At 34.7% G+C, this 144,179-nt stretch overlaps 3 long non-coding RNA genes across 6 annotated transcripts; 1 reads left to right on the forward strand and 2 right to left on the reverse strand.

The window, feature by feature from the left end:
* Window positions 1-11,624: 11,624 nt before the first annotated feature.
* Window positions 11,625-27,110, reverse strand: LOC144318276 (uncharacterized). 3 transcript variants are annotated; one of them, XR_013384124.1, is made up of 3 exons: window positions 26,778-27,110; window positions 23,483-23,628; window positions 11,625-12,888 (listed from the first exon to the last, which is right to left on the reverse strand). It is a non-coding gene; the product is annotated as an uncharacterized LOC144318276 (long non-coding RNA). The 3 variants fall into 3 exon arrangements; XR_013384125.1 differs by having other exon boundaries at window positions 27,018-27,108; XR_013384126.1 differs by lacking the exon at window positions 11,625-12,888 and adding an exon at window positions 20,615-21,114.
* Window positions 27,111-34,232: 7,122 nt separating this feature from the next.
* On the reverse strand, window positions 34,233-76,508 carry LOC144317995 (uncharacterized). 2 transcript variants are annotated; one of them, XR_013383857.1, is made up of 5 exons: window positions 76,355-76,508; window positions 76,090-76,268; window positions 46,430-46,484; window positions 35,519-35,641; window positions 34,233-34,346 (listed from the first exon to the last, which is right to left on the reverse strand). It is a non-coding gene; the product is annotated as an uncharacterized LOC144317995 (long non-coding RNA). The 2 variants fall into 2 exon arrangements; XR_013383856.1 differs by lacking the exon at window positions 76,090-76,268.
* On the forward strand, window positions 63,447-83,106 carry LOC144317996 (uncharacterized). Its single transcript, XR_013383858.1, has 3 exons — window positions 63,447-63,565; window positions 68,889-68,946; window positions 82,916-83,106. It is a non-coding gene; the product is annotated as an uncharacterized LOC144317996 (long non-coding RNA).
* Window positions 83,107-144,179: the final 61,073 nt, after the last annotated feature.

Here is a 144,179-nt window from a genome sequence, read left to right on the forward strand (position 1 = left end):
TTGTATGATCCACTTTGAATTCATTTTTTGTGGAGGTTATAAATCCTCCTTAAAAAAAGTTTAATGTTCACCTAAAAAAATATGGATAACTAATTCATCCTGGCTATGCTTTTGAAAATACATTCTATGTTGAATTTCTTTGGAGTCTTTGTTGAAATTAATTGGCCTTATAACTGTGAGTATATTTATGGATTCTATTGTGTTCAATTTATGTATATCTTCTAATTTCAAGGTGTCTCAATTAGCTCTATCTTAATATAGCTTTATATTAAATGTGAAATCTGATAAAGACATTTATCCATCTTCTTTAAAATAATGGTTAAGTAATTCTGGTTTACATTTCTGTATAAATTTTTAAAAACTCTCAAAATGTCAATTTCTACAAAATACCATCTGGGACTGTGATTGCACTGAATCTATAGATCAATTTGAGAAGACTCCTTTACTAACAAAATTGGGTCTTCTCTATTTATTTAAATCTCACTTAAAAACTTCCGGCAAAGTTATATCATTTTTAGTGTAGAGATCTTAAATGTCTTTTGTTAAATTTATTTATATCTTATAGCTTCTGGTATTATCATAAGTCAATTATCTGTGTAATTTTATTTTCCAATTGTTTGCTGCTATTGTATAAAAACACAAATGATTTTTATATATTGACATTTTGTATAGCAATTTTCCAAAATTAATTTATACATTTTAGTAGTTCTTTTATATATTTCCTTAAATTTTGTTTACAATTTTATCATCTGCAAGTGAAGATACTTTTGCTTCTTTCTTTCCAACATATATATATATATATATTTTTTAAAGACTTTATTTATTCATGACAGAGAGAGAGAGAGAGAGAGAGGCAGAGACACAGGCAGAGAGAGAAGCAGGCTCCATGCAGGGAGCCTGATGTGGGACTCGATCCTGGGTCTCCAGGATCACACCCCAGGTTGAAGGCAATGCTAAACTGCTGGGCCACTGGGGCTTCCCTCCAACATATACTAATTTTCTTATTTTTTTATTGTATTATTTTATGGTTAAAATTTCTGGTACAATAATAAATACAAGGGAGGAAGAATGTGGATGCATCCTTGATGAATTTCTGACATTTCTTGGGAATAATTCAGTGTTTAATTACAAGGTATGTTTTAACCTGGATATTTTTTGTAAATGTGCCTTATCAGTTTCAAGAAGTTCCCAACTATTTCTAGTTTGCAGAGAGTTTTATGACTGTAGATGCTTTAACTACATCTTTTAAAGCAATAATGTCCTGTTTTCTTTTTTATTCTGTTAATATATTGAAATATACTGATTGGATTTCAATTATTAAGCAAATCCTACATAGCCATATCATCCTTTTTATGTATTGTTGTATTAAATTAGCTGTACCTGTAATTCTAGATCTGTAATCCTTTCTTTATTTTTCTATTTGGTTTCTTTCCTTTTTTTTTTTTTTCTTTTTTGTGGTGTCTTAGTCAGGTATTGATTTTATGATTTAGCTGGCTTCATAAAATAGGTTGAGCAGTGTTTCCTCTTCATTTATTGACTAAAAAGAAAATGTAATTTTCCTTGACTGTTTCATAAATTTACTAGTAAAACTATCTGGGCACAGACTTTTATTTTGAAGTATTTTAATAATGATTTTTTTTGTAATTATAGGACTATTCCGATATTTAAGGCTGTTTTAAATGTCAGTATTCATAAGCTGTGTTTTTCAAGAAATGTGCCTAATATGTTGAAATAATATCTGTGCATAGAAATTTTAATAGTACTAGCTCATATGTGAGTATTTTCATGCTAATCTTTTTTAAACCCTTAGATTGGTGGTTTCTATTTTTCCTTTTTCTCATATTTTCAGTCTGGTCAAAAGTTAATCAATTTCGGTGATATTTTTAGAGTACTACCTTCAAATTTTATTTTCTCATTTCTATTTCTTTGGATTCAGCCTTCCTCTTTAGTGCTTCCCTCCTTCTACTTGGTTGTATGTTCTTTGCTCTCCTTTTACTCTAGCCTTCTGCTGCAACTATAAGCCATTAATGCTGCATATAGATCTAAATACCCTACATATAATTCTTCTTTCAAAAATAGCATTAAAATCCTAGGTCTCTTTCTGAACACTGCTTTAGAAACAACTAAAATACGTATATACATTGTTCCTTCGCTGTTCAGAAATTACAAAATAATTTCTACTTATAATTATTTTTTAACATGTAATCTTAAAAAAATATTTATTTATTTATTTATTTATTTATTTATTTATTTATTTGAGAGAGACAGACAGAGAGAATGAACAAGCAGGAGCTATGGCAGAGGGAGAGACAGAAGCAGGTTCTCCTGCAGGGAGCCCGATGCAAGGCTCAATCCCAGGACCTTAGGATCAGGACCTGAGCTAAAGGCAGACGCCTAACAGACTGAGCCACCCAGGTGCCCCTGACATGTAATTTTTTATTTGTGTTGTTTATTTACCAAATGTGATTTTTGTTTTTATTTTTTTTAATTAAACTCTAATATGATTCCATTGTATTCGGAGAAAAAACATTGTATGATTTTACTGAAATGTGTTTTATGGTCCAGCATGTTGTATATCTTAGTAATTGTACCATGCATGCAGATGACAAGAGTCTTGTTTTCTGTCATCGTTGTATGAAGTATTCTATAGTCCATAAGACTAAAGTGATTAACAACATAGTTGAGATGATCTATGTAGTGTTTTTTAATCTAGATGTTCTAACAATTTCTAAAAGGCGTTTATGTTGTTGTCTTTTTCTCTTTCTCTCAATCTTTGCCTCGTGTATTTTGAAGTTCTGTTATCAAGTAACACATTTAGATTTATGTCCCCCTGATTAATTATTTCTTTCCTCATCACTTTTAAATAACTCATTTAATTGTTAGAAGCACTCTTTATCCTGAGGTCTGTGTTCATCTACTATAAAGATAGCTACTCCATTCCAGCCTTTCATTTTGGTATTTGTTTGGTATATACATATTTCATACTCTTATTTTCAAACTATGTTTTTTATTATACTAGCTAAGGCAATAACTTTTAATGCAATTGATGATATATTTGGACTTATGTTCATTATTATATAATTTGTTTTCTCTTCTTCCCTTCTTTTTGATTTCATTTCCTGATTTCTTTTTGATGGTTTATTTTAGCATTTTATGTTTTATACATTTAATATGTTTTGTGGGAGTTTTTAAAAATTGAGGTGAGGTTTGCAGAATATACAACTTACCATTTTAAAGTGTGTAATTTCGTTCATTGACAATGCTCTAAAATCACTATTACTGTAGTGTCCCAAACTTTTTTTCCAACTCAGAACATCCTCATACCAATTAAATACTTATCCATCTTCCTCTCCCCTCATACTCTATTTAAATCCATAGAGCTGTGTACTTCATATTTGTGGATATTACCTACAATTAGTTCATATAACAATTTAGTTCACTACAAAAAAAAAAAAACAATATAACTAATTCAGCACAAAGCTGAACTATTTTGAGATGTCACAAAATCGTAGGCAGTTTCTAGGCCTGTCTACCACATGGAGCCCAGTCAGTTGCAATAAATGAAAATGATGTTAATGTGAGCCATTCTTCTCAGGCAAGCTGTTTACTTCATCCCTCACCTATCTTTTAGAGTGTGCTTGTCATGTCAAACAATTTTGATGAGCAGATACAATCTGTTTGTTACAGAATTGACAGGTTCACATTCCATATTTATCTCGATTTAATCATTTCAGAGAACTGTGAAACAGGAAGAAAATCCAAGATTATATTTTGAACATTTCTTGGTCAGTTAAGAGTCAGATCAGCTGCTATTTAACTACAGTATGGTGTGTCTTTTCAGTGTGTGTATATAGTATGTGTATAAAGAACGAGAGGGGGGCAGAAAGACGGAGTTTTGTTTTTGTTTTCTGGGAGTTAGATTTCTTGAAGATTTATACATTGAAATTCTTAAACCTTGGGTCGAAGGTGAGTCCACCCAGAGAGATTCAATGGTGCTTCTGCTAGTTTTTTTGGAAGTACTTTAAAAGGGATTATTTTTAAACAAAATATTCAATCTAGTGTTTCAAACCATCCAACTGGAGTTAATTTAGCCTGCAAACACATGTAAGGGCCCTAGAAGTCCTCACAACCTACCTTTTCTATATTTCTATATTTGAATTAAAATAAGCACAATTACCTTCCAAAAGTGTTTTAGCCAATTTTAATATGTTGATATTATTATATTATCAATTTCTAGGTTCATGAGAGCATGAAAAAGGGTAAAAATAATTGTGTTTTTTTTATAGTGCATACATCCAGCAATGGGAAGCTTATTCTTCAGAAGCTTAACGTCCAGCTAGTATAAACAATAAGAATCCATTTGTTTGCATTTATGTTCTATCAAACTGACAAACAGTAAAATACACGTATATACTTTCCAGCTTATAATTTATTTACAGACACATCCCTGGGTTGAAAAGGTTCAGGGGTAACCCTATATAATGTTAGTATAAATGTATATTAATATTGTACTTCCAGAAGGTAAAACCTTTGGTTTTATGTATTTAAAGTCTTTAAAAGGTATACACACACTTTGCTCACAATTGCACGCTTAGGAATTTAGCCTAAGGAAATAATTAGTGCTTTGCAGAACAGATAGATAGAAGAATGGATACTATGGAACTATGTATACATGGAAAAAAAGTAATAAAGAAGAAACAGGAAAGAAAACTGAAAGCAACTTAAAAATCAAGCGAAAGAGGTCATGAGCATGCATTATGTTGTATCACTATAATCCAATATTATATATTTTATTTAAGATAATTTACAAAATAAGAAAATTGAAGACTAGAATGTTTAAGTAGTTTGCTTTGTGCCACACAGCTATCAGCTTTTGAGTGGTGGAGCTAAAACAGAAACTCGGTCAATATGTCTCTGCAATCTGTGTGCCTGAGTCTATGACCCTATGCTTTTTCCATTATATTATTACTCTTTTTCTGTTACAACTTGAATAGCTATACTGTTCAAGAATAGTTAACCTTAAACCTTATTCATACTAATAGATAAAAGTCAAGACAAGTAGAGAGAGTGTGATTGCAATATAATTGTCTCTGCGTGTGATTAAAAAAAAAAAAACTAGAAGGATACACCGTTTTTATCTTTGAGTGATGGAATTATAGAGACTTCTGAGGTTGCTTTGTGTTTTGCTCCCTCCAATTTTCTGCAGTGAAAATGCATAGCAGTAGTCCTTTTAAAGATAATTCTAGATAAATAAAAGTGGTCCATGAATTATAACCTACGTTTGAGTAAGAAAACACAAAAAAGGGATGCCTGGGTGGCTCAGTGATTGAATGTCTGCCTTTGGCCCAGAGTGTGATCCTGGGGCCCCGGGTTAACCCTAACCCTGGAGTCCCACATCAGGCTCTCTGCAGGGAGCCTGCTTCTATCTCTGCCTCTCTCTCTCTACGTCTCTCATGAATAAATAATTAAAAATCTTAAAAAAATAGAAAATACAATAAAATAAATTACAGTAGAATCTTAATTAATTAACTAAAACTCAAAACCTATGAGCTGTTGTATCGTTTTTGTGTTTGGCTTGGTAGTTCCGCAAAAGAGTTTTTCAGAAGATAATAATTGTTCAGGAATTTTCTAACCTAGATTGTATACTAATATGGTCATTCCGTTCAACTCAATCTATTTTGTATGCATCTATATCATTGTACATTTATCAGATGAATTAAATATTTTGTGACTTGATAATAGTCACTAAGAATGTTTAAGTAGAAGAACAAGAGTAACAGTAGAGTAGGCTCTGGGTAAAACCTCAAACAGAAATAAAGGGAACTGAATTTCTCTCCTTATTGACAAGATGGGTGATAGCTGCTTGATATAGCTCATGGCGGTCTGATGGTATTGCTTAGATTATACTCTTCTGGTAGCTATCAATTTATTGCTTTGCTTCCTGCTAGAATGTATTTTTTTTCCTGTGGTGGCCTGTAGCCATCATAATTGCTGTCACACTGAGAAATTGTGTCCCTTGAGCCTTGGAAAAGGTCACTTCTTATGGTCACTATCTTGCTTCATTTACTACCATTCCATTTCCATTGCCACATCATATGTACCAGGCATAATGCTGAAGACCATACTGTTTCCATCTTGGGGCTGACTTTGATGGAGTTGGTAGCACTTCAATGCCTTGCTCCATCAGCATATTTAGTCACAACTTGCTTTGAATAAATGTAACATCTGTTCCTATTAAAGAGCTATTTGGACCTGACCATTGTATAGTACATAATAAAATGTAAAAGTAGACTGATATCAAACGCAGTGCAGTATTATGAATACTTATTTCTACCTCCACCATAAAAAAAAATGTTTTCCTTAAATATGGTGATTTAGTATCTCTGAATTTCAAATTCTTTATACAATAAAGGCAAAACATTCTTTCCCAGATAAAAACAAATTCCTAGGGGTGCCTGGGTGGCTCAGTCAATTAAAGCATCTGTCTTCAGCTCAGATCATGATCCCAGGGTGCTGGGATGGAGCCCCACATCAGGCTCTCTGCTCAGGGGGATCTGCTCATCCTTCACCCTCGGCCTCTCCTCCAGCTTATTATGGTCTCTCCTGTCTTGCTCACTGTCTTTCAAATAAATAAATAAATAAAATCTTTTTTAATGCCTAGATTATTATTATTTCTTTGATTTCCTAACAGTCTAATGGCCAGTTAGAGTGTGCTTATGTTCTGACGTAAGTTTTATAGGGCTGCCAGGAAGACATTTGGGGATTTAGTGCCTTTACAGAAGCTCCAAAGAAGTGATCTTCAAATACATCGTTTAGAAAGACACTTGCTGGAAAGAGAATGAGAAATTGATCACTGGAATGCTCTTCATCTTCACTGTACTGACAGGAACTGCATAGTGTCAAAAATATAAGAAATGGTAGAATTTGCTAAGTAACATGGAATTGTCACTGCCAAAAGATTAGAATGTATTCCTGTACAATGGCTCTTCTATTTACTATTAAACAGAGAGTAACCCTGTTACAAAAAGATCTTGAAATTAAGATCTGATATACCAGGGCTTGTATTTGAACTACCACAGTCCTAAGCTTCTGGCTTGTGCTTCCAAACTGTAGAAAGTCTGAAAAATACAATTGCTCTAGAGAACTTTGAAGCTGCACTATTTCACAGGGCTAGAAGTTAATTATGTGAGTCATGGTTTGCACTGTGGTTAGAGTACAACTCTTAGGCAACACATTATAATACATGATCATGTCACCTTAGAAAGTTATAAAGTTGCCAGCAATTTCATCTCTGAAATAAATATTCATGATGTACAACTCAGTAATTTGCGATATGTAAAATATAATTACCAAAACAGAAATCAGTCATGTGGAGATGACTCTTTCCAATGAAATGACTGGATCAACTGTATTTTTAGTGATTGCTTTATCTTATCTGATCATAAACCCTATATTATTACTTTTAAGCCTCAGGCAGGATTCCACTCCCAGATGTTAGTTGGGAAAAGGGTGCCCTTATGACACTAAATAAATAATAATCCGCCCTGGACTTATAGTCTTCTTCCTGTATCACACAGCTGTGTTTTCACAAAAGTCGCCTACATAATAGGATGTGGACCCCTGTGCTTGTTATTATAAACCATGCTGTGGACAGACCTTATTTGGAATCAGGTTTATCAATGTGAAGTAAGGAAATCGATAAATTTGAAATCAAAAGATGAATTTTTTGAGACCTAGAGGTGTAATAGAAACAAAAATTATTTCAGATGAATTTAGGAAAAAAAGTGTCTATACTTCCCACAAAGACTTGCCTCAGATCATAGCCATAGCAGAAATTTTCCTGTGGGATCTGATAACCAACCTTAGGAACTTTTCCAGACATTTTTCTTAATATAACCGATCTCAGGAAAATTAAGGATGACATAACAAGGCCTTTCTTTCCCTGGACTCCAGTTTATACCTAGAAAGCTCTATATTATGATGCTACCATGGTTTTTGCTTCCACTTTAAAGACAGGCTTTGAGATTTGAAGATCGTACCTGAAGGACATAACATCACAATCCTGATATTTTGTAATAGAAGAATGGGGCCATTCTTTTAGCCTCTGAAATAAAATTTAATATTTTAAATATTTCAGATTTTAGTGAAGTAAAATATTCTTGCATATCCTGATAGCACTTGCTTAATATCTATACTTCTTTTGAATAATTGATGATACTAACACATATATAATTTTAAATTAATTTATCCCATATCATATAAAGATAAGTATTATATTTATATCTCATATATTTATATCCTAAATATTTTTAACATGTTACCATTGAGCAGGTGAAAAAAAACTCTTGCTTCTCAGTTTGAAGTGATAAATCAGGATCATGATTTGATAAATCAAATATACATTTAAATTCTGTATCTAAAGTAAATATTCCTAAATTTCTCATTAAATAATTTCATAAAGATATTCATTTCCTCAATACTCATTACACTATCAACTTAAATTTCCCTATACCCTCAAATTAATTAGAGAGATTATCCTCTTAAAAGCTATTTTCCATAACTTACAAATATCATGAAAAGATGTGAAAACTTTCTGAAGCATGTAAAAACCTCCTGTAATCTTAAAATTTACAGTTTTAGAAGGTATAAGAAATATAGGGAGATATTACCAGTATTATACTTCAATAATGAACATATTTCTCTTTGTACTTTTCAAATTTTTGTATATAATTTTCATTATAATAATGGTTAATGGTAATTTATCACTCCTATATACAAATGGTTAATGGTAATTTGGCACTCCTATATACACATATGTTGAACATATTTTATCTGATTTAAATGTCACAAAACTCCAGAAAGTTCTTTTACCCCATTTTATAGATTAAAAACTTAAGGTACTAAGTTAACTAATTTGCCCAATACTACATGTAGTGACAGAACCAGAAATGCATGTTTTGCTACTGAGGGAAGAACGCTATCAAGTTTACCAACACACATACACACAGATAGTCCTTCTCAGACTCTTCCAAAAAAATAGAAGAGAAGGTAGTTCTTCCCATATTACTATAGCGTTCCCTTAGTAGCCTTCCTTCCATGAGACCAGCGTTTCCCTGATATCAAATCTAAGCAAAGATATCACAATAAAAAAATACTACAGGCCAGTATCCTTATGTGTGTAGAAGCAAAAGCACTCAATAAGATGCTAATGAATGAAACCGAGAAACATGAAAATAATTATATAATTCAATCAAATGGAATTTATACCAGGAATGCAAAATCAATTGAACATTCAAAAATCAATAAATGTAATGCAATATATTAAAAGCACATATTCAGAGCACCTGACTCTTGATTTCAGCTCAGGGTCATGAGATCAAGCCCCAAGTTGGGTTCTGTGCTCAGTGCAGTCTGCTTGAGATTCCCTCTCCCCTGCCCTGCCCCTGTTTGTACTTGCTCTCTCTTAAATAAATAAATAAATAAATAAATAAATAAATAAATAAATAAATAAATCTTAAGAAAACCCACACACATAATCATCTCAATAGAGATAGAAAAAGCATTGGATAAAATCCAACACTGTTTTATTATAAAAGCATTTAATAAAAAAGAATAGAAAGCAACTTTCACAATGCAATAAAATATCTATAAAATAATCCACAGTTAACACCAGTCTTACTGGTAAAAAACTGAATGCTTTCCAAGTAACATCAGAAAGAAGAAAGGAAGTTCACCTCATTGCCTTTATGTAACATTGTACTACAGGTTCTAGCTAGGCCAGTTAGATGAGAAAAAAGAAATAAAAGTCATCCAAATTGGAAGGGAAGAAGTAAAATTACTTGTATTTCCAGATGACACCATCTTGTATCTAGAAAATCCTAAGAACCACTCCTCCCAAAAGCAATTAACCAAAAAGTTCAATAAGTTTATAAGATACAAGTTCAATATACAAAAACTAACTGTATACCTATACACTAGGAATAAACAACATGAAAATGAAATTATGGAAAGAGTCCATAAATTCAGGAAAAATTTAACTTAAAAAAGCAAGACTTTCACATTGAGAGCTACAAAACATCATTGAAAGAAATTAGAGAAGTCATATATAAATGGAATATAACCTGTTCATGGATTGGAAGACAATAATGTTAAAATGACAATACTCTCTAAATTGACCTAAAGAGGGAAGCCCAGGTGGCTCAGTGGTTTAGTGCAGCCTGCAGCCAGGGCCTGGTCCTGGAGACCCAGGATTGAGCCCCACATCAGGCTCCCTGCATGGAGCCTGCTTATCCCTCTGCCTGTGTCTTGCCTCTTTCTCTCTCTCTCCGTGTTCTCATAAATAAATAAAATCTTTAAATTAATTAATTAATTAATTAATCAATCTAAAGAGTCAATGCAATTCCTATCAAAATGTCAGCTGCGTTTTTTGAAAAATTAACACGGTCATTTTAAAATTCATATGAAAAGCTAAGAGATCCAGACAACAGCCTTGAAAAAAAGAACAGATCAGACTTGAAAGACTCATGCTAGATTATTATAAAAGTGACGGCAAAACCTTAGTAACTAAGGAGCATCTGGGTCACACAGTTGGTTAAACATCTAACTCTTGAGTTAGGTCCTGGTCTCAGAGTCATGAGATCTAGCCCCATTTTGGGACTTTCTGTGAGGACTCTGCTTGAGATTCCCTTCTTCTCCTGTACCTCCCTCTGCTCACTCTCTCTCTAAAATAAATAAGTCAATATTTTAAAAAACAAACCTTAATAACCAAGACTATGACATGCATGAAGACAGGTGAATAAATCAATGGAAGACAAACAAGAGTTCTGAAATAAAGCCATATATTTATGAACAATCACTTTTTGCCAAGTATGAAAAGACAATTAATTAGGAAATAATAGTCTTCAACAAATGATATTGAGAAAGTGGGTATCCACATGCTAAAACGTGAAATTTGACCCCCAACTCATACCATATAAACATTTTAACTGAGAATAGATCAATAACTTAAATATGAGCTTAGACTATCAAGCTCTTAAGACATAGTAAATTCTCATTATCTTGGATTAGGTAATGGTTTGTTAGATAGATAACAAAAGTTTAAGTGAGCAAATAGGAGTTAGATAAATTGGACTTCAAATCTAAAATATTTTGTACTTTATTTTACCATCAAGAAAGTGAAAAGACAATTCACAAAATGGGAGAAAATATTTACACATAATATAATTGATGGAGCCTAGTATGCCAAATATATAAAGAATGTGTACAATTTATAAATGCAAATATTTAAAAAGTGGATAAAGGAATTGAACACATATTTTTTCAAAGAAGATATACCAATAACATAAACAAAAACAACTTCATTATTCATTAGACAAATAGAAGTCAAACACAATATCCATTAGAATGGACCTAATAGAAAAAGATGCATTCAGCAAGTGTTGGCAAGGATGTGGAAAAATTGGAATTCTCATAAACTTCTAGTGAGGATGTGAAGCAGTAAATGTGCATTGAAAAACTGTTTTTCAGTTCTTCAAAATATGAATGTTCTTCAAAATGTTCCCCTCCTAGATAGACGCAAAAGGGAATTGACAACACATCTGCACAAAAATTGTCCTATTATGTCCTTAACAACAAGATTAATAATAGCCCCCAAATGGAAAACACAATATCCATCAACTGATGAATGGATGAAGAAAATATATCTGTAAAACGTAATATTATTCAGCAATAGGAAGGAATGAAACCAGACAGAGAATGCACATATTTTATCATTACGTTTATATGCAATGTTCAGAATGGTGTAGTTGTTGCCAAGAGCTGGGGGAAGAAGGTAATAGTGACTGTTAATGGGTAAGCAGTTTCTTTTTTTGATAATCAAAATGTTCTGGAACTAGATAATCATGATGTCTACATAGCTATGTGACTATATTAAATGTCTCTGAATTGTACACTTTAAAAATGTGTTTGACTCCTGATGAATTATATGTCAATAAAGCTATTATTTTTTTTAAAAAATGAGAAAAATTTGTAAAAAAAAATTGCCCATAAAATAAAAACTTATGGCAAATCTGAACTAATACCAGGTTTGATATTCATACATCAAGAATTTTTGGTTTAGACCAGTCAGCTTTCTTATAACGCTAAGGAATGTGTGCTTATTATACAGAGAGAAGTACAATAGCTCAGGAAGAGATTTTGTAATTACTGTGTGACACAAAATTAAGCACAATTTAGTATCTCAGATAAGGGCAACAAATAGATATAGTCTCTCTAATTAATTGTTCTCTACCTACAGAGGTGTTAGATTCTGATTCAAATACCTGGGAGTGTGTGAGACGCTTCGGGGAAGTGAGACATGTTTACCATTTCCAGGAAATAAGAATTTGTATAGGGAACTCCTTGCTTTTGCTTTTCTGATCTAGAAAGTTAGCTCTAACTGAAATTTATTCCTAAGAACAGAATGATTTATTTAATTCCTCCCATGTAGTAAATATATTTCACTCAACACCCACAGCAAATCTATAATGTTTATACTTTTGTTCTTTCATTTTATGGATGAGGAAACTGGCATTTTGCAAATTTACAAATTTGCTTAAGATTATTTTTGTAAAAACTCACTTAGCATTTCAGAACATATGATTTTGCTTGTGATTCTTTACTTCTAACCACTACACAGCAGTGCCTCTAACTGCTCAGTGGCTTACAAACATCAGAATTTTATTTCCTCGACATTGGGCTAGCATGGTCTATACAGCCAGGGCGGTCCAGGTGGATAGCACAGACTTGGCTTTGGACACGTTAGAGAGTTGTACATATTCAAAGATCCTTGGAATGGAGGAGTGAAGATGGAAACATCATGATCCTTAGTAGATTATGGACACGATGAACCTGGTTTAAAGGAAATGGTGTAGTCATCAAGAGACTTGTTCATAGTATTTCAGGAACCTTTATAAAATCTGTCCTCGATATGGAGTTAACATTTGGTCCAAACGTTTATTTATTTATTTTTTTTGTTCACTGTTTACAGCCAGATAGGCGATTGGTTTGTATATTTGTTCTATTTAAAATTACCCAAAGCAGCACAACATAGGTGGGACAAGTAGATGACAGTAAGAGAGGACTATCAAATAAAAGGCGAATTTAAAAGAGGAAGATGTAGCAAAGCTGGGATTTGCAACCCTGGAAAATGGCATACAGTTTTGCTTTAAGTGTGTTGATCCTAGGTCTCTTTTCAGGCACCAGAAAATACAGAAATAAGCCATGCCTAAAAAATTCCATTTTTTTTAAGATTTAATTTATAGAACAGTCTTATGTTCCAGCATAATTAAGAAGAAGGTGCAGAGATTTCCATATACCCACCTGTGCCTTCACACACGCATAGCCTTCCCCTTTCTCAACATCCTCCACCGAGTTGGTATGTTTGTTACAATGGGTGAACCTACAGTGATGCATCATAATCACCTCAAGTCCAAAATTTGTTTGTCTTAGGTTTTACTCCTGTGCAAACTCTATGGGTTTGGACGAAGGTATAATGATGTGCATACCCTATTATAGTAGCATAAAGGGGATTTTCACTGCCCTAAAAAAGCTCTGTGCTTTGTTTATTCACACCTCTACCCTTCAGTCATTGGCAACCACCAATGTTTTTCACCGTATTCATAGCTTTGGCTTCTCCAAAATGTCCTATAGTTGAAATCATACAGTATGTAGCCTTTTCAGATTGGCTTCTCTCACTTCGTAATACACATTTAAGATTTCTCCATACTTTTTTCATGGCTTGATATCTGTAAAATATTAGTGAGATGAAAAAAGTAGTTCCTAAAACGGTATTTAATTTTTATAAAAATGATAGGTAAAGTCAGATTTCTCATTTCTTTTTAGTGCTGAATAATATTTCATTGCCTGGATCTTACAATTTATTTTTCCATGTTTTGGCAACTATAAATAAAGGTGCTATAGACATTCATGTACTAGACCTTTCTGTGGACATGTTTTCAATTCTTGTGGGTAAATACCAATGAGAACAATTACTGGATTGTATGATAAGAATATGTTTGGTTTCATAAGAAACCACCAAATTGTCCACCAAAGTGTCTGTACTATTTTTGCATCCCCACCTGCCATGAACAAGAGTTCTTGTTGCTTCAACAGCATTTGATGCTGTCATATTCTGGATTTTAGCCATCCTAATGGGTGCATAGTGGTAACTCCTTGTCATTTTAATTTGCATTTCCCTGTATTGAACATCTTTTCATATGCTTATTTTTCATCTGTATACCTTGCTTGGTGAGGTGTCTGTTAAGACTGTTGGAACGTCTTTTCATTGTTTTTTTGTTTGTTTTCTAGCTATTGAGTTTTAAATGTTCTTCGTATATTTTCATTAAGGGTTCTTGATCAGATGTCCGTTTCACAAATATTTTCTCCCACTATATGACTTACTGTTTTATTCCTTTGTCATTGTCTTTTGAAGAATGGAGGCTCTTAATTTTGCTGATATCTAACTTACCAATTATTTTTTTCTTGAATTGGGCCTTTGATGTTCTACGTAGAAAGTCGTTGCCATACCAAGGTCATCTAGTTTTCTTTTTCCCATGTTATCTTCAAGGATTTCTGTAGTTCATATTTCACACTGAGATCTATGACCCGTTCTGAATTAATTTTGTGAAGAGTGTAAGATTTGTGGTAATAGGACAATTTGTCCTATTGTTCTAGCACCATTTGTTGACAGAAAAACCAAAAACACAAAACAAAAAGAACAAATATCTTGACTTCATTGTATTCTTTTTCCTCCTTTGTCAAGGAACAGTTGCCTATATTTAGGTGAGTCTGTTTCTGGGCTCTCTCAACTGCCCCACTGAACTATTTATCTCTTCTTTCCCCAGTATCACATGTTCTCAACTACTGTAGCTTAATTGAGATATAATTTATAACATTGTGTAACATATTAAGATGTAAAATGTGATGATTGCACGCATGTACAATCTGTGCATGCTGTGAAATGATCAGCAAAATAAGTTTAGTTAAAACATTCATCACCTCTCACATTTTCCTTTTATTGTGGTTTGAACATTTAAGATTTAGCATTTAATATTTAACAATTTTCAAGTATACAGTACAGTATTGTTAACTAAAGTCACCAGGCTGTCCCTTAGGTTCCTCAGAACTTCTCTGTCTTAAAACTGTGACTTTGTACCTTTTGATCACATCCCATGTTCCATATGCCTCAGTCCCTGGCAACCACCATTCTAATCTCTCTTTATATGAGTTGGCTTTTTTATATTCTATGTATAAGCAAGAGCATACAAAAATCTTTCTTTGACTTATTTCACTTGGATTAATGCCCTTCACAAATGGCAGGGTTTTCTTCTTTTTATGGCCAAAGTATATATATGATGTATTTATATAATATATATAATTTATATATATATACATATATATAATATATTTACATGCAATTTGCATAATATATAATGTATATTCTCTTGTATTACATGTTATATATTATACTAATATATATGTCACATCTTTATCCATTCATTCACAGATGGGACATCTACGTTGTTTCTATATCCTGGTTATTATAAACGGTGTTGCAATAAACATGGGGGGTGCACATATCTATTTTAAGTAAAAGTTTCATTTTATTTGAATTATATCCAGAAATGGTATCACTAGATCATTTTTAATTTTGAGGAAACTCCATATTGTTTTCCATAGTGACTATACCAATTTACATTTCCACTGACAGTGAATGGGGGCTCCCTTTTCTCCACACCCTAATACTTACTGTCTCTTGTCTTTTTGATGATAGCTGTTATAACAAATGTGAGGTGACATCTCATTGTGGTTTTCATTTGCATCTCCCTGATGATTGATGTTGAGCACCATTTCATGTATCTGTTGGTCATTTGTATTTTATTTAGGAAAATGACTATATATTTCTCTGCCCACTTTTTAATTGGATTACTTGCATTTTCCCTATTGAGTTGTAACAGTTTGTTATATTTTTTAATATTAAACTATTATCCAATATATAGCATATAAATACATTCTTCAATTCTGTATGTTGCCTTTCATTTTTTTAATTGTTTCTTCTGCTGTTCAGGAGATTTACAGCTTGATGTAATCCCTTATGTTGAGTTTTACTTTAGTAGCTTGGGCTTTTGGTGTCATAACTAAATTTTTCTGAGATTTAGTTTGTTAGATATTTTTCCCTATTTTTTTTCCTAAGAGTTTTATGGTTTCAAATCTTACATTTAACTTTTAACCCATTTAGTATTCATTTTTATGAGTGATAAAATGTAGGGCCTAATTTCATTCTGTATCTGGTTATCCGGTTTTCCCACCACAATTTATTGAAGAGACTATCATTTACTTATTGAATATTCTTGGCTCCTTTGTCAAATATTAGGTGACCATTTATTCATGAATTTATACTGGGCTCTCAATTCCATACCACTGCTCCATATGTTTGTTTTTATGCTGGTGCCATACTATTTTGATTACTATAGCTTTGCAATATATTTTGAAGTCAAGAATTGTGATAGTTCCAACTTTGTTCTTTTTTTCTCAGGATTGCTTTGGCCATTCAGGGTCTTTTGTGGTTTCATATAAATTTTAGAATTATTTTCTTTTTAACTTCTTTGAAAAATGCCATTGGGATTTTGGTAGGGATTGCACTAGATCTGTAGATGGCTTTGGTAGTGTGGGTATTTTAACAATATTATTTCTCTAATGCATATAAACACAATATCTTTTCATTTATCCACATCTTTTTTAATCTCTTCCATATAGATATAGTGTATAGGCCTTTCACGTCCTTGCTTAAATGTATTCCTAAGTATTTTTATTTTTTATATTGTGAGATTGACATTTTATTTCTTTTTGCAGATAGTTTGTTTTAATGCGTAAACAACTAATTTTGTATGTTGATTTGTATCCTGCAACTTTACTGAATTTGTTTATTAATTGTAACATTGCATTTTTTAAGGATTTTATATATATATATAAGATTATATCATCTAAAAACAGCTGATTTTACCTTGCATTTTTTCTGATTTGGGTGACTTTTATTTCTTTTTCTTGCCTAATTACTTTGGCTAGAACTTTTAGTTATGATGAATAATAGGTACTCTTGTCTTGTTCCTAATGTTAAAGGAAAAGATTTCAACTTTTTGCTGTTTAGTGTGAGGGTAGCTATAGACTTATCATATACAGTCTTTATTCTTTTGACATACATATCTTCTACACTCAATTTCTGAAGAAATTTTATTTTAAAAGGATATTAAATTTTGTTAAATACTTTTTCTGCATCTATTGTGAGGACCATATGATGTCCATCTTTCATTTTATTAATGTGGTGTATCGCAATTATTGATTTGAGTATATTGAACCATCCTTGCATCCCAGAGATAAACCCCACTTGATCCTTATGTATGATCCTTTCAATATGCTGTTGAATTTAGTTTACTAGTATTTTGTTGAAAATGTATACATCTAGGTTTATAAGAGATATCATTCTGTCATTTTCTTTTCTTAAAATGTCCTTATCTGACTTTGGAGTCAGGGTATCACAGCCCTCTCAAAGCTTTAGAAGAATTTGAGAAGAATGGACACTAATCCTTCTTTAATTGTCTGGTAGAATTCACCAGCAAAACCATCTGGTGCTGAACTTGGTTGGAAATACTTGGTTTACTAATTTAATCTTTTAATTTTTATTGGTATATTTATATTTTCTATTACCTCATGATCAGTTTTGGTAGGTTGTATGTTTCTAGGAATATAACCAATTTCTCCTAATTTATCAAATTTGTTGGTATATAATTTTTGATAGTAGTTTCATATAATCCTTTTTATTTCTATGACATCTTTTGTAAGGTCTCTTCTTTTACTTCTAATTTTATTTTTTTGAGTCTTCCCTCTTTTTTTTTTTCCTACTTGCCTGGATAAATGTCAGATTTGGTTATCATTTCCAAAACCAGTTCTTAGTTTTATTAATCTTTTATATTATTTTTTCTGGTCTCTGTTTCAGGCATTTCAGTTCATGCAATAGTGTAATAACTGTTCTGCAACTTTGTTCTCCTTCAATATTGAGTTTCCTAATATGTTTATTTTGGCTGTCTGTATAAATTTTGAAAAAGTTTTCCAATATCCATAAATTAACTTGCTGGAATTTTTACTGAGATTACTTTGGATCTGTAAATTCAAGTTGGGAAAATGGACATCTGTTGAATCTTTCTATTCAAGAATAGGAAATATCTCCCCCATTATTTAATTCTTCTATCAGAGTTTTATAGTTTTTCTCATATATATCTTGTCAATATTTAGATTTATACCAAAATTTTCTCTTTTGAAAGGGGGTACCAGTATAAATGATACTGTATATTTAATTTCATAATCCATTTATTAATTATTGATATCCTGAAAATTAATTAACTTTTATATAGTAATCCTATATCCTGCACCCTTACTATATAACTGCTTATTGGTCCAGTTTTTTAACCTCTACTTTTTCTTTTTTTCTTTTCTTTTTTTTTTCTTTGTCTCATTTCAATTACCTTTTTAGTCTGATTATCAACCACTATAGCAATTATTGGGTCACACGCTGCAGAAATCAAAACAATACAGCTTGCATTATACTTCAGTTTCAATTCCAAAACTCAATTTTGATATTAGGTATATAATCTTGCTAATTCTTTTAGATTCAATTCTGATAAAATGGTTAGAATTTATATAATGAAGAAAGAGATTATTGGTCCTCAAATCCTCTCAACTTCCTGATGGCCATGATTTATACTGTACAATTCTATTTGGTTATCTGTTTTTCAGAATGGTTTTGGCCATAATTATCTAACAATAAAATAACACTAGCACTTAAAATTGACCTTCTATTATTGTCCTGAAATGACATACATACCCACATGTCTTTCAACTTTATTTCCCCATAATGTAACTTATTCAGGGTAGAGCTTTTTTTGTAAAGAGCCATAATTTCTTGAGATGAGATTCCACTAATCAGTTTCATAGGTTTTCTACCATTTCTCTCACGAGGTAAGCATGTTTGATGCAAACAAAACACGTTCTTTGCCTTGACCTACCACAGTTCCTGGGTTAGTGAAAATTAGTTCTCACCAGGGAATTTTGTTTTGCTAATTGTATGAATTTGCTTTTGAGAACTGAAAGTATCCAAGTTTTATGAAAAATCAGCTAAAATTTTATGTTCCCCAACATTCAAAGAGTTGTATTAACCACAGTCAGTGATTTTTAAATCTTTAAAATAAAACCCTTTGTTGGTTTATTATGTATTATGTTTTTTCATCTATAATTATAGCCTAGTTAATTTTTATCCATATTTCTACATAGTTCTTATGGCAGAGGATCCCACTTATTGGGATGTGCACATAACATGGGTATAGGCAATTTAATTATTGTTTTTTTTTATTTGGAAATAATTAAATTATATCTACGTGCTTTTATGAATATAACAATTTGAGTAAAGAAATCATTATTATATTATAGCTAACAACTCCTACCCTTTAAAAATCTATCTCATTTAATGTTAATGAGCCACTAAATATATTCAAAGGCTCATTAGTATCATTAAATGCTCCAGAAACCATAAATATGAAGTATATTCATCTGAAGATGGTTCAGCACAGTTCATAAGGCATAACACATGTCATGAGCTGCTACTCAACTACATTTTTACTAACTAGGAAAATCAGGACTTGTCTCCTTCTTCCCATTGAACTCTAACGGTTACAACAAGTTTCCTTGAAAGGTCCATCAGGGGAAAAATTTCTATACGCACCATTTATAGTAGTGAATAAAGTTGAATTCACTAATTATGAAAAATGCTAGAGAAAGCTTTCCTACTCAGTTATTTTCTCTAAATTTATTTTTCTTGGGTCATGTAATAATAATAATAATAATAATAATAAGTATGAATCAAATTCTTATGATTTTCCTTTAAAAAAAATCTCAGAGGGATCCCTGGGTGGCGCAGCGGTTTGGTGCCTGCCTTTGGCCCAGGGCGCGATCCTTGAGACCCGGGATCGAATCCCACGTCAGGCTCCCGGTGCATGGAGCCTGCTTCTCCCTCTGCCTATGTCTCTGCCTCTCTCTCTCTCTGTGTGACTATCATAAATAAATAAAAATTAAAAAAAAAATCTCAGATACATCATTATGGCCTGAGTTAATGCATTCTTCTAGAAGTATACCATCAGATTGTAGGTGAAATCTTTGCTTTCTTAGCTGAGATCATTCAGGGACAGTCATTTTCTATATTTGAGCCTGGAGGTATTTCTAACAAAGAGATACATGTTTGTTGTTCTCTAGAAGAAGAGGAAATGAATTTGCTTCAAGAGGAGAATATTACTGTTGTCAATTTAGAAAGCTCAAAATGTTATGTGCAAAACAACAACAACAACTATAAAATGCCATATGCGTTCACCCCTAAAATTATGATAATAAAAATGCTAATAATGTGTCTATTCCACATAATTCAAATGCCTCAATTTCCCTGTATGCAAGAAATGAGTGGGCAAATTTATCTCATCTCTTGGCCAGGGGCATCATGAGGAATTAATTTTACAATTATTTTTTTCCTGTTTAGATGAAAGTTGCTAGGACTATAGTAATAAAAATTATGTTATAAGACCGTCTTTATATTTCAGACAGGCTGTATTTTGGAAATTTGTACTCCTTGAGTTTCAAAATGATTATTTATGTCAAAACTTTGTTCCAGTTGCCTTTGATAAGCATCATAAATACAATGAATTACTTGTGCTTTCTTTTTAAAACTGACTTTGAATCTTTTAATACAAGTTTCTTAGTCACAATAGACTTGTTTCTACTTGCAGTGCATATAGTAATCTTGACTGCAGCTTCCTGCAGGGTCTGGGATATCCTGCCGAGCTTCACATGACCAACATTATAACAGTACTGCTTGCAACCCACTGCTTGTTTACTTCATATTCTCAACTCAAGATTATTCATCTTTCTTCCCCCCAGATGTTAGTTGTCATTTAGCTCCTGTGACTTTTTAAAATCTTCTAAACAAGGTCATTTTAGATTTTTTGGTCAAGATAGTAGCCAGCCAGTGCTTTCCCCAGGCTTCATTGAAAACACAGAAAGAGAAGGAAGGTTATTAGCACCAATGGCAACTCAGAAAATCGATTAAAAATTTATCAGAACTTAAGAGGTTTTCTAATAACCAAAAGAATTCTTGTATGGATTATCAGGACAATGCAAGAAATCAGTAAATCAGAGCTTACACTTGATGGTTTCTCTGCATCAGAAGTGTGGATTATTTACTGACCTGAGGGAAGATAGCCATACCTCATACCACAGCGGATCTGCTTTATGAGGCAGGCAGGCAATAAGCACTTCATTTTCCTATTCTTCCCATTGGTATTTCTTTTTGTCTGCATCACTTATCAAATAAATTTCTCAGCAGTGTTACTGGAAAGAGGAGTGGGGAAGCAGTAGAGCGCTACATCCTGGCATGTGGAATCGGTGATAGAGAAGGGGTGGAACAGAGCCCTCTGGGGGTGCAGTTTTATTGGATTGTTTTCAGGCAAGAAAAGAATTACAGACTGCTTCAAATTGTCTGGAAAAAATGCCCTCCTCACAAACTGTAGTTCAGGAATGGCGAACAGGCAATCTCTCTCCATCCAGCAGAGCTGTGCCACATGAATGACCGACAGATACTGCAAATGTGGCTTTGGTCTACAGCAGCAAACCCACCGAATATTAGTGATCTAAGTGATACTTTTAACAGCCACTAGGCTGAGACTTCTCAGCATGTGCTCCCTGTACCACCTCCACTAGCCTTACTTTGGAAGCTTGTTAAATGCATAAATTCCCCAGCCTCCTTTTTTCCCCCTGACATTTCTCAGCTTTGTTGTGATAGCACCCCCTCAACTTTAGTGACTGACAACAAACACCTGTTTAGTCCTCAGAATTGTTGGGGTGTTGCTGTACATGTTGTCTTGTTCTTGGATACTGCCTGAAGGAATAGCCACTCCCGGGCACATGTTCTTCTCCAATCAAGAGATGGATTGGGCCCATGTAATTTTGTTTGAAATGCACTTTTTGATGTTGCATGTGTTACAGAGTTACATTCTATTGTGCAAAGCAAGATACCAATAGGAATGTACTACAACCATATAGTATATGGATATTTCTCTTCAAGAGAGAGAGAAACAGGTGTGAAGAATACTACAATTTTTCGTAACTTGAGAAAATATTTTTTTCAGTAGGGTAAAGGGTGTCCATGAATTGCATTTTAAGAGTCCGTCCGTGTTAGACCAATATACATTAACCATGAGAACCACCAAGCCATATGGATAATAACAAGCTGTGTTCTTTATTATGTGGTAAAGTGGAGATTATGCTATAAGGAAAGCATAATTTGGCAAAAAATTACTGAAGGTACATTTTTAGAAACACCTTCTTTGTGTTTTGATAGCATTAGAGTCTAAGATCGGATAATTGGCGGAATAAAGAGACAACATACTGAAATTAATAGAGATCGGATTATGAAACAACCAGAGGCAAATTGGACTTGAAGCGAAATATAGTCAATATCAAACATTTAACCTGCGTAAGAAGCATTAAAGAGCATAATTGGCTATGCATGGTATTAAATCCATAATAGGGAGAACAATCTTGAATAGCTAGCCTTAAATATAGAATATATAAAGATACAACTGATTCAGCAGAAGATGGTAAATATGTAAAATAGATAATGCAGACTTAATATTCAGGTTACTGGTGTCACAAATAAGAAAAGAAAATGCAATATAAGTAATCATAAGAAAAAGAGAATGAAACTTTTTTGTATTGAAAAAATATGAGCTTACACCGTTGAAAGAGCATAGGTAATATCAGATTACTAAAATGTATATATTTATAAATTATTATGCATTTATATAAGATTTGTATATTATATATGAGATATATACGATTTTTGAATTTTAGGAAAATATTTTTCAAATGTCCAGGGAAGAAAAAGCGGTTACTTTAAGCATTGGTCTGTGTAGCATCCGACTTCTGTTGAACAACACTGAGCCAATGAAATACCATGTGCAGATATTTGAAGGAAAATGTTATAAATTCAAATTTCTGTATTTAAACAATTCATCTCATTCATCAAAAGACAGTAAAATAATCCCCTTTTTTCAAAGATCAGGAAATGTACCATCTATATTTTTCTCCCAGTGTATACCAATACGAGACTTTTCTAAATATGCTGGAAATAACTCCTTTAGAAAGTAATGTAAGGAAAAGTAATAGTTACCTAGATCTAAAAATAACAAAATATAGTAATATACATATGATAAATTTTAATTTGTATATTAAGCATAGTAATAGAATAATAGCAATAAACATTAATAAAATAGAACAATTAGGACAATATACTGATAAAAGTATGTGAATATGGGCTCTCTCTATATATATCTTACTGTACTGTACTCACCCTTGTTATCTAAGACGATAAAATGCCTATATGATGACGGGAAGTGGGATGAATGACAAAATCCCTGGGATGTTACCTTATTGACCTTATGGTGATAAGTCAGAAGAAAGATCATCTGCTTCTGGACGTCTATTAACCACAGATAACTGAAAGCATGGGAAGCAAACCCACAGATAAGGCAGGACTACTGTATTGACTTTAGTTAATAATATATCAATATGAGCTCACTAATTGTAGCAAATCTACCATATTAAAATGTTTAGTTGTAAAGGAGACCACGTATGGCATACATGGGAAATCTGTATTATTCTTATAATCTTTCTATAAATCTAAACCTTTCTAAAAATTAAACTTTGTTTTTAAAAAGACTATAGAAATGTCACTGAATTTGGATAAGGTGTGTTATTGGAATTGAATTTGTTTTTTTTTTTTAAACTTCATTCTGAAAAGGAGGAATTATTATTTTGGAGATGTAGGGTGGACTGATGAACAAAGAAGATAGGAATGCATGATCACGGCTTCTTATTTTAGGCCATATAGATAGAATTTTAAAAACATGTGGTTTCACCAACCTACAAAAATAGACATTTGGTAAAGATGAGAATAATTTTGATATCCTGTAAAAATTATGTGGCTAGCTATGAATGAGTGAAGATTCTAGCCCTCACTTGAAGAATTAATTAGTGGTATGTAATAACAATTCCTTTAGTCTCTCTACAGATGAAGTTTTTCACGGCTGACTGGTAGGAGTAGGATTAGTTTTACTGTGAGAGTTTGCTATATCTAAAAACTCTGATTTTGTGTTTAAGCCAGTGATATTCAAGTTAGGCCTGCTATTAATAATATTATTTTAATCAGATCAGTCCTTTGATAAGTAACATGATATTAGGTCCTGACTTGAATGGTGGTCCAGGTTTAATTCTGTTATCTGAGAAGAAGTATTGATTGTACCCCCTCTAATATGCCAAAGGGTCTAATTTTGGTAAATTAAATGAGTAACTTATTGCATTGATAAAGAAATATTGTGTAAAATATAAATTCTCTCAGAAATACTATAAACGAATCATTATTTAACACCATGCCCTTGACTTTACCTCAGGTGGACAGTCATTGAATATGAATAGATTCTTGGAGTTTTGAAAAAAAAAAAAAAGCTATTGTATTTACTGCCCATTTGAAAGTTCTGTATTTTATTTACAAAGACTTTTTCAATATATTCTTCCTAGAATTCAGAGATAAGAAAAAAATATGTCTCCCTTTGTAAATTAAAATACCATGTTTGATTTATAATTTAGTGTCTGCAGTTCGCTGTGTTTCTCTTTCTGTTCTTTCTGTTTCTTATTTCTAGGAAATATTGACCCAGCTTTTGCTCTCAAACATAAGTCCTTCCTTCAGCCTAGGTTTTCTATGGCAATTGTTTCCTAATATCTGTTGTTTTCTGATTTGTTTATATTTTTACATTTAAAATATAGAAGCTACCTTAGTTTCTTGGAAATAGGCAAATTGAGTGTATGTAAAATAGACAATAGTATTTGAAGTGGCTTAAGGCATTTTAATAGTAAGCTATAGTAAGTCGTAACTTCTCTACTGAAATTGTGCACATACTATTGTTAGTTACTTCACGGTGCTATTTTTTGTATTAACATCTTCATTTTTTTTTTCCTTTTAAACACTGAAAATATAACTTCCATTTTGGAGCAGCTATATACTGAGCCATCAGTAAAGTAAAATAAAAAATAAAATAAGCCATATTTTTCATTGAATTGAAAGAGATATTATTGAAAAAGAAATTAAGTAAGTGATTTTTAAAGGCAATAACCTTTTTTTTTTTCAATAACCTTTTTTTAATCTGATATCCCCTCCCTAAAATTTCAAAGACCTAAAATAATTGAATAATAAAATTATAATTGTTGGTTAGAAAGAAGAGTTCCTTTTAAAATGAAATGCAATCATTATATTAATTGATTGTGGGAATCATTAAATCATGTTTTCCTGACTTTGTGTGACTTTTTTCTCTCTTTCCAACATTTCCCTTTTTAATGGAATGATTCAAGAAAGGTTTCCAAATTCATGTAGATATGTTTTTACTCTTAAATACTCATGGTGGCTTAATCTTAAAATGCCCACCTTCTGTTACTACCACATATATCCCATTGAAGCAGTGATATTCAATCATATTCCATCGCAGAGTCATCTAGCTACATTGTAGTTTTTCCCTTAGGTTTTGTCAATTTTACCCTGTATTTGCCATGGTAAAATAATCACATGAATTTTTCAAACAAATTAATTTCCAACTGAAAATATCCACAAAACACAAATGGGTTTTGTAATGTTTATACCAAATTTTCAAGGAAATTCAAAGACAGGTGTAGATTAATTCCCCAATGGGTTCAGAAATTCCATATAAAGAAAAATCTGCATTCTGAGTGATGGAATCTATGTAAGAGACAAAATTTAAATTACCAAGGCTCTAGATATAATATTTATATCTAATGTTTTGATAGGCTTATGTGGTAAAGACAAAATAACTTAAAAATGATAAAGCCAATTTTTATCAATTATCAATCAATCAATCAATCAAAATGAGAGCTATTTCAAAAATTCATGTGGTTATTTCAAAAGCATTTCATGTATATTATTTTGTCATCTCATCCAAATTACCACCCTTTACCCAATGCCCTCAATCATCTTTCCTTGTTCCTTGGCTTCTGCTCATCTGTTAAATATTGTAGTACCTAGCCTAGACTTGTTTTCTTTTCTGTGTATGCATTTAAGTCAATAAATCCAATTTTATTTTTTAATTACCTTTTACATCCCAATAATCTCCAAACACATTTCCAATCTTAACTCATTCCTTAAATTCTAGGCAGTTATATTTAACTGCCTTCTTGATTTTACCTCTACCTAACCACTCATTGCATCTATCATCTATCTTCTTGTCATTGATCTGTATATCTACATCAACTATCTAACAGATATTTTAAAATTAATGCAGAATTCTCAATTTCCCCCACTCTACCCAATTATTCTTCCCCATTGGCTTCCATCTTTATCCCAATAAATTACCCACTTGTTTAAGTGAAAACAAACCAAAACAAAACAAAATAAAACAGAAAACTGTAAGTAAGCATTGATTTCACTTCAATTCAGCCATCATATCTAATCCACTGGCTAATTCATTATATTTAACTCCAAAACTTATTTTTACTTGATCAACTTCTTTCCATTTCCAGGCCTATTGCATGATTCCAAGTCATTATTCTCTCTTACATAGACCTCTGTAATACTTACTTACCTAATCATACTGTGCCTAGTGTGGCCAACCCCAAATCTATTCTCCATCAGTAACTAGACTTATTTTCATGAAACTAAATCACAAATTTTCCTTTTTATCCTTGCTTGTAAATATGCCCCCGGCCTCTTCTATCATGGTCTTTATATTGTACCATTTCCCAGATTATTACACTTTTCATGCCTATTGCCGAACTTTTGGATTCTTCATCATTTCAAATTCATCTAGATGTTAAATTCTCACCCTGAATGTTTTTCATTATGTTGATATTGTTCACAACCTTGTATTATTCAGTCCTCTGTCTTCTCAAATGTTACCTCAACGAAATTTTCACACACCAACTGCCAAGTCTGAAGTATCTACTTAGTTATGTGTTATCACATCACCTAGCTTTATGACTTCATAGAGCACATGCAACTATTTTTTTTATTGTCCGCATCCCTCTACCAAAATATAATTTCCTTAAGAGTGAGGTTTTTTTTTCTTATTACTAAATCCTCAATGTCTAGAAGAATGTCTAGCACATAATAGATATTTGATACTTATGAATTGAGTGAATGGGTGAATAAGTAAGTGGGTTGGAGCTATTTGGTTACTTCTGTGCTTTTTGATTTTATTGCTTACTTCTCTTGGGATGAATATTGTACCTCCAACCCTAATTCCTATCCCCTCATATAATCCTCCTTCTCCTCATCCAATGTTAGATATTTCAAAAACCATTGAAATTATTTCAAAATATGAACAATATTCTTTGAGAACTTGCAGACCCTGTATATATCTATAAAAATATTTTATTTAATTATTATTATACTGTGAACTCAAAACACCAAGCATAACTCAAATATCCAAAGAGAGTAATTCTTTAGATCTCTTTAATTGTCTTTATATGGCATATGACACCAGGGTCATAAGATATATAGTAAATATTTTATAATCATATACCTGAACTTTTTAGATTTGTGAGATTAAAATGTTTTAAATATTTTTTCTACTTTCATTGTATTTTTAAGAAATATGAGTATTTCCATAATTAGTAGTTTTTTTAAGGAATAACTTTGGGATCTTAAACATTTTAATGAAAGAATAAAATTGACCTCGGTTTATAGTGTCCATGGGGTTTGAAAGATGAGTCAACATTAAAAATAAAAATAGCTAGTTATTTTTCCAGCAAAAGAGAACTTATACAGGAATAATGAAAGAATTGCAAATTTGGGAAATGCAAATTATGGCAAACTATAGACAAGTTCAAAGAACAAAGCAGAGGAACAGTCTTTTATAAAAAAGAAAAAGAGAGAACTTGATAGCAGCTATTTTAAACAAAAGTTTAGCCCACTACAGAAAACTGAGAGTTTGAAATTTAGACGCTCCTTATTGACTAGTAAATTGCAGCTTCTCATTGCCTGGGCTGTTGCTGGGTAAGGAAAAAAAAAAATATTCCTCCTGCTGGGGTAGTCAAATACATCACTATCTGCCCAGAAATAAGGTGCAACACATGGTACATGCACTCTTTCTTCAGGGCTTCCTGACTCCATCATAAAGCAAATTTCCTTTAATTAATTTTCATAGGTACTAATCACCATCTTCCTTTTTTTTGGATTATTACCAGTTTGAGACAAGGACCAAGGATCCAGTTTTATTACTCTATCTTTGTAACAATTTCTTCATTTGACAAATGAAAAGATAAGCAGATACCATACAATGGGAAGGTTATAAACTAATCCAACTTATCAGTATTGGTTATTTATCAGAAAAAGAATATCCTTTAGTAAAGTATGTGGGTTCTATAACCAGATGTCCTGAGTTTAAATTTGGATCTAACACTTTCTAATTTTCATTTCAGGAAAATTAACTGCAATGAAGGGATCAGTTTCCCTTTGAGTAAAATGGAAGTATTATCAATTGCCTCTTGAGATTGCTATGAGAATTAAATGACTTACTTCATACTTACCACTTAGAGACCAGCAAGATAAAGAAAAGCACGCATCACCCCTGCTCTCAGTTTAGTGATATAAATAGACATTGATTTTTTTAAAGAGGATTTGAGATGGTCATTAAAAATTGACCAGGTACAGAAGTTGTATTGAAGAGACAACATTAATGTTGTCTAGGCAAACAAGAAAGTAATTTTTCCAAATTCTAATATAGCAAAACTAAAAACTGTCTCTTTCAAAATTCAAAATAGATGATTCAGGACATATAAAGTATATATTATTAATAATTGGGATAATAAACTTCTCAAAGTAATTATTGAATTGTGTGATGCCCTATATATATTACTGTATCAATAAATATGAAAATAAACAGGTAACTAATGTAACTTAGCTGAGTAATTTTGATATATGAGAGGTCTTCCCCTACCTTAGATTGAGACAGTTGTCTGAAGAAACACTCTTGCTTAAGACCGCCTGTCCATCTCTGCCTTGTTCAGAAGCATGACAGTGTACTGCATTATTGACTTTAGATACGATCCAGTGTAGCAAAAATTCATTCATATGACCTATCCTTTCAGTTTCCCTAGTGCTCACTGTGTTCTCACTCTCTCACTCCTGCTTTATTCTCGTTCACTATCTCGTTTTGTCAAATTCGGTGTTGTAGAGGGTGGACAAAGGCAAAGTTGGAGGCTCTCCAGGTTAGTAACAGGCATCTAAAGCTGAGACCAATTTAGTTGTTCTTCAAAGAGACAGGCACAGAGAGTAGAAAGTCACATGGAAACCTTAGCACTCTTTCCAGGGGGTCACCAAATGCTATAATACCAGCTTTAGAGTAAGAGAGAAAGAGAGAGGGAAATACATATAATGCAAAAGAGATTTCAACAGCTCCTTGTAGATGTTGAAGGGAGAGGGACATTTTTCATCCCAGTCATATTTTAAAATCTCCTATGAAATTTGTAACAAATATATATTCACAGCTCTGCTTGATTATTATAATTCAGTATATCTGGAATGGAGGTTGGGCTTCCAAAGTTTTAGAAAATTCATTAAGCTTAGAGAATAACTGATTTAAGAAGTAGGACTATGAAAATTCAACTAGGAAAGAGATTTGAAAAATCAAAATAATCCTGAGAAAAACTTCAGAAAACACAAAAGACAGAGAGATGAAGAAGAATGAAGACCATTGAAAGATGTCTTTGGATTAGATTCTTAGGGGAGGACTATATGGTTTGCAAAACATTATTTACATTATAAAAAGGAAATTCCAGTAACTTAGAGGTTTATATTAATACAAGAAATATACAAAATATGTATTTTCTGGGACAAAGTTTATGCTTTCATAGAATGAACAGGTTAATGTTTTATGATGTCACATTAAGTCAAATATTTAAGCAGCAGGACAGTATGTTAGCATTATGTTGCTTAGCATTTATCAAAGAAAGACAAAGTTCATACAATACAAAAAAAAAAGAACCAGAAACCTGAGTTCAAACACTGCCTTTGATTCTAACATCCTGTAGGATTACAAATGAGTCACTTTAAAAAATAATGTTCACTCACTTCACTTTGTCGTGAGTTCCTTGACACCACTTATTCAGGAAGGCTTTCTCTATACCCCAATCATGCCAGGTATCCAAATATTATCATAATCAGCTTGCTGATTGGTCTCATCAGCAAGTTTGTAGAACTATGGATGGCAAGCATGGCAAGCAAAGCATTTGGTATCAGCAGAGAAACATTAGATGTAGATATACAGCTTTATTAAAACATTAAATGAGAGAGGAAGGATAGTGTGTCAAATGTTACCAGGCACAGAGAAAGGAGTAACTACCCCCTACAAGGGTCATGATGAACACGTGGTGAATACTTCCTAAAGGAGGTGGTACTTGAACCAGACATTTGGGTTACTAGAGAATATAGTTAGGATATTCTTAGAATTGTCAAATATGTCAAGTAGAAGAGTTTTGAGCCATTTTGATGTGTATTATTGTATTTATCTGGGAGTTTACTGCGTGAAATAACGTGGTGGAAGCTAAGATCAAATAATGACAATTTTGGAGTGGTGCCTCTTTTGAATTTATACTTAAATAGGAAATTACTGAAAATCTGTAGGCAGTCAAATACTATGAACGTATACCTGTATTATGGAAATTAGAGAAGTGGATATGAAGTAGGGTAGACTGGTGATAGAGATCCAACCAAAGTAGTCACAAACCATTGCTGTGGTGGTCCTATGAATGGGTCCTAACAATAGAATCACTCTGTTTTCCATATTTACTCTCTCTTACTAAATATTAGGAGACTTGAGATGCCTGGGTTGCTCAGTGTTTGAGCAGCTGCCTTCAGCTCAAGTCATGATCCTGGAGTCCCTGGATCGAGTTCCACATCGGGCTCCCTGCATGGAGCCTGCTTCTCCCTCTGCCTGTGTCTCTCTGCCTGTGTCTCTGTGTCTCTCATGAATAAATAAATAAAATGGTTAAAAAAAAAAAAACTAGGAGACTGAAGTGTCTCTATTCTTAATGACTAATGATTCCAGGTAATAAGCATAATTATGTTTCTGATTTGGTTAAACCTATATCTATAATGTATGTAGTCTCTGGTTCTCAAACCCATAGGCCTAGAAAATGTTAAGACCATAAATTTGACTTATATTTCAGAGGTGTTGAACTCCGTAGCAGTAGAATAAAAGATGTAAAGGAAGCTCTCTGTAGATCAAAAATATTTTATTCAGGGGTTTCTAAGTACTCCAGTATCTCGGTAATGCGATGCAAATGACAATTTAGGAAGTAGGAAAGAATAATCTCATGTAAAATATAGCATGAAATAAAGAGTTATTAAATGAATAAATTGGTACATATGAAGTAACTGAATTCAAAATGTTAGGACTTTGGAAATATACTTAATCCCGTTTACTCAGTGTTAGAAAGTTCACATAAGTTGCAATATATAAATAGTTTAAGACAGCTCCCAAAACATAGATATCTCTCATTAAAGGTAAACACACTGATGATGGTGATGGGAATTATAAACTATGATCAAAATGAGAATGTCCTGCTAAATTTTACTAGGCCAAAGCTTCTTTGATTCTCATCAGGATTTTTTATTTGATTACGTTTAAAAAGATATAAATTGTCATTGCAGTAGATTGGGTGACGATTCCGTTGATTCCTTCCAATTCCTATGTGTCTTTTGGCACATAGTGACCTCCCACAGAGTGAAAAGGTAAAATTTGTAGCAACACGGCTTGTTCTAATGACGGAATGTTAAAGATACCATTCAAAGTATATCTTAAAAACATTTGCACGATTTACCTTGTTTACTATTGTCTCTACCAATGTCATAAAAAAGACATACCTAGTTAGCCTACTTGTCCCAGGAAGAGGCTGAGAGACACCTAAAGCCATCCCCAGTCAACCGGGACACACAGTCAAACTGAGTTCCTCAGAACAGTTCAGCTGAACCAGATCTGATAAGCTAACAGTCAGTCACTACACACACCTGAGAGGAATGATTTTAAATCGCTCAATTTTAGGGTAACTTTTTAAGTAGCAACAACAAATACAATATTCCCAAACTTTCCTATCAAAAGTAAATGAAAGTACCTTGCTTGGTGCTAGAGCAACCACACAATACTGAAGAAACTCTTCAAACAATATCCGTGATCCTGTGAAAAATGTAACCCACATATGATGGGCAGACATGAAATTAAGGAATAAACATTTCTAAAAGGCTATTGTTCTGGAACAGTGAGAATTCAACAAATACTGGCAGCATATAGCTTTATGGTTTTTTTGACCCAGGTGAGAGGAAAAAAATTTCTATTTAGAGACCTAGAAAACAAGTTTTTTTTTCTCTCCAATTGCTTTACAATCAGCTTTATATATAAAAAATATATTTTTTTCATATATAAATACATTATATAATTTATATAATTTTATATATATGTATATTTCAAAGATATTTATCTCTCTTCCCAGTTTCTCCTGTGTTTTTGTTTAAGAAACCCCTTCCTCATCTTTTTTCTTTAATTTCTTCAGTTCTAATTGTGGAAAACATAGAGCTGTAGCTTATCCAATTGTTTTCCTTACAGGTGTTGTTATAAACCACATAAATTGTATGCAACTTTTAACCAATGCAATCTAAATTTATAAAATAACTTTATTGTTAGACTAATAGATAAATATCTATTATATCTAAAATATCGAAAAATCTATCTATAAATATCTGGTTCTGTGGCCCCAACCCTCCTAAGGAGGCTAAAGTAGAAGAATTACTAAGAGGTAGAAAATACCTAGGAACAATCGTCTTTGGTTCCTGCTCCTTGATTATTTCAATCAGAATTGGGATTAGTAATCACAAATTCCCAAGAAGTTTGAAACTGTGGTAGACTTTAATGCTATTTAACAGATATTTTTGGCTTCCTATTATCTACACAAACTTCCTGCACCTTCTGTTTGGATGGAGCTGTATAACCAGTTTGGGCAATGAATTGTGAATGTGGATCACTTTTCTAATATTTGGCCAGAACATTTAAATGGTATGAGACCTTATCTCTTTTCCTCTCTTGCTTTGTTTGGCAATATTGCTGGTAACGGTAACTTCCATCATTTGAGTCCTAGAGTAAAATCAAATTACTGCAGAGCACCTGGTCTCTCTGTAACACATACCTCATCCAAGTGTATACATTAAGTGTGAAGAAAAGTAATTGTAAGAGATCCTAGGAGAAAATCTACCAAGTGATGTCATGAGTAATTATTGGGTCATAAAATCATACATTTTTTTCTCTTGTTTTTGGGGTTCTTAATTTTCCTAATTATATTTAATGGTTATAACATAATCTTTAAACTTTCATTTTCTAGCACATTCTCTTAGTGTGCTAGAGCTGCAGCAATTTGATAAATAAGAATTATGCAGTGGACCTCTATCATATACTGTGTGATCTTTTCCATACAATTTTAGAAAGTGTCCCTTATCTACTTTAAACAATATGTGGGAGCTTTGGTCTCTTCTACCACCGTAGGTAGTTTAGTCAACATCTCAAAAGACACAGAATCATTAGGAGGCGTGGAGAGAGACAGACTGAGAGAGGAACATTTAGTTAACGGAATTGACTCACACGCTAAGAACCTGGAGACCTAGGGCAGGGCCTACTGCGGTGAAGGCTGTCCACTGACAGAATTTATTCTTACTCAGGGGAGGTTTGTCTTTGTTCTGCTTTATTCACAGTCCACTGTTTTATGTGTTGATTAAAAAACAAAACAAAACAAAACAAAACAAAAAACACCCTCACAGTTAGTTTGACTGAATATCTGGGTGTCATGGTCCAGCCAAGTTGATCCACGAAACCAGCCATCACAGGTATTAACTCTGGCTAACGAATGACGCTTACTTTATTCCCTGGCAATTGGACCCAGAATACGTGGGGTGAGTGGTGCCAAGGAGAATTCCTTCTCAGGAACTAGTATGAATCTCAGAATCTTTCAGTATCTCTCCTGTTGAGTTTATTTGCTGTAAAAGCTTGTAAAATCTGGGATCCATCTTTCCCTCCCTCCTCAGGATGAAGTCAAGCCGGCGTGCTCAGTAGATACATACAGAAGGAGACTCCTGGCAGTCTTATTTCAGCAGATAGGTCCAGATATAACTTAAGCCATGAAACATTGAAGCCATTTGTGACCATAGCATAAGCAGGCCATCCTGATAAATATTTTATTCACCAGTTCCCCCTTTTTTGACATACACTTGTTAGCTTCCTGTCGCCTATCATCATCAAAGAGGCATAGATACAGCAGTAACTTATTATCTCGCTATTTCTGCCGTAATAAAATCATGGTAGCGCTATCTGTCAGAACCTGGGGCAACATTTGGTATTGTAGGATAAAATCTTAGACACTGTTGATAGTGCCTGCCCCACACCTGCATTAGCTGGCAAGATATTGTCATTGAATTCTGGCACAATTTGTGGTACGAAGACCATGGGATCTGCCATTTAAATCTGTTGGTGCATGAAAAATACCAGAGAATGTCCACTTGAAACAAAACAAAACAAAAATGGCTTATCAATTCTCTTTACTACATAAGATAGTAGTCTTTCTACCAAAGATTCTCTGTCAAATTATTTGTATTTAAAAATCTACCTATTATTCCTAGGCAGCACTCACACCTTCTGTGTCTTCATGAAGTAAATAGCATTGAGGAAACTGTTGATTATGTTATGGCTAGTTTATAGAAACTAAAAGTGTAACAGAACAGCAACCGTTGCTACCTGCAGAGTTTGTGAATTAAAACATAATGCACTGGCTGTGTCTGATGGTTTAGAAAACAATAGGTCAGCATTTGCCAGTCATTAAGAAATAAGACTGTAAAGCACAGCATTATTCCAGAACCACCATGTGAAGGATTATTACACACAAATTGAGAAAGGCAAGTTAGGGACTATTGGAAATTACATGGCAATAGCTTCAATCACAATAATAAAACACCTTTTGATTAGTCATTATTCTAGTATCTTTTATGACATTTGACTCTCACAGTACCTATTTTTCATAGGGAAAATAATCTTCTTGCCATAATACCCTCTTTTCCCCACACAGAAATCTATATTACTCGTATCTACGTGGGAAATAATCCTGTCTCTAGTTGTTGGGGTTTAACGAACTCTAGTTCACAAACGATGCCACCCAGTCTCACCACACTGTGCCTACTCCTGCTCTGACTCTGAAGTGGGGTATCTATTTTGTCTCGTCATCAAGTTCCAGGTCAACTTTCTGGCTGCTTCTGACATGTCTAAGAACGCTTTGTGGAAACCAGTCTTACCTACGAGATAGCCTTTCTCTTGCCTTATTTCTGAACAGACTAAAACTCCAGCCTTTCATGCAGGATTCTGCTGCTCGGAGTCACATTGTGATGCCCACAGCATGGTGGTATGAAGCATAGAATCTGGAATCAGAGTGAAGTAGATTGCAACACTTAACACTTTATTTTTATTTTATTTTTTTTAATTTATTTATTTTATTTTTTTTTATTTTTTTCACTTAACACTTTATATACCAGTTTTCTTATCTGTCAAATACGAGTAACTAGTTTTTGCCTCACGCTTTCTTGCAGGTGATACTCCTACTGTCCTTACTGCAATGCTTACTATATGACGACTCATGGGATAGTAGCTGTTTCCTATTTCCATCCTTTATGCACTGTTAGTATAGTCTACTGTTCAGTTTCTTATACCAATCATTTCACTGGCCTGTTACCTTTTACATGTGACCATATTTAGTGAGTATTTATACCCAACTCAGTAGGTATAATATATTTTAAATTCTAGCTTCTCTCAAAGAAGAGAACTCATATATTTACTCATGTGTACTTAAGTTGAATGCAAATGAGTCCTTAGTTTATCAGTATATTATTGGCAGATAATTATTTTCTCTATATTACTTAATAGACTGGAACTTGCATACATCTTAAAATGCAAATCACAAGAAATAGAAAATTAGCCTGAATGAAAGTGGATATTATACTGGAAGCAAATAAGATAAAATGGGCAAGCCATTAAATATGGGTCTCCTTAGAAATAATTTAGTGTCTTTAAAAACAATACAATTATTATTACATATTCACATCCAACCATCATATTCAAATCACTGGTTAGTTTAGTTCATTTACATAGAACACTTCATTGAGTGAACAGAGTGTAAATAGAATGCAGATTTTGTAGACATTTTCTATGTTCATTTAAAATATGTTAAAGAAAAATCCTTAAAGTATGTAGGAAACCTTTTCAGAAAAGCTTTCCTATAGTGCCCTAGGATTCATTCCATAGTAGTTTATCATAATTCCACATTTATAAAGTGTTTTCAGGGAATAAGTTGACCCTTATAAGAATCTCATTAAAAGCAGTATTTCCATGTAGTTAAGCCAAAGTTCTAAAAGATGTTCTTTTTATATTTTGTCAATTTTTGTGGGGATCTTTCTAATAGATACTAAGGATCCTGCTTCCAAAAGTAATATATAACAAAGTTATCATTACCTTCCATGCAATTCTCTAGTGCTATTTATCTCAAAATAGGAAGACTCTAAGCCATTGTGGCCTTATTTATCTGTAGAAAATGTATCCAGGGTATGCTACACCTCCTGAAATAGATTAGATAATGATGATTCCATCCGTCTAGATATCTTGTTGCATCACACAGAAATGTGTATGGAAAGTTGAAATTGTGGTTCAATAGCTCAGAGATGAAGGACCTTGGTTATTGGTGACCCTTTAACCTCTGAAATACATAAGACAATATAATATTGCTTTTCTCATTTTCCCAGTTGGTATATTTTTGTGTTGATTCTTGGTTTTATAGAACACACTGTGTGATTTCTGCCAGAGTCCACAACTCTACCATTTACCATCCAATTTCTATGTTTGGTGGCATTCATAGCAGGAGCATGGTGAAACGAAGCAAGAGTGGGAATTCAATATTTATTATTAATGACAAGTGAATTTTGCTGCAATAAATTAGTTGGGCCAGCAATATGTCACTATTATATATAATAATAGAAGTTTTCATTAATCGTTCCTTTGGTACCGGTCATTTACCCACCATTAAGGAAGAGTATACAGTATAATTGGTTTCCCTGAAGCAATACTCTTTAAAATGTGAAGACAAACTAAGGATCATGGTTGAAAATCAGATAACTTGGAGGCAACAGTCCATATTGACAATGCTGATGGCAGTACTCTGGGGATGCCTAGGTGGCTCAGTTGTTCACCATCTGCCTTTAGCACAGGGCGTGATCCCAGTCGGGGATGGAGTACAGCCTGGGGCTCCCTGCAGGGAGCCTGCTTCGTCCTCTGCCTATGTCTCTGCCTCTCTCTGTGTCTCAAGTAAATACATACATACATACCCAAACATGGTAAAAAGTAAATGACCATTGTAATGGTATAATCATTATTAATATATTTTTGCCTCCATTAAGAAAAATATTTTTAGAGATAAAGATTGATGAAGTTCTGGTTGTATTCAGAGTAAAACACCAAACATACAGGTAGTTTCCATTGGGCAGCTTATTACTGATTTTGGCACAGTTATCATAGGAATTTTCTTTGAACCTGGATCTCTAAAAATTCTTGATGGCTACTTTCAATATTTGAAATAGACTAGGGTAGCAACATGGTATATTCAAAGCTCTTGAATATGTCATAATTCATATGTCATCACTACAAGAAGATTATCTTTCACCATGTCTCCCAGTGCTCTGAAAAGCTCAGTGATACTTGTGGGCACTTATCTTCTGCTATCATGTGGTAGGTGGGGCCATAGGATCACAAAATTTTTATATCAAATAACCTCTAGGGGACCGTATCTACTACATATCTGTGATGGTCAATTTTTTTTAACAGGTCTGTTACATAATTGATATACAAAAAAGTGCATATTTTTAATGTATACAATTTGATGAGTTCAGACATAGGCAAACCTGAATGATACCATCACTACAATCAAATTAAAAGATATTTCTAACACCTCCTAAAATTTCTGTGTGTGTGTGTGTGTGTGCGTGTGTGTGTGTGTTGGTAAGGACAATTAACATGAAACCTGCCCTCTTAACAAATTTTGCAATGCGCAATACTATATTGTCAACTACCCATGCCATGTTTTACAGCAGATCTTTAGAACTTGAATTCATCAGGTACAACTCAAACTTTATACCTATTGATCAACAACTCTCCCAGCCTTTGGCAACCACTATTTGTACTCTCTGTGATTTTGAGTTGGACCATTTTGGAAATATATAGGTAGAAGAATAAAGCATTTGTATTTCTGTGACTAGTTTATTTCTCTGAGCATAATGTCTCCCAGGTTCATCCATGTCACAAATTAGAGTATTTTCTTGTTTAAGGCTGCGTATTTTATCATATGCACATACCACAGTTTCTTTATTCGTTTATTTGTTGATGGATATTTAGATTGTTTCCATATATTGGCTATTGTGAATAGTTCTTCAATGAACATGAAATGCAGCAAAAGCAGTACTATGAGGGTAATTTATAGTAATAAACACCTTCATATAAAAAAGAAAAGCAGTGTCAAATAAACAACCTAACTTTACATCTCAAGGAACTAAAAAAAGAAAAAACAAATAAATGAAAACTTAGCAGAAGAAGTAATAAAGATTAGAGCAGAAGTAAAAAGAATAGAGACTAGGAAAACAATAGAAAAAGCCAATGAAAGCAAAAGTTGTTTTTTTTTTTTTTGAAAAATAAACATAACTGACAAACTTTCAGCTCTACTAAGAAAAGGAAGAGTAAAGTGAATGAAATAAAAAATGAAAAAGGAGACATCACAATTGATATAATAAAAAGGATCATAAGAGACTATTACAAACAATTAATGCCAACAAATTGGATAATGTAGGAGAAATGGATATAGTCCTAGACACACAAAGTAACAACTGTGCATCATAAGAAATAGAAAGTATGAACAAACCAATAATGAACAAGGTGAATGAATAAGTAACTAAAACCTCCCAACAAAGAGAAACCCAGGACCAGATAGACTCATTAGAGAATTATACCAAATATTTAAAGAATAATCAATACCGGCCCCTCTGAAACATTCCCAAAAAACTTGAAGAGGAGATAACACTTCCAAACTGTGGTGATTAATTTTATGAGTCAACCAGGCTAGGCTATAGCACCCAGGGTATCCAGTTCTTGGTCAGGCACCAGTCTAGATATTGCTGTGATGGTAATTTTTTTAATGCGATTAACATTTAGGCAAGTAGGCTTTGAGTAAAGCAAATACACTGGGTGAGACTCAACCAAAAGTTTAAGGTCTTACAGAAAATAGTCCCTCAAGAAGAAGGAATTATGCCTCCCGACTGCCTTTGGACTCTTACATCAGTTTCTGCCTCAGCTTCCAGCCTTCTAACTGCTCTGCAGAATTTTCACTTGCCAACTCCTACAAACACATGAGTCAATGAGCCAATTTCTTAAAATCCACATATATATATATATATATGGAAAAGTGTGTGTGTATATATATACTTTTCCATTTCTCTGGAAAACTCTAACTAATACACTCCATTCTCAGCAAACCTTTAGAGAAGTTAGCGTATAATATGTGAAAAATTCAAGGAATGAGGAGATGATATATTGTCTAGTGAATCCAGTGCAAGAGAGTGTGACCTTGAATTAGTGCTTTCATGTTTCTAAAGAAGTAATAAAAAAAAAGGAAAAGAAAAGAAAAAAAATAAAAGAAGTAATGATTGTAACTCACCCCTATGCTAATTAAGCCAGATCTATGAAGCATTCAGTATATAGGGATCAATTTTCCTGAGCTAGTATCCTCCTGGCACAAGCTGATATTAAATATTTTACTCAAAGAATAAGTTGTTGTAAGTGTATACTCTTCGGGCTTGCTCCAAGTAGCCCAGAATCTTAGCAAGAAAATAAAATCTTTTTCTCTCATAATATTGTAGACTTTTGTGATGTTCAAGTAAACAAGTTATCTTTGATGCAAAAGTTGTTTATCAGGGTTGGTCAGAGCAGAAAACTAGAAATGAAACGTCTAGGAATATCTGAAAAATCCTCAATCTTATGCTGTATTTAATTGATATGACTTGAGAAGACAGGCTGTGGTTTAGGAATTTCACCTTGGGGTTCTCAGAGACGTGTTTTTTTTTTATTGGTTGTCACAGAGGTAGTTGTAGGGTCACAGACTGCTGAAACCACATGAGGGTTCAGGTTAGAACATTCAGATATCATTCAGAAAATCATGATCCCTTTTCCATGAAAAAGTTCCAGAAATGAAAAATGGGCAGGATATTCTAGAACCCATCGGTCCTTTCAGAGCACTTTAGTTGGCTAGTAAATAGTAAGGAAGGAAAGGAAAGAAAGAAAGGAAAATAAACTCTCTTATCATTTCTCACTCCCAAATGGACACAATTCTAAAGTAGGAGGTATAATGTCACAAGACATTTGGTGGAGGACTTTAGGATCGTTCATTTAGATGACATAATCAGTGTTTACATTAAGATCAAGGTCTAGACAAAGCCAAGCCAGATTTTCTTTCCTTGTCTTTTAGGAAAACCAGCCTACTAAAGAGATGATGGAGAGCCCAGTGAAACTCTGTGCTAGGGTAGTGACATGTAGATTTCCTAGTCTTGGACTTGCAAATATAACTGATGGGAAAACAGACTCAATAATCACTGCAAAGTTGCCTTTGTTGTAGTGGTAAATGGAGGTGATGGTAGTGGTGGTAACAGCAATGACAATATGGTATTTAGAAGAGACGTGGAGTCTGGGGGTAGAATGGATCCTCCAAAATATATATTTCATATGCAAGTAATTGTTTGCATTATTTTAAAAAGGCATAATTACTGGGGACCCAAAAATGGGAATTTAATTAACATTTAATACATTTTATTCATATTAAGGAGAATAATTTTGAGGATTTTAATTGATCTTTCTAAGTGGTCCCCAATAATTTCTGAATGATCACTAAATTACAGAATCACATATGCTGGCTTTAGAACCATGCTGTCTACCATATTGCAGTACTTACACACACACACACACACACACACATACACTCACATAATAGTATCCAATAACATCGGCATTTGTAGTGTGCAGAGTAAAAAGATTAAACGGGACTGTATAACTAGTTCTGCTTTATATTGTTCCTTGGTATTGAAATGGAAATAAAATTCTGTGATTTGCAAGTGAGACGCTTTTTATTACATACTACAGAACTTTCTTTAATGTTTCCATTATTTTGCCTTCAGATAAATATGATAAAAGAGAAATAAGAGCATTGTGCAGTCCTGCTTAAATCTGAATTTAAGTTAATGGCATCTAAACTTTCTCACTTAGCCAGTATTCCATAACTTTCTACATGTATTACTTTAACTATATTAGCATTCGACCCTGTGTGATTGCATCACTTAAGAGGAGTGTTTCAGTGGCCAAATACTGGGTTGCCATAGTTGACCCTTGAATGACACAGGTTTGAAATGCATGGGTCCACTCATGTATGAATTGTTTATAGTTCAGTATTGCAAGTATATTTTTAACATTTTTCTTTAGCTTACTTTACTGTGAGAATAAATACAGTATATATACATGCCTATAACATAAAAAACATGTTAACCGACTGTTCTGCAAGGCTCCCAGTCAACAGTAGACCATGTAGTTAAGTCCTGAGAGTCAAAGTTTCTATGCAGATTTTCAACTGTGTGTTCCTAACCCCCACATTGTTCAAAAGTCAACTATAATTTATTGAAGTTCTTTGACTCATTTATCAGTCAGAAATCCATGTATTATTTTGGATAAGGCCACTAAATAAAATAGCTCTATATAAATATTATACATGAATTCAACTGTCCAATTGATTTTGACGTGCACCGCAATTATATACAGCGAATTTTACTTCATCCGTTTTGCTATTTTTTTCACATTGTGTTTGATCTGCAAATTGATTTTGTTTTATGGTAAGTGGAAATAAGTGTTATTTTTTTTAACCCAGACAGATATTACCTTGTTTTTTCCCAAAAGTATTTAATTTTTGTTTAGGATATATAATGTTTATATCACTAAAGTAAGACTTCAATTTGGAATTCCATTAGCTAAAGGAAGGAAAGTGATTTTAGGGGAAAGCCAAGGAATTTCAACTCCAAACAGCCCGATTTACAAATTTTGTATATATGGCATAGGTTGATAGTCTTATCTCCTTATTTTCTGTACTTTATAAAAGATTTTAAAATGTGGATAATATTAATAGGTCTTAGCCTGAACTTAAGTTATTATTACTATTATTATTAGGATAAGAAAGAGGGAATGATGGATTTTTTTAAAATCTGATTCTCTGTCTCTGAATGATTTGAACAAGGAAGAAAAACAAGCTTTATATTTTGGCTGTCAAGGCAATTGCTCAAATATAATTTTGTGGTTGAGTAACCCAAGAGTGGATTAGTTACAAAAGTTCCGATTTTTGGCATTTGCTGTTCAAAGGAACAGGAAGGATGCCTTGTTTCACAATGTGCATTTAAAAAACAATGTGAAAACAACAGCAATCTGCATCTCGTCACTTTATTGGGATTCTAAGCAATTCCGCAGTCTTCTTCTGCTTAAAGCTGCACAGACTGCAGGGCTCCAGATGTTTGCACGGAAGGGCATTTGCTTTCACCAACATTTTCCTGACCACAGGGGATTCCCAGTTGGCTCTGGACAAAGGCAACAGAGGCTTTGTGTCATTCCAGGTGTCATGCGGCTAACCCCTAGAGAGGCTGGGCTTTTTATGTAGTCTGCCTATTGCTTAACCGCCTTTCCCGTGAGCAGATTTCTTTAGTGCACTCAGACAGTTTGCAGAGCTTGGCAATAAAATGCTTAAGTTAACATTATTAAGAAAATGTAAACACTGTTTTGATAGATGTCGTGAGTCTCCTCAAAGTACAGAATCAGTTGCAATGGAACAGCTGGCTACTTACTGATTTAAAAGGAACAGAGAGCCTGAATACGCTGTCTTTTATCTATTTCTTTCTCCAATAGAATTTGGAGATGTCCCAAGAGTAGTGGTTCAGACACTTGCTGTGATAAAAGGAAGGATCTATTATGTGATTAATAGATATTTCGATCTCAAATACAAGTTCGGCATCAATAAAGTCTGTATTTTTTTTTTAGCTGAATTTGATCCTTCGTCTTTTATCTAGTTACTTCATGGAACTAATTATTTACAAATACAATCACTTTTCATATGAAATTTCATCATGATGCTAATCTCTTGACTACACACTTGGCTCATGAAGGTTTTCAAATTATATTTATTCTCAGAAGGTTGCTTTCATTTATTAGACATTTATTTTCATTCTTACGGTTGAGCTGGCTTATTCTAAGAATCTATTTTTCAGTGGCTTATAAATTTCCCTTTGGAAGGTCTCATCCTAGAAATGATAATTTTTTGAAATTTTAGAAAAATGCATTCATTAATTTTTAAAAATCAGTGATGGGTAAATGGAATGCTTAATTTCCTGAATACTATGCACATTGGTACTATCTTGTTTTCCAATTAGGGCTGAGCGTCTGGGGCCAGTATTCATAGTAGATATTTGGCTTTCCTTCCCTCCCAAAACAGCTCATAGAAGGTACAAATCTTATCAGTCACTCTATGTTCTGTTTTCTGAAACTCAAACAATAAGCAGCCTATAAGCTTTACCTGAATGTAAGTTCTTCTTTTCATCAGTCAGAAACAGACAAAAAGAAGCAATCTGGGACCTCATCAGACCCTGATTAAAAGGTTACTTCCCTCCACTAGGGTTTTTCTAAATCCTTATTCTTGTCTTTTGTTGGTTATCTACCATAATCTTCATTCTCCTTTTATGGTTAATTTTATTGGCTTGTCCTATGAATCCTACGGTGCCCTTTGAGAAACAAACGCTGTCAAGACCGATGAAATTCATTATAGGTCAAGATCTATTTTATTTGCCTTTGAGAAGCTATGATCATCAAGAAATAGAAGAAGCCATCTTGACAGCCTCTCATTGATAGACCTTTTTGGAGTTAGGGAGTCTGAAGACTGAGAGATGTCTCTGAATCCACAACTTATTCCTGACCAAGTGCTTCTTGGTAAACCTGAAGCAACTAAAACCACTCAATTCTCTAAAACATAAAACATGCTTTTCCCCCAGGCAGACCTTATTTATCACAGGTGAAATAAATGAACCATGATCGTTATGCTTCACAGTGCCAGAGTTTCTGTGATCTTGGTCTGATGTTGTGCATTTTGATTAAGAGTATTTGTCCAGTTACACCTTGTTAAACTAGATTATCCTAGTCATTACTTGGCTAGTGAATTCTAGATATTTTTATTTTTTCCCTGCATGAATATATTGCTAAATTATAAGGGTTTTAGCAATTACATAACTGCTAAATATATATATATATATATATATATATATATATATATATATATATATATATAAAAGAGAGATTCTGAATTCAGTATTTGCCTGGCTCACATAGTTTGTTAGTGGCAAACTTGATATTTTAACCTGAGTTCCATCCAAAGGTCTAGTGTTACGTAGATGTAGATGTTGGAATGCTAATAAATTAATAATAATAATAATAATAACAACAACTATCATAATAAAACAAAACCAACACCAAAAGCAACACTAAAAATAGTATGCCTATGAAGAGTAATTCTATATTTTGTATATATTTTTCAGCTCCATTAATAATTGCAAGAAAGAGATTGCTTTCATTATAACAGCAGCATTATAACAATTTTTTCTATTGTGTGAACAAGACTAACTTGTGAGATTTGGGTCCAAGTCATGGTTCCTCTATGTATGGCTAATCATCTTTAAAAATAAAAAGGTTGGTGGGATATTAGGTAATATTTCTTTCTAGTTTTGAGCTTCTGTGATTGATGATCTGAAGATAGTGAAAGTGATCTTTGAAATGTTTACAGCTTTTATTTAGGCAATTTTTATCTTCCAAAGATATATTTAAGTCACATAGCAAATCTATTAAGAAGTAAATAATAACTTATGCTAAATTTATGGAAGATGGTAGGATATAATCTTGATTGAAAATTTAAGTTTGAGACAAATTACATCTTTCAGAAAGTTATGGCACAGCTACACATATAAAAGATTTGTGGGAGAACAAGACTATAAACATTGAACAGTCTGGAAATATCTAATAAGGGTCCTATTGTCATGGTTTACAGTTCACTTAATGTATGTAGTTGATGTACATCTGAACATCTAAACTTCCCATAGAGAGAAAAAAAAATTAACCTGTTACTTTTGTTATCTTGTTAGCTTACTGGGAAAAACCAAACCAATTTTCTTGTTTTCCAAGCATGAGTGAAAAACAAACACTTAAAAAAAAAAAAAAAGCAAAACATACTTTATTATCACTTTCAGTAGATAGATTGATATAGACCTAAGATAGCTAGATAAATGTAGATGTACATATAGATAGAACTAGATTTACAGCTAACGATCAATATAGACAGGTATATAGATGTCTCTCTTTCTCTCTCTCTAGGTAGATAGAAAATAGAATATTAGCTTTGCTTTTTAATTTTTTTCACTCATCTATCTAAAAACACATATATAGAGATAGAGATGATATATATATATATAAATTTATATATAAAACATTATGTAACTATATAAATTTCATCCCCTATCATTCTCAGGATAGACAAACATGTTAGATAGGTAGATTGATAGATAGATACTCTAAGGAATCTGCTTAGAATCAATTTGCATGATACAGCAGAAAGTATCTATGTCCTAAATCCTTGACTAATGGCATTTGATCTATTTAACCATCCAACACAAGTTCAAGATACCCATTGAAAACTGTTACCATTAGCATATAGGTTGTTCCATGTGTGAACTCTGCATTGTAACAGAAGAATATAAAAATCAGTGCAATAGAACACAATCCAAAAGGATATGCTCATGTTAACCCTGGAGAAATAGTCTTTCCCCTTATTTCAGAGCAGTGATAGATCGCACAGATATCACTATACTATTATGTTTCAAAATTCAGTATGAAAAAAATCAGATCTTTTGCACCTTATTATACAACTATGAAATAGGTGATAAACTCAAAATAACAGGTTTGAAAAATAAATTAAAGATTAAATGGATAAACAAACAATCACCCTGATCCTATTGCAGGCCTGATTGGATCTTTTAGAGATGGCTATTGCTACTGACCTTGTTGATGACCTTGTGAAACTGTCTCATCTGGATGAAGGTGACAGTGCTGTTACTGAAAGACACAAACAGATGCAAGTGGTAGAAGACAGGTTAAAAAATTCTATAGAAGTGCTCAGTAGTGCTCAATAACACCTGTTAGAAACAAAAATTTCTACCAAATAAATGCATATAGAAGAAACCTCATAAAATAAAAGCTGAATTCAGAGTTACGCATCTCCAAAATACCCATTTGTCATCTTATCTTCTTTCAATTTATCTTTATCTCTCTGAAAGGAAAATACTTCTACTGTTTCAGATTCTTTCTAAATTTAAATCTGCAAAGTCAATGGTTAAAGAATTTTATAAAAGCTGACAGTATAACTTAAAAGTTGCAGTCTATAGGAGTAATAGCACTAGCAAATCTATACATTGTATTTTTTTATTTCCTAGTAATCTTTACGCACACTATGTATATCACACACCTTCCATATGGGAGGTAGAGAAACTCTGGAAGTTGTAGACACTCACATCCGCTAGAGAGATGTGCAACTCCAAACTTCATCTTTTCTCTACATTTCTGGATTTCTTTTTTTCAATTTCATTTTGGTCCAGCTTTAGCTAACTAAATCATAGTTTTAAGTCCAGCTTGAAGGGCTGTATGAAAAGTGATATTCCCTTTGAAAGAGGGAGAAGATCGCTGCTCTGTAGAACTTGTCCCTGCCCATTTTCTGTGGGTTAAGTAGTAATGATGGGTCTCATCCAGATAGGCTCCTAAAAAAAGTTGGAGAATCCCTCTCTTTGTCCTTTATGTTTCAGTTGCTCAAATACGTACTTAGAATTGTGGACACCAGCTGTCAAATGTGGGATCACCAGATGTTCCCAAAGTAAGTGGTTACTATAGGCATAACAATTAAGTCCCAGGCTTGAATTTGTCAATTTGTGAAATATGAGTGGTATTATGAGGGAGCATCACCTTGCTAGCATTCCTTTTATTGCTCCAAAGAGAGCATTAATGCCTGTGTAGGCATATTCAGGACTCATGACTTAGATTGTTTCTATTTATGGAAGCGTAGATTAAAATGTACCCTCTGTGGAACAAAATACCATAGGCTGGGTAGCTTACACAACAAGTATTTATTTCTCATAGTTCTGGAGGTTAGAAGTCCAAGATCAGGGTGCCAAACATGGGAATATTCTGAGGAAGGCCCTCTTCCTGGTTTACAGTCAGCCATCCTCTTGTATCCTCACAGGGTTGAGATTGAAAAAAAGAAAGAGAGAGCCCACAAACTCTTTGGTGTCTCAACTTATGTGAGTTATAATACCCACATGGGGGCTCCATCCACATAACCCAATTACCTCCCAAAGGCCCCATCTCCTAATGCCATCCCACTACCTACTGGGGTTAAGGTTTCCACATGTAAACCTGAGAAGAGGGAGATGAAGACATGCAATCCATAATAAAATGCTATGATCAAAAAATAAAAATGCTTGACTCTTATAAACAGAATGACAATATCATGGTCTTTTCAGAGCAAGCAATATCTGAGAAGGTTAACATATTTGAGAACATTCATCCAATATGAATGAAGTGCATCTGCCTCACTTTATAGTCAATTTAAGGGGAAGAACAACCATCACTTAGTTGAATCTCCCTGTAGTGTCCACTGTAGTGTATTTATCTATTAAGACAAAAGGTTATATCATCTACGATCTGACTTTTAGAATACATAGCATGGAATAAAGAAAGCATACAGAAGTAGGAGGTGGACTACTGTCAACTGAGCCCCTTTTATACACTAGGCTAAGTAATCAGTACTTTAAATTACTATCTATTGTAATACAATGTCACGATCTCATGTAATGATCTATTAAAAGGCTCTCACTCTCAGCCATGATGAAATATTAGAGAAACAAACACGATATAAAACGGTGATTGGCAGACAGCCACATCCAAAGGCTTTCTGTTGGTGGTGAGATCGATTCAGAGTTTATGGCTAAAATCTTGAGTAGAGTATTGGAGAGAAGTGGCTGCAGAGGGTGTTGGTATATCAGAGTGGCTTCTTGAGATTTTGGCTGAAGTTTGATTTGTGCATGTATGCGAAGAAGATACCAAGATCTGGGAAGTACCACCAGAAAGTAATAGAGGGGGAAAAAAAATCAGAGTTCACACAGAGCCTAGAATACTTTTTATTCCCCTCAGACAGATGAGAATGAACTTCTAATATGTGGTGTATAAGATAGAGTTCTCATAAAGTTTCTGCCATAAAAAGGATTTTGCTGCAGAGGTGAGGAAATGCTAGCCCTAAAATAAAGGCCACTCAAAATTCCTGCTCAGAAGACTTGAAAGGAAATCATAGGGGACTCAAACTAATTACAAGAAATTTAACTACATGACGGGAAAGAAATATTACATTAGTGAGAAGAATAAAATATCTGGCAACCAGCAAGGTAGCACATTTGATATCAAATTAAAAATGATTCAGGTTTGCACAAAACAAGAAAATTCATAGCCAGGAGAAAAAGCTTTAAATTCAAATAGACCCAGAAATAACAGAGATAATGAAATAAACACATTTAAAGCATTAAAAGTCTTTATAAGAGTTTTCATATGTCCCAGAAGGAAAAAATAAATGTATGAACATGATAGGTATAGAAGATTAAAATAAAAACGCATGCAAAATAAAATTTTAAAAAAATATTTGAAGTAGAAAATCATAATCATGGAAAATTTACAGCAAATTGGAAACCACACAAGAAAATATTAGTGAATTTGAAAGTCTGGCAATAGAAATATCCAAACATTAAAAAAACAAAACAAAACAAAACACTGGATAAAATAAACAGAGCTTTAATGAACTATAGGACATTATCAATCATTTTCATATATGTGTATTTGGTATTTCATAGAAAAAAGCAAGATACAGAAACAAAGGAAGGGTAAGGGATAGAAATATTTTAAAATATTAAAAACTATAAACCCACAGATCCAAGACATTCACAGGATTTCAAGCAATATAAATAAGAAGAAAATCAAAATCACACCAGTGTATATTATAATCAATTGTGTGTAAATTCATGGTAATAAGTCATTTTTTTAAAAAATGAGAAAAAAAGTGACAGGTTTTATGTGAAGAAAAAAATTATAACAGACTTCTTGTTAGAACTATGTAAACCAGAGGACAATGGAGTGACATTTTTAAAATATTGAAATGAAACAAATAAGTATATTTTTTAAAATTGAAGTAGATGTGAGTTTTTCCCTAGATAAGCAAGGCTTAGATAACTAATGAAAAACGTAGGAGTATTTTATTTTGTGGGTTCTTTTTTTAAGATTTTATTTATTTATCCATGAGAGACACAGAGTGAGGCAGAGACATAGGAAGAGGGAGAACCAGGCCCAGTGTGGGATTCAATCCCAGGACCCGAGGATCACACCCTGAGCCGAGGAAGACACTCCAACACTGAGCCACCCAGGTGCCCAGCATAAGAGCATTTTAATAAATATTAATGGAATCCTTTGCCTGAAAGAAAAATCTAACTGATGAAAATTTTAATCTACACAAACAAAGAAGAGGATAAGAGAAAGTAGATAATGTGGGTCACTATAAAAGACATTTTTATCTCCTTTAAAAAACTATTCAAAAAGTAATTAATTCTTTCTTCAATTTTTTTTAATTTAAATTCAATTTAGTTAACATATAGCATACTATTAGTTTCAGGGATAGAATTTACTGATTCATCAGTTGAATATAGCACCCAGTGCTCGTTACATCACACGCCCTCCTTAGTGCCCATCACCTGATTACCCCATACCCGCCCCCCACACCAGCCCTCCAGAAACCCTCGGTCTGGTTGCTAAAGTTGAGTTTCTTATGGCTTACCTCCCTCTTTGTTTTCATCAAAAACATATTTTTCATCAAAAATGTATTTTATTGTTCCTTCCCTTCTCCTATGTTCGTCTGTTTTGTTTCTTAAAGTCCATGTATGACTGAAATCATTTGTTGTGTTTCTCTCATTGACATATTTTGCTTAACATCATACCCTCTAGTTCTATTCATGTCCTCACAAATGGCAAGATTAAATTTTCTTTATGGCTGAGTAATATTCCATTATAAGTCTACTTCTTTATCCATTCATCTGTCAATGGACATCTGGATTCTCTCCATATTTTAGCTATTGTGGACATTTCTGCTATAAGCATTGGGGTCCAGGTGCCCTTTTGAATCACTATGTTTGTATCCCTTGGATAAATACTGAGTAGTGTGATTATTGAGTCATATTGTCTATTTTTAACTCTTTGAGGAACCCCCACACTGTTCTCCAGAGTGGCTGCACCAGTTTCCATTCCCACCAACAGTGAAGGAGGGCTCCCCTTTCTCCACATCCTCACCAATATCAGTTATTTCCCTAGATGTTCATTTTAGCCATTCTCAATGGTGTGAGGTAGGAACTCATTGTGGTTTTGATTCATATTTCCCTGATGCCAAGAGATGATGAACATTTTTTCATGTGTCTACTGGCCATCTGGATGTCTCCTTTGGAGAAATGTCTGTTCAAGTCTTCTGCCCATTTCTTGACTGGATTTTTGTTTTATGGCTGTTGATTTTTAGATTTTGGATACCAACCCTTTATCTGATAAGTCATTTGCAATTTTTTTCTCCCATTCGATAGGTTGCCTTTTAGTTTTGTTGACTGTTTCCTTTGCTGTGCAGGAGCTTTTTATCCTGATGAAGTCTCAATAGTTCAGTTTTGCTACTGTTTCCCTTGTCTTTGGAGACATGTCTAGCAAGAGGTTGCTGTGACCAGGGTCAAAGAAGTTGCTGCCTGTGTTCTCCTCTAGGATTTTGATGAATTCCTGTCTCACATTTAATCTTTCATCCATTTGGAGTTTAATTTTGTGTATGGTATAGGAAAGTGATCCAGTTTCATTCTTCTGCATGTGGCTGTCCAATTTTGCCAACACCATTCCTTTGACTATTTGGGGCCTTTTTGGTTCCATACAAATTTTAGGATTGTTTGTTTCAGCTCTGTGAAAAATGCTGATGTTATTTTGATAGGGATTACATTGGATGTGTAGATTGCTTTAGGTAGTATAGACATTGTAATATTTGTTCTTCATATCCATGAGCATGGGATGTTTTTCCATTTTTTGTGTTTCCCTTAATTTATTTCATAAGTGTTCTATAGTGTTCAGAGTACAGATCCTTTACTGCTTTAGTTGTGCTTATTCTTAGGTATCTAATGGTTTTTAGTGCAATTGTAAATGACATAAATTCCATGATTTCTCTTTCTTCTGTTTCATTGTTAGTGTATTGAAATGCAACTGACTTCTGTGCATTGATTTTATATCCTATGATTTTGTTGAATTCCTGTATCAGTTCTAGCAATTTTTTTGTGGAGTATGTATTTGGGCTATATACATAAGGTATCATGTTATCACTAAAGAGTGAAAGATTGAGATCTTCCTTGCCAATTTGGATGCCTTTTATTTATTTTTGTTGTCTGATTACAGAGGCTGAGATTTCCAATACTATGTGGTGAGAGTAGACATCCCTGTCATGTTCTTGACCATAGAGGAAAATTCTCAGTTTTTCCCCATTGAGGATGATATTCACTGTGAGTCTTTTATATATGGCTTTTTATGGTATATGATATTGAGATATTTTCCCTCTGTCCCTACACAGTGGAGAGTTTTTATCAAGAAAGGATGCTGTATTTTGTCAAATGCTTTTTCTACATCAATTGAGAGTATCATATGGTTCCTGTCCTTTCTTTTATGAATATGATATATCACACTAATTGATTTGCAGATGTTGAGCCACCTCTGAAGCCCAGGAATAAATCCCACTTGGTCATGGTGAATAATACTTTTAACATACTGTTGGATCCTATTAGCTAGTATCTTGATCAGAATTTTTGCATCCATGTTCATCATATTGGCCTGTAATTCTCCTTTTTAGTGGGGTCTTTGATTTTGGGATCAAGGTAATGTTGGCCTCATAGAATGAATTTGGAAATTTTCTTCCATTTTTATTTTTTTGGAACAGTATCAGAAGAATAGGTGTTAATTCTTCTTTAACTGTTTGGTATAATTCCCCTGGGAAGCCATCCATACCTGGACTCTTGTTTGTTGGGAGATTATTGATTACTGATTCAATTTCTTTGCTGGTGATAGGTCTGATCATTTCTATTTCTTCCTGTTCAGTTTTGGTAATTTATATGTTTCTAGTAATTTATCCTTTTCTTCCTGATTGCCCAATTTGTTGTCATATAATGGCCCATGATATTCTCTTATGTTTGTTTGTATTTCTTTGGTGTTGGTAATGATCTCTCCTATTTGTGATTTTATTTATTTGGGGCCTTTCTCTTTTCTTTTTGATTAAGTCTGGCTAGGAGCTTATCAATCTTATTTTTTTAAAGATTTTATTTATTTACTTTTTTGGCAGAGGGCACAAGCAGGGGCAGTGGCAGGCAGAGGGAGAGGGAGAAGTAGACACCCTGCTGAGCAGGGAGCTTGATGTGAGTCTATATCCCAGGACTCTGGGATCATGATCTGACCTAAAGGCAGATACTTAACTGACTGAGCCACTCAGGTGCACAGGGTTTATCAATTTTATTAATTGTTTCAAAGAATAAGATCCTATTTTCATTGAGCTGTTCTAATTTTTATATATAATATTATATGTAATAATATTATTAATGTATTAATATATTAATTAATATGTATTATTATATGTTAATATACTATATATAATATATAATTAATGTAAATATATATATATGTAATTTCTATATCATTGATTTCTGCTCTAAACTATATCATTTCTTTTCTCTGGCTGTATTTAGGCTTTATCTGCTGTTCTTTTTCCGGGTCCATTAGGTATATTTGAGATTTTTCTTATTTCTTGAAGAAAAGCTACATTGCTATGTACTTCCCTCTTAGGACCACCTTTGCTGCATCACAAAGATTTTAAACAGTAGTGTTTTCCTTTTCACTTACTTTCGTGTGCTTTTAAATTTTTTCTTTAATTTCCTGGTTGACCCATTCATTCTTCAGTGGAATGTTCTTTGACCTCTATGTATTTGTGGTTCTTCCAAACTTCTTGTGGTTGACTTCAAATTTCAAGTGTTGTGGTCTCAACATATGCTTGGTATAATCTCAGTATTTTTGTACCAGTTGAGACCCAGTTTGTGACCCAGTATGTGATGTATTCTGGATAATGGTTCATGTGCACTTAAAAGAATATGTATTCTGCTGCTTTAAGATGAAATGCTCTGAATATATCTGTGAAGTCCATCTGGTCCAGTGTGTCATTCAAAGCCCTGTTTCCTTGTTGGTCTTCTGCTTCGATGATCTGCCCATTGTTTTGAGTGGGATGTTAAATTAAAGTCCCCTACCATCATTGTTATTATCAACGAGTTTCTTTAATTTTATTATTAATTGGTTTATATATTTGGCTGTTCCCAAGTTAGGAACATAATTATGTGTAGTTTTTAGATCTTCTTGTTGGATGGACCCTTTTATTACAATATGGTGTCCTTCTTCATCTCTTATTACAGTATTAGATTTAGAATCTAGTTTGTCCAATATAAGGATGGCTACTCCAGCTTTCTCTTGATGTCCATTAGTATGATAGATTGTTTTATACCACCTCACTTTCAATCTGGAGGTGTCTGTGGGTCTAAAGTCAGTATCTTGTAAGCAGCATACAAATGGGTCTTATTTTTTTTAATCTATTCTGATACCCTGTGTCTTTTGATTGGAGCATTTAGTCCATTTACCTTCATAGTAATTATTGAAAGATGTGAATTTAGTGACATTATATTACCTGTAGAGCCTCTGTTTCTAAGGATTGTATTTATTCCTTTCTGGTCTTTGTTACTTTTGCTCCCTCTCTCTGCTCAAAGGTTCCTCTTTAATATTTCTTGCGGGGCTGGTTTAGTGTTCACAAATTCCTCTATTTTTTTTTTGCTTGTCCTCAAAATTCTTTATTCCTCTTTCTATTTTGAATTACAGCTTTGCTGGTAAAGTATTCTTAGCTGCATATTATTCCCATTTAGCAGGTTGAATATATAATGGCAATTCTTTCTGGCCTGGCAAATCTCTGTGGACAGGTCTGCTACCTGCTTCATGTGTCTACCCTTATAGGTTAAAGACCTCTTTTCCCCCAAGCTGCTTTCAGGATTTTCCCTTTATCTTTGAAATTTGTGAGCTTTGCTATAATATGTTGAGGTGTTGACCTAGTTTTGTTCATTTCAAGGGGAGTTCTCTGTTCCTCTTGTACTTGAATGTCTGTCTCCTTCCCCAAATTAGAGAAGTTCTCAGCTATAATATTTTCTTTCTTTTTTTTTTAGCTATAATATTTTCAAATAAACCTTCTGCCCCTTTCTCCTGCTTTTCATCTTCTGGGACCCCAAAATATGGATATTATTTTGCTTTATGGAATCACTAAGTTTTCTAAGTCTCCCTTCATAAAATTAAAGTTTTCTCTCTTCTTTCCAGCTTCCTTATTTCTCCATCATTTTATCTTCTATATCACTGATTTACTCTTCTACCTCATTCATCCTTGTTTTTATGGCCTCCATTTGGGACTGCATCTCAGTAATAGCATTTTTAATTTCAGCCTGACTAGATTTTACTTCTTTTATTTCTATAGTAAGGGATTGTCTTCTATGCTTTTTTTCAAACCTAGCTAGTATCTCTATATTCGTTGTTTAAATTCTGGTTCAGACATCTTACTTATATCTACATTGATTAAATCTCTGGCAGTAAGTACTCCCTCCTGTCCTTTATTTTTGGGTGAATTCTTCTATCTTGTCATTTTGTCCCAAAAAGAAAAGAAGAAAAAAAGAGGAAAAATAACAATAACAATAGAAAAAGAACAAAAGAAACAAACAAACTAGATCCTGGGTGTGTTTTGGTCGGCTTGTTAACTACACACACATATATATGATATATATATATGACTAGACATATATATGTCTAGTTTATTTTAAATATATATATGATTATATATATATATATATGATGAAAGGAAACAAAAATACATATGAAATATACTCTCCACAGGAAACATACCTAGAATATGAAAATATAGGTGGATTTGTAGCAAAAACATAAGCCATACAAACACTGTTCAAAAATAAGCTAAGATAACTACATTGATAATATAAGAAGTCAATTTTAAGGAAAGAAGTAATGACTAGAGAAAAACAGATAAAGAGGGCAATTTATCAAGAGGACATTTCACTCCTAAACATGTATGTATATAATAATAGAGCATCTGTGTAAAGAAATAAAAATGATAGAAGTGAGAAGAGGAATAGAAAATCCACAATTACATCTGGTTATTTAAAAACCTCCATCACAAGAGTTGGTGGTACAAGTGAACCAAATTTTTGTATGGTTTTGGAAGACATTTCCAACACTATCAACAAACATGATATAATTGATATATAGTAATAGTTAATATGACTACCCGGAAAGACATCTTCTTTTCTCCTGCACATGGGTAAAACATCTCATGTCTATGGATAAATGAACCATATTCTGGACCATGAAACAAATCATAATTTTAAAAGAATATTTGAAATTGTGCAAAATATGGTTCTGGTCCCCAGTAAAAGTAAATTATAATAAATAACAGAAAATATATATATATATTTTTTTCCCCCAAATTTGGAAAAATACTTTTAATAACTCATAAAAGTCATTAAAAATAAAGCATAAAGGCTGGTAAAAATATATTTTTACTTGATGAAATTTAAAAATAAAAATATCAATATTTGTTTATTGTAATAAAATCCTATCTTTATAGAAATTTATAGCACCAAGGAGTTATTAGAGAAATAGACAGACTTCATATCAGTAATCTTCCACCTAGGATACTAGAAAAGGAAGACCAAATTCAACTCAAATTAACTAGACTGAAAGAAACACAGGGAACAACAGTGATAAATCCATGAGGACCAAAATGAAAGTGAAAAGAAATTAATTTATAATTTTCAAGCTGTGATTATCAGGAAGAAAAAAAAAAGAAACAATTTACCCGTGTCTGCATTGAAAGAGATGACATCACTACAAATCTATTATAGATAATCAAGAGTAATAAAAGAATATACTAAACATATTTCTTCCAATAAATTCAAAAATTTAGATGAAATAAATTATATAAATACAAGCAAAACTATGCTATAGAAAAGAATATAGCCTTAATAATTTTATGTATATTAGAGAAATCAAAGTCATAGATAAAAACCAAGATCAGATGGCTTTACTAGTGAGCTATAATAATTTTAATAAATATCTAAGGAAAATAGCAACAATTCTACACTGGAAGAGGATGAGAGACAATGAATCTAAATTACTCCAGTTACTCTGAAACACATATCAGACAAGAGTCATTACTCTGAAACATGTATCAGACAAGGTTAAAAAAAATCAACATCTTACATGAACATAGATTTGAAAATTCGATAAAATTTTAGTAAAGCAAATCCAGCAATATCTAAAACTGATAATACAACATTATAGGAATTTTATCCTCAGAACCTGAAACTACTTTAACATTTGATTCTATCTCAATGTAATTCACCATATTAAAAATTTTTAAAGAAAAATACATGATCTCTTTAATAGATGCAAAAGCAATGTACGATCAATTCAACACACATTTATGGCAATCATTTTCAGCAAAGTAAGAATATAAGAAAACATCCTCAGCATAAAAAAAAGAGCATCTACAAAAATCTTACAAGTAGCATCAAACTTAATAGAAGACTCAGGATTTTCCTCCTAGGATGGGCATAAATCAAAGATGCCAACTCTCAAGATTCATTTTCAACTTTTGGCCAGTGTAATAAGGAAAGAAAAAGAAATAAGACACATACATATTGGAAATAAATCCATTAAACCATATTTATTTGCAGATAACATGGTCATATGTAAGTAATCCTAAGAAATTTATATACACAGATACAAAAATTATTAGAATAGGTGACTTTAGCAATATTTTAAGATATAAGATTAAATTTTTAAAAATCCATTTCTATAGAAATATAAAATTGAAATTTAAAAAAATATTGCAAGAGCATCAAAAACATGAAATGGAAATCTTAATAAAATATATGCAAAACACTAAAAACTATGCAACAGTTTTAAGAAAAAGACCATATAAATAAGTGGGAAGGCAAATCATATTTAAGCATCAAAGCAATATTTTTATAGATTCAACATAATTCTAATTAAGCTCCTGGCACATTTTTTTGGTAGAAATTGTTAGGCTAATTCTAGATCTTACATGGATATGTAATTACCCCAAGAAGAGCCAAAATTTTCGAAAAATATCATTGGAGGATTTACCCTATCTGAGTTCAAGAACTACTATGAGGCTACACTAATGAAGACAATAATGCATTGGCATAAAGATGGACATATAAGTAAAAGTAAAAGAAAAATTAACTGCCTAAATACAGACCAACACATACAACGAATGGATATGACTTCAGGTAGGTATGGTATTAAGATAATTCGGGAGGAAATGATAATCTTTTCAACCAATGATGCCAGTATATGCAATAGAGTGAACAATACTTCATCTCATACACAACTTGAAATGTGCTTTAGACTTAAATACAACAGCTAGGAGTATAAAATCTCTAGAAGAAAAAAAATTGAAAAAATATTAGTGATCTTACATTAGTTAATAATTTAACAGAACACAGAACACATTAGTTATAAAAGAAAATTTTAGAAATCGAACTTCTCCAAAATAAAAACATTTTTTCTTGGGGTGCCTGGGTGGCACAGTCAGTTAAGCATCTAACTCTTGGTTTCGGCTCAGGTAATGATCTTGCTCAGGTCATGATCTCAGGGTTATGAAATAAAACTCTGCAGGGGACTCCAGATCAGCAATGAATCTGATTAAGACTTTCTCTCCCTCTGCTCCTCCCCATACCATGCTCACTCTCTTTCTCTCCCTAAAATAAATAAATAAATCTTAAAAAAAATTTTCACATAAAATAATATTAAGCAAATGAAAAGAAAAGCTAGAGACTGAGAGGCATTTGTTTGCCAAACATATATCCAGTACATAAAGAACTGTTACACTAATGTGAGGAAAGCCAACATAATTTAAGAAATGATCAAATGGTCTGAATATACATTTTACCAAAATAGGTAAATGGCTGATAAATGAAATTCATAATGTAACAAATGTTATAATATTATATATTAGAAATTAATAAAATTATTAATCCTTAGGATAATGCAAATGACCATAATATGACACTTTTGTGTCACAATAACCACAATAATGCCTAAAATTGAAAATTGGGAGGATGTAGTGTGACTTTGCTTGTGGGAATCCAAAAGATACAGCCACTTTGGAAGATGGCTTAGTTCGATATACCCTTTACCTCTGAAAATCCACCTCCAGGTCCAAGATAGATAAAACATGCATTTACACAAATAATTTAGGTAAATATTCATAGACATTTTATTCATGATGGCCAAAACTAGAAATAACCCGAATGTCCATCAACTGGTGAACACGTAAGCAAACTGTTGTGTAGACATGTAATGGGATACTGTAAACAATATAAAGGAGTGAATCATTGATACATGCAATCAGAAAAGTTATGCAAAATGAAATAATTCATTTATAATTGATATTTTTGTGGGACATTAAGAAAAATATAAACTTATTATTACAGAAAGTACATCAGTAGTTGCCAAGGACCAGAGAGTGGAGTAGGGTAGCTGACTGCAAAGAAACAAACAAACAAAAAAAAATTGCGTATTGTGATTGTGGCACTGACTGGACACTATATATATTTGTCAGAACTCATCAGATTTACACATTTTAAATTTATTAATTTTATGGGATTTAAATCATATTCACCATAGTTGACAAAATTTGGTTTTGCATAAAAATCCCAATGGTTGTAGATAGGACATTCCCATGGAAACTAATACATGAATTCACTGGGGAATGTTTTCTTGCTACATTATTCATTTTCCTACCCAAGAGGGTCCAGAGCTTGTTTTGTTAATACTTATATATCCTACCAAAGATCTGTAAACTTTTTCATAAATGGCCAGATGATAAATATTTTAGGCTCAGGTTTCATATGATCCCTGTAGCAACTACTCAGTTCTGCTCTCGTAGCACAAAAGTTGCCATAGACAATATGTAAATAAATGACCATGGCTGTGTTCCAATAAAACTTTATAAAAACAAATGGTGGTCTGAACACTCAGTTGTATTTTGTTAGCCCCTGTCTAGACTTTTGCTAAGGGAGGGTGATCTCAGTTAAATGTTTTTCTGATTTAAAAAAAAAAAATGTTATTCTGATCAAAACAATTTACAGTTTGACAGTTCTGTTTGTTTTTGGTCATGCCAGTTTTTCTAAAAATATATAGATTATTAGAAACTTTTCATAAATATGTGATTCCTAGTACGATTTTGTTAGGAAGAAATTGTCTAGGTTCTGTCCTAGTAATGTACAGCATCTAACTTCACAGAAGTTCTTTGTTACCACAAGGATTACATTTTAAAAAGCAAACATTGTTGAAAATTTTTTTCATATAATATTAGGAGATATTTAGTTTGTTTCAGTTTTGGCTAAGAATCAGGCTACTTGTTCGTTTGTCATTCGTTCATGCGAGAAGTATAGTTATTGAATTCACGTCATTCTTGCTGCTTGGGAATTATCAGGAAGCAGGAGAAAATAATTCTCTGCCATTATAGGGATTTTATTCTAGGAGAAAGAGGCAGAAAAAAAAAATAAAGAACATAATGCATTGGTAAATTAGATAGCATGCCTGCCTATGGTAAGCTCAATGGAAGAGGAGGGCAGAATGAGAAGATATTGGATGCTGGACATGGAAAAAATACAGATTGCTATTTTGAAGTGGATAGTCAGGTTTGCCCTGCACAGATGGTGACAGAGAGTGAGTGAGCCATGTAAGGTATCTGGGGAAAGAGCATTACAGGCAGAAGTAATGGCTATGGTAAGAATATAATGTAGGAAACAGAGAATATAGTTCAAAAGCCATTGCAATAATCCATATGTGAGATGGTGTTGACTCTTGAAAGGGATGCCAGTGGTGGAGATGGTGTTCAAATTCTGAACAGTAACTGAAGGTAGGTCAAGAAAATTCCTGATGTGTTAGATAGCTAAGTATTGTAAAGAAAGAGTAGCCTCGAAATAGCTCCAAAGAACTTTAGCCTAAGCAACTGTTTGATACAGTTAACATCAAAATACTAAATTTTTATAAAAGATTTATTTATTCATTTTAGAGAGAGAGAGTGAGAGAACATGAGTGGAGGAAGTTCCATACAACAAGAGTCTCTCCAAAGGCTATATAGCTGGGGTCACTCCTCATCATTGGAGGAAGGCTGGGGATCTCCTGAGAAAGAGGAGGGCTGATGAAGGGGCTCATGTGTCTGGGTGGTGTTGCCAGCCCCATGAGAGGGGAGTCCCTGGGTCAGAGACTTAAAGACTGTAACTGTAATAGCTTTGGGCCTTGTAGCTGTTAAACCCTGTGTTGTCAATAGGTCATAGTTATTGGGTGAGATTTTGCTGGTGTGCAAAGGAGGTGGTCTCTAAATGGCTAAAATTTACTTGTTTGAGTTTTTAAAATAATAAGTAATGTGTAAAAATTTTAATTTGGTGCTGGCAGGTTTTTGAGCAAATGGGTCTCAGCCTGTGATGAAGTAATTAACAACCAGCAGCCAAAACACAGAGGCTATCTTTGGCTTATTCATTTAATAAATATACATATATGTTCAATTTATTATTTTTTTGTATATCAATAGTGGTATTTTTGTTGATGTTGTTTTTAACTCAATCTTCAGGTTCTAGTATTTTCCCTAGTGCATAGTAGGTGCTTAATAAATATTTGTTAAGTTAACTAATGAGTTAATTCTATGAATGCGAGAAAATAACACATCTCCAACATCATAAAAGCAAGTAGTTCCTTATGTAAGCAAAAGAGGCAGTTAAAGTAGGGATTCATTAAAAATGATGGGCATTTAAAAAATATTTTTGTTGAAATCTATAAATATATAAATTTGTTGAAATTTATAAATATATAAATTTGCCAGATTTTAACATGGAAATAAGACTTCTCTTCGAGAACTCTAGTTGTAGTTCCACATTGTGTTTATAGAACCAACGATGCTAAAAAACCTTAACTGTGATTTCCAGTTTGGGGTATTTTTAGGTTCAGGTACAAACATAAAGATATTTGTGACGACATGTGGGTGAAGACCATATAGAATGTTTCCATTTTCCCTTTCTTTGACATTTATCTTGTACATAAATGAGACGAAAATATTTTGCAGTCCTATGTCTTTATCTAAACTTTCAAAACATTTAACTTAGCTTTTCATAAAAAGCAATTCCTTCTCTTAGGACTTCATTGTATATAGAAGCTGAGATTACAATAACAAATCTGCTCAACGTGAACATGTTTGGGAACAAACACATTTGCTATTGTTAAGCAACCACTCCATGCGGGAAGTTTGGAAGTGGTCTTGAGCTCCTGTGTGGTCCCCACTTCTGGTCATGAAGGGATGGGTAAGGGTGATTGGACTTGCCCCCCTGCTATACCCATAGAAAGGTGGGTGAACTATGTAAAGCAACTGTTTCAGACATTGGACAACAGGCAGTTCAGGACTCTGATCCTCAGAGAAAGGAAACAAGAGAGGGAAACCATATGATCTCTCCAGCTTTCTGTCTGCAGTCAGGAGGGGATCACAGGAAGGGCACGTCCCTCCCACTGAACTGAGGAGACCTAGATTAGAGATCCAGGAGGCCGATGTGACTGCAATTTTTGGAGCACAGTGTGAGAGATGAAAGAGCTGTGTAGAAAAAGAGCTCCATAAATTGGCATATGGGTGTGCTTAATGGTTTGGCCTAATGCTAATCTGCTCATTTGTAGTAAGGGATGCCCCAAGGCTTGTCAAAGAACAACCACAGAGGAGAGAAAGATTACCAGAGAGCCCAGAGGTGAAAAATCCTGAGGGTTCACGCATTTAAGTTCTGACCAGTCAGAGCAGAGTTATCACTTAAACCTGTGAGGCATTTGGTAGGGACCTCAGAGTACAGAGCTTTTAACTGGGGGCATTTTGCCCTTTTCTAGAGACACTTTTGATCATCACGATTTAGAGGGGGGAGGGACTACTGGCATCTAGTGGGTGGAAGGCACAGATGCTGCCTAATAGCCGACAAAACGGAACCTCCTACAACAAAGATTAAATCATAGAAAGGAAAACATAGTATGTAATAACTAAATAAACACCTTAAATGTAGCCACATTTTAAAAGCTAATTTTGAAATTGCACTGTCACGAACACTGGGTTTTTCTATTACTAATTAAATTATACCTTCAGGGAAAAAAAAATGGGATAATCTTGTGTGTGCATGTGCATGTGTGTGTTGTGTTTTAGGGGCAGTCAGATTAGCACAGCTTTAAATTTCCCATGACTTAATTTTATCATCAATAATATAACATTATCAGCCCTTGTTTCATGTGCTTCAAATTTATCAGCCATAGTGCTGTGGTTAAAGCAGAGAATGTTTGTCAGAGACAGATAGTGTAGGAGGCCAATGTATCACTGTCAATAATGCTGAATGTCTACACAAACCACAAAATTAAATACCTTGGAATAACATTACAAAGTGCTATGTTAGCATAGGCATCAATTGAACTTAGAGGCATCCCAGAGGGGGTTCATTTGCATAGCATTTACATTGCCACTCTTGTCAATTAGCTCAAACATAAGCCACCTCAGTAGACACGTATAAGGCCAATCTGAAAGGAAATATGTCAGTTTATTTTAGCTTCCATAATTGGAGGCCCACAAACAGTGTCGCATACACAGCAAAAAGTAGAAAGCTCAAGCGCAAGCTTAGTATCTTGAGTGTCTTAAATATTTGAGGATATTTTTTTTCCAACTATTACTTTATTTATATTACTATGCTTAAGTTACATGGAAAAGACAACCAAGCAGTTCTGCCCCATTTCAGGAAAAGTTTCCAATCAACACCGATTATATGGTGACAAATAACTAGGAATGGTGACGTCTGTGGGTCAAGACTGACAAGGAAGGATGGGCTCTGGTGCCACAGTTCATCTCTACCTAGGTATGTATATATGTTTATTAACTCTATAGATAAAAAAAAAAAAAAACTCTATAGATAGATGGATGCATCTGGAGATGGATAGATTGGTGATAGATTGATAAATAAAATAGATACATCCCTCCTTAGATGTGGTTTCTTTCTTTCAAAACGAAATGAAGTCTATTGGAAAGCACACATAATTTTGATTACAATATTGTTTATTCATATTCTTAAATACTGTCTAAGGAAATGTTGAGGTTTTATACATTTAAATTTGAAGAAAACCTCTTTCGGACTTCAAAAACAGACCTCTAAAATCAGTTTTCCAAAAACTGGTATGTAAATTTTCAAATAAATATTCAGCAACATTTGTGCTATTTTTTTTTAATTAGGGTTGATTTCTATATTCTATAGGGATATTTCTTTTACATATACGATAAACATGGGTAAAACTTAGGAGGTCAGCTTCAGAAACAATATTTAGAATAGGAAAATGAGATATAGCACTTGAGAATGAATTCTATAGTTCTTAAAATATTCAAAGCAGTGTACTTTCCTAATAGAACTAACATAGAGCTTGCAAAGTCCAGATGCATCATGAATATTGGGCACAGATTTGGTTTCTCTACATCATCATAAACGACCAACTCAACCTTGCATTAATGTTTTATACATTGTCGGTGTGCTTGTTTTTCCTATTAAAGCTTTGGAAATTTGTATATATATTGAAATTGAGTGTGATGCTCATGAGCCCAGAGCATCTTTACATTATTGTTACCCAAGGTAAGAATACAATGATATTACATTCTACACGCATGATTATTGTCTTATTTTATGTCAATAGTGTTGAACCCGGAATTCTTCTTCTTACTCTGTCTATATGTCATCTCTTTCTATGTGTCTGCTTTAATTTTCCATGGATGTCTTCAGGGCCAAGGGCCAAGTTTGCAGGGACTGCCAAATTTTTCCTTTGTCTTGACTAGGGAAATGAATTGAACTGACTGTTATCTGGAAATAAAATTACAACTGGGGGACATCATCAACTCCTATGTTAGAATGTCAGCTGCTCAGAGGCAAAGGCCATAACTTATATCTTTATGTGACTGAATGATAGGATACCCATTGGAACACAGAAAATCCTTTAATACCTATAGCAACAGTTAGGGAATCAAAATGAATGACTGAATAAGCCTACCATACCCCATTTGTTTTTAAATATGATAAATACATCCAAGGTATTTAAATAACTTCCCCAAATTTGTAGCTATTTAGTGATAAGCAATTCACAGTGAAAGCCAAATTCTTTAAAATATAGTTTCCTTTTTTAAAAACTTACTTTAAAAATGTGTGATATAACAGAGATATCAATGAGTGTATATAATATTTCACAAATTAAAAAGTTCTAAACTTATAAAATCTCTAAGCATATGAAATACGAAAAGAATTATTTTTAAATTCCCCTTGAGTTTACCTTCCTGCCTGTATTCTCCATTTTCCCCCTAAAGTAGATGCCCTCCTGAGTTTGTGTTCATCATTTTCCTGTTTTTTCTTCCCACATTTTCACAAAATACATATATTTCTAAATGATACTGTTAAATTTAGGCTGATTTTGAAATGTACACAAATACCATGATAATATTACATTTTTGAGATGTATTCTTACTGACTTACGGGTTGGAGTTCATTCATTTTTATTGCTCTGTCTCTTTCATTGTTTGAATACATCTCATTTTATTGATCTGTTCCATTGGTAGATATTTAGTTTATTTTCAGTTTTTAACTTTCTTATAAGCAATAATGTTATGAACATTCATTCATTTACATATTTCTGGGCATATGGTAGAAGAATTTTTCAAGATATGTTGTTAAAATTGGAATTGTTAGGTTATAGAGTAGATGTCAAGCATTTAGTAGATGTCAAACGTTTTTCTATAGTATGTGGATTTACATACCTCTAGGTAGTATATGAGAGTCCTCCATGCTTTACATATATGCATACATTTAATATTGTCAGACTTTTTATGTTTATCCTAGATCGGGTTTTTGATCTAATATCTCACACTTTTACTTGCCTATCTCCATTGCTATTGAGGTCAAGCATTATTTTCTTTGTCTATGGGATATTGATATTTTATTTTTTGTAAAATACCTGATAGGTATGTTGCCAGAGATTTTTCTATAGATAAATGATATAATTGTAAACTCTAGATCCTGGAACCAATCACCAGCATACAAATTCTTTCTTTGACACTTATACTATCTACTTGCCTGGCAGGGGACATTTTAAAATCTCCCTAATTACTGTATCACTTCTGAAGTAAAGATAGCAATAATACCTAACTTACACGAATGTTGTGAGGAATAAATAAATTAATATGTACCATTCACTTAGAAAATATTTGTACATAGCTATACTCTATGTGTTAACTGTTATTATTTCTTCATATAATTTTATTTTTGTTTTTAGTTTTAAAGATTTTATTTATTTATTTTGAGAGACACAGAGAGAGAGGCAGAGACACAGGCAGAGGGAGAAACAGGCTCCATGCGGGGAGCCCGATGTGGGACTCGATCCTGGGACCTCAGGATCACGACTTGAGCCAAAGGCAGATTCTCAACCACTGAGCCACCCAGGTTGTTGTTGCTCATATACTTCAAAGTTTTGTAATTTTGAGTATACAACTTTTTTTCCATTAGTTTTTTTTTTTTTTTTTTTTTTAATTTCTAGGCTTGCTCATTTGCTATTTTTCAAATATGGCTGGTTGGTTTTGATATTCTCACATCTCTCATTATTTCAATGCTTCCTTATATTTCTTTGAAAATATAATTTTAAATTTGCATCTTTCAAAATTAATTAAGTTTGCCTTTCGGAAATTTAATAATTTGAGCCATAATTACACATTTTGGACTGTTTTATCGGACTTTTTCCCAACGTGATTAGATTTTCTCATATTTTTTGCTAATTTTTGCTGGTGAGTCTACTTTCCTTAGAACTTTGTGGAAGGGGACATCTGGGTGGTTCACTGGTTGAGCATCTGCCTTTGGTTTCAGGAATGATCCTGGGGTCCTGGGACTGAGTCCCACATCAGGCTCCCTGCAGGGAGCCTGCTTCTCCCTTTGTCGTGTCTCTGCCTCTGTGTGTGTGTGTGTCTCTCATGAATAAATAAATAACATCTTAAAGAAACAAAACAAAAACTTCGTGGAAGATCTTTGAGGCCTAGGTTTGAAATTATTTCTTCCCGAAATGATTTGCTGGGGCTTCTCCCAGGTGCTTAATTTTTCCCAAGGATCATAATAACTTAGGCCTACATTTTTTATTATGAGGTTTGGGGATTTTGAGGAGGGGATATACAAAGGTAGGGGGCAGCAGATTTATGTATAGAGACAATGGTGAAACTGACACGAATTTCCAAAATTCTTATTCTGATAGGAACCTTCTTATTTTTTCACTGAGGTTTCTTCTTTGGGAATATCAGATGTGAGGGTGGGGTGATGATGTAGCGGTGAAGGGCTGGTAACCCCAACTTGTTTTGTTCTCTGGCCCACTTCTAGACTAGCAATTATTGGCTCTAAGTTCTTACTTTCTTAATATTATGGATTTTAGTTTCTTGTTATTTTTGACTGCTGAGAAATTTTCCAAATGTCTAGCTATGTTCACCATGTATATATCTTTATATTTTTCCAGCACTAATATGGATACTGTATCTAGGGTAGCTTTCCCTGAAAATATAATCCCCTTACAAGCATACTGTCTGTTTTCTCATTAGGTAAATTTAAATTTCTAAAATTATTAGCTAATAAGTATCAATACCTGCTTAGTAAGTTTTTCTATACAGTTCTACTAGAACAGTTCAAGTACATGATTTACATCTGAATTAAATTCAAGACAATAGAACCCATCAAAAGCAGGCTATATTTCATGCTATATAGCAGATCAGGAAGTAAGACGGAAAATAGAAGCTATTTAGAGGAAATGATAGTACATGTGTATAAATAATTTTCCACATATTTATTTTTATAGAGAACAAGATTTTGGGGATGAAGAAGTATAGTTGAAAGAAAAGCTTTTACAGTGAAGCTTACCAAGCACAAATTATCCTACATATTTTTTTTTCCTCAGAAAAAAAAATCAATTAGAAAATTTAAGTCAGCAAAGATGAAAACAGTAAGCCTGGTATGTCTGATTTTTCTGAAATTACAAGTGGAGAGCCCTTTGTGTTCACATGGAGAAATGAAGATCTAATAATATATGTCATTATAGATATTTTAGCTGCACATATGATACATGGAAATTTAATAACTAAGTGTTATGCAAGAATAATGTGAGTTTAGACATTTCTGATGTTCAATTTCCCTTTATATGTCCAATTAACCTTTATTTACTGAGAAACCATGGCATTCTAATTTGATTGGCAGCACCAGAGCTGGCGCCAGTAAGGGGAGTTCAGAAACTCTGCTGGAAAATCATGGTTTATTAATACATCATTAAGCACTTTAAATGGATTCCAATGGTGTATGTCTAAGGAAGGAAATAATTCAGCATTTGTTAGTTACTGACAGAGTATAGAATTGAAATTTACATTATAAGCCTTACGTTAAAAATCCTAATGTGCCAGCAATCGAATTACACATCACAAAATGATAGTGTATGTCATCTGCCTTTTACCAGGGAGTACTATAAATGTTAATGATTATATACTTTTATCCAGACGAAAGCATATTATCATACAGTAATATGATCTAGAAAAGTATGAATGCAAATAAAATAAAAACTAGATTTATTTGCAATATGCTTGTGGTAGGCACTTAGTCCATTTATGACTTAAAGCTAAACAATATCATGCACAGTTAGGAGTATGCAATCTGAATTATACTTTGCTTTAAAGAACACACAGGATATCCGTGATTTCAAAGCATCATTATATTTTTGTTTTAACATTCTAAATCATTTCTAGGAAAAACAATGTCATGGGTTTAGAAAACATTCACATTTTTATTTTTACATTTAATGTCAATCTAAACCACGTCAATATTTGTTACTTTCTCATGTGTATGTTTTAATCTATGCATTATCTAAGAAAAAGTATTTGCATATGTTTCTGATTAATTCATGCTTATTCATAAAACATAAAAATGTTTTCTTGGAGGTATTTGACATTCCCTTATAGACTATTATTATTATTTTTTTTTTACCAAACGAATATTTGGATATGAATGGATATATTTTACATGCAAATTTTTTACAGTAATAGAGATCCATAAATAATAATATTTGCATAGCAACACCCTAAATTCTCTTCTTTTGGTATATACTGAACTGTCAACTTTTGTTTAATCTTTGTAGATAGAAATTTTGGACCTGTTTGACTGCTACACCAAGAAGAGCAACCGCAATAATCAAGGTAATTTGATTATGTTGACCAAGTCACCTCATCAAAATCAGCATTTCTCAAATTGTATGCCTTGAAATTTAGGAAGATCGATCTTTGAGAAATTTCAAGGAACAAATTGGTAGCAGGAAATTTGGGATTACATATAAGCAAGTTGTGCAAATTGCTCTCTAAGTTCATATCAACACGATTCCCTTCTTTGTCTCTAGCCACATCATAAACTGTGATATGTGCTAAACCATGACATCTTGTCACCTTTCATGGCTATACCCTAATCTCCAAAGTGAGAACCTGATCACTAAGGAGATAACCACCTTTAAGGGATATTTCAATGCACAGCATGTTGGAGTGAGGTAGCTAAGGATGGGAGGCATAGAAGACAATCTGTTTTTTGTAAGTAGAGATAATGACGTGGTACCTTAGCAACTGACACAGATGAGGTATAGACATAGAATATATTTTGACATCCTTTGCAATGTTTCAAAAGATATTTTCTAGTGGAAAGATGGCTTTTCATGTTGGAATGGAATTTTCCATATCTTCTTTTTGTTTCTCTTTTACATAATGAGACCCTAGCTTTGAATGATCAAATTTGTCAACTTTGTAAAATTTGAAAATGACACATTATATTATAGTCAAGTTTGTGGGCATAAATTTGAGAATATCTCGACAGATAGCCGTGCTTTAAGGTATTATTGCTTTAAAAAAAATGGCTCTTTGAAATCTTTTCTCTCTGAAAAAAATTAATCACATGGTTATACAGTATGATTAATGTGTTGAAAATATATGCAAAAACCTGCTTTATGTCTTTATAACTTAAGAGTGATGTGCAAATTATGCTGATTTCTACATTAAAAATACTCTTTTCTTTAAAGCCTGCCAAATGGGTCCAGAAGTGTGTACTCAGAATGTCTGTATATTTTTAAAAGATTTTATTTATTTATTCATGTGAGATAGGGGAAGGGTGGAGAAAGAGACAGAGAGAGAAGCAGGCTCCTCATGGATCAGGGAGCCCAATGTGGAACTCGATCCCAGGATCCCGAGATCATGACCTGAGCCGAAGGCAGACCCTTAACCAACTGAGCTGCCCATGCATCCCAGAATGTCTATATTTTATTTTATTTCCATTCTATAACCCTTGCTCTGAAACATCTTCAATATTGAAAATGAGTAACAATGTGCACTAACTTTCCTATTATCTTATTCTTACTTAAGAGTATCTAAACAATAATTAGAACATGTGAATAAATGTGAAAGATTCAACAAATAAATAAACATGTCAGAAAGAATAACAGAGAAATCAAGAATATTAAGTTGATTCATTTGTTATCCTTGGCTCCACGTTACCTATTCATAAAACGAAGTGCAATTTCCTTTTCACACAGTATATACACTAGTAACAGTTCGTATATAGCTAGATTTTAGTGGACTGTGGTGATGTGTAAGGAAAAATAATAATAAAGTCTATTTCTGAAACTGTAGAATCATGTATCCATGTAAACTTTTTGTCATGATTGCAGTTCATGAAAAATGAAATATATATATATATATATATATATATATATATATATATATATATACTGCTAGGTGGGAATGTATAGAGGAAAAATGACTGTCATTGAATTTGTAGTGTAGATGGGAGTAAGATAGGAAGTCAGAAAGAAAAATGATCAAGGAGAGGGCAGCCAAGAGCAAGCAATAAGCTGTGTTTTTAAAATGAAAGTAAGGGAAAGTGAAACCAAAGGTAGATGGAGATAATACTGAAAATAGAATGCGATAAGGAAAACTAGAATCATAAAGTTATAGTCAATTTTACACATTGCACTTCTCTTAGAAATTATAGGCAGGGGATCAGAAAACCAAAATAAAGCCTGATAGAAATAGAAATGGAAATAACTAATATAATGCTAAGAAGAAATTCTTTCATGCACTTGAATTTTATATGATCACTGGTGTCTGGAGGTCTGTTTTAGATATTCTTTCTTTGGACTTTTTTTAAATCATCATAATCAGCAATACACCCCCTAACACTTTCTCTTCCTCCCCTTCTTTCAACATAAGGTGTTATATTTTTGCATCGATCAGAAGCAGAATCGAATCTACTATCTTGTGAATTTCTAATCTCAAAATATTAACTCATCACCCTGGCACTTCCTTTTGTTTCTTCTCTGTATGTTTGGAAAGGTATTAATGGACAATAAGAAAAATAAAAGAGTGACAAGTAAAATTAGAAGAACCAAGGCATTTTTTTGTCTTTTTAAGTTTTCTGAGACTCCATTATGGCCCCTGTTATGTACGTTCAGTTATAGGCCACTTGTACTAAAAGTCAATCCTGTTGTATTTCCTGGTAAAGTTGATAGGTAACTACCTTGTGAAAACAGAACAACAAAATAGATATAGTGAACAATATGTATTCAGGCTTATACTGTGTTTTGGTAACTTGGTAATGAACATGCCATGGATATATATAAAGAGTGAATAAGACACTTGAATATTGTTATTTCAACAATTAAAATACGAGGAGAAAATTAATAAGATAAATCTGAGGACTAGTATTTCCTAAAGGACAAAAATAATAAAAGCAACAACAATACAAACCTAAGCAGTTGAAGAAGGTGTTTCACTTATTTGTTTCCCTGGAGCACTGAAGAAAGAAAAAGGGCAAGAAAGGAGGGAAGGAAGGAAGGAAGGAAGGAAGGAAGGAAGGAAGGAAGGAAGGGAGGGAGGGAGGGAAGAAGGGAGGGAGGAAGGAAGGAAGAGAAAGAGAGAAGAAAGAAGAAATAAAATGATGTTTTCAAGGCCAAGAATTAGAGATTAATATAACAAAGTAGCATAGGGGAAATGAAGTAGTAAGAACCCTATTAAAACTCAGGAGGGGGATCCCTGGGTGGCGCAGCAGTTTGGCGCCTGCCTTTGGCCCAGGGCACGATCCTGGAGACCCAGGATCGAATCCCACATCGGGCTCCTGGTGCATGGAGTCTGCTTCTCCCTCTGCCTATGTCTCTGCCTCTCTCTCTCTCTCTGTGACTATCATAAATAAATAAAAAAAAAAATTAAAAAAAAAAAAACAACAACAACAACAAAAAAAAAAACTCAGGAGGATGTTTTACCAGAAAGACTAGACTTTTCCAGACAGGAGGAGACAATGTACAGCATCACCTAAAGAGAGATATAACATTGCTTCAAAGACCAAAGAGATCATTTGGATTACAGCAAAAAATAGAAATGGAAAGGAAAGAAATGATAAGAAGCTACTATGTCTCAGGCAAGATGAAAAAGCAGATTTAGAAACATGTATGCAGATAAGAAAAGCCTGTAAAGAGCGAAGGCATTAATCATGGAAGACTGTAATTACACCGATGCCAACAAGGCTGACACCAGGAGGATGCCTATGGAAGGTGGCACACTTGGAGAAAACGGACTTTATAATGTATAGAAAATATTTATAAAGAATACATATCTGTATGTACACTGGAGCTAGATTTCGGAAACAGCTTGGTAAAAATGATAAATGTGGTTAGCATAAATAGAATCAATAGGAAAATGGGGGAAAAAAGATGGTAATACACAGTGATTAAATGCCCGGACAGTTTTATGTAGTTCAGTGTAAGAGATTACGCTCTTCAGTAGATTTAGTGAGCACCTACTGGGGCGAAAGCACAGAATTTTAGAGACTAATGCAAGGATGAATAACACATAGTGCCCAACCTCAAAAACTACAGTTTGGATTTATAGAGTATTTACTGGTGTTTAGTGAGTATGCCAAATCTTTTAATTTATGATAGTCTATATCTAGGTGGACTGAAAATAAAACTCTTTTTTAGTTGAGTCTTCTGATATGAGTAACAGAACTCCACATAGCTGGGTTATATTTAAAAAGTGATAGTGAGGTGGGGTCACACAGACACAAAGCTACAAGGCCAGACGAGAACCTGAGTCCTTCATCTGAAATGCCAAAATAAAAACACACCAGGAAGGTCTCCTCTCAGCTGAATTCTGAGTATGTACTTTCTTAACTCAGCCTATTTCCATGTAATTGCACAGAGAATTATTTTAACATCGTGTGTAATTTCTGGCCTCTAATTAGCTGGGGTTTAATTTTTAATCCATACTTAACGTGTCTTGGGACAACTTACTTATCTGGTCTGTGTCTCAGTTTCTTCAACTGTAAAGTAGAGCTAATAATACTTGTCTCACAGATTTCCACCAACATAGGGATGAAAAAAAGAAAACAGTATGTACATATTTAGAGTAGTATCTATCTAACCCATTGTAAGGGCTAAATAATTGTTCATTTTCTTCTCTATCTCCATTGCAGAGGTGTCTGCCTGTTAGTTCCAGAGTTTTTAATTTACATAATCTTCAATTTGCTAACATGCCAAGATAAGTTGCAGTCTTTAAATCTCAAGTCTAAACTTCCAGAAGAAACAGACCAATAATCATAAAATAACTAGGCATAGTTGTTAAAGATCTATTATTTAATAAGGTTACAAATTCAGGTGGTTTTACAACTTTCAATCTATCCTTTAGATAAGAATCTACAATTTGATATCTTATTCCAAATGGTCAAGATCGTGGAAAAACATGCAAACCATCCCAAATTACCTTATGAAGTTAGCATGATTTTAATAGCAAAGCATAATAAAAATGTGTACATGCATGCATAGGTATTCTCATGCAAAATACCATAATCAATTTTACACATATATACTTACAGAAATTTGAAAAAAAAGTGTTCAAAGTTTTAACATTTTATTAAAGGCATAATACATTGTGATAAAGGTGATGATTTTTTAATGTGTCAGCATATCTAAACTAAACCACATCTCTCAAAATTTCTTTTTTTTTTAAGTCTGTTTATGATTTGAGGGAACCACAAGGGAGATTCCTTCAAAATGTGTAAAGTGTAAGAAAAGAAATAGCCATTGTACAGTTAGGCTGGTGACAGCTGGGCATGCAGTTCCTTCCTTTGAATCCTTTTGTAGCTTCTCTGAATTCTGTCCAGGTGTATGCCTTTGTGATGAAGGGCCAGGCGCCTGCAGGATAACCTTATCACCAAGGTGGGAGGCAACAGGACTAGACAGTTTCAGTCCATTCTTGTGGGGTTCTATCTCAAGCTTGTGGATACCAGCCTGCTTGTGATCTTCCCTTGCCTTCCTTATGAACTTCGACCACCAGCATTAGAGGAAAACAGCCTTCTAGACTGGTAAGTCAGCTCCTACAATTGCATGAGCCCATTGTCTGTAACAACTCCCTAAATATATACTATATATAGTATATATGGTAGGTGCTCACTAAATCTATCTATCTATCTATCTATCTATCTATCTATCTATCTATCATCTATCTATCTATCATCTATCCTGTCAGGATATATAGAAAAATAAATCATATGTGAGTGTGTATATATAACTATATGGGTTTATATATAATATCTATCTATGTATCTGTATGAATTCTGGGAATTCAGGAATTGGTTCTCTAATCCGATTTGATTTAAAAACACTAATGATTATTTCTAGAGGTAAAGAAGACACTGGTAAGCCATAGCATGGCAAAAGAGTTACTCAAATTATTACCTTTAGGTAACTATAACCAAGTATCTTTAAATAGAAGGCAGGACACTGGGTGACCAACCAGATGCTACCTTATAACGTTTTAGTCAAAATAAACATGTAATGGAATTGGTTGGGTGTTTCTAACTGTCCCAGAGAATTGGGGGAAAGAAATTGATGAGCTCGAGACCATAATCAGATCAAGACCTGTATGAAGGACCTAAAAATATCTATGATTGCTCTGAAAGAAACCTTTTGTCTCTTACAGCTATAAAGTCAAGAGTTCTAAAAACCAAACCCAAGGGTTGAATTTTGCAGTTGATCATTACAATGTAAATTAAATTTCCAATCTTCTGTGGTCACTTTTTAAAACTGAAGTATGGCTGATACAGAAGGTTATGTTAGTTTCACGTACACAACACAGTGGTTCAACAAGTCTCTACATTATGCATTCACAAGTGTAGCCACCGTCTGTCAATATACAATGCTATTACAATATCATTAGCTCTCTTCTCTATGTTTTACCTTTTATCCCTGTGACTTATTCATTCTATAACTGGAAGCCTGTATCTCCCTCTCCCTTCGCCCAATTATGCCCACCTTCCCACACCCTCCCCTCTGCCAACCATCAGTTTGTTCTCTGTATTTATGGGTCTGTTTCTGCTTTTTGTTTATAGGTCATTTTTTGAAAGTCAGGGCATTGGTTAGGGAAGAATGGGATCCTGAAAACTGGGATGAAGACACATGGGAAAAGTCCCTTAAGTTGGGAATGTCAGCCTTTACACACCTGCCTGAAAATATTAGTACCCCCCTCTCTTAAAGAATCTATAATGACCTTTCTGATTTGCTAATCACTTCTGATTCTCCTGAGCACCTACCTTTACTGTACCTCTTTTTTTTCTAGACATACAACCCGATTCAAGCCCCAGAAGACTCTAAAGAGTAAATTTCAAAGTATTATGACCCATTAAAAGGATCCTAAATATTGGAATGGGAATAGTAAACCAAAGTCATTGTAAGAGGGGATATTGAGGCTTTAAATTCTGTTAAGTTTTCCATAGTGTGGGCAGTCCTTCTATTCCTGAGGTTAACCCTGCTTTGCTTAATAAATGTATAATGGCCTCTCCTGAAGTGGTTGTCTTATAAAACTTAGCTGGTTGTTCTCAGGACCAACCCTTATTCCCCTCTTTACTTCTAGACTTCAAGTTAGTCTCAAGTACCAAGCACACCCCAATGGGCAAAGTATAAAGTGTGACACATTAGGAGATGCACTACACACTAAAAGAACTGTATTGTTTTTCTGATTTATATGGGTAGAAACCTGGAGGTGTGTGAAGTTGGATATCAACGGTGTGAGATCAAGCAAAAAAGAATATAAAGGGAGATCACAGTTAATTTGTTCATATATTCCTCCTAAGCAGTGGTTCCAGATTCGTTGTTTTAGCCCAAAGAGTTAGGAAGGGCTCTAAAAGATTGCTTAGTTGGCTGACTGAAACTTGGGCCAAAAGGTGGCCTACACTAAATGATATTCAAATACCAGAAATTCATTAATACGCCATAGAGAAACATAGACAAAGGCATAGGGAGATTGGAAGCTTACAGTATTTCATCTTGGAAGACCTGTTCACACTCCCCAGGAAAGTCAGAAACATAATTTTTGCCAAAAATACAAGAAATAAATTGGTAAGAGTAGCCTCATCATCATTGAAGTTCTCTGCCGTGACCTTTCTCTGTAGTTCAGAAATTATAGTAGTCACTGCTACCATTAAAGTGAGAGCCCTAAATGCAATGAGAATAAAGAATCTTACAGTGGCAGGGACCAAGTAGTTGCACTTACTTAGGAAATATAAAGTGATCATAGTTACCGTAATGGACCATGGAGGCAAAACAGTAATCAGAATAATCTTACTTGCAGAGAACTTTGACATTAATGGTTTGATCATGGAATTCCTAGAAATTAAATAGATGGGAAGCCTACTATATCATTCATGTGACTGTTCTGTGTGGCTTGAGCTCACATTATGGGCACACGGATTCTAAGAGGAAAAGTTGGAAATCAAATTCTAGAATGTGACTTCTTCCACGTTCTATTAGCCAAAGCAGTCATGGACTGAGTCAGTATTCAAGAGAAGAAATAATCTTCAGTCCTGGACAAGGCTGTTCATACAGGGAAGGAAGAAATTTATTGCAAAAAAATCAACTATCACAGTCAACTCTCTGGCCACAACAATGCACATCTCTCTTGTAAGCAAATTATAATCATCCTCTATATGAGAGCAGTGGCTTACAGTGCAGGATCTTATCATCAGGTACAGGTGAAGCTCCTCAAATGTAGCTCTTTGGAAGCCACTTCTCAAGTGCACTTTCCCATTTGGAGAAAAAAAAAGTTATTTTTCCTCCAAAAAATCCACCAGGCAGTGGTGAAAAGAGGACAGAACTCCAACTCCAGAGTCGGGAACAATTCTTTGCTTGGGACTCAGTTCTTCTCCCTATGAGTAGTTCTCAATGGCTGTTAACTCTTCCTTCTGGGATTTTGACTCTGCCCTCTGATCCATCTTTTATTTTCCACTAGAAATGATCCTTGCTTGCAGATAAGTGGGTTTCTTTGCTTGCATGTAGGAGAATTGAGGTCCAGTGATTTCCTTACATATGGAACTACAGTCGTTTTAGTCAAGAAAAATGTAATTCTTTAAGAAGTCCTGCATATCAAATTATAATAAAATCTTATACAAAAGCCTCAACTAGAAATATATTTGAGAAAGTAACCTTCTCTCTACCTTAGTCTAAGATTGAGGGTGCTATAGAACAACAACCACAGAACTCTGAGAAATATTTCTGTCTGGTTGAGAGGATCTGTAAGTCAAACCACTAAATCTATCCCATGTTTCAACAAAGACTCTTACAGACATATCTTTGATCTAATCTTACACCTGAAGTTACAATTTATAGGAAAAGCTTTGGATTAAGATTTGATCTTTGCCCCAGACTTTAATTAACTAATTAACTTATTTATTTTGGAGAATCTCTTGTGGGCTGGAGAAACTATAATGATATACAACTTGGTGTTCCAATCTGATATATCTTTAGTTGAAAGTATTTCCCTAAATTTGCTCTGAAAACAAAACAGTCCCTTCTTCGGCTCAACTCTCCTATCTATACTTTATTATATGTAGCTAAATGAAACCAGTTGACAGCTTCACTATTTGATCTGGAACTCTGATCAAAAGCAAAAGTGTCAAATTCATTAGGTATATTTTTATCTACTATAATGATTCACTTAATATACCAATTTGGCCAGACTCTGATGCCAGTTGGTCAGTTTAAGGCCAGCCCAGATGTCACCATGAAGGTATTTTTTTGATGTGATTACCATTTAAATCTGTGGTCTTTGAGTAAAGCAGATTACCCCCCATAATATGAGTAGATGACCTTGAAATGAAATGAAAGACAGGTTTTCATCTCTCTCTCTCTCTTTTGTATTTTTTAGATTTTATTTATTTATTTATTTGAGAGAGAGAGAGAGAGAGAGTATGAGCACAAGTGAGGAGAAAGTGAGGCAGAGGGAGAAGCAGACTCCCACTGAGCAGGGAACCCTGATATAGGGCTCTATCCCAGGGCTCAATCTCAGGGCCCTGGGATCATGACCTGAGCCAAAGGTAGATGCTTAACCAACTGAGCCACCCAGGCGCCCCAAGACTGAAGTTATCCGAAGATGTAGTTCTGCATCAAGATTGTAACACAGGAACTCTGCCTGAAATTCTCTGCCTGAACAGCTGCTTTACAGATTTCAAACTATAATGTCACTACCAACTTTTAACCTGGATCTTCACCTTTTGGCCTACCCTAAACATTTCAGACTTGCTACCCTTCGCACTCCTCAATCATAATAATATGAGCCAATCCCTTGGCTCATACATGTCTATGATTTATTTAATACATTATATATTTATACATAAATGTAAGTTTACATTATATAATATAATATTTTAATAACATAATATATAAATATATTTATATTTAAAATATTTGTATATGTGTGTGTGTATGTATAATCTCCTATTAGTGCTATTTCTCTGAACACTAGAACACTGACTATTACAAATTTTGGTAATGAGAGATTCCAGAGGAACAGAATATTAAAGATGAGTTTTTTTTTTTTTTAATTTAAAGGCAGTATATTCTATTTCCAGTATTGAAAAAAAGCATGGATAATTCACAGTATGGTATGGCAATAAAGATACACAAAATATCACTGGATATGCCTAATCAAATACTTAAAGAGACCAGTTTCCGGATGATCATTATTTGATATCTTAGAATATTTTTTGTCAAACCCGTAAGTTTAAAGAGTTTGACTGGAGAAAGTGGGGAAGCAAAAGGATGAGCTCATGCATCAAATTCCCAGCTCAAGAACCACATAAATGACCTGAAAGTTTCTAAATCTGCCCTGAAAACATCATTTCCTGGAGCCACAGAGTTGAGTTTGCTGAACACCACACCCAAAGTCTTATCTTGCCGGTAGCTGAATTATAAAAAATTAAATTCTTAACCTTGTAGTGTATTTGTTGCTTGGAAGCAACACATTGCTCATTTGGGTGTGTCACTCTGGCCCATTTATGAAATGACCCCAAAAACTTTTTTTGAGTGGGACCTGGACAAATGAAGGCTCTGCAACTACTGATCCAGGCTGCTGTGTAAGCTGCTCTACCGCTTGTGTGATAGGACCCAGCAGGTCCAGTGGTATTTAAAGTATCTGAAGTAGATAGAGACTCTGCTTAGAGCCTTAGGCAGGCCTCCTCTATAGTTGAATCATAGTGCAAACCCCTACAATTTTGGGGCAAAGCCCTTCTTTCCTCCATGCATAACTATTCTTCTTCTGAGAAACAGCTTTTGGCCTCCATTAGGCCTTAGCAGAGACTGAATATTTAGCTGCGGGTTACTAAGGTACCACGCAATCTGAGCTGCCCATCATGAACTGGATGGCGTATGGCCCACAAAGCCATGACTTAGGCGTACACAGCAGCGCTCCATCATTAAATGAAAGTGGTACGTATATGCGTGGGTCTGAGCAAGCACTGATTCCTTAAGTAAGTTACATGAAAAAAAAAAAAAAAGACTGGACTGTGCATGGTCCTTACTTTTACCGCATCACCTTCTCTTTACCTTTATATATATGCCACATTTTAATTATGTTATCCACAGCACACAAGCTATTGGATAATAGTGGAGATAGCAGGCATCCCTTTCTTACTTATATAAGCAATGGGAATCTTTTTCTTACATACCTTTGTCACTTTTATAGAATAACTTTAGTGCTTCATCGTTTATTATGATGTTTATTTTCTGTGTGTGCTGGAGAGTATTCAGCACTGGCGGTCTCTAATCTATAGAGCCGTTTCTCCCATAGTCAGGATTCAGGGTCCAGCAATCGAGGGATGTAAAGGAGAGTATACTACTCGCTATTACCCCTTGTATTTCACTAATAAAATTTTTGCTTCTGTAACCTCACATTCTTCTTGTTTAGAGTCTTTAGCTCCAAAGGGAAGAATATTTTCACCAATAAGCACAAGTGATTCCATTGATCTGGAAGTTAAGACGTACTACCCAGCCACTTTGAGCAACTTATGCCTTTGAATCAACAGATAAGAAGGAATTGCTGTTCTGGCTGGGGTGATGGGTCCTGACCAACAAAGTTAAATTAAACTCCTAGTTCACAAGAGAGATAAATAAGAGTAAGTCTGGAATACAATCCACCACAACTAAAGGATAGACTTCATAATAAAACATGAAATACTAAGGTTAAAAAAAAAAAGTGATATGTAAGACAGCGACACTGCTACCTCCACTATTAGCCAATAGTTTGTAGTTTAGAGATAATGTAATCAAAATGGGAGATAAAGTGTATATGCAGAATTTATTTTGTAAAGACAGTGGCAACAATATTTGCCACTCTACATCCTTTTCTTACACTATAACCTTGATACTCCTTCTATTGAATGATGGGGGTTATAACCTTTAGCCTTGAATCTAGGAAGGACTTTGTAACTGCCTTAAAAACACTGTGCACTTTGAGGATAAGATTGAAAATATTTTTATATATTATGCACTATTGCTTTGTTTTCTTGCAACTCTTATGATTGTGAGCCAGCCACCATTCCATGAGGAAGATCAAGCAGTCACATAGAGATTTTTTGGCTGACAGTCACAGCTGACATTGCAGTCAACAGCCAGCCTTAACTGTCAGGCTTATGAATGCATGGGCCCTTCAGACGAGTCTGGCCGGCTGAGCCATCCCCAGCCTTTGAATATTTCCACCTGAGTCCCAGAGTTTATGAAGGAGAGAAAATTCATCTGTGTTATGCTCATTCCCACTTCATGATTGACAAAATCTGTGAAAATAATAAAGTGCCTGTTACTCTAAGCTCTAAGTTTTCAGTTGACATGTATTTGCCTGCAGCAATAGATGATTGAAACAATAGTCCTTAGAAATGAAAAACAAAATAAAATTTGCATGTTCTACCATTATCTTAAGGATAGGTAACTTTTATTGAAAAATCATAAACACTTTGTATGTTTTATATGTCTGTATAGCAACTGTCCTTGTAAGTACTACTGTGACCCTCATGTGCAGAGGAGGTAACTGAAGCACGGTATCTTTAAGCAAATTCTGCAAAATCACAAGCTGACAGATCTGGAATTTGAACCCACATTCCAGAGCAGAGATGTGTATCTTCTATCTCACTGTCCATCAGTAGAAAAGCTAAGAAAAAGGGAAGGGAAAGTTCCAGAATGAGGGATGAGAGAGGACAAGGACTGACCTGGAAATTAAGGTGAATCAAGAAACAACATACTGAGGTTTATTGAAAGCAGGGCTGGGGTGGCTGGCTCAGTCAGTTAAGGGTCTGTCTCAGCTCAGGTCATGATCCCGGCATCCCGGTGTTGAGCCCTGTGTCGGGCTCCTTGCTCGGCCAGGAGTCTGCTTCTCCCTTTCCTGCTAACCGGCTCCCCTGTTTGTAGTCTCACTTGCTCTCTCCCTCTCTCTCAAACGAATAAATAAAAAAAAATCTTGGAAAAAAAAAAAAAAGAGAGAGAGAAAGCAGTGATGAAATCGTAACAGCAAACCCAGTGAATTTCATCATGACTGAGAAGCTATGCCAAGTATCCATGAGGTTATATCCTAAGTGGCTTTTTTTGTTCCCCCTAATTAGATCTAAGTCATTGTAAAGCAATAGGACTTTAGTTCTCTAAAGGTAACAAGAAAAGAAAGGCAGCGCTAATTGTCTTATTCTCTTAGTATTTATTTGCTTCCCATGTTTAGTGGATATGCAACACTTTTTTTTAAGGGTGACTTTGAGAGGGGTAACTCTCCACTAAACATATAAGTGTGTGTATGTGTTTGTGGGTTGGAGGATGTGGATTTGTGTGCACATGTACCTTAATCCTAAACAGACATCAAAGTCTAAATGATTGGCTCCCAGTAATGAGGAAGAAGAATCAAAGCTTAGACTTTTGGCTTAAACCCGAGGATTCATGGGGTACTGATCACTGTGTTCAGTTTGCCCTTATGAGTTTAGAGTGCTTTTATGTTATCATGGTAGGGTTGTTTGATAATAAGTGAAAATGTAGATCTGTAACAGAAATCATAGCTGGATCAATGTACAGATGATATTTAAGCCATAATACAACTCATTTGCATCTATTTATCAGTGATGTAAGATATAAACATTTACACATGATATGTTCTACAAATCTACAGAAGGTTGCTTTAATGAAATACTAAATATATTTTTTCTTTATTAAAGTGAATATGTTTACTGTAACTAATGTAGCGCAGAATTCACTTCTAGATAAGTATGTAATCACATGCTCAGCGTTCAGTAAGGAAAACATAATCCCTTGTAGACTTTTTTTTTTTAAAGATTTATTTATTTTGAGAGACACAGAGAGAGAGGCAGAGACATAGGCAGAGGGAGAAGCAGGCTCCCTACAGGGAGCCCGATGTGGGACTCGATCCCCAGACCCCGGGATCACACCCTGAGCCAAAGGCAGACACTCAACCCCTGAGCCACCCAGGAGTCCCTCTCTTGTAGATGTTTAAAACAAGATAATACATGATCAGAAAAATAAGTGCTTACAATATAAGGTAGGAGAGTAAAAGTCAGAAATCAAAGCAGGGTGCTGCAGGTTGTCAGTTTTGCCACTTACCACTACCTTTCAGGACACTATGAAGTCACTTTTGCCACATAATTACTGTCACTGCCCAGATCAGAAACTACAAGGAATCTCACCTATGCAGTTGTCTGTAGCATCATGGCAAATAATTTACAAAGGAACTTCCAGTTGTTAAAAAATCTGCAGAAGTCCATGTGGATGCTTGTCACTGCTGGAGAAAGATTGATGTTTTCTGCTTCCCTTTTGCCTTTCAGATCTCGTATAAAGGGCTCTCTTTGGAAAAACGGCAATCCCATCCCAATACCTGGAAGTGAAGCATGCTGGCAAACACAATGGTCTTTCAGAACTCATGATAATGGAGAGAAGGGATGATAAATTCCATGTTGAGCTCAGATAACCCCTTTGGCTGCATTAAAAGAATCTCTTTCCTCAAGATTTTATTTTACACCGAGCTTGTGAGAAAATATTTTTATTTGCTTCCAAAATGATTGCTCTCTCTCTCTCTTAGGTTGTGTCCGTACCTAACTAGAGAGGCAAGGGGTGAACATAAAATGAGATTGATTAGAGCAACCTTGACATCAGGCTAGAAAATTAGCAAAATGTGCTGTAGAAGACAGGGGTTGAGAAGAAAATGTGGAAGTTTAATCCAAGTCATAGAGGCCAACCACCACGAAGGAGGGAGAAGTGTATGATGTATTGACTTATTTGATGAATCAAACAATGGTCAATCCTCACTGCATTCCAGTCTCTCAGGATATAGCATAGTGATGAAGAACAAATGGCTATGTCCCCGTAGCTGTTCAACAGCCCTCTCTAATGTGGTCTCTTCCAGCCTGCACTGACCTCATAAAGCTAATTCATTCTGTCCTATAAACTAAAACAAGGCTCTGAACATATTTCTGAAATAGCACTTTCTTTACTTCTACTGTATTGGTCTGTACATATGTATGCTTCTTTCTTTAGACAAGAGCTATTTAGGGCGATATGTCATTTCATTCTTTGGCGAGCTCAACATAGAGGAGCAGGATCTAGAGTGTGAAACAGTTAACCTATGACAGAAAACCGCAACAGTTGGGGCAAGCGTCTTGGGTTGAGAAAGAAAGGGATAGAAAGGGAGAGAATGAAAGAGATTTAGGCTGTGTGTGTGTGTGTGTGTGTGTGTGTGTGCAGAACAGATAATTTATAGTTTCAAGTCTTGCACAAACTATCAGAGCTCACTGCTAAAAGGGCATGGTATTTTATAGGAAATAGGGTTGGATTCAAGATTAAAGAATCTTTCCTAACTTAAGAAATGAAGAAATGTGTAACATTTTCTCTCCTGACAGTAACCATAGGCATTCCTACCTCTACGTTCTTTCATGACATGTAATATTTAGTTGCCTTTACTGCTTACATCCTTCCATTTTATTATGTTTTAAGCCCTATGAGTAGGCTGTTTTCATCATGGTCTCCTCAACACCTGACCCAACACCTACACTGTACTAGGTGTCCCTAAGACTATTCATGCTAAACTTTAGAAGAAAGGAGTGAATGAGTTAGATATAATCTTAATCAATTTTGAACTATTCATATTTTAAACAGCCCTCCATTGGATAGAAGTGTATACTTCAGGGAAAAAAAATGTTTAAATTAGCAACCCATAGGGTGGTGAACTTATTATCATGTTAGAATGTCAATTTGCACAACCATCTGTACAGGAAATATGGCTGGTATTTTCTATAATGAAATCATAGCTTAGACTATGGCCACATGCATTTGACAAACTGAACAGAGATTCTAATGGACAGTCCATACATCTTAATCACCTGTCTTAGGCATGCATATCAGAACATCCCAACTGATAGTGAGACTTCAGTCTTTAATGCATTGAATTGGACATATGTAAGTCATGGGTGAGACAACATAGGTTGAAGACTCAGAATAAAAACGAGGGGTTTTTCCCGCCCTGAGATTTCCTGACAAAACAAATAACAACTGGAGAATAATTAAACACACACACATGTGCACACACACCACACACACGAACTCATATACAGTCTTGAAAAAATATACGATATTTTAAAAACTGTCATTGATAAGCTTACGGGATAGTATAAAAAGGGTGTGTTTTTCAGAAGCAATCAGGATAAGAATAGAGTCTTTAAGATAATTAGGAACTTAGTTTCAAGTAAATTCAAAATTTCCAGCAAATCTGTCTTCTTGTACTTCATGTGACCTTTACAATGGCAAAACAGAAAATGAATCTAAAAGCCATTTTGATTCAGTGTTGTGAGAACTCTGATTCCTACAGAAAGTATAACAAATGTACTTTGTTATGCCATTAACGTGGCATTTACATATTTATGCTAATATTTGTTCTTCATAATCACATGAAAGATATGCAGAACTGAAATGCCTTTTAAATTAAGAATGCCATTCCCCAAACTATTTTTTTAATGTACTAATACTATATTGTCCATATACTAATATACTAATATATGTTAATAAATAATATTACTGTACAACACATAAATATGTTATATGATAGATATGCATATCCCAAGTATATATATATATATATACACATATATACATATGTGTGTGCATGTATATATAAATTTTTTTTCTGCAATTGGGACAACCTTAGTAATGTGATTTCCTGGACATTTGGAGAACCAGATATAGTATACCACTCTGTCCCCATGATTCTCTAACTTTGATAGGAGTTTAAATATGACATTTTCATCTAACCTGTTCTTCTATCTCTCCCTCTTCTTTCTATTATTTCTTACTATTTGTCTGCGTGTGTGTATCTCTCAGTTGCTCTGCTTCCCACTGAAGAAGTTCTTGAACAGGTATACGAGGGCAGGTCCCAAATGTAACATACAACTGTGACCTGCATCAAGAAATGTGTGTTTGCAAGGACAAAATGACACCAAAACCAATAACAGGAAAGAATAATTAAGCTTGGCCTTTCCCCCAGCTACTGTGTATCAGATTATTTAATATGTCTCACAGATGGGAGACTGGAAGAAGCTTCGTCATAAACAAGAAGTCAGTAAGATGCAATTATAGGGAGAAAAAAGACCCTACTGTTATGATCTCCAGATGAAATACTGCCTTTACATTTCCTTTTTTCTTTTTTTTAAGATTTTATTTATTTACTTTAGAGATAGATGGAGAGAGAGAGAGAGCATGAACAAGGGGAGGAGGAGAGGAAGAGGGACACGCAGACTCTGTGCTGTCCCCCTCCCAGATGCTGGACTGGATCCCACAACCCTGGGGTCATGACCTGAGGTGAAACCAAGAGTCAGAAGCCTAACCGGCTGAGCCACCAGGAGCCCCTCATTTCTTTTCTTTTCTTCTTCTTCTTCTTTTTTTTTTTTAATGTGAACAGAAGAGTGTAAACACATTAATCCAGCTATCAATCCTTCACAACCTTGGATGATACATTTCAAAATATTCATAATTCCCAAAATCTTCTTTTTACCTAAGGGCATTATAGTTTCTATTTTGAACATTAGTTAACTATATAAGAGATACTTAATTTTCTGGCCTTCAATTATAATTTGAAAAATGAATTTTAAAATTCTACCAAGAATTTTACTAATTTTTCATTGAGAGCAGACGTATCATGCATGCCTTGATTTTATGGCATTAAAGACACCCACATGGATTATATGAGTTGAGGGAAAATCCTTATTAGATATGATGGAAGAGTATCTAGGCAGTATCATCACATAAACCTCTCAGACAAAAACGTATGTGAGCGTTCGAGGAAGACAAAGAGAACATGACAGCATAGGAAGTAAGGGGAAAAGGGCAGAAAATGCTGTCAAAGAGGTATTCCTGAGCAATGTCAATAAGGCCTGATTGGTCTTGATAAGGATTTGGAACTGCAAGTGTCATCAGAAGTCATGGGAAGGACGAGAGTGGTCGAGTTTCATGATCAGATTAAAGATTAATTTCAGACAAATGCCTTCAAACATTATTTCTAAGCAAGATATATATATTATAATATGTTAAAATGCATTTTCTAACATTTTTTATTCATTTTACATTTGAACATCATGTAAAAATGTGGAGAAAATAGGTTGTATTTTCCAACATTTTTTATTCATTTCACATTTGAATATCATGTAAAAATGTCGGGAAAATAGGTTGGTATATGATCTTCAAAGGCAAAGACAACAAAGTTAACATCCTTTGAGTTGCTGCTCACGTTTTAAAAGCTACAGCATCGAATTGATATTTAATCCTACAGTAATATTTTAAGCCTCTCCGGTAAATTGTGGCTTTATATATTTAGGTTAAGATAATTAAAAATAGTTTTATTTTGGTGTATTCATCCCTATAAAAAAATGTCTTTGACTTTTATGAAAATAATAACTGCTGTATATTCTTCAATAAATAGAATTATAAAGATTAAAAGATTTGCCTTGAGTCTTATAGCTAGCTTGTGGAAAAATCATATGTGAGCTCTCATTTTCTTACCCCAGTGGCCACAAGTCTTGTCATTACATCAGTGTTGTCTTTTGAAATACCATCATTGTGAGTTTCTGCACCATTCTGCCGATGGTAGATGTGGACTCAGGAGACCCAATCAGTGGCTCTACTTCTGCATCCAGTGACCAGAAATTAGCAAACCTTTGCAGATTTAGAGACTTTTTCTATAATTACTCTTATTCGATTTCTTAAGTGGAAGCATGTATACATATAGTTTTTGATTTTAACTTTGTTTAAAATTAGCATTACATAGTAGTGATCAATTATAACTATTATTTGCAAAAACCAGGAAATTATAAATTCATAATTTAATGTAGATTTATTTTGAACCATCAATTTTGCTGTAACAGAGAGATGTTAGCACATGTTCTTGTATTTACAATGGCTATAGAATGGTCTTGCTTTTGCAGTCTTAGCATGCTTCCAGCTTCTTTTTTTATTATTCTCTGGGATCCTCTTATGTTAATGCAAGAAAGTTTCTGAACTCCTACTGCTTCTGTGTGGTATTTAGTTCATACCAGGACTATGCAGTTTTCACTGAAAATAATTATTAGTTTCTACACTTTCCTTTGTGGCCTTTTCTTTCTTGCTCTGTTACTCTTTGGTATTTTTCTGTCCTTCATTTTCACATTCTGTAATTGTATTATATGCTATATGTGTCTTGCTGTTGTTTCTCTGTTTCCAAATCTATTATATGGTGCTCAGTCTCCATGAGACTGCTTTATTGTCTTTATTGTCTTTCTTCCTTTTGCCCTCTTTATTTTCCTTTGTATGTTGTCCTTTGTCCTTCCCTAACTGAATGTTTCATAGATCTTGCAAATTATTTGAGGATACCATATCCTCAGATGTTGTTTTCATAACTCCTTTTTTTTTTTAATTTTTAGTCTACCTTTGCATAGGGAGGGGTTATTTATCTTCTTTAACAAATCTTATGGCCCTAGAAAGAGAGAAGACTGATGCTAGGAAGACCATCTACCATTGCCTTGTTCTCCACAGCATGAAACCTACTTTGAGATACTTTCTTGATTATTTATTTCAAATCATGACATTGCCCATGACCTACAGATTAAATAAAACAGTCTAAATCTGGGACTACAGGAGCAATGAAGTTGATTGGGTTACTGGGACAACCTTGTTATTCTCACAGGTTGCTTTCGAAATTAAAAGAAAAAAGTGAGAAATGTAAATAATTTCCACAAAATATGCTTCATTCAGAATATTTTTGGCTCTTGAAATTACTCTGGCAACTTTAACTTTAGAGAGAATACTTATAAAATTATCAGAACTGAAATTTTCTTTTCTTTTTCTTCTCAATTTACAAAGTTTTCTTTTCAAATGGAAAGGATGAACTTGATAACCTGAAGTTCAGTTCATTTTCATTTCATGTGTTATTGAGCTCTGTGTATTAGTTATTTTCCATTTATATAACACAAAAATTTTACTTTTAAACTCAAAGCAGAGTAAATGTCAGTTGCCAGATAACTTGCTGGACAGTGGTAATTAGGCTGAATGCCTCACAGACACTTTTTTTTAAACATATTTTAGTGTCTTCTACTACCTTTTTGGTTGGATTCATAAATTGTTGATCCCTAAAAGATGGAAGACACATTCTTTCACATTAGAACCACAGAGGGCAAAAAAAAAAGAAAAAAATAGATAAAAAAGAACCACAGAGGGATACCTGAGGTAGTCTCTGGCTCTTGATTCTTACCACGGGATTCCATGACCTACTCTTGAGTAAAATGGAAAGTCCAATTATTATTTTTTTTTTGAAAAGCCTAAGGATGGACCTTTTCTCTACTGCTTATAATTTATATCACCAACAACAAAAAACATTTACTCCCCAAACTCAATTTCTCATCTGCATTATAAAGAAAATAACCCATACCTCCTATGATTATTGCTAGATCAATTGATTGAATTGTTAAAGTATTCATCAAGCTAGATATTTTTCCTTTTTGATTGTTTTCTCTTGTTTTACTCTCCTTTTTATATCCTTGTCTTCTCTCCTTTTTATATCTCATTCCCCTTATTTTCTCACTGTTCCTCCTTTTTTTCCCTCAGATTTTGAAGAGTGAATAGATTATTTTGTTAAATTAGCAGCATTTTTTTTTTCCACAAAAGTCACTAACCCCTGTGCCAAATGGAAGATTATTGCAGCATTCTAAATATTATGCCTGAGTACTTCATGCCTTCAAGGAATGAAAGAATGGCTTATGCCAAATGACTTTTCATCTACCTTTATAATTCTTATGATATGTATAAACTTCCTTCTTGGAACAATATATATGACATTCCTGTAGGTTTAACATCTCACATACCCTCTAGCAGAAAGAATTTATAGAATACAGTTTTCTGGCCCTGGAAAAATATACAAAATAGTACAGGGAGTAGGAGACAACATAATAAAAACTAATACAAGGTCTATTAAAAAAAAAAAAAAAAGGCCTCTACCAACTCTGCCCAGCTCAAATCATTATGGTCAGATGCCTGCTATGGCACTTGCCATAATAATACATTACAAACAGGTCATTAAAAAAATAAATAAATAAATAAATAAGGTTGTATACCCCCACACCAAATGGTTGCATCAATCGTTGTAAAATCTGGGTTATAAGCCTAGTGGGGAATATCACTATTTTTTAATAGGAAGTGAGAAACATTTTTTTTTTAATTTTTGGAACACTCTTTATTTCAGCTTTTACATAGGGAAGTAGCAGGAAAAGACATCGAGGATAAGGAGGAAACACATGACATGGTAGTAGAGTATTGTCAGAGATAACTAGGCATTCTCTGAACTACCAAATTTCACAAACTGACTTCAAATGTGAATGCTAAGAACATATTAGGAGATTTGGGAATCTTCTAAAACATCTGAGAAATCATTCTGGAGAGTCTGACTTTCCAGAGTGAAAAGTATATAGTTTAACAATCTGAACAAGTAAAAATTCCCTGAGACCAAAACTGAGGAATTTCTTCATTGAAATTTTATTATTGCCTATATCTACACTATTCTCATATTACAAAAAGTACATTGATTAAAAAAATCAGGAATATATAGATAAATATATTTATTATTGCTGCTTTATACCACTTTTTATTTGCTCCTGACATTACTGACTGACCAGGTTCAGGTTCCTTTGGTTGAAAAATGAACAAACATTTTTAAAAATATCCTTACCATCATCAAATGCCCAAGAATGTTCCTTCAAATGTTTTCACAAATCATTTGAATTCTCTTGATTCCCTATGTCATATGAAAGTACAAAGAGTTCACAAAATCAGTCCTTGCTAATTCAGTGAAATTTGTCTCTGTGCCCCTTATTCCTCATCCATCATTCTTGATATATTTAGATTTGTCTTTAGACTTTGAACTCATCTCTTATTCATCACATTTAATGATGCACAAAAAATTGTGCAATAAACTCATCATAGTTATCATTTATCTATGTTCAACTGTCATGGTTAGCTATTAGAAAGTACATGTTGTAAGTCTCCCTCTCTATATACTTATTATTATTTTGCTCTCATCTTCTTTACTTGCACATTCCTTCCTTCCTTAGCCTTTGTCTTTGAGAACTTCATTTGAAGCTATGTCCCTGCAATACCCTTTAGTCACTGACATTCATTTACTGGATGCTTGAACTTTGTCAGAGTAGACAGTTTGCAGGTACTATTCATGACACATTATTTATATTAATCTTAAAGTGTAATCTTTTGAAAAGATGAGTTTTCTGCAATCATCTTCATACTGACAAACTTTGCTGTAGTGAAGTTCTGTGTGCATGTAAAACAATATACTGAGTACCTGACAAAGATCTTCACCAGTCTCTCATTTCCATAAGATCAAAGCAAATATGGAAAAATCGGGCATGCAAAAAAGCAGTATTATAGAAAGAAAACATCAGGGAGAGATGTTTTTCTTTGTTTGTTTTTGGTTTTGCTATGCTAATTACAAGAAAACTTTTAAGCAACAAACACTACTTTGAAAAAAAAAATCTTTGGAAAAATGAGGCTGAACATAATATCTTTCTTTACATGCAAGGGGTCTTAGGGAATTGAAACAACTATTCAGATAACTCAGGTCCAACAATTTTAGTAGAAACTCATTATTGAGGCAAAATTATATGTGAATGTGTGTTTTGAACCTTGCTTTTCTCGTCTGAATATTTCTTTCAAATCTATATTTCATATTATAAAGGTAGGCAAACCCTAACATGAAAGAGTCATTTTAAGTATATTTTCACTTAAACTGGGTGAACACTCGTGCAGCTCAAATTTAGCTTACAGATCATTGTTTTGCCCTAGAAAGGAAAGTTGCTTTGTAGCCTTTGATTTTCTGGCTCTAATTTCTCAATTAATATTTTGCTTCTTCAAGGAGAGAGAATTTTTAACCACAAATAAGGGTGTTGAATTAATTTTGTATGTTCCAAAGTGCTCACCACTTTTCCTGGATTTAATTATAATTATGTCAATTTGTTATATTTACTCTATAATTACAATAACTGCTCTGCATTTATTTTTAGTACAGTTCAGAGAGGAGTTGAACAGGTTGTGTATACTGTATGCTAATGACACTTTAAGAGCACATGGAATCAGTGTGTATTTGCTCAGTAGAATTGCACATTAAGAAATCTCTCAGGTATGGAAACAAAGGTAAGAAATATGTTCCTAGATTTGAATTTTGGAATCAAATATGAATATTACACAGCATGAGAGGAAATCTGATTTGCAACATAGGTGCTGCTTGTCCTGTTTTAGCAATCCTTTTCTGAGAACAATATGCTCTCCCTTACCTTTATTATGACACAAATAGTCTGGTTACTTAACACTCAAAAACCAATAGTATATTGGAGAATGTAGGTCTTGAAAGTATTTTGCTTCTTGGAAACAGAGGGATGGGCAAATTGGCCTTACAGAATAGTCCTTGGATTCACTGGCACACTGGTCAGAGTATATGTCATTAAAACTAAAAGAAGGATACTGAATTCACTCATTGCTCTTTCCCCAAGGTGTTGGAGACATTAAATCTTCCAATGTTCTAAACTGAGAAGAGAAAACTTAGGTTTTTAACGTAGGATGGTCCCATGGATATGTAATCAAATGTCTGTAAGATTTGGTAGTCACATGCTTTTGGTTACATCTTGATGCTTCTGTTCACTTGTATATGTGTGACCTTGTATATCTGAATTTTTCTTTTGAATCTATATTTCACATTATTAAGGTAGGTAAAACCCTAACATGAAACAGTCATTTTAAGTACATTTTCATGTAAACTGGGTGAACTCCACACTCCTGAACTTTTATTTTTTTAGCTGTAATGTGGTCCATGATACAAAATTATAACCAGGATTAAATGTCAACGTATGAGGAACTAGTTTATCACATACAATGTAAAAACAAAATAGATGCATTGATGAATACTTTTACCCTTAATTCCTCTCAAAGTGTCTAAGAAAGAGATAATCCATTCTTTAAAAACTTTAAAGATAGAATTACCCTTTGTTTTCTGTAATAAAAACAAAGGTCCATTTTTGATGTTTGACCATTAACAGTTTTCATACTCTTCCCTTCCTCACTCAGACCCTTTTACTTCACGACTGAACAAACTTATAAGATAGCTTCATGCTCTCTCCTGTGGAGCTGGTGGGAAGTTCAAACCACGAATGTCCCAGCCTGCTCAGGAAACCTTCATTCTGGTCCCACCTCCTAAGCACAATTAAAACCAGTGTCATCCTTCCCCCTTGATCCTTTTTGTTTTATTCCAAACCAAACTTGAGTCCTCGTCCTTGGGAATCCTTTAGATGTTTACTATGTAAATAATAAATTTTGTTTCTTTATTTCATATTCATTGGTGCCTATGTATCATTCATCCCAAAATCCACATACATTTCTGGGTCGAAGATGAGGGGTGGAGTTTAGGCAGTTACCCAACATCCAACACTAGTTACCAAAATAAAATAAGTGTTCTGTGTAGCCAGCGCAATAACTGGTTCTCTATAGTGTTCACCAGGACTTTGGGGAAATGTAGAATTACTTAACACGAGACAGTGAGGCTTTCAAATACTTCTGAAAGGCTAAATAATCCTGGTTTTCTCCTATCTTAAAATGGTTTATTTTTAGAGTTCTCAAGAAGGATGGCTATAGAAATAGAAATATCCTGTTCTTCTTATTCCAAAGGGAGATACTGCAAATATTTCTAATTGACTATTCCTCACTTAATATGCCTCCAGTAGTACCTGTGTATTTACAGTTTAGAAATGGGAACCAAAAAAAAAAAAATAAAAAAATAAAATAAAATAAAATAAATAAAAAAAGAAATGGGAACCAGCTATGTTACAGCACACTAATGATTGTTAGGCTAATATTATGCCATGCTATGGAGAAAATAATGATAAGCAAGACCAAAAGCTCCACATTTTCATTGCCACATGGTCTGGTAGGGCAGATAGAATAATAAATGTTTAAAATAATGGATGATGCATACTATAATATGGTTATTAAGGTATGCTCCCAGAAACCATATCAGGGATATCTCACATAGTGTGGAAATGGCAGGTGGATTATGGAAAGATGCACAGATAAAGTGATAAAGGAGCATTAGGATAGGGTAATCCAAAAGAGGGAATGAAAAAAAAAAGAAAAAAAAAAAAAGAGGGAATGAGATTTATAAATACCTTAAGGCAATAAAAGGCATAGAACATCCATAAATTCAAGTTTGATCAGGATAATCTGAATTTCCAGCTACTGTACCAATGTGCCCTCATTTACTCTAAAATATTTTTGAATCTGACAATAAAAGTTTACAGTTACCCTAGCCAGATGAGTTGAAAATATAGTTTAGTATGCATTTAAACCTAGACATAATATCTTCTTTCACCATACTATTTACTATTTTTCTAATCCTAGAATAAAACCAAATTTTGAATATTCTGGTCAGATAAGAGCCATGATTGAAAATAAAATTTAGGGAAAGTCCAACAAGTTTCTATCAACTATAATAACACCCTCTCCTTCCTTCACGATAAATAACTTATCTTTTTACTATTAGTGTTTTCATTTTAACATCTCTCTTATTGAATAAACTTCTTCCTTGAAATTTAACAAGTCTCACATGGTGCCTATAAATCTTATTGAAAATAATCTGGTGGGGCACCTGGGTTCAGTTCAGTCAGTTGAACACCTGGCTTTTGGTTTCTGATCTTGGTTTCTAATCACTCAGGTCATGATTTTGTGGTCCTGGGATCCAACCCCTTCGGGGTCTGTGCTCATCACAGTCTGCTTCAGGTTCTCTCTCCTTCTCCCTCTTGCTCTCTCTCTCTCCAATTATAAATAAAAGCTTTTTTTAAAAAAAAGGAAAATAATTTTGTTATAATTTCTATCTTATTGCAAAAAAAAAAAGCAGGAAAAGAAAGGAAGGAAAGAAGAAAGAAAAAGAAAATCACAAAGTCTGTTATAATATTTCACTCTATGCCTGGCTGAGTAGTTAATTTAAGAGTTTGTCTTTCATTTCTATGTATCTAATGAAGGCAACAAAGATCTCCAGAATTGGTTTACTGCCCTCAATCTCTTAACTTGTTCTGTTTTATGACCAAAGATGGAAAGAAATGTTTCCTGAGAGAAATGTCAATTTGGAGAACATTTAAAAATGAGGAAATGATTGGGTAGCTGGCTGACTCAGTTGGTAGAGCATGTGACTCTTGTCTCAGGGTTGGGTGTTTGAACCCCACACTGGGGGTAAAGATTCCTTAAAAAAATTGTTTAAAAAAGTGAGGAACATGCTCTATGTTCCCATGTAAAAAAAATATAGTCATGCTTGTATCTAGTCTTTTGTCCTAAATTAATTTTTAATCCGAGCAATGTTACATGAAGTTCACTTATTAACGTACCTAAACTATGTAACATTGCTAAGAATGTATAAATGGACTGATAATAAACATGTAAGAATGTCTAAAACATTATATGCAGGCTATAGCCTATAAAACTGGATGAGAGAAATATTGCTTATTAAACATGCCTCTATACAATTTGAAATCCTTTTATGAATCATTAGAAAATAAGGGTGAAATGAATAAGCAATGCTGTCAAAATGATATGGCATTAGCATCTACAGTGATACTTAATAAGAAAAAAGGATTAGGAAAACATTAGAAAACTCACAAAGAGAATAATGACAGGAGTTCTATAAAAGATTATTTTGAATATTGGCCATTTTCCTGTGTTTATGTTCCATGGATGAATATAAATATGATTGGATGTGATTGATGGGAGTTATGAGCAACCATGGGGATTTTCAAGGCCAAATATTTGGATGGATGTGTTTAGAAGCATGTAAAAAGGAACCCAGGTGGCCAAAGAATGGCATGATATGGATGGTAATTTAAGAAAAAAAAAAGAATGAAATGATATTTTCATGCTCAAAAACCTAGGAAACATTGTTAGGACAACACAGGAAATACGCAAACTAAAATGAGTGGAATATGCTGCGTATCTTACACACATTTATTTCACTTAGGCTTCATGGCAATTTTATGAGTTGGGCCAAACACCTCCAAGAGGTAGTTTTGCCTAATATGTCTTACAGTTGTGTCTAATTTTTCAGGAAGAATGTTTAAAAAAAAATGTGGAATTTAGAGTCCTTTGGGTGAGGCATTCTCCCTGCAGTTTACCCCATACAACCCCCTCTCTTCACACCTTTGGCCCTCATACCTGTTTGGTCCCCCAAAACCTTCATTGTGATAAGCCTTAGTTTCCTGATGTAAGAGAAGCAGAAACTGAGGCACAGAGAATTTAAGTGGCTTTCTCAAACTCAAATAGCAAGCACCTGGTATAAAAGAAATCCAGGCAAAGAATTCAAGGCTTCTCTATGTTCGCTTCCTTTTTCCTCATATTACATATGTATAGTCATCTTCACTCCTGTTGTAGGAACTTAATGGCCCTCAAAGGATGGCCACATCCTACTTAATGTTTAGAAACTGTAACCATGTTACTTTGAATGGCCAAAGGGACTTCAGATTGCAGATGAAATTAAGTTGCTAATTGGCTGACTTGACAATAGGGCGGGTGGCCTGTATTACCCAGGTGTATGCAATTGAATCACATGGGCCTTTAGGGCCCTTAAAAGTAGAGAACCCTGCTCACTGTATCAGAGAGATAAGACGGAGGAAGGAAGGCAGGCAAGCAAGCCAGGATGAGGGGAACTTGCTGGTGTTGACGGTGGTGAGAGACCGCGAGAGGACGATTGTTGTAGACTCTAGAAGTAGGATTAATTGACCGAAAAACAAAAGTATCTTAGTCTCAAAACCTCAAGGAACTGAATCCTACCAACAACCTGTGAGCAGAAAATGATCCTCCTCAGAACCTCCACGAAGGAATGGCAGCTTGCTGATGATGCCTTGGTTTTACAGTTTGGCGAGAGGAGCATTGGACCTCTGACCTACAAAACTGTAATATGATGCTTTTTTGTTGTTTAACCTATGATATTTGTGGCAATTTGTTATGTCAACAATAATGAACTAATGCAACCATAAAAATAATTAAAAAAAAAAAAGAGTATTACTTTGATTTCAGGGCACCAACTGGACCATGACTGCTAGTAGGTTATTTTTTCTCCCTTTCTCTATGCCAGAGTCGGGGATGGGGCACCCTTCTTGGGGCTATTTAACTTTTTCTCTCAATTGGGCCTGGGACAACTGTAGCTAGTTGAGGTCAAGTGAACCTTTGGAAGTAAGCAAATGCAGTCTTTTCTCCTTTCAATAATGGTGTGAATGGTGCATGTGTATGAATATGTATGTGTAGGACTCCCACTTGGCTGGGTAGTGGTCAGGGGACAAAATCAGGTCTTTTTGAGATTTAAAATTATTTAGACATAAGGTTTAGAGATAATGACATGCCTCACTACCAAAGTCCCCTGACTTTGACTTGGGGGCTAGAGCTATAATTAATAATACATATTTTATTTTAAGATGTGAGTGTGTATAACTTAGGTATGGGAACTTGTTTACCTTTTCTGATATGAATCTTGAATATTTCTGGGTTCCTTGACCCTTATCCTGATTTTCTAACAGATTTTCCCCTAGATGTCTCTGGATCCCCTAGCCCATGTTTGTTCCGCTAAGCACTACTCCCTAGCCTACCACCTGATCCCCCTTGAAGAGTTAACAAATTGGATAATTGTCACTCAACTCAATGCTCTGAATGTAACATGGCTATGGCAGAAATAGGTGAGCTTCCACTGAGCCACAGAAAACATAGAGCATAAAAGCAGATTTATTTCTAGGCTCAGCTAACAAGATGAGAACACTTGTTAGCATTTAACAAGAAAACAACTGAATCACACTTCCTAATACATCCTGATCTTATTTTATGCTGAGTATCTCAAAGCACGTACAATTTTCTAATAATAAAAAAGCAATTAACAATTTAACCTTAATCTTTTTTCAGAGTGGTTTCATTGCTATAGGCAAAATTTCTGCTATACTGAACATATGAAGATAAAGGGAATCTGGCAAGGGCATGGTGCCATTTTTCCGACCCATTTAGGACCTGAAATCCTATGTTAGAAAGTGAAAGGCATTCCCTTCAGATGGAATATATTTCCAGAAGATCCTTAAGCTAGTTAGCCAAAGGAAAAAGTGGGCTATCTGGTCAGGTCCTTGGAGAGAAGATAATGATGTGTGTCTCCACATGAGCTATTATTTGTGCCTAGAGGTTCAATAGACTTCCAAAACTCTTGCATTTCTAATCTATTTAAAAATAAGCTAATAATAGAGAAGTTCAGTTGGTTAAACACAGTTACCATTACCACGTGCCACTGAACCCACAGATGCAATTGGTGGTAACAGTGAGGTCCCCTTTTCGTTAAGGAACAACTCCAAAGAGGCTCTCTTAACCCAGTGCCCCTGGGGTCAATCAACCATGAGGAGAAAACTATGAATGTCTAAAATTTTTGCTTAAGTGTAGCTGATGATGTTACACTAGTTTCAGGTGTACAGTCTAGGGACTGACGACTCTGTGTCCTGCTCACAACTGGAGCCACCCTGTGTCCCCCTACAACACTATCACAGTATCGTTGCATGCATTCCCTATGCTGTAACTTTCATCCCTGTGACTCACTGATTCTTTGACTGGAAGCCTGTACCTCCCACTCCTCTTCACTCATTTACTCCTCTGTCCAACCACTTTCTTCTAGGAAACCACCAGGTTTCTGTATTTATGGGTCTATTTTTGGTTTTGTTTTTTTTGTTTGTTGTTTTTGTGTTTTTGATTCCACATAGGAGTGAAATCCTGTGGTATTTGCCTTCCTCTATCTGACTTATTTCACTTGCTTTAGAAGCATAATTACGTCTGGGTCTGTCCGTGTTGTAACAAATGGCAAGATTCCATTTTTTTCTAATGCGGAGTAATATTTCATTAGTATTGTGTATATATACCACATCTTATTATCCATTCATCTATCAATGGACATTGAGGTTCCTTCCATATCTTGACTATTGTCAGTAAAGCTGCAATAAACATAGGGGTGCATTTCTTTTAGAATTAGTATATTTGCTTTCTTTGAGTAAATACCCAGTAGTGGAATTACTGGATCGTATGGCTTTTCAGTGTCTTTTGGCCATCTCTTGTCTTTGGAGAAATATCTATTGAGGTCCTCTATTTATTCCATTGGATTATTTTTTTAAGTAGTAGAAGTTCTTTACATTGGATTAATCTTTTATCATATGTATGATTTGCAAATATCTTCCATTCAGTAAGTTGAATTTGTTTGTTAATTGTTTCCTTTATTGTGAAAAAGCTTTTAATTTTGATGTAGTCCAAATTATTTTTGCTTTTGTCTCTTACCTGAGGACACATATCCAGAAATATATTGCTAATGCTAATATATATATTATATATATATATATATATATAACATATATATATAAATAAAATGTAAACACTGCCTATGGTTACTTTTAGGAGTTTTATGGTTTCATGTCTAACATTTAGGTCTTTAAGCCATTTTGAATTTATTTTTATGGTGTAAGATATATGTCCAGTTTTATTCTTTTGCATGTAGCTATCCAGTTTACTCAGCACTGTTTTTTGAAGTGATTGTCTTTTCCCTATTATATATTTTGCCTTCTTTGTTGAAGATTACTTGACCATTTATTCCTGGTCTCTCTATCCTGTTCCATTGGTCTTTGATCTTTTTATGTCCCAGTACCATACTGTTTTGATTACCATATCTCTGTAGTAGATCTTGAAATCTGGGATTATGGCACCTCCAGTTTGTTCTTCTTTCTCAAGACTTCATTGACTATTCAAGGTCTTTGTGGTTCTATCCAAATTTTAGGATTATTCTAGTTCTATGAAAAATGCTACTGGCATTTCAATGGGGATTGCATTGACTCTAGATTGCTTTAGGTAGTATGGAAATTTTAAGAATATTCTTCCCATCTATCAACATGGAATATCTTTCCATTGGTTTGTGACATCTTCAGTTTCATTCATTAATGTTTTATAGTACAAGCATTTCACTTCCTGATTAAGCTCATTCCTAGGTACTTTTTTGGTGCAATTGTAAATGAGCACTATCATTTGTGGATTTGTCATCTTTTTCTTTTTAATAAACCTATTGAGGAATAAATATGTGTACAGAGCTCCCACTATGTGCCATGCAATTAAACTGCTTTTTCCCTCTATTGCCTTTCCAATTCTTTTACCAATATGGTATTACTGGCACTATAAATCTCATTTTTAGGGAATGGAACTGAGATACGGTGATCCTAAGAGACTTATTTTTCAAGATCATCTAGGTAGTAAGTGGCAATCTGAGCTTCAAACCTGAGAGTCTCTCACTTAATACCTTTTTTTTTTTTTTCAAAAAAGTAACCCACATTGTCCTATATGCAAAAATTAAAGGAAAATGGTAAATTGAAATATTGGCAGGCAAATATCTAATAAGATCTATATATTTGGTTTTTCTAAATATCTTTATATTCAAGCTTTTGAGCTTTAACCCTTTATACAGAAGATAGAGATAATCTCTTATAAAAATTATTTAAAATATACAGAAAAAATAATCTCAGATAATTTAAATTGATAATTAAAATACCATCATGATTAAGTTTTAGGGGAAACCTTTGTTCTCTCTCTACTTAGACTGTAGGTGGGCAGTTCCTACTTGTTTTCTCAGTATGTAATGGACTATATGATTACTACTTATTTGTACTTTAGGGGCAGGCGCTCTGTGTTTCTTCCCATTACAGGAAACATTAAGTGCTCAACAATACTTGTCAGAAGATTAAACTAATTTCAGTAATGCAAGGCCCTCATCTAACACGAGGCTACCTCTAAGATGTCAGAGACCTAAATATATCTCATCAATAAAGGACTCAAAGACTTAACACCAAATCTGTGAAATCAAATTGATTTTCATTTCTTCTCCCCACCTTCTAATGTTAAGGTAATATCCTTTCTAATTGGTCTCTGCATTTCCAAGATATTCCTGTGTAAATGCTCATGTTTAAAGATAAATAGGAGTTTTCATAGGCCTGTTCTTATCAGGACATTATGGTCGTTTCCCCATCCTCTGTCATATTTTCTATTGCCTTCCATAATACTATACCTGTAGATCTATTTTTATTCTACTTCCCTCCTTCTAACCAGTCCCTACCCCTACCAAGAAACAACAGTTGGCACAAACACACGGTGCTTTCCTTGTTTATTCCTTAGTGAGTGTGGCCACTTCTACAGTGGATTGTCTGGACCTGAAATTTTTGATGAAATAATTGGTGATTACAGGAGAAAGAAAGGGAAATTAAGATAAACACTTGAAGAGGAGCAGGAAGGTAGAAAAAAGGAAGAGCCAAATCTAGGGTTTCTAAAGATAGCCCTGAGTCTGGAAAAGGCAAATACAGTGCTAGTTTAATGTGAATTAACTTTTCTATACTTTTATTTCTGCTAAGACTATGAAAAAATATATATGTGATACACATGCGGTCTTTTTCCAAATTAACCACTGTAACTGTACACCTGCTTTATTTGATACTGATATTGATTTTGTTCTATTTAATTTTACATAGACATTACACCTGCATCTCCCTAAAGGTAATATTTATTATAGCAATTGAAATGCATAATTTGATAGAAAACATAAACAGAGTAAATAATTAGCTGATTTACAACTTGCTTTAGATAACATCTTCAATTATTAAAATAATTAGTGAAATTGAATTCAAGATAAAAAAAACTATTTAATTTGAACTTGTCCTTGAAGCTACTTTCTGACCCATTTTAATATATTACCTGTTGAAATATTCATAAGAGAAATTTTAGCCTTTGTGTTTAAGGTGACATTTTTCAGTTCACTTCCATTTAAAAAAATTTCCTTCTATATTATATTCCTTTCCCTAGACTAAAAATTCTTAACCATATCAATACAAAGTATTTTGGTTCATTTGAGAATCTCTGTTCCTATAGCAAAAAACTTGCAAGACCTCTGTGTCTTTTTGGACTCCTCTACAAGAGATTTGTAATTCACCTCTTTTTTTGTGGGTATTATTCTGGGGGAAAAAACATTAAAATATATCTGCTTCCTACTTATATAATGTAGTTTGCTGTAAGATACAAATCACACTCCCCTTAGGACAAAAGATTATGAACATGGAAAAAAAATCTAATTACCATCTAAAATGCTATCCAAATTGCCAGCATTTCTCAAAACAAGCTTTGACCATTGATTTGGGGTTTTGTATAATAGGGACACCCACATACTTATGATATAAATAATGTACATTAGTAATTGGACTGTCTTTTCCCCTTATGAAAGACAAACATAATTTTATGTGCAAAGGAAAGGATGACAAAATATTTTGTATTTCTTAAACATAACCATGTTTTTCTCTAAATTTCTTAGAATCTGTGTATACCTCTGTAATCATCGGAAACTTGCTCATTATATTCTGAGAAGTCCAATAGGAAAAATGTGTTAAGTACCCAAATGTGTTAAGTAGTGCTACCCACTACTTAAAATGTGTAGCTTGGGCATGTGGACTGAGCAGCACCCACGGCTACCTACTGTCTTATTTACACTTACATATTTCATTCAAGTTTATTTTTTTTTAAACAAAAACAAGCTTTTTTTTGTATCATAAAATGAAGGAAAAAGAACAAATCTTTTGTTTCCCTCTTTATGAACTTGCACATCCCTATCTACAATGGCTCATGATTCCAAGGAGACTTAGGTTTCTGCATCCTTGATGCATTACAAGAGTTCTCGTATATATTGAGGGTATATATTGAGGCCAAATGCAGAATCAATTTTGGCTGCCCCAGCTTCTCTGAAAATTTTATATCTAAACTCTCGCCACAATGTTTCTAGAACCATCTTTTGGTTCCAGAAGGACCATGATTTCCCCAGTAATAGTCATGGTAGACAAAACAAACACGGATTCCTGTAGCCCATGATCCCCAATCCCATGAGAAAATTAGAAGTCAACCAGAGGAGGTCCATGGTATAGACATGGTAAATAGTTTTAACTACAGGTTAATCTGAGCAAAAGTTGCTATTAATGACATATACTGTCCTTTCTTCCTGTAACATTGTATTTTATATCCTGTCACTTTTAAAATCAATATAAATTAGACAAAAGCCTTATCTTGTTTGTCACTTTGGTGATGGAGTCTGCATCTCTTTATTCAACTTGTGGAAATCCCAACATTTGTGTTAGTGTTGAATTCTGTGATCTTACATAAGAATTCATAAATTACTCTGAAGAGTGATTTCTTTGTTCTACTGGATCTTATAATATAAATCCCACAAAGTCCCAAAGAGAGAGTCCTTAGAGGACAAGGTTGTTTTCTTAATAAAGGTTTTAGGATTAAGCTAAACAAGACCCTTAAAACCTTTCAGGTCTTTCATACAAACATTTACATTTCTAAAATTTGTGTTTTTAGCCAGCAAAGCCTATAAGATATTTGATGTGAAATAGGTAAATTGGTATACATTCTGAAAAGCTGTAACTATAACAGAGTTTTAAAGTTAACACTTTTATTAGGTGTCATCTATGTTTCAGTTTCCAGGGTATAAATAGCCATCTAGGGTATAATCCTCACCCAAAAACTCAGTCTGGTAGGGTGAATATGTTGAGAGATTATATTATAGTGAGGCAAAGACAAGAACACAAAATGTGTCACAGAATCTATTTTTTAAATTTAAATTGGAGTCATTTAAGTGTAGGAGTTCCTTCCAATAATTTGAACGAAAGCACTTTTGATTCATTGTTCAAAACTCACCGGCCATAGGGTGAACAAAATCCTGATGCTTTTAGTAATAGTAGTTTTTTTTTTTTTTTTTCAATTTTATTTTTTAGCTTACTATGGAACCTTTCTAAAGGATCTACCCAGCAAATCAAACTCATACCAGGAAGTGTTCTTAAAAATTCACTGGCCTTCTTCTGCATTTCTTTTGCATCTCTCACTAGCTCTATTTGTCCTTTTTAATAATTTATATATGCTTTTCTGACTTGACACTTAGCCCATCGTCTTGCAAACTTTGTTATTGTCCTGATTTTTCTGCTCTACAGCTGCAGATGAAAACCCTTCCTTTTCCCATGGACAGTACAGAGTACATGGGAGGGAGCAATACTCTCTCAGTGGGGTGTTGGTATATATTAAACATCTAGCCCTCTGGGAAAATCAAACAAAGAAGCCTGAATTGAAACATGTGTTGATTTCCATGGTGTAAAAACTCTTACTGTGGCTGACTGTATCAACGCACCAGGATGATGTCCTTGAACAGTTTGGGGGAAGTTCTCAGTTCTCCAGAGCCAAAAAAAGCTGACTGTAACACAGCACTGAATTTTACAATAATACATATAATACAATTCATAATACAATTTTGACATGGTTCCTAAGTGTCAAGTACTAACTGGAGACTAAAATTTACAGCATGCAGTAGTGAAAATTAAAAAGAGGTCTGCGAGAATAAAGGAGGAAGCAAAGCAAGACACAGAAAAGAAACAGTCACTCCTGAGCAATGAATTAATGGTGGAATTCAGAATCAGATTTACAGAGGCTGTTCTGGTTTCACCTGATGAGCAAGATTACCCTTTCTTTTCATGAGAAATTTAACATGTGTAACATGTATTAAAAGTATTCTTTGTCAAAGTATTCAGAAAGATGCTACAGGATGTTAAGTCAATGCCTGTGGATCATTTTTAGACCAAGAAAATGTGAACAAAAGAGACCTGTCTCATCCAGGTGGAAGGGTTTAAATGGGAATCTTGGACTTCTTAGTTCTTTCCCTGCTGTGGTGTTGATAGAGTATAAGGTTGATATGGCAACGCCTTGAAAGAGATCTGGACCAAACACATGGAAGGCATTAGCCCTGGATACTGGCCTGGCCATGTAGCAGAAGGTTCCTTGGCAAAAAAAGAAATCTCTTTTGTGTTAAACTAATGGGATCTTGTGTGTTATTACCTTAGCACAAACTATCTTATCCTAGCTAATAAAATACGTGTAGCTAAGGTCAGAAGTACAGGTGGGATCATAGCTCCCGTTCCACGATGTAGGTTCAGTCTTCAATAAATCTGTTTACTAAATATATAAAACTTTGAGTAAAGACTCTTCCAAAAAGTGCACATGAAATAATTTTCTGTGACACCCCCGCCTCCCAGGAAGCTGGCATTGGAACTATAGAAAATGGCAATTTGCAATTCTTTCTTAACAGACTTTTTAATATGGGTAGTTAAGTGATTTTTATTTTGTGTGTGTTGTCCTCTGTCGGTGCATTTTTCTTCTTAAATCCATCTTTAAAACCAAGTAGACCCTACCTGACTCTTGTATTTAACATACATGACCTGCAAAAACATAAAGTACTCATTAAAGAATATTTTGGCTTTGGCATATCACTTTTTAAAGCATTGCTTCTTGGTAATAATGAAACTGTAGGTTTTAGTGCTGTCCTTTTAAAGTGAGCGGTGCATAGTAGAAAAAAGGATGATGGCTACATTATAAATAACTGGGGAAAAGTTTCAAAGTAAGTCTACCTAACTCCCCAGGCCTGGAGATTCTAAGGATGTATCAAATTGGGAGCCCAAATTTCAAAAATGTTCCCAGGTGACTGTGGTTTTATCCTCTTATTTACTGGAAAATACTTGGGTAAAGATTATAGATATTTTCACTCTGACTCCTTATGACGCTTTAAGCCAGTTATTTAAACTCTCAGACCTATAGTATTTTCATAAAAACATAGATAATGCCTCTATCTTGATGGTGTTATGAGGATGAGTTAAAAAACATCATATAAATTATTGAAACCTATGTATTTTTCTGAATATTTCTGAATATAAAAGCTATTCAACTGTCTTTAAATTTGTCAAATTCTCTTTACCTTGTTCAGAATGTCTATAATTTTATGTGTTTGAATCATGTGATCTCTCAGCTTTCACCTCTTCATAAGAAGTTCCTAATCTTCTATGTACACTGTGCTATACCTGGCGTATTTTAAGTCTACTAATTATTACCAAGTTTAATAATTATGGTTTTTGGCACTGTAACAATTCCCTATGTGATAATTTGCAAAAATTGTTCACAATTGATGAGAAAATTAACATTCAGGCATATTATCTGGCCACCCAAAGGTCACAGTAATATTTCCAAGGTTTCCTGATTCCTTATTCTTTCCATAAACCCATGGTGGCTACCGAATGATGCTCAGATACATGAAAGATGGGCATATGAAACATCTCTCAACTGTAAATTTAAGAATATGTGGTACTCAGCAACAACTACATATTAATAACAAAAATATCTTCTATAATTACTTAAATCAGGCTGGAAATTTCATAGTCACGTAACAATAAAATAGGCAGGTCTTCTTTTTCATAGCAAACGCTGCATTTCCATGTTGGATTGTTTTGTCAGTTTTCACTAGAAATCACCAGCTATAGGTACAAGGTCAGGTGTTTTTTTTTTTTTTTTTCCCCCCAAATATGGTGTTTTTCAGTTTGTTATATTTGATGCCCATATTTGTTGGCTATAGATTCTGACAGTTTGCTGCAAGAGGTTTCAATATATTGTGCCTCACCTGAGACCTACTATTTATATACTGAAATACTATTGTGAAGTGGTTGGGTATAAAGGCCCATTGAATCCAACGGAGGAATCCTTCAACACTCAGCCAAGTATCATCATTTCGATGGAGCTGCTGATTCTCTCTGCTTACCAAGAACAGGAAATGCACCTCTTTTCTGCTTCTATAGCCCTTCACACGTGTCTCTGTTAGAGTACCTCCACCCCACGCTCCATTTATCTCTCAATTTCTGTGTGCTTCCCAATTCCCTTGCAGTGCCTTGAGAGCAATGAGTATTTGTATGTTTATATAACCATCTAATAACACCCCTTGTTTATAGCAATGTTAATACCTGTTGCTTAATTTAAGAATAGAATGACTAATTATAAACTTTTTTTTTTTCTACTTATAAACTTAAGAGATGGAGAGAAGTAGGACCTACAAAGTATATATTTCTTGATGTTTCATCCTTGTCTTGGCTGCTTGAACATCAAAACTAGGTGGATCACCTCTAATCATTTTCTTAGTTTAAAGCTTCTATCCATTTGTCTGTGTAACCTCATTAGCCACAATGCAGCTTCCATAGATAGGGGGTTCATCCCCACATACAGCAAACACCTACCATGGTACTTGAATCATCCTGACCTTTCACAGCAGATAGCTGCTGACGTAGCCCAGCCCTCGAGAATACTGCCAAAAGCAGAAAATTCTTCTTTCCCTGACCAGCAACATAATATCACAGGGAGATGAAATAAATGCAAAGGCAATCTGAAACAATGGGATTAATTTGGTAATATCTGGTGAGTAGAAATATTTGAGTTTTTGAAAATAGGACATCTCCCTGATGGGACGGATGTGGAAATGTAGTCCTCTCATATGGAATCCTACCAGTAGGATGAGAGCAATGACCTCCAGTGAAAGCTAGTATTAAAAAGTTCAGTTTACTTGAAGTTCAGCATGGTGTCTGCTTATCTACAAATATCACAATGGTATGGAGTTTTCCGCTGGGGTATGGGAATCTATATGCTTCGGTTCTTCTATCTCTAAATGGATACTTGCCTTAAGGAGGAATAGTCTTAATGCACATAACCTTATTTGCAAGGTACTATGTTACTTACGTCCCTACCTACATATTCCTTCCCTCCTCTGCATAAATAGGCAAAGAGAAGAACTCTGATGATTGTCTTGTTGGGAAAGAATAGCTAGTAAATTCAGGGACACAGATTTGATGTGCCAGATTAACAGATGCCTCCAAAGTAACCAAATTTATTTTGATTTTTTTTTTATAGTCCCTGAGAGCATAGAACATGTACTTTTCTTTGATTTTGAGTGAATATGAATATTTTTTATAAATGCTTGTATTCTTAAAACAGTAGGATTTAATAGTTTGTAGCGAAGAGGTTGCTTTTGCTTGACCCTCTTCCCACCGCTTCAGTTCGAATGGCTTTAAGACCAGTTGTCTCAAAATGCAAATGAATTGGAGCCTAGTTTAGAAAGGACAACACTAGGAGATTCATGCTCTGGTTAGTACTTCACAAGAATTAATCTGCATTTTTGTCTCTGGGCCTCTGTTTTAGTGCACATATGGTATGGAGAGCTGCCCACTGATTGGAGGAGACCCCCTGTGATACAATAGGCAGCTGAAAGATGACATTTTAGGATATGGGTGATATAATCCAGGTTCCAAGTATCATTTTTGTGGCATTGTTTTTTACTGACTTGGTTTATTTTGTTGGCTTTTTAACAAGATGGGTCCATAGCAATTGCCCCAGGAATATCCTGATTCAGCATTCACAAAAGGGGGAGGGGGTATGATAAATAGGTAGACAAGTTCCAAGAATTCAGATTTGTCTAAGAAAAAAAAAATTGAGATAAGAGTAAACCAAAGAAAGTATTTTGATATTAATTGCTCACTGACTTGTATATATGCTTATGCTCTTAGTGATAGAACAGACCAAAAGCTTGATTGTAGAAGGTTTCCGTTGTTGTTTTACTAATTTTTGCAAAGGAGTTGGGGTGCAAACTTGAGAAACTAAAAGCTTCACCACATAGGTATCAAAATGTAAATACGAGTTTAATAATAACCATAAGAAAAAATTGAAAGTACAGTTAAGCACTTATTTTAGGTTATGAGTAAAGCCTCATCTAGGACCCATGGATGCCAGCAGTTGCATATGGCATACGAAATCGCTTCTTCACGCCCTATCCCCTTTCTCTACCATGCAATCATAATTCACAAAATCATTGTAAAAGGAAAAAAAAAAAAAAAACCCACCTTCCAACTTCTCCACTTTTACATATAGTCTCATGTCTGTATTCTTTCCTTTGCTCCTCCACATAGAGTTCTTAACACAGACACAAAGGAGGCCAGTGTTCAGATAACCATACAGATAAATGCATAGATTAACAACTTGAGAGAGAAGCCAAATGAAACGGCATGGCTGTGTTTTCAGAGTCAGGAATAACGTGCATTCAGACCTATTGTGTCATTGCCACCCAGAATCACGAGCATATGTGAATAGACTAGGGGAGATAATGTGGAAGGAGGAGAGTGAGGTGAGTAAGCAGATGGATTGACTAGGGAATAAGAGTAGGTTGCTTAAAAATTCAAATATTCTGTGTGCGAGAGAACCGAAAGGCGGGGTAGAGTGGTAGGTTAGTGGTCCATGAAGGAAACAGAGACGACCTGGATGAGGATTTTAAAATGACGGGAAAATGCAAGAGCAACATGTTTGATTGCTCATGCCAGGGACAATTCAGGCAAAGGAATATGTTCTTGGGGTTATTAAATTGGAAATGGAGGAAGTCGAGACACTATAAAACATACATTAGCACTTTTATCTGTGCCAAGTAATATCTGAGGTCTCACTGGGGACAACATTGAAAGACATTCATGCTCCCTGTTCTCAAAGAGATTATATTTCAAATACACTGTATATGTTTTTTCAAGTTGCAGCTGGTGAATGGGAGCGACAAGCATGTACTTCCTGCAGGGGGTACCTGAAGGGGGTGACGATGCTGGCTTCTCGTGTGCAGAGATAGACCAAAGGTAAAGAGATAACGCACTTAAATCATATTAATCAAACGAGACTGGCTTACTTTCTAGGTGGTGTATGTTCTTTGACTTCCTTGGAAAGGAGGAAGATTCCTTAAAATTTAGTGACTGCTTTTTGAAGCCTAAATTGTCCCACCGGCCCTCGTACACCTTTGCAGCTATTCCCCTGGCCTTTCCATTTCTTCAAGGTTTTAAGATTTTATTTATTTTAAGATTTTATTTATTTATTCATGAGAGACAGAGGCAGAAACACAGGCAGAGGGAGAAGCAGGCTCCCTGCAGGGACTCGATCCTGGGATCCCGGGGTCACTCCCTGAGCCGAAGGCAGATGCTCCACCACTGAGCCACCCAGGCGTCCCTCTTTAAGTTGGATCCAACTATTTGAACTAACTTCCCATAATTTCATAGTAAATGCAGATACATCCAAGACTAATCCCCCAAAGTGAAAAAGGAACATTTATTTAAAGGAAATGATCATTTTACATAGTCCCCTACTTGTAAGCACGCTGCACCCACTAGGAAGAAAGTTGGTCCTTTTGAAAGATGCTTTTTGTTCGATTGATTCTGTCCTTTTCTGGTGTCCTTGCTGCTGCCAAGTTCTGACTGTGCTCATCCCGAGTCAGCGCACATTCGGTCCTTGCCTTAAACGCCTCCAGATCCGATTATTATAATACCCTTGGTAGCACTTTGCCAAGAATGCTCATGTGAGAGTCTAAATCTCCTTTAACGGGAAATGGTTAGAAGAGGTGAGCAGAGCCCGGTTCTGGTCACGGCGGGGTTGAGCGCCTGCCACCACCTGTCTGCAGATCCACACCTGCTCGGCAAGGCTCCATGGCTGTCCCCAGGCCCTTCTGTTCCCTGTGCTGATCACCTGCTTCAGGAAAAGTGCTCACACATGCTCTCCCTTGTGTTGTCACCTAAACCATGCAGGAGTCTTTTTTTTTTTTTTTTTTGGCATTATCTTTCTACCTCTCTTCCCAAGATCTGATCATCTTATTAAAAATTGAAAGCACCATAAAAGAACCTCCCAAAACACTTTTTATTCCCTAGGATTATGTTGATTTTTTTGATCCCCAAGACAAAATTGTTTTCTTCTCTTCCATTTATTTATTCAAAGTTTCATTGAAAATGTAGCTATGATTTTGTAAAAATCTATAATTTTTTAATTGTATACGCACACCTATCCACATTACATCCCACAAAAATCCTCTTGGCCTATGATTTTTTTTTTCTTTTTTTGCCTTGAATCAAATGTATTTTTAGCCAACTAATTGATACCAGGAAGATAAAATTATCTTCTCATTTAATATGAAATATTCATAACTCTGACTTTTTAACAGTAAGAACTATCTTATGGAATTAAAAAGCAGGACATTAACTTATGCGGTGATAAAATGTGAAGCTTCTAACTTAAGACATTCTCGTCCTCTTAAAAAGGACATCTTATTAGAGATCGTAGCTCAGATCCCTAGTATGTAGAGGTGTGACTACAAACCTGTTTTTGCTTATAAATTTCAGGTGTGTCACATAAAAGGGAGGTATACTGTGCTGCTTGTCAGGGCCCGATGTGTCCAAGAAACCAAACCCATCAATAGGATCTCTTAAAGTGATTTTGCCTTAGCCATTTAAACCCACTTCCTGAGCTCAAAGCAAGACCAAGCCAGTCAGATTTTTGCTACTTTTCTCTTACTCTCTCGGGGGCAATTTCCAGTGGAGTCTGAGCATAAGCAGAGGTGCTTCTGTTTCCCACTATGCCACACATAGCATTTCCCCCCAGATTGCTACAGGTGGAACAGAAAGAACGTGTGCTCATAACTGATCTCTGGAGCCTCCTTAGGGCAAAACTGGAAGGTGTTTTGTGACCGAGGGCTTCTTTTTATTTTTTTATTTTTTTTTGACCGAGGGCTTCTAACCGTTCTTGCCTGCTAGACAACATTGATCACATGCTTAACACGGTTCATCCTTTAGTGGAACAGCTCATTAGTTTAGGAAAATATTTATTACAGTCTACCTCTACCTCTCCTATGTCCCAGAAATGAGTGGGAATGGAACCTAGATAGATATGTGAATCGTGTAGACCAATTCCATGTTACGTCCACAATTATCCCTTTATAATCGAGGCCATGGCCACAGGTTTTCTCTGCCTGATTCTCTCATACTCTTGAATTTATTTTTCTCCTGAGTTGCTAATTTTTTCTACAGCTCATGGGCTTCTCTTAAATAGTCCCACTGGTTTTCTGCATATAATCAGAGTCTGAATCCCCCAAATGGACCCAGTTTCTGGTCTTCCTAAGATTACGCCACCCCACAGACCACTCGATCATAAAAATTGCTGTGCGATTCACCAGCTATCTTCAGGCAGCCATCACGTTGAAGTAGACCAACTGCAAGCTGACAGTAGGGTTCTACTTCAAATAAGAGGCACACAAGGAGAAAAACAAAAACTTGCAAGATCTTCCACAAGCTGCTAACAGTGATTATTCCTCTACCACAAAGTTGTACATGAGTCTGGATTTCCTTTTTTTTTCTTCTGTTTTTATCTGCATTTTCTAAGACAGTTGCAATGAGGACATATATAAAGCTTTACAATTCAATAAGAAGGAAAAAAGTTCTAAGCTGATGTTCTGTGTGGTCCCTCCCAGGGTCCTGAAATAGCAGGACTGCTGCTCCAAGCCTTAAGAGAAATGCTAGCACAATCCCTGAGAAATCACAAGGGAAAATAAAACAGAACAAAACAAACTAGAAGAAATCTGTATGAAAATATAGAAGGAGCAGGACCTTCTGCAAGATAAGAAATGAGGGGGAAGGGAATCCCTGGGTGGCCCAGCGATTTAGTGCCTCCTTCAGCCTGGGGTGTGATTCTGGGGTCCTGGGATCGAGTCCCAGGTTGGGCTCCCTGCATGGAGCCTGCTTCTCCCTCTGCCTGTGTCTCTGCCTCTCTCTCTCTCTCATGAATAAATAAATAAAATGTAAAAAAATTAAAAATAAATGAGGGGGAAAAGCTGTAGGGCTCTTCCCTTACCTTTCCATTACCATTGTGTCAGAATGAACTGTTTCCCCACTTGTGGCAATTCCACCTCTGGCCCAAGTGCTCTCAAAAGTAAAGTCAGGTTAGCAGGGAAGACCTGTGTCTATCAGGGTTGGAGATGAACAATATGGCAATGGTTTGACTTCGGGCAGTTGCTTCCCCAATCATAGGTATTCACCTCATCCTTGGCATATAATGAGGGAGATTAGGAACTCAAGAACTGTTGGAGCGAAGTACTCCTCACTCCATAACAGACTCCTTCACCTCAGGGTTCACTCCACCGCCTCCCCACCCCGCCCCAAGTTTGAACTCACATGCTGACTTACAGAGAAAACAGAATCCAATAGCCTGGGGATACTGTTGACCAAGTTTGACCCTTGGCTCCTGTCTGGGACTTGGCTTCTGGTAAGTTTTGGCTTTCTGATAAGGCCGTGTGCCTGAGCCTGTGTTGTTTGGACAAACAATGTGATTTATGGTGAAGACCTTTGTTTAGCCTTTGTGGTAAGGGTTTTAACTTCCATGATTTTTATTTCCTTTGGATATATACCTAGGAGTGGGATTACTAGATCCTCTGGTAATTCTATTTTTGTTCTTTGTTTTTTGTTTTTGTTTTTGGTTTTTTTTTTTTTGGAGGAACTTCCGTAGCGCTTATCCTTTGCCTCATGACTAAGGAGATTGAACACCAGGTCATGATTAACAGCTATTTTGACAGACTCTTCTGAAGTGCCTGTTTAAGTCTTTTTTTTCCAGCTTTATTGAGAGATGACCTGTAAGTTAAAGGAGTACAATATATCTATGACTTGACACATGTATATTGTGAAATGTTTATGGCAAAGTTAACACATCTTTCACATAATTATCATTTGCTTTTTTGTTTTTTAAACACAAATTATTACTGGCAATTCTAGAGGTCCAAAGTCCAAAAATCCGGTCACTAGGCTACAATCAAGGTTGACTTTATTTTTATAGTTTTTTATTAACATTTTTTATTGAAGTATAATTCACATACAGTGTTATATTTTTAGTCTTATGTGTAGAATGCCTACTTTTCTTTTGAGAGCCCGGAACTTTTATAGTTGCTAGACAAAGAATGCCTATGTGACCAGCTCCCACTAAAATCTTTAATTTCTGAGTCTCAACAGGTATACCTGGGTAGAAACATCACCTAGTTGTCACTCCGTTTTTGATACTGGAGGATGGGTGCCCTCTCTGTGACCCTCCCTTAGAGGAGTAGAGCATGAGAAACCTGCACATGGATACCTCTCGACTCTATCCCTTTCTTTTACATAGTTTAGCTCTGCTGTATCTCTATAATACATCTTAGCACCGAGTCCAACCATATGCTAAGTCCCTTGAGTCTTCCTAGTGAATTGCAAAAATGTGGGGGCAGTCTTGGGACACTGGAAGCATTGACAAAGTAACTGATAACCCTGGGGAATATGAGGTCCCAGGCAAAAACAGTACCCTTGAGGAGCACATGTATCGCAAAAGAAAAATAAACATTGGATTCCCATTTTATCACAAGCAAAATGTTAGACCCAGAATTCAAGATTATCTTTCTAAACATCTTAAAGAGAGAGAAGATGTTGACACTAGAGAAAAAGGGAGGAATGAAGTATCTTCTAATCTATTTTCAGTTCCCTGAAATCTGCATGCCATGATGTAACTCACCTCTTACAGATGTTTTAGTGCATAGTTGGGTGATGCTGGTTTTTGATATTTAATGTCCATTTTCTCTGCTGTCTTGCATGTGTGCAGGAAATTCAGAGAGCATGCTAGCTAGCTTTCATTGCCAACAGAATGAATTTCTAAATGTTCTGCGTTCTTTTCCAACATGTTTCTGCATCACCTTTTCATAAGTCAAAATCATAGTCTTCTTTCATAGTCCAGTTTAAATTGGATGGCCGCTGTAAACTATCTCACTGTTCAATTCTATTACCAATTTTGTGCCACAATTTACCACAAGACTTCTCATAGCCTTATTGGTATAACCTTTATAGTACTTTGGATTGGTCTATACCTACTCAATTAGAATATAATATTCTAGTATTTTATAGTACTTTGGTCTACATCTACTCTATTAGAATACAATATTCTAGGGAATAGAGCGTGCATCCTATTTAGGTGCTTTACGGCACTCTGCAAATATATATTGAATGGCATTACAGTGGTATAACAGGGTTGTAATAACCATAATTGCCATTGCTAGCATTTATTGAGCACTTGCTATGTATCATTAACTCTTCAATGTTCTACTTTTAACTCATTTAATCCTCAAAACAGTTTATAAATTAAGATCTCTTATTTTCCCCATTGTAAAGATGAAGTAACTGAAGCACATGGATGTTAAATAACTTTCTAAGGTTAAATAGCCACTAAATTAAAGAAAAAATAGGCTTTGAATTGATGTAGTCTAGTTCAAGAGGTAAACTGTATAAATGCAATGTAAAACTGCTTCTCCTAATGGATGATTAATATTAGGATTGCCTGATTTGGGGGGGGGGGCAAAAACAAAACCCCCAAACAGAGTACTCAAATTTGAAATCCAAAAAAAGAACAAATCATTGTTATTTATACGAATGAGTCTCAAATATTGTATGGGACACACTTAAACTATAATTTGTTCATCTGGAGATTTGACAGGATATCTTTATATTTTATCTGATAATCCTATGAATATGCATAATGATACACGTCCAAAGAGAAGTACACTCATGTGTGACAGAGATATACCACACAAGTGTATCTTTAGGAAATAACCTGTTTTCCAGCTCGGAGTGCAAGGTGTGTAGATAGCCTATACTTACTAGATCATCAGGTCCTTTCTGAGCTTCAGAAAGCTCCACGTCTAATCAGGCCCTTTCTGGGGCAGCTGACCTCATTGACTGAGGAGGGTGTGTGTAAAGTCTCCACCATCTCAGCCCAAAGCTAGACAGGTTTGAGAAGCAATATTTATTCTAGAACTCCTGCAGCTTGTTCACAGCTTTTGGAAACTGCATCAGTTTGGAGGCAAATACTAAGAAAAAGAGAACCCAACCTGTGACACCTTACACACTGCCTTTCCACATCTTAGGCAAGAAGAATCTCCTTTGCCCTACGAAAAAAACTTATCTTAACAGAAAAATAACTTTTATTGCAGCCCTTTTGCTGAAACTAAGACAATATACCTTATACCAGAGTTCCAACAGAAGAAAGATGTACATTCAAAATATCAAGAGTTTAGGGACACTGTTTACAGAGATGTGGACAAAGGTGAAGGAACCAATAATAGGAACTTGTTACCAAAAGCAAAAGTTAACACGAAGACAATAAAAATCTAGGAATGCAGGAAGGCCTCACTTCCTCAGGAAGGCCTGAAGCCATAAGGGATGGTTACTAGAGCAGCTAGCAAACTCTGTAGCTGGACTAGAGACGCTCCCTCACAGACACTGGAAAAGTGCAGCCATGGACCAAGGGGAGCCTGGCATGTCAGGCGAGAGGGACTCAAACACCTAATTCTCGTTTCTGGCATCCAGGTATTGCTGGTGCCTTCCCCAGGCTGAAGCCCAACCAGAGACAGAGGACAGTCTCCATATGCAGGACAGGGCAGGAGCAGAATAAAGAATCTGGCCAGAAAGTTTAAAATCAAAAGTACTAAAGTTATTGCAGGATCTGGCCAGAAAATGGAGACTATCCCAAAATACTAGAGTTCAAGGTCAAGAATGGCATGCTCATTCTTGAAATAGACACTGGATGGAGACTGTATCAGAAATCCAAAGGCCTGAGTTCTAGTACGATAAACATCCTGCACCAGCTTTGATATTTCAAGCAAATTTACTGTCTCTAGGCCTCTCTTATCTTCCGTTAAGAGTTCCGTGAACTCAAGGGTTTCTTCAAGCTTTAACAATATATAATTATACATTATCTATTTCCTATACAAAGTGTACGAAGAAAATGACTTTGGGAAATGAGATTCAGACTGATTTAAGAAAGTAGGGTGATTATCAGGTAGCAGTGACCCGCTTAAAGAAAATTAAAGCAGCAGGAAAGGTCATCTTTAGGGTTGATGAGTAACAGTGGATTATTAATAGGACCAAATGTTGGCACAAGAGGTGGCATGAAAATAAAGCAATTAAACAGAGCACAAAGGAAATCCAGGTGAATTAATGATTCTTCAGATAAGTCCAGTTTAATATGAACTAATTAAAATCCTACTAACTATAAAGAACATAAAATATTTAGGTATATAACAATTTCCTTTTTCATTGAAAATAATAGCAGTATAGGTTATCAAGAGCAGGTAAATTGAGGATCAAAGTTCATGAGTTCAAATTTTCAGAGTGCTTTGGAGGAATAAATGAGATACTTATCTAAAGGTGCTTTGAAAGCTCTAAATTGCCAGACTGTTGACCTTTTGGTGGGGATCAATCTACTGGAATCTTAATGGATATTTTTCTAAACAGAAAAGTGCTTGGATTTTTCTTTTTAATTTTTTTGGTTTTTAAATTCCAATTAATATACAACATATTAGTTTCATGTGCAATGTAGATTGAGCACTTCTGTACAACATCCAGTGCTTATCATAACAAGCGCACACCACAATCCCCATCACTACGATCCCCATCAACCCACCCACCTCCCCTCTGGTAACCATCAATTTGTTCTGTAGAGGTAAGAATTTATTTATTTGCCTTTCTCTTTCTCTCCCATTGTAACCATTTGTTTCATTTCTTAAATTCCACAGGAGTGAAAACACCAGGTATTTGTTTTTCTCTAACATATTTTGCTGAGCATCGTACTCTAACTCTGCCCATGTCATTGCAAATAGCAAAATTTAATTATTTTTATGGCTGAGTAATATTCCATTCTTTATATACCATTTCTTTATCCATTCATCAGTTGATGGACGCTTGGGCACATTTCTGTAGTTTGGCTATTGTAGATAAAGCTACTAAAAACATCAGGGTGCATGTGCCTCTTTGAATCAGTATTTTTGCATTCTTTGGGTAAATATCTAATAGTGCAGTTACTGGGTCATAGGGTGGCTCTATTTTTAACTTTTTGAGGAACCTCCATACTGTTTTCCAGAGTGGCTGCACCAGCTTGCATTCCCACCAACAGTGGAAGAAGATTTCCCTTTCTCTACATCTTCACCAATACCTGTTTCTTGTGCTTTTGATGTTAGCCATTCTAGAAGATGTAAGGTGATATCTCCCTGCAGTTTCGATTTACATTGCCCCGATGATGAGTGGTGCTGAGCATCTTTTCCTGTGTCTGTTACCATGTGTATGTCTTCTTTAGAAAAATGTCTATTCATGTCTTCTGCCCATTTTTTAACTGGATTTTTCATTTTGGGGGTTTTGAGTTTGTTAAGTCCTTTATACATTTTGGATGCAAACCCTTTAACAGATATCTCCTTCACAAATATCTTCACCCGTTCCAGTTTCATTGACTGTTTCCTTTGCTGTGTAGAAGTCTTTTATTATAATGAAGCCCTGATAGTTTTTATTTCCTTTGCCTCAGGAGACATCCTAGAAAGACATCCTACAGCCAATGCCAGGTTACTGCCTGTGTTCTCCCTTAGAATTTTTATGGTTTCAGGTTCACATTTAGGTTTTTAATCTATTTTGGATGTAGTTTTTGTGTTTGGTGTAGGAAAATGGTCCAGGTTCATTCTTTGCATGTTGCTGTCCAATTTTACCAACACCGTTTGTTGAAGATAATGTCTTTTTTTTTCCTTTTGGATATTCTTTTTGCTTTGTCAAAGCTTGACCAAATATAATGGTACATCCCTCTGTGTTTTCCATTGATCTATGTGTCTATTGTTGTGTTGATACCATACTGTTTTGATCCCTATAGCTTTGTAATCAAGCTTGAAGTCCAGAATTGTGATACCTTTGGCTTTGCTTCTGTTTTTAAAAGTTCCTTTAGTTATTCAGGGTATTTTGTTATTTCATACAAGCTTTAGAATAGTTTGTTCTAGCTCTGTGAAAAATGCTGGTGGTATTTTGATAGGAATTGCATTAAATATAGAGATTGCTTTGGGTAGTATAGACATTTTAACAATATTCTTCCAGTCTAGGAGCATGGAATGTCTTTCCATGCCCTTGTGTCATCTTCCATTTCTTTCATCTGTGTTTTGTAGTTTTTAGCTTGTTTCTAGGACTTTATGTAGTTCAGGTTGTTCAATTCTCTAGAATATAGTTTTCCATAGCATTCTTTATAATTGTCTGTATTTTTGTGGTTTGGGTTGTTATTTCTCCTCTCTTATCTGTTATTTTATTTATTTGGGTCCTTTCTTTTTGAGAAGTCTGGCTAGAGGTTTATCATTTATATTTTTTCAGAGAACTATCTTCTGGTTTCATTGACCTGTTCTATAGTTTTTCAGTTCCGAGATCATTTATTTCTGCTCTAATCTTTATTATTTTGTTCCTTCTGCTGGCTTTTTGTTATTTTTCCTAGCTCTTTTACTAAGGTGGATATTTCTAAGCACGTATTTTAAAACAAGAATGAAGAGTCATGGCAAATATGACATGGATAAAATGGAGTTTATTAGTATGGAAGATGTCACTTTTTTACCAAATAGTGCAATTTCTGTCCCTGCAATGCCTCCTTATGTAAGAGGACAATACTCTGTTGAAACTCATAGTAACCTCAAGACTTGCTTTAACTAATGAGCTATTGGTAGAAGGGATATGTTACTTTGGGACAGACATTCAACAGTTGGCATGATTCTTTCCCTTCGGTCACAATAATTAGGAAGGTACTAGGTAGAGGCTGCTCTATCAATCTAGGTCCTGAAGTGACTATGACCTGAAACAAAGCCACAGCCAATCCAAGATGGACATAGTGTTAAAAAGAAATAAATCTTTGTTGAGGTGCCTGGGTGGCATGAGTTAGATAAGTATCCAAATCTTGATTTTTGGGTCAGGTCATGATTTCAGGGTTGTGAGGTAGAGCTCAGCTTTTGGCTCTGCACTGGGAGTGGAGTTGGCTTAGGATTCTTTCTCTCTTTCCCTCTGGCCCTTCATCCCCTGCATAGGTGTATGCTTACTCTCCTTCTCTCAAAAATAAAAAAAATAAAATAAAATAAAAGGAAAATCTTTGTTTTAAATGACTGAGATTTTGCATCAGTTGTTGCTATAGTCACCAACTGTGAGGTAACTATGGGTGGGCTCCTGATGGTTTCTGAATAAGAACTATTCACCAGAAAAACCAAACCATGATAAAAAGCTTGGGTTTTGTTCGGCTTTGCCATCACCCCTGTTCTCTTTAGAAGGGGAAGGGCTAAAAATTGTGTTAATGATAAATCGTGTCCTTGTGATGAGGCATCCATTAAAAATTCCCAATAGGATGGAGAATGTCCAGGTCCATGAACATGGTCACATACCAGGAAGGTGACACACCTTCATTTCCACAGGGAGAGAAGTCCTATGCTTGGAACGTCCCACAACCTCACCTGATGTATCTTCATCTAGCTATTCATCTGTATCACTTACCTTTAAAAAAATTGCTAAATAGAAATGGGCTTTTTCCCTGAGTTCTGTGAGCTCCTCTGGCAAATTAATTGAATCTAAGTGGAGAGGATGTCATGGGAACCTCAGATTTGTAACCAAGTCAGAGAGACATTGTGGGTATCCTGGGGACCTACTACTTGTAATGACATTTAAAGTCAGGGAGACTGTCTCATAGGATCACACTCTCAACCTATATCATTTATCTCTGTAGATAGTGTCTAAATTGAGTTAAATTTTTGGACACAAAGCTGATGTCAAGAATGGCTTGATGAGGAAAAACTCCCATACATTTCATGTCAGGAGTGAAGTGTTTTGCATAAAAGTAAAGGAGACACATGGGAGGAAACTTTTTTTTTCCCCCCTAGTACAAAGCCTATTGATTCCGAGTGTTATTCTGTAGTACTCTAATCCTGTAAGGTCTTTTCCAAGATTATACCTTAACTGTGATTTTTTTGTTGTTGTTATTTAAGATTTTATTCATTTGAGACAGAGAGGAGAGGGGGAGAAAGGCAGAGACAGAGGGAGAGGGAGAAGCAGACTCCCTGCTGTGCCAAGAGTGGACATGAGGCCCAGTCCTAGGACCTGGTGACCATGACCTGAGCCAAAGGCAGATGCTTAACCATCTGAACCACTCAGGCACCTCTAGCTGTGACTTTAAAGAGAATTTCAACAATCTACCAGGATAGCACTCCTGGATTATAGAGTATATGTTAGCAGTAGTGGACACTATGATAATATGTCCATGGTCACACCTCTTTTCTTGTGAAGTGGATGCCTTTCCATTGAACCCCATCATGATAAATCACTCCAATGCCTATGAAAGTGAGCCTGGTTGGAATGCTGTAAAAATGAATCATTGTCTCCCTCCGATGGAAGGATTCAACTAAATCAACTGCAATATGTGGTTGGATGATTTTCTAGAGGGATGGTACCATCCCTCATATCTAGAGTTTAGCATAGATCTTTGTCACTGAAAGGTCAAACATTCAATGGTATTAATCAGATGGGTCTTGATGAGAATGAATCCATGTTGTTGGGTTTATGTATAGCCTTCATCTCTGCAACCATGGCTATGACACCCACTGTGTGGCCAAGCATAAAGATTGGCTGAAGAATATCCTCCCTACCTTCTCAGTGTTCTTTGGTGGGTACTAATGTGGGGGGGGGGGGGAAAAAGACCCTCCCACTTCATTGCTACTCCCACACATAAATCCCCCAATAACTGTATTCCTGGTCATTTAAGTTTGTTCTTTCCAGGGCCTCAACCAATGAGCAGATCACTTCTCATTGCTCAGGAAAACACACATATTTTTACATGAGGTAACATTTTAGCTATCAACATTTCAAGCCTACCCATTATGAGCCAGGCCATGTATTTATATAAATTACATGTGCCCTACAACCTCACATAGGACATTCTCCTAAATGTATTTTTGCCATGATGTGATGGATATTTGCTAGTGGTCTGACAATACCCAGCTCATGTGGGAAGTTCTGAACGCGAGTTTGATTCCTATAGTTAAGCAGTCCTAGGGCCTAGGAGTATGCTAAAAGCAAGCTTTTCAAGTTCTGAACAGTTCCCTGATGCAGACCACAGACTTTTGTTCCAAAATCTTTAGGACAACTTTCTTATTGAAGCTTCCTAAGTATTCTACATGATAATCTTATTTACCCCAAATGTTCTAGCAACATAGGATCACTTGGGTCCTATCACACAAACAATTGGGCTGCTTAATTTCTGCTGAGGCAGCCTTTCTGATTCTGGGACTTCATCAAAATTGGCAGTTTTTTCAATCAACTGATAAACAAGCTGCAACACTATCCCCAGTTGATGTGCAGCCTCCTTTACATGAAAGGGCCTATAAAGCATTTGATTTTTCTTAGTGGTGAGTTCTGAGGCATAATATATGCCCTTTACTTTGGAGAGGTAACTCCAAATACTCCATTGTAATTAATCTTTTAAAAATTCACTGATTAGCAGGCACCTGGAGCTTTTAAGATTTTATTTTCCATCCTTTGATGCATACGTGTCTTAGTAGGGTATCTAGCATATGATCTGCTTCTTAGTCCCCGTGTTCAATTAACAGAATATTATCAATACAGTGGGGCAGTTTAGTATTTCTTAAAATGTCCAAATAATCAAAATCCTTTGTGACAAAGCATGCAAGCATTATATAACCCAGAGGCAGGATGTGAAGATATCTTACACTTACACTTTGTCCCACAAATGTATCCTACTGTCTCTTCCATGTGAGTTACTTTAGATTCTTCTCCATAATAGAAATTGAAATGGTCACATTTGCCAGATCAATAGCTTCTAGTGCTTGCTATTAAGCTCTTGATCTGATGGGTGTTTTCTCATCAATTTCTGCCATAAATTGGTATTGTCTATTATCTATTTTATAGATCTGTTATTGTACAGTAGAGACAACCAGAAAAGCAGCCACAGTTGAGGCTGCCAGTTAAGTCTTTGGTAGTCTCCCATGAAAGACCCAGTTTTCAAAAAGGCCAAATTGGTGAATTCAACAGGGATGTAAACTTTAATCCACCAGCTCTGCATTCTTTACATTTTTAAAAGTAACACTAATTTTTCCACTATGGCTTCTAAATTATACCCAGGGCTGTGGGGTCATGGTTTCAGGGACTTCCCCTTGGCTTTTCTTACATTGTGGAGCTTATTTCACACGTGAAATTCTTATTTTGGTAAAATTTTTTGTAACAATGATGCTGTAATAGGCCAGGAATAATTACTACCTGTCTTCATAGTTCTAGAGGCAGAGAAGTCCAAGACAAAGGTACCAGCAGAGCTGGTGTTTGGTAAGAGCTAGCTTCTTGGCTTGAAGACCTCCACCTTCCCCCTGTATCCTTAGTAATATGGAGAGATTGCCAAGAGAGAGATTACCACTAATCCCAGGCTTCACCTTCATGACCTAATTACTTACCAATGGGTCTACCTCCAAATACTACTTCACTGGGATTAGGGTTTCAAAATAAGAATTTGCATAGACAAACATAGAGTCCATTGTACCACTTCACTTACTATACAGTCTTTATTACCACTTATTTGTTTAGTGATCCTGTTCCAGAAACTTCTTTAGGAATTATTTTCTAAAAGCACTTTTGGTTCTGAGGCTGGATTCCTTGAGATGCAGACTCTGAGAAAAGGATTCAGTTTAAGTAGTTGATTTTAAGTAGTTAATTTTGGAGCTGCAGGAAGTATGAATAAGGGAATAGAAATATGCAAAGAAGAGATGTCACTAAGCTGGCTACCTCTGGTGACAGAAGCTTAATCACCCTGGGAAACAGTGTAAAATATGTTTTTTGGGTTATAATTGTGTGTTTGTTTATTAATTTCTATCAATCATTGTTTGAGAGCTGCTATCAAGGGGGACTATATCTTACTTCTTGTAGACTCTTGTGTCTGTAGGGTAAAGTGGTCTTCAGTGTTAAAAACAAAACAAACAAATCTTTCAGGGATAGAGATGCACAGTTTCACAGCTGGAAGTTGGTAGTCATCTGGCATATAAGAAAATGTTGAAGTAGGAGCTCTGCTGTGGGTTCACTATTAATAATTCCTCTGAGACAAAAGGCCTGTGCTAGGACTCTCCTGGAAAACTGAAATGTATAGCAACTTTATCTTATGCCAAGTAAGTTGTCTCCCACTGACATTTTCTATACTAAATCTAGTGATCATGTCAAAATATAAATCCAACACTTTGGATTTATATATCAAACACTGGATTTATAGATCAAACAGTTTGGTGTTTTACTATTGTTGTAGTTTTTGAACATGGGTGAGATCTGGTGGGGTCCAGAGATCTGCTGAGGGCCAAGGAATAATTCTTGAGATGTCTTTGATGCAAAATGGTGGCTTTATTAAAGCATGGGGACAGGACCCAGGGGCAGAAAGAGCTGCTGCTGCCTGGGATTATGAGGAGAAACTGACTATATACTTTGAGCTTGGGGAAAGTAAAGATCAGGGAAGTTCCAAAAGGATTTTCATATGCTAAAGAAGGCTTACCAGTTACAGGAGGCCTTGTTATTGTCCAACTAGGGTTGCTTTTCCATCTAGCAAGATATTAACATTAAGATAGGAGCTTCCAGGAGGAACATTATACTCTGCCTGCCTCAAGTATTTGTCAATGAGTTGCTGGTTATAAGGACATTTAATTTTATCTACATTTCCTTCTGCCTTTGTTTCCCACGTCACTATGACTAGAAGAATGAGGTAAAAATCTCCGTAACATGGTCTATACCTTCTCCGTGATCTGCTCCCACTTGTCATAGGAACATGCTGCTCCCTCTAATTAGAATATATTTAACTCTTTCATATTTCAGTTCAAGAAACACTTATTTAGAGAAATACCTGTTGGTGTTTTTGCTTTAGTTAAAACAATCTGATTTGTTATGGAGCATTTGATAAATTTTGTAGATAACAAAAGGAATGAAGTATATTTAAGGTGTCTGAATAATTATAATACAGAATCTCAAGGTTCAGGGCTAGAAAAAAGGGAGATACTTTCTATCCTAGAAAGAATTCCAAGTTATAACCTTTTTTCTATGCAATCCTGATTTTCCCTGATTTCCTTCATCTTGTATTGAATTCTAGCTGAGAAGAACTACAACTCAAAGATTCCACATACCTAAACTAATTGTCACACACTGTGGTAGTGAGACAAACTTGTCTGGATTGCAGCTTGGTGCAGCTATATATATTTTCAATATCATATATTTGCAGTTTGAATGAGGGCATCTGGAGCTTGGTAGAAATTCTAAAATAATGATGTCATATTTATATAGCAATGTAGGAAGCCGTCTCCTATGCCACGTTAGGGTTCTGAGGTTCTCACTTCCTCCTTGGTGGCAGTGGGACACTAGAATGCAATTCTGATGTAAAGTACCTAGAGTTAGCACAGCCTTCACAAGTTCATGGCAAAGTCCTCCATAAAACTCTCCTCACTTTGGACTTCAGCCTCAGGTTCTAAGCATTCCAAGACCACTCATGTTTTTGATCAACTGACTATAATCTGGGGGTTCCCAGTACCCTTTCAGGTTAGATATTTTACTGGAATAGCTCATAGTAATGAGAAAAGCACTATACTTACAGTTTTGTGAAAGACAGAAATCCATGACCAATTGAATAAAGGGAAGCATAGGATAAGGTGTGGCTGGGTCCCAAATGGAAAGCATCCCCATCTTCAGGACACATCAATGTGTATCACCAACCAGGAAGCTCAATCAAATTTAGATGTCCAGAATTCTTAGCAGGCTTTTACTGCATACATATTACATGATTGATTGAGTTGATTCAGGTATCCAATGATTCAATCTCCAGTCCCTGGAGGTCAGACTGATGTAAGTAGAACAAAGCCCCCCACACACACACACACCCCAACACACACACATGGTTTAACCACACGGTTAGTCTTCCTAGTATAGCCATCCCCCATTATTAAATTACCAAGGGACCCACTCTGAGACACTTCATTAGCATAAACTCAGGAATGGGCCCAGGGGTCCATCATGAATAACAAAGACATTTCAATAACTTGGGAAATTCCAAGGGTTTAGAAATTGTCCAAGGAACCTGGCATCAAGACTAGACAAATTCTTTTTTATACAATGAATATTCATACTTGTCTATATCACAGGAGTCAAACGCAGTCTCAGAGCTGGAAGTTGGTAGTCATCTGGCATATAAGAAACTGGAAACTGGACCCGGGATCCCTGGGTGGCTCAGTGGTTTAGTGCCTGCCTTCAGCACAGGGCCTGATCCTGGAGTCCTGGGATTGAGTTTCATATCCGACTCCCTGCATGGAGCCTGCTTCTCCCTTTTTCTGTGTCTCTGCCTCTCTCTCTTCACTCTTCTCTCTCTCTCTCTCTCTATCTCTTATGAATAAATAAATAAAACCTTAAAAAAAAAAGAAAACGGGACCCTCAACAAAGTCTAGTTGAATAAATTTGCTGAAGTCCATGTAAAACCCAAAGATTCCTAAATAATTTCTGAAATAATTGATTATGCAAATATTTCAACTACAAAGAGCAGAAGGATATAAAACTGACTTATTTATCATGCTGAAGATATTTCTCATCTACTGTTCTTTCAATTAATGGGTCATATATACAGATTAATATTTACAGATTATTTTTTACCTGATAAATGAACTATAAAACACATAGGTTTAATCAGAAATAATTTAAGAATTTTTTTTTCTACATGGTATGGACCTTGAAAAAAAATGTAAAGCATATTTTATATTAAGTGCCACAAATAGGTTGAAAATAAAAGTCCTGCATTTTCTCTCCAGGATATAATATAGCTCATTGCTTTAAAACAAACAAACAAAAAAACACCCCACATTATTTCTTTAGAGTCATGATAATTTGCTTAACAATATTACCTAACTTGTTAAAATAATCTAGTCCAGTTTCCGATTCTTTGGTAACAAAATTTCCAAAGATCAATCGCACTGAAGGCAGGACACAACCTTAGTCTGAATTCGAGTTTTTTCACTGAAGATGGCCTCTGCTATATGGAAAATGAAGTCATGGTAATGCAGGCTGCCTGGGTCCAAGGACTCAGAGGAGCTTCACAGGACCCAAGCCATCTTTGGCTGCCCACAGGAAATCAGATGCAAGCCGAGAGAAAGTGGGAGCAGGATTTATTGAAGACATGGAGAGTGTGGACAGAGCATCTGGGCGACTCAGAAAGGAAAGGGGATGTGAGTTTCATCTTTGCTTGGGGCCTGGGGTTCTTACTGAGGATGGTGGTCTGGTGCTTGTGTCTTCTCAGTAAACCAGTGTGTGGGTATCCTCCATAAATAAATCATTTATGCCCTGGAGCTAGGGGTCTTGATGAGTCAAGGGTCTTGGAAAAGTTCATGATGAGCCCACCCAGTCACTCCTTAGATGTTATCTATTGTGCTGAAAGACTCCATAGAAGTAATTAAATTCTTGACCTTTACAAAGAGGCCATACATTATCGATCTATAGGGTGTATGCAAAGCAGGGGTATAGGTTCAAGCAAGAATGGAAACATTCTTTATTTCCTTTAATAGGTGCTATGAGATCTTAAACAAAAACCAGTGTCTCAAATTATTAGCATACCGGTTCCCCGTATACTGTCAGTCATGTCACTTAAGTTTTAGAGCTATGGCTTTCTTATTTTACTTAATCATTGAATTTGCATGGACATCAGAACTGCCTGATTTAAGCCTAATTTCTTTGTGTTTTGAAACCTCCCAAATTGCCCAGGGGTAAGGGAGGAAGAGAGATAAAATAAACTAAAGAGAGGCTGATAACAGCAGGAATAAAACATTGGATCTGTTTTGTTAGAAATATAATTGTATAAGCCTCCACTCATCTACTGAAAGAATGTGGGCCCATTACATTCCCAACGTTATCCTGTTAAATTATTCTCCTCATTTGATATTCTTCACCACACCAAATTATGCTACATAAAATGAGTCTTAACTTTTAAAGTATTAACATGGGATATTCTGAGACTAAATGTTTCCATCAAGTGCATGTGAATCTTTGCTGGCACTCAAGACTCCTACTTCAAGAAATGGATTTGCTCATACAATTAAACATAAGCAATTGCGAGTTAAGCAGATTTCTATTGCCTCTTAGCAGCCAAACTCCAGTGGGGGTAATGTAGGCAGAGCCTTAACCTTTAAAATTGTGGCTTTCTGCCATGACCATATTAAAACATCTATGGTGCGGGGGCTGGGCATGTGCGATAATGAGAATTTCAAATTCCAAACTAAATATACTGAAGGAAATGGTTGTGGAACCTAATTAGCCATATGCAGCCTAAACCACTCAGCTTCGAGGAACAGTGTGAGCACACACAGTTACTTCAAAGAGAGAGATGGCAGGCTAGAGTGTGAATGTTGCGAAGCTTAAGTGGAATGACTTCATTACCACCCCCACCACCACCACCACTCTGGGTTAAACTTTTATCCTCCCTGGGCTATTGTGTTTCAAATAGTGTTAAATGTTTGACCTGCCTCTGATAATCTGCCAGTTTCTCTAGTCTCTTTCCCTCTCATTTTTCAGATGGTTTCCTATGTGGATGCATTTTCTAAAATTTAGGTTCCATGTATTAAAAAAAAAAAAAAAAAAACTTCACATACACCCCAATGTGTAGCATCCACATAATCCACCCTAAGAAACTACACTTTATGGGCAGACCCTTACTTACCTGTCCATTTTGATATTAGACTATGGTGTGGTTGCCTGTATCCCTGTTTTAGGAAAATCCAAGTGCCGAATCCTACCTCCGTGCATCATTGGGATAAACAAGATGCTTTATCAGGACTCCCATCCCATATGGAGAGTTTAGTCTTCTTTATTGCCTCTCTGCTTTTGTTATAAGAAGTTGGGTAAGGAGAAGTAGTAACTGAAATATCTCCCACCAGATTGTTCCATCAAAAGTAAGCTCTTCATTTGGTTTTTCTGAGTGTTTTACTGTTCAAAAAAAATGCTTGTTTAATAAAACCTATAGTAATATTAATCTTTAAAGCATTTTTTTTGTGGTCACACTTGCTGACAAGATAAGGTTCTTATGTATGCATTTTTTTAAATACTTTTTTAGTTTTAGCTTTCACGTTTAGGTCAAAGATCTGTCTTCCTTATTTGAATTTGATGTTCTAATTTTCTCTCAGTTTAATAATCTAACCACATTAATTAAGAAATTATGGGATTTTGGAGGTGAAAGTGGACTTCAAGATAATCTAGGCGTTGAAGTTTTGAGCTCTTCTGGGTTCAGGATTCTGTCTCATGTACTTAAAGGTGGATATTTGGCAGGAATAATGTTTTTAGATGGAGCTCTGGTGGGAGTAGAGTGGGAAATAATATTAGACCAGAAATGATAAAATTTCCAAATCCCTTTCAATTCCATAATCCTAGCCTCATACTCCCTCTTTATAAATATCAGAACATGTAACTGAAGCTCTATGAATTTAAATACTCCAGGTCACATAACCATGCTGAAACAATCTTATTTTTTTTAACTCGTGATGTATTTTTTTTTTGTTTTCTTTACATTTAATTTTTTGTCAGAATGATTTATTTTTTTGAATTTTTTTTTATTCTTTAAATTCAACTTGCCAACATATAGTATAATACCCAGTGCTCATCACATCACGTGACCTCCTTAATTCCCGCCACCCATCCCTCCACACCCCTTCTGCAACCCTTTGCTTATTTCCCAGAGTCAGGAGCCTCTCATGGTTTTTCTTCCTCTCTAATTTCTCCCCACTTAGTTTCCCTCCCTTCTTTTATGGTCCCTTTCACTATTTCTTATATTTTACCTATGACTGAAACTGTATGATGATTGTCTTTCTCCAATTAAATTATTTCACTCAGCATAATACCCTCCAGTTCCATCCACGTCGAAGCAAATGGTGAATATTCATCCTTTCTGATGGCTGAGTAATATTCCATTTTTTATAGACCACATCTTAATCCATTCATCTGTCAATGGACATTGTGGCTCCTTCCACAGTTTGGCTGTTGTGAACATTGCAGCTATGACCATTGGGGTGCAGGTGTCCCATTGTTTCACCACATCTGTATCTTTAGGGTAAATACCCAGCAGTGTACGCAATCTTATTTTTTATGGCAAATGTCATTTCCTTCATATTCTACATATTCTATGTCTCTCCTAAAAAAAAAAAAAAAAAAAAACTGTACCCATTTTGTCTACTGTTCTTTGTTCATTCAGACTTCAATTAAAACCCAGTAAGTGCAAAGTTTTAAGCTATTAAAAATATAAAATATAAACCATATATTTAATTTAAAAAATAATAAGTAATTATTATAATTAAAAAGAGTAAAACAATAATAGTTAACATTGAGTAGTTGGGAAAGGGGTGAGTACTAAAGTAGATGCCACAAGGCAGAATGAGAAAATGAAGTGAATCAGTGTTGGCTTCAGTTGAAATAGTGATTCATACAGACGTGTGTGTGTGTGTGTGTGTGTTGGTGGGGGAAGAGTGTGAAGTTATTTAATAAGAAAAAAGGATGTTGAAGCTCCTAGAGTAGTAGTGTCTAGTGCTCTGATAGTGCCTTACAAACTTTAGCTCATATACTACCATTTTTAAGCTGTTTTGTAAAACATTAGCCTATCCTGGATGGTAAAAACTCTAGAAGTAAATAATTTTGAGAAACTTTTAATATCTTACTTTTTGGAAATTCAAAGCTACATTATATTAAAAGTATTTGTAGCAATGCATCAAAGATATTTAGGTGTTATTGATCATCAAGGTTTGTGCAGAAGCTATTTAATATAAGAACAAGAATTTCTATTTTGAGGACACTAGGTTTTTGTTTTTTAGTCAGTTTTTTTTTTAACATTTTTTTTTTTTTTAAGATTTTATTTATTCATGAGAGACAGAGAGAGAGAGAAAGAGACACAGGCGGAGGGAGAAGCAGGCTCCATGCAGGGAGTCTGATGGGAGACTCCACCTCTGGACCCCAGGGTCACGAACTAAGCTGAAGGCAGATGTTCAACCACTGAGCCACCAGGTGCCTGTTTTTTTGTTTGTTTGTTTGTTTGCTTGATTGTTTGTTTGTTTAATAACTCCATTTGAAGAATGATGCTTCAAATAGTAAAGTATCTTATTCTGACCCTCTGATTTCCCAAGCCTTGTTTACTATTTGCTAAATCATTTTATTCTGTCCATTTAAATCTAATTTGTCCAGATAATTCATTCCATTAGAATCACCTAGTTAACTGATGGACTAGGAATATTGAATGGTGTTATTTCCACCAGCCGGGACTCTTAGTCTAGTGGGAAAAAAAAAAGATACAAAAACAGTAAAGCAATTCTCGAGAGAGCATATTTTAAATAACCACGCTGAAAGAAAAGAAAAAGGAACTTTAAAAAGATTCTATTCTAATGGCAGAAATTATTTTGAAACTTCCTCTGTAAATAATTTTTTTCCTAAGTCTCAGAATATTTCTAAATAACTTGCAAGCTGAATATAAATTGAAAAGTTCATTTTTTGTGCATAACTAAATATTCACTGGCTACAATTTTTTTTTTTTTTTTAACAGTTAAACTTTGTAGGTTAGGAGTTTTTAACTTTTCTAGTTTCCTAGCGCTATTGTATGCAACAGTATTTTGCAAGAGCACCAAACTTGAAGTCATTGTAGAACTAGTCCTTATATTAGAACAATGACCTGGTAGTCTTAATTGTCCTATGAATGCATCATAACTTAATATCTAATATGGATGGGTTGTTTTCCTACTATCCCTTTCTAGTAGGCAAGATTTAACAGTTCTATAGTAGGGAGTATGTTGGAAAATTACTTGTATAATTAATCAGAAGCCAGCCCAGGCTTGAAGATTCCTCTGCTGATGGCTTACCCATCTTCTAATTATATCCTCTTTAATTATAGTAAGTTCAAGTTTCTCCTTTTGTTGCTTTTGGGGGTCATTTTGGAATGTCTTAACACAGAGTTATTAAATGTAGTATTTTAATAAGGTTATATCATGGCATAGGTAACACTAATTAATAGAGTATATAATTTATCAAAAGTTAGGTAGAACTGAAATAATTTTGAAGAGCTACATTTTATTGTACCGTGTTGTAGGACAATGGACAATCATGATCAGGCCTCCATTTTAATGAACATACAAGTACTTGACTCTCAAAAATAAATAATAAAATGTAGTTCAGGAAGCTCATGAAGCAAAATCTTATCTAATTTGTTACCTAATAAGAGTTTTGTGAGGTAGGTATTTATATCTTCTTGGTCATGTTACCTAAAATCTAAGTTTTAGTTTACTCACTATCACATGACTGCAAAAAGAGAGCTAAAACTAGAATCTATATCAATATCCAAAAAATCATTTATAAGGCAACATTTTATAATAATGTCTTCAGTCTTCGAGTCTCATCCCCATGCTATTACTACAGAACAAGTAGGGGCTTTAATGTTATCCTTCCTAGCGGCTCTGTGATGATTAATTTTATGTATCAACTTGACTGGGACAAGGAGGACCAATCATTTGGTTAAATGTTATTCTGTGTGCATTTGTGAGGGTGATTGTGGATGAGATTAATATTTGAACTGGTAGACTGGGAAAATGGATCACCCTCCCATATGTGGAGGGATCTCATCCAATCAGCTGGAGGCCTGAATAGAATGAAAAGTGAGTAAGGGAGAGAATTTGCTCTCTCTGCCTGGCCATGTTTAAGTTGGGGCTTTGGTCTCCTGTACTTGAACCAGAATTTACGCCATCAGCTTTCCTGGTCCTGAGGCCTTCGGATTTAGACTGTAACTACATTACAGGTTCTCCCGGGTCTCCAACTGGTAGACAGAGGATTGTGGGACTGCTCAACCTCCATAATCTCATGAGCCAATTTTTTTAATAAATCTTTCATATTATAAATCTTTATATATAAAGGTGTAAGCATATATGTATGTGTGTATACATATACACAAAACCCATCCATATTAGATATTAAGTTATGATACATTCATAAGACAATTAAGACTACCAGACCATTGTTATAATGTAAAAACTAGTTCCACAATGACTTCAAGTTTGGTGCTCTTGCAAAATGCTGTAGCATACAGTAGTCATAGGAAACTAGAAAAGATAAGAACTCCTAATCTACAGTCAAATTTTAACTATTTAAAAAAATTGTAGTCAGTTAAGTAAGTGTGTTTTCTATTTTAAAAATGATCTCAAAAGATGAAGGGAATTGTGCTTTTCTAAAGGAAAAATTAGAGCCAAAAAAACAACCAGTGAAGGTAATAATGCAATTACATGGTCATTCAAGGCTGATATGTTCTGAGTTTTGGAAAAGAAAGAGAGAGACTAATAGGGAAAAGTTTCCGGCATGCTTGACTTATTTAGTCCTCCTTATGAGCTATTATTAGTACACTGCAACTTATATTCTGGGAAAGAATAGTAAGACATTTCTCTATAACTGAAGAAAATAGTATTAATGCAAATTAGTTGTGAAAATGATTAGCAATGCAATTAAAAAGGTGAAATATAGTGCTCAGAATTGACAGAATGATTTTATTGTGATCTTGTAGTGAGACCAGAACTTGTAAAGAGTATGACTTGGACATCCATGGAACATCTGTCCTTGATAAAACTTTTGTATATTGGCAAAAATAGGCACTTCTCTAGAAATGAAGGTTATAACAATAAAATTCATGGAATTAAGTAAGAGAAGGGACTATTTTTATAGGAAGTATTTTTGGTCTTTTTATTTGAGTCTAAGTGATACACAATGTAATATCAGCTTCAAGTGCATGACGTAGTAACTCAACTTCCGTGTTATGCTGTGCTCACCACAAGTGTAGCTGCTGTTACCCTACAACATTATTATAATATAATAATTATTACAATTATAATATCATTGGCGATACTCCCTATGCTGTGTCTTTTATTCCTGTGACTTATTCATTCTATAACAAGTGGCCTAGAATTCTATTCCTTTTCACCTATTTTGTCCAACCTCCACCCCCTCTGGTTCCTTTTGGCAACCATCAGTTCTCTATATAACTAATAAAATGCTTTTATTGATAATAAAATCTTGTGTTAGATCATAAAGATTTATAACAGATGTTTCACACAGGGAAAGTTCAAAGTGAATTCAGAACAATTAATATGTAATTTTTCATAACAAATAAGAGTTCGTGGATCTTATACAGTATGTACAGAAAGTTTCCTCTTACGGGGAATATTACAGGCTCAGTTAGAATGTCAGCTAGGTTAAGAGTGCGAAGAATTATTATGTCTCAGGGATGCATAGCTTTTGTGTTAGACACTGTTTAGAATGCTTCAATATTTTTGAAGGCAATATGGGAAAATTATTTTGAGAATGACACTTTTGAAATTCACTGGGGAAAAAAAAACTGGGATAATAACTATGGCACAAAGAAGTAAAATTAAAACTGCCAAAATTCAATGCATTTCATAGTTGAAAAAGTACTCCTTTAAAAGCCTATTACTTAATTTTGAAGCAATTGGGATTTCTTAAGGAAGTGAAATAAAAAAGATCACTTATCCTGGCATTGCAAATTCACTCAAAATTTTGAAGTAGAGTTAAGTAGACAGCAACATTCTAGCTGTTCTTTTATATATTCTGAGTGGCATGTCAGTCATTCTGGTAGAGCTGCTCATCACAAAATATGACCCTGCAAATTCTCAGTAATGGTAAGGTATGTCCTGTTATGACAATATGGACCACCCTGGGAAGAAAGAATGGCACATTTTTATGTGTTGAAATATGGTTGTGACAAAAATTTTCCATGTTAGATTGCTAATATATTCTACGAAACACTGATGGTTGCTAAAACTGTTTTTCTAGCTTCTCTTTGTACTTTAATATTGGATAGTTCCTATTACTATGTACTCAAGTTCAGTGATCTTCATTCCTCAAGTGAAAAACCTGTTGTTAATCCTATATAGAGTATTTTTCATTTCAAATCATATAGTATTCATTTCCAGAAGTTTGGTCTGAATTTTTTTTCTGTCTTCCATTTCTTTCCATCTCATACTCTTGTTTTTCTTTTGGAACGTTTTTGAACATTTGAACATGTATATGTTCCCTGGTTATGTGTTATACTTCCTTGCCTCTTTACATGTCAGTATATATATATTTTTTTAATTAGATGTAGTAAATTGTAAAGTTTACATTGAGTGGTACTGGGTTTTCTTTGAATATTTTTGGGCTTTATCATGGGATGTAGTTTCATGTTCTTGGAATTAGTTTGTTCGTTTGGGGCTTACTTTTCAAGCTTTGAGCCACCCTGGTGGTTGGCCTACTAGTCCTATGACTAAAACGATATCCTTCCAAGGACTCTAATTCCCTGTAAATTAGGAAGTCTTTCTCTCCTGGCTGGTGAGAACATGAAACATTTCTTTGTCCTTAAAAAGTTTCCCCTATTTCTTTAAGTTGTCTCATGTTTTCCTCATCACACAAACTGATAAATTCTAAACCAAAGACTTGAAGAAATGCATATATACCTCTGCAGAGCTTTCTTTTTATGTAGCTTCTCTATTTATGATGCTCTATCCCCCCAAATCTAGTCATTCTCTTTTCAGAACTTTGATGTGTCTCCTCACCTCAGTGGGACTTCTAATTTCTGTTGGGATTTTTCTTCCTCCATTTATCCTAGAAACGCTCCCCAGACAGTAAGTGGGACAATCATCTATTTACTTATTTCACTTCTCCTAGATGTCCCTGTCCAGAACTGCCTTCTGCCCAGTGTCTGAAAAGTGTTTTATATATTTTCTCTGATTTTTACAGGTGTTTAAGGGAGGAAGATAAATTCCATGCTTGCCATTTCACCATAGCCAGAAATGAAATTACTGAGTCTTTACTTTTTTTTTTTTTTTCATTCATTTTGACTTTTTATGACCTATGGATATTCCATTACTCCTGGACTATTTATTGAAAAGACCATCATTTCCAAAATATGTTTAACCCTCTGCTTAAAAAATAAATTAACTGTATATGTGTATTGTACTCTCTATTCTGTTTCATTGGCCTATGTGAATATTAATATGCCAATATCCTACAAGATTTTGATGATGTGTACTTAAATTTCCATCAATACCATGCAGAATGTTGGCATTAATAGGCAGATGAAGCAACATAGTCTAGACCTGGGGCTAAGGGTACTCTAAACAAGCTGGAAATATGAATTAAATTTTCATGGTCTGGTTAGAATAGGATGTCTGGTGAGGCTGGGGTATCAGATAATTATGGATAGAACATAAAGTAAAAACAAACATGTGAAACCCAGGGAATCATATCTATTACTTGAGGACCTCTATATTTAGAGTTTAACTTAGTCCATTATTGACTCTGGGTCTAAGCAGTCTATTTGGATTTTCTAAATAAATATATTTATGTAGATCCACCTGGAGGTTACTTTAAGCTTATATTCTCTTAGGAAATCATAAAATTTCAAATGTGTATTTCGTTCTTTCCTGAAGACATCAACTACCTCAAGCTAAAATGATGTTATTTTTTTTCTTTTAGGAAAATTAATAATGATTGAGAAAGGAAAGGAGATTCCAGCACTTCTCTTTGGATTCAAAATTGTTACTCCATATTATATAAATTACATTTATATTGATTAGGTGAAGGAATTGCCTCAATAAAATAAAGACTGTATATGAAAAGACCTCAGCTAACATTCTACTCAGTGGTGAAAAAAATGAATTTTTCCTCTAAGATTAGAAAATAAGGCAAGCAGCCCTACTCCAACTGCTTCTGTTCAACTCAGAACCAGAAGTCCTAGCTATAGCACTTATGCATGAAAAAGAAACAGAAGCATTCTAATCAGAAAAGTATAATTAATGTTTACAGAATGTATGACCTTACATGGAAAAACCCAAAAGAGTCCACAAAAACTGTTACAGATAATTAATTCAGCAAACTTGTAGGATACAAAATCAACATACAAAAATCACTCATGTTTCTATATTCTAACAATGAACTATGCAAAAAGAAAATTCCATATACTGTGGCATGAAAAAGAATAAAATACTTTATAATAAACATAACCAAGGAGGAGTAACACTTGCACATTGAAACTATAAACAATGCTAAAATAAAGACAACAAAAATAAAATAGAAAGATATCCTGTATTAATGAGTTAGAAGAAATGAATATTGTTAAAATGTCCATACTCCCCAAACTGATCTATAGATTTACTGGAATCCCTGTAAAAATCCTACTGGCATTTTATTTTCACAGAAATAGAATGAAAGTGATGTCTGGGTGGCTCAGTGGTTGAGCGTCTGCCTTTGGTTCAGGTCATGATATTGGGGTCCTGGGACTGAGTGCCACATCAGGCTCCCTGTGGGGAGCCTGCTTCTCCCTCTGCCTGTGTCTCTGCCTCTCTCTCTCTCTGTGTGTCTCTCATGAATAAATTTAAAAAAAAATTAAAAGAATGAAGGATCCTAAAATTCCTGTGGAACTATAGAAGACACTCCCTCACCAAAGTAATCTTAAGCAAAATGTACAAAGCTAAAGGCCTCACACTTCCTGACTTCAAACATATTATAAAGCTACAGTAATCAAACTAGTACAGCCCTGACTTAAAGACAGACCTAATAGACCAATGGAATAGAATAGAGAGGCCAGAAATAAACCACATATGGTCAAATGATCTTCAACAAGACTGCCAAGAATATACACTGGGAAAAGATAATCTTCAACCAGTGGTACTGGGAAAACGTGTTAGGCACATGCAAAATAATGAAGAGTAGGACTCTTATCTTTAACCACACCCAGATATCAAAATTGGGTAAAGACTTAAATGTAAGACCTTAAGCTATAACTTATGGAAAAAAAAATATAGAAGCAAAACTCCCCGACATTCATCTTGGCAATGACATCTGGGATTTGACACGAAAAGCATAAGCAACAAACACAAAAAATAGATAAATAAGACTGTATCAAACTTGAAGGCTTTGAGGCAGAAAAAAAAAAATCCAACAGTATAGAAAAGGAATCTACAAAATGAGAGAAAAATACCTCATACCATACATGTGGTAAGAGGTTGATATCAAAAATATATAAGAAACTCCTATATTCCAATAATAACAAAAAGTAATAGCACAATTTTTAAATGAGCAAAGAACTTGGATAGACATTTCTTTCATAAAGGCCTATATAGGGCCAATAGCTAGATGAAAAGATACTCACTACTAATTATCAGGGAAATGCAAACCAAAGCCACATGAGATATTACTTCACATTTGTTAGAATGAATGTTATTTAAAAACTAAAATTACAAATATTGGTTAGGATGTGCAAAATTTGGAATCTTGGTGCGTTGTTCCTGGGATTCTGAAATGGTCAACTAGTATGCAAAACAGCAGAATGTTTCCTTAGCATATTAAAAATAGAACTACCGAATGATCTAGCAAAGTCCCACTTCTATGTGCCCAAAAAAACTGAAAATAGGATCTTGAAGTGATATCAGCACTCTCATGTTCACTGCAGCATTAGGCACAATAGCTAAGAGGTTGAAACAAACTAAATATCCATGGATGGATAAATTATGAAACTGTGATTATATATACAATGTGATATTATTCAACCTTTAAAAAGAAGGAAATCCTTCCACATATTACAACGTGAGTAAAACTTGAGAACGTTTTGCTAAGTGAAATAAGCCAGTTACAGAAGGAGAAACACTGCATGCCGTAGCTAAGGTAGTCAAACTCAGAGGCGAAGTGTAAAATAGTGGTTGCCAAGGACTGAGGGAAATGGGAATTTTCTGTTCAGTGAGCATAGAATTTGAGTCACACAAGATGAAAAAGGTCCTTCTGTACAAGAATGTGCATGTAATTAACAATACCATAATGTATGCTTAAAAATTTAAGAAGTTTTAAGGTTTCTGTTAGTGGTTTATTATAATAATGTTAATGATATTAGAGCAATATAGTAAAAGAGAATGGATGGCCAATAGAGTAATAAGAGTGTGGTGTTCAAGAAGTAGATATTAATGAATAATATATTACCTGAGATAAGGACTCCTCGGCTTTAGCAACATGTGAGTCATTGGTGAACTCAAAAGAGCATTTCTATAGAGGATGAGGGCAAAGCCAATAAGGAGATGATTCAAAAAGAAGAGGAAACTGGGGGGGGTGGAGGGTAGGGAGAAGAGAGTAAGAAATTGGTTACCATGAGAGTCAAATAGTAGTGACTCTTAGTATGGAAGAAAGGGTTTGTGATTGAGAGGGTACTCTGGTGAGTTACCAGGTCGGGCAAATGTCTGTCCCCTGACATGTATAAATAGCTGTACGATAGTTTGTACTAAAATGGTTCTTTAAACTATACCTTTTTAAAAAAATATGTTTGTGTTGTATTTAATAATATATAAAATTTAAAATTTTACAAAATAAGAATGGATAGAGGACAGGTTTCATATATATATATATATACACATATATTTGAAAAATGTAGTTAAAAATGGGGCAATAACTAGAGAAAATTATAGGGTTAAAGCTTTTTAATATAAATAAAAGATATATATTCTGATAGGATTCTTTCAGTTAAAAACAAAATTGATGCAAAAGAAGTGGGAAAATTGCCGTAGGTATGTTCTTAAAAAGGCATTAAGAGATAGAGTCTAGCACACATGTGGAGGGGTTGGCTTTCAATAGGAGCAATGACAGTTTATCTCTAATGAGGAATATGGTTGAAGGGCGACCATAAATATAAGTAGGAGGGTAAATATAGATATGAATTTATGGACAATTTATTCTCACTTCTCTTTTGCAACCTAGATAGGCCCAAACTCATCAAATGATTTTGAGGTTTGAGGAAGAGGAGCTGCGGGTTTGATGAAACTGGAGAACTTAAAAAATTGAAGTCTAAAGGGGTGGGAGAAAGATTGAAATAGGAAAATGCAACATGATTGCTTGCATCATTAAAGATCCACTTGAGGTTTGTGGTTATGATTTCAAAGTGAGAACAGTCAGCATAATTATGTTTTTTTTTTTAGGGTTATGGTTTTGACAGGTGAATAAGAAGTAGCAAAAAAGGGCCAAGGGAACTGAGATTTTCTAAAAGGAAGTAATTATAATAATTAATCTTGCTTCAAGCTGGGAAGAAGAGAAGAAAAAAGATGAGAGGGTTGGGAGGCAGTTAATAAGGATGTGTGGTGTGAAAGAAATGTGGGAGTTAGCAGTACTTGAGAGTAAGCTATTAAGAAGTTATGGCCTGAAATCAGGGGATTTAAAACTGAGATGACCACAAGGGTGAGATTGAGATAACCTCATGGTATGAACAATGGAATGAATTGCTAAAATAGGGAAGTAGACAGGATTGCTGAAGGCCCAAAGATCAAGGTACTCAAAATGTAAAAGTATTGGAAATATAATCTGTGTGGAAATCGGAATTACTGAAGATTATGTGAGGAGGGGTTAGTGAGAGTGGCTGTGAGCCATCATTCTGAATCTTCAAGAAATCTTTAGAGAATTGCAAAGTAGAACAGGGTGGTTTAATTTGATGAAAATAATCCAGAATTTTAGGGAAGATTGAGGGAGAAAGTTCTGGAAGTGATAGGGATTAAAAACAACAAAACAGTCACCTGTGTCATCTGAGGCCCCGTGGTATGGAGGTCAGGGTGCGGAAAAAGCCAATGGATTTCTGGTAGAGCAGGAAGCCATTGAAGAAGACACTGAGTTGGAAGCATCAAGATTTTATTGCTGATTCATTAAAAATTGCAGAGAGTACACTGGAAAGATGTCCGTAGTTGAAGAGTGTGGAAAGATGGGGTCAACACCTTTGGAGCTCAGGCGACTGGGAATACGTAGAGCGATTTGACAATCCTGAGTATCTTGATGGGATTGACATAAAGTGTCATCAAAGGATTTAATATTGGATTGACGGTTTTAGAGGTTTAGTTGAGATTGGGGAAGGGATTTGTGTGTACCTCGTTAGAAGCTTGTAGAACTCTACGACTCTGTTTTCACTCACTCCAGTAGCAACAAGGTATCTAAAAAACTGGAGACCTTATCCAAAGTGCCCACATACCTGGAACTCCTTCCTAGCTCCAGGTACGTAGTCGAGCCCCAGCGCCCGATGTGTGGATGCCAAATAAGAAGTGGTCCTACTTATAGCACTGGAATTCTGTGGTGGTTTCTTGACTTCTTCTAGTGGAGGCAATGCAATTCTGTTGAATATAACCTATTTATAAGGAAGGAAATTTGCCCACAGTAAAAATTCTGTAAGACACAGAATCCCATGCTAAATTATAGTAATGCTTTTTTTTTCACTTGTATTTCCAACATACAAGTCTATTGGCTCTTTTTAAAAATCTAGTTTTGGGGGCACCAGAGTTGCTCAGTGGTTGGGCATCTGCCTTTGGCTCAGATCATGATTCCAGGTTCTGGGATTGAGTTCTGCATCAGGCTCCCTTCTGCCTTTGTCTGTCTGTCTGTCTGTCTCTCTGCCTTTCATGTATAAATAAATAAAATCTTAAAAAAAGAAAATATATTCCCTACTGACACTATGTCCTTAACAGATAAAGTTTGTATATAATAGAGAAAAATGGGATATTTTTCTTTCCTTCCATTGATCTTGTAAAAATTCCAATTGAAACAATCTTTTGTGCACTAGTTCTCCTGAGCTCCTTTGAAGAATACGTTTCATATGTAGAATATTTAAATTTGAAAGGTCTGAGAAACTGCTATTTGTCAGAGCAGCAGGTCAATTGATGTCTTTTTGAAAAAGTATTTGTTTTTCTTTCATATGCTCTTAAGTGTTTTACCAGAGCCTAACGCTGAAAGTAAAGAAAGGGAATTGTCTTTACAGGCAAAAATATTTGAATAAGTATTTTGTGCCAAGAATTGTACTAAATTCTGATGACACAGAACAACAATAATGTAGACTTTACCCTTTAGTCCTTATATTAATAAGCCATAGAGAGACTGATATGATAACAAATGGCAACAAAACATAGCGTTTTAACTTAGTGGAGATAAACAGATCATGGTGGAAAAATGCAGAAGTAAAAATACCCTGTTTACTTTATTTATGAATACTTAAGATAAATAATTTTAAAGCCCATTACCACTAATAAGGACCATACTGAAGAGTTGGAGGTAAGGTGAGCCTATTGTCAGCTTTTTCATTAGCACTCAAAACATGGAAGGTACTTTGTGTGTAAGGAAATTTATATACATGATCCTCCCAATAATCCTACAAAGTAATTACTCTTAATTCCATTGTACTGACTGAATATTAAAAGTTCAGAGAAATTGTGTCGTTTGCTAAAACTAACAAGCTACACAAATAAAATCCTAGCAAAGGCTTATCAAATGCTATGGCTAATAGGATTTCAGCTATGCCATAGTTTATCTAGTGATATTTGTAGATACGGGAGCTGATATAGTTCTTTTTCTTCTTGCTGTGGATCCTCGCTACTTCCCTTGGATGTTCTAAGAGGTGGAAAATACATTAGTCATTTGTAATTACGGATCTGCTCTCTGGAAAAGAAGGTAATGATTTAACTTATGCAAATAAGCTCATAAGTTATTTAATACAGCACTTTTTCCATATCACCAAAGTCAATGTGCATTTAAAGCATAACATTCTATTAGGATGTAAGTGAGAGAAACTTTGCACTGAAAATATTTTCTTGTCCAAACGTGTCAATAAAGCAATTTTGCGCTCCTACTGAAAACTGTACAAGGCAGTGGCATCTGCATCCCATTATTAAACATCTTCATGCAAAAATCAGTTTACCAATGTAACACCATGATAGTGCCCGCTTGTATACATAGGTCGCCAAAGAGACCGGACAGCACATGACTTTTACGGTATTTTGCCATAACCTAAATTGTCATCTTGCCAAGGCCGACTTCCTCCTTGCTGTCAGAGCTGAATGCACAACAAAGCTTTGGTATCTGTAAAGCTTCGTATGACTGGAGCTCTTCAAAAACTAATTTTTGAGGTGCCTAAGTGTTAGTATTTAGGTTTAATGAGCTCCAAGCCTTAATATTTTACATGTGTCTCAAATTATTCATAAATGCAAAAACAAACTGTACATAATTTCTTATTATTGGCGAAGAAATTTATTACAATGGAAAGACGATGAACCATATTGTAAAATGTGTTTTTTTTTTTTGTATAAATGCAGATAAAAACAGTAGTAGAGTAAAAATTCCATTTAGAGTTGCCATGCTCCTGAACATTGGATTATAGTGCTAGCCAAATCATGTTTCCATGTAGATTATAAGGCCTAATATAGTTTCCTCATAACACATGAGCCCGTTAATATGTATGGAACTCTTATGAAATAAGTATTGTGTGTGATTCATCATAAATATAGTATAACTAATACAGCATTCTGATCTTTGAAAGTAAAGGTATTACTGAGTCATTTATCACGTTCATTTTATCCTCTGGTTTACAACTCTCTGAAAGGAAAACTGGAATATTTATTTTTCATACGAACCAGGTGGGCTTTTTTTGAATGAAGGACTCATCAATTCTAGTTGGAAAATTCAGACAGAAATAGTAAATCAGTTTTCACATAATTGCCCTTGTTTGCTGATAGTTGTGCCACTGAGAAAGTCTTAGGTACTGAGGATCAAGAGTGTTCACAAACTATTATTATCTTTTGTCTTTTGTCCATTGTTTTCAAAACATAATCACAAAAGCAAGAAATAAGGGGAAATCAATAGATTTCATTTAACCAATACTAATTGAGCACTTAATTGATTCTTAAATTCTGGGCCCAAGGATTAAGGGATAAATAAGCAAGGTTTTTAATCTCTAAACCCTTATCGTCTACCAGAACATAGAGACACATATATGTATAATAATTCTTTATAAAATGTGGCATTAAAAATTATGGAAAGAACTGAATCACAAAATTAATTTTTCAAAAATGGACTTATAAATTTCCATTTTCATATTCCATTTTGGCAAAATCATGCTTGGAATCTGATAACTTGAGTGAATATGTTAATGTTTGTTAATGCATTACCATCCCAGATAAAATCACTCCATTTTTCCTTTACTCAATACTTTTCTTTTTTATTGTGTATAGATGTTTTATACAAAATACACCCAAATTACTTAAGATTAAATATATCCCATATCCCAAACCAATGACTCTTTATCGACAGTCTCTGTGGTTGCGAATATATATATATATATATATATATATATATATATATATATATATTTTTTTTTTTTTTTTTTTTTTGCGTGGGGGAGCCTAGGATCCTAAATCATCTTTTTGCATTCTAGATTTCTGACACTGTAAATTGCCAGAGAGTCTGAATTTTTACCAAGTCCTATGTGCTGCCAATGCTGATGGTCCTTATACCACACTTTGAGTTGTTAAGAGTATGAAATATTATTTCTGGTGACATGGAAAAGATTGGGTTTAAAAAGACCAATAAAATAGCTTATTTAGAAGGATATGGTAGAAATAAGTCAGCTAAGAGGTTCTTCTGAATTATTGAACTGAATTGAAACTCAGTATATATAGAGAGTTTATAGGACTTGACAAGTTAAATGTGTATGGAGCGTGAGAAGAGTCTTGGGAACAAACATTCTAGTTCTCGGAGTGGAATTCCATGTTTATTTATGGTACTATCATACAGATACTGGTATATTACTATTAGTGCACTACTGAATTTGAGTTAAAGGATAAAACTAATTCCTATATCAAGGAGGGGGTATCTCATCTGAAAGGTAAAGGTCTTTACTGCACAATTAACTGGAGAAAGAATTATTTCTTTTAAAACAGGAGCCAAATTGAATAAAGAAATTAACATGTAAAGTATTAATTTATCTACCTTGGTATCCTCGTAATGTTTGGCTAAAAATGAGAAATTAAAAGACCTGAATGAGATAGGTAAAGTTATATAGAAA

This window comes from Canis aureus, chromosome 8, assembly GCF_053574225.1.
Source record: "Canis aureus isolate CA01 chromosome 8, VMU_Caureus_v.1.0, whole genome shotgun sequence".
NCBI lineage: Eukaryota > Metazoa > Chordata > Mammalia > Carnivora > Canidae > Canis > Canis aureus.